This window comes from Dermacentor andersoni, chromosome 3, assembly GCF_023375885.2.
Source record: "Dermacentor andersoni chromosome 3, qqDerAnde1_hic_scaffold, whole genome shotgun sequence".
Lineage (NCBI taxonomy): Eukaryota > Metazoa > Arthropoda > Arachnida > Ixodida > Ixodidae > Dermacentor > Dermacentor andersoni.
Genome location: NC_092816.1, coordinates 178149374 through 178293552, shown reverse-complemented (window position 1 = coordinate 178293552; position 144179 = coordinate 178149374). Strand labels below are relative to the sequence as shown.

Here is a 144179-nt window from a genome sequence, read left to right as displayed (position 1 = left end):
AAAGTGTGGGCTTTGTGCAAGGAGCAGACATTTTAACTCTATAGTCTTATTTAGAATACTTTGCGCGTTCGAACTTGAAAGGCGTAGCTATATCTGTGCTGATGAGCCCGAGGTATTTCCTATGGTATCAGGATCATCAGTGCCGCTTGGCCGACCTGACCTGTGCAGTTTTCTGTTATCATCCCTATGCCCTAAGCTTTTAGACAGTAGGCAGCGTTGATTGCGGTTGTGATCCCAAAAATATGTATCGTTGTTTATGCGAACTTTATCATGAACGAGCAGGACCTTTTCTTTGTTGCCCGTGTCTGCGGCTGCGCTTTCCCATAGTTTTCCGCGTATACCTAATGTTTCTTTGTCATAGTGAGAGCTACTGTGCCAAACAGTACCCTTCGGCTTTCCAGCTTCTTTCAGCACGCTTTCCTTTTCTCTGTTGTCGTAAAACTTAAGAATAACTAGTCTACGTTTTGTTGGTTAAAGTTTACTGAGGCGATGAATTCCCTCAACTGTATGAGCATGTACACCCATAGTTTTGTGAAATATCTTCTCCAGAACAAGTTCTTTTAGTTTTCACGGTTTCTACACCAGAGTTAGGCCCGGTTTCAGGGACGCCAAAGACTAACAAATTATTACGCCTTCTTCTGTTCTCGTAATAGAAGAAGAAAACCTAGCGCTTTAACTCTGTTTAACCTCCCTGCTTTTCTCTGATTTGCATCTCTCTCCCTCTCTGTCTATCGGTTTGTTACAAACATAGATTAATCAAACGTTGTTGCCATTGTTTTAGGAAGAGCTTTCAACAGGGTTTGTTCTCCTTTAACAAAAGAAACTCATACCAAATATTTTTGAAAGAAAAGAGCTGACACTTCCTTCTCCTAGATTCCTCCTAGATTTCACAGAAACCCAGAGGCATTACTTTCTAAACTTGACTTTACGAGTGTTGTGGCATAGTTCCGTAATCTCTCACTTCTTCTCTCTCGTCGTCAATAAGTTGTTAATGAGTCGTGAAAGGAATGTTGCAGATTTTCCCCAAGGAAGTTTTTTGGGGTCATTGCTGTTTCTTCTATACATTCATAAAATTGTCTCCATTGATTGCTCTGTATCTCTTGTAATTTATGCTAATAAACTCGGTAATTTTTTACAAGAACACGAAATTTATGTTGGTACTAAATAAAGTGCTACATACACTTTAAAGTTACTAATCAGTAGTATTCTTCCAAATCATTACTAATACCTTATAAAACGTGTGTTGGCTTTTTCAAACACTAACGTCCGACTAGTTTGTGGTAATGTGCGACTCCTGTCGTAAAAAAAATGTTGATGTGTTTTTAAGTAACTATATCCTGGAATAGGCATATAGAAACAGTTGCTGGCAGGGTGTTAACGTGTGAGATATATTTCAAGATTGTGGTATTTCTGGCCACAACGCATTAGAAAAATATATATTCTTATATTTTACTCAAATATTAGTTAGTTCTTCTTAGTATAACGAGCTATTACTTTTTCTTACATGGGACAACTGTGTTTCAGAAGCTTGATATTCGCGATACTCTCTGTATTTCTTCGATAGTCATGCGGCTCAGACTTTTCGAGCCGTCCGCATAAATGCAATGACAAAGCTCGCTAATAACGCAGCACTAATAAAATGCAAATTAGACATCTCTGAAAGCAACATATTCTTACGTTGAAAAACTTACGACACAAACAGCATTTGCGGCACTACATTCTCACCAGCACCTAATGGTGCTTATCAAAACACAGTACTAACTTTGCTTAGCAAATATTATTTTTTTTTAATTTTCCTCTTGTGCCCAACACTGTAATTGACCTTAAGAAAAAAACGATCGTGAATATGTGTATTTATGTGATCTTGCAAAGTAATTGTTTTCTATATCCAGAATGTGTGTCCAGACAGAATTTTCAAAAAAACGTTTGCTTATCTACCAGACACACAGATGGAGTTTTTACCCAGCTTCCACTACTCCGATTTCTAACATGTGCCTCAGTAATTTCGCGCACATCTTTATCTCTGTGCCTGTGTAAAACCACTCAATCACCGAAGGACCACATCCGCATTCGTGACAGTGAACAGATGATCCTGACGGTAATTCTTCACATTTCAATGATGCACTCTTAAGCGTTCATTCAGACACCATCCTATTCTGTGTATTTATCACCGCAGGACAGCGGCAACTCCTGCACAACTGCCCCTTCACAATCCACAAAAGAATTTTGATGACTTTTGTAAGATCCAACCGCCGATTTTTGGCAAGCACTTCTCAAGTTACGCACACTGCTAAGTTTTCTGTGGGGCTAAAAAAAAAGAATTCGTGTGCTCACACGACTAAAAATTCTTTAAGGTAGGGGCCATTCTGTGTGGGCATAACAGAAAGGTAGGGCACAAAGCTACCTTACCTAGTCGCACATAATTCATCGCACTTCGACGGCATGCGCACCATCCACAAACTAACGAGTTAACTGAGCGCTTCAATGGCACTCTTGGTGAAATGCTCACTACGTACGTCAAGTCCAACCATTCCAACGGGCGCATGGTTCTCCCTTTTGTAACGCTCGGTTATAACACTGCAGGGCAACCGACCAATCACTGCTCACCATTCTTTCTGCTATATGAATGAGAACCATCGTGCACGTGGGACACTGTACTACCGTACCAGCCGGACGCCTCCGAATGCCCGCCCATTTCATAACGTGCTAAGTACGCAGAAGTGTGCAGCGACTTGCTAGCATTTTGACAACGGACGACCAAGCGCACCAACAGAATAGACACGACAATGGCTTAATGACTACAACATTCCGTATCGGCTCCCTCGTTTGTCTGTGAATTCTGCCCCGCGTCCCGGGTCTTTCGTTCAAGCTTATAGCCTACCGTATCTTCAAAAGTACATCGCGAATCAACTACATAAGCGAGTCTCTGCCGCCATCACGGTCGCGACATCGTATACGTCACCCGCCTCAAATCCTACTACGATCCCGTTTCCCGTCATTGCATTCTCGGAATTTCTATATATATATATATATATATCTTGTGAGACGTGGTTTAGGCAGCCAGTCTCTTCTTTATTCTCTCGAGTGAGAGCCCCACCACCAGGCCCCAAAACGGTGATGATGAGTATGTACAGGTGAGAATATGAAGCGTATGAATAATGCTCACACTAATTTCCCGGCACGCGCAAGCGGCCAGCCAGGCCGCGACTTAGCCAGGAGGGGAACGCCGAACGAAGCGTTTTAGGCGCGAAACGTGAACGATCTCCGAACCACGACAACGATGGTCGGAAGAAACGTCTACGGGAGTAACGCGATAGTTCACGGGGGATGTTTGTTCGTTAATAATATAGGGTCCAAGAAAGCGGGATTCAAACTTCTCGCACAAACCGGGTGTACGAATGGGCGTCCAAAGGAGCACTTCCTCTCCAGGACGAAAGGAGACGTCGCGACGAGAGATGTCGTAACGTTGCTTGCGATCTAGCTGACTGACTTCTGTGTTGAAGCGAGCACGTTGACGGCATTCCTCAAGTCTCGAGACGAACTGTTCGGGTATACTGGCCGAGGTGCTGGTTGGGGCATTGAAGAAAGCGGCGTCGATGGTGAATGTCGGTGAACGGCCGTAAACTAGGTAGAAAGGTGAGTATCCCGTAGTTCGTTGGATAGCGGTGTTGTGAGCAAAAGTCACGAAAGGTAAAAGTTTGTCCCAATTGTCGTGGTTTGGCCCGATATACATTGATATCATATCTATTAGTGTGCGATGAAATCGCTCGGTTAAGCCATTTGTTTGTGGGTGATATGCGGATGTTGTCTTATGAACTGTGCCACAAGCTCCGAGTACTTCTGCTAGCATTGTTGACATGAAAGTCTTGCCGCGGTCGCTTAACAGTACACGAGGTGCACCATGGCGCAGCACAATGGCATCTAGAAAGAAGGTGGCAACGTCGGAGGCCGAACTAGAGCGTAGAGGAGCGGTCTCTGCGTAACGTGTGAGCTGGTCAACAGCTGTCACGACCCATCGATGACCCGCTGGCGTTATGGGCAGAGGGCCGACTAGGTCTATCCCAACGATGGCAAACGGTGTCTCGGGACATGGAATGGGCTGTAAAAGCCCAGCAGGAGGCGAAGTCGGTCGTTTCCGCCGTTGACACTGAACGCAAGAAGCGACGTACTTGGCCACAAAGGTAGACATGCCTGGCCAAAAGAAACGGCTCCTAACGCGGTGGTATGTTTTGTGGAATCCCAAATGGCCAGCAGATGGGTCGTCGTGCAAGGCTTCAAGGATTTGTGTGCGCATTGAACGTGGAAGAATAGGTACCCAGCGGTGTCCGTCGGAGTTGTATATGTAGCGGTACAGCACATCGTTGTCAAGCTTAAATAGTCGCAGTTGTCGACGTAATCTGGCATTTGGTGCAGATGTAGTTCCGCACAGGCGTTGGATGATGCTGTTGCAGTAGGGGTCAGAACGTTGACACGAGGCGAGGTGAGTGACGCGATTGGAAGATAACGTGTCAGTAACCGATAGAGGTAATAACGGTAATAACGGGAGTGACGACTTAGGCTCATCATCAAGTGGCGAGCAATGGGGAGGTGTACTCGAAGCTAACAGTGGCAGCGGGCAGCGAGAGAGAGCGTCGGCATCTTGATGCTTTTTCCCAGACTTGTAGACAACGTCAAAATCGTACTCTTGTAAGCGTACCACCCAGCGACCAAGTCGTCCGGACAAATTTTTGATTGACGACAACCAGCGTAAGGCGTGGTGGTCAGTTATGACCGTGAAATGGCGTCCGTAAAGATATGGTCGAAATTTTTGGATCGCCCAAACTACTGCGAGACATTCCTGTTCTGTGATCGAGTAATTCTTTTCGGCAGGTGTTAGTGCGCGACTGGCATAGGCAACAACTCTCTCTCGTGAGGTGGTATCACGCTGTAAAAGTACAGCACCGATCCCATGGCCACTAGCGTCGGTGTGCAAGCAAGTTGGTGCGTTCTCATCGAAGTGACAGAGGACAGGGTCGGTGGTTAATGCCTGCTTGAGGGCTTGAAAAGAAAGTTCGCATTCATCTGTCCAAGGGAAAGCAGTGCCCGACGTGAGCAACTTTCGGAGCGGCGACGCCACGGCCGCAAAATGACTGATGAAGCGGCGGAAGTAGGATGCCAGGCCCAAGAAACTTCTTAACTGCTTTTGATTTTCAGGGCGAGGGAAGCGAAGCACGGCAGCAACCTTTTCGGGATCTGGTCGAACGCCATCTTTGCTGATAAGATGGCCCAACACTTTGATGTTCTTTCTGGCAAAATGGCATTTCTTTGTGTTGAGTTGGAGTCCAGCGTTGGAAATGCATGTGAAAACTTCGTCCAAGCGCTGAAGGTGCTGACGAAAAGTTGTAGAAAAAATAACGATGTCATCTAAATAGCACAGACAGGTCTTCCACTTAAGGCCACGTAAAACTGTGTCGATCATGCGTTCAAATGTTGCAGGGGCATTACATAAACCAAATGGCATGACGTTGAACTCATAAAGTCCGTCTGGTGTGGCAAAGGCTGTCTTGTCCTTGTCCGCTTCGTGCATGGGGATTTGCCAGTATCCGGATCGGAGGTCTAGACTAGAGAAATATTCTGCACCCTGGAGGGAGTCAATGGCATCGTCAATTCTTGGCATCGGATATACGTCTTTGCGCGTGATCTTATTAAGGGCTCGATAATCGACGCAGAATCGTACAGAGCCGTCTTTCTTGCGAACCAGCACGACAGGAGACGACCAAGAACTGGAGGATGGCCGAATGATGTCTCTTTTTAGCATGTCATCAACGTTATCCGCAATGATTTTCCGTTCTGCGGAAGACACGCGATACGGGCGGCGGCGGACAACCGAACTGCCTTCTGTTTCGATGCGATGTACTGCGACGGAAGTGCGCCCCAGAAGCTTGGAGTGGACGTCAAATAAGGCTCTGTGTTTGTGCAGGAGTGCCAGAAGGTCTTCTTTCTGCGCAGCGGTCAAATCGGGATTTATCGCGGCCGTTAAAGCAGCGGCAGCAGTGTGATAATCAGTTGTGGTAGACAAAGGTGGTGATTCGGTGTGAAGCGGTACCAGCGAAAGAGGTTCGGTGTCAGTAAAGCATGTCACAGTAGAGCCCTGGGAGAGCACAACTGGCGAAGAAGTAGGGTTATGAACAGCGACTAACGCTCTACCGCCCTGAAACCGAACTAGGCTAGGAGTAAGGCTAAGCCCACCAGAAATGCAGTAACCGCTCGGTGCAAGGAACACATCACCATTAATAATAGTGTCGGAAGTCAGCGTCAGAATATGCTCATTGCCCGCGGGAATGAAACAGTCGGTAGACGTGACAAAACGCAGGCTATGATCATTGACAGCGGATGAAGATTCAGTGTCTGTCATATGAATAGTTCGCTGACGGCAAGAGATGAAAGCTGAGGCGGAGGACAGGAAGTCCCATCCCAAAATCATCGCGTAAGTGCACGAAGATAGCACGACGAACTGAATGTGGTGGAGGATGCCATCAATGAAAACGCGCGCAGTGCAAACACTGGAGGGCTGAACAAGAACGGCATTAGCACAACGAAGGGGAGGGCCATTATACGGTGTCTTCACTTTTCGCAATCGAGAACACAAGTCAGCACTAATAACGGAAAGCGATGCACCTGTGTCAACCAAGGCTTCGATTCGGACACCTTCAACACACACCAGAAGTACATTTGACGGGCGCTCCGGAGGAGTTTCACGTTGTCCAAAAGATGCAGCTTTCCCTCCTGAAGCTGCACCATTTAGTTTTCCGGGCGGTGATCGGGGGACGAAGTAGCCGGTCGTAGAGGGGAAGAAGAGCGCCGCATCGGTGATGGAGAGCGACGACGAGGGAAACGCAATGAACCGGCAGTGTTGAAGTCCTGTGGAGATGGGGAACGTCGTGGATAATAATCGTAGTCAGAACGCCGACGTCGTGGTACAGGGCCAGAAAACTGATCCCTTTCAAAGCCGTCATAGCCACGTCTTTCATCTTGCTGACGGCGTCGGCAAAACCTGGAAATGTGGCCACGGATGCCGCAGTAGTAACAAACCGGTCGAGGTGGGCTCCATGCGTTATAAGACGGAACAGGCGATGGTCTTGCAGTGATAGGATTCAGGGACATGTGCGGTGCAGGTGCCTGTTGTGGTGGCTGTTGGGAGGGTGGCGCTATAGAGGCAACTTGAGCGTACGTTGGTGTATGGATAGGGTGCGGGCTCGTGATTTGCGGGCAGGTCACGGCAGCTATCTCTTCCCTCACGATATGGCGTAGGCTGCCACCAGGGGGCGTCAGATGGACCTCAGGACGGTTTGACGAAGCTTGGGCGTGCAGTTCCTCACGGACGATGGAGCGAATCAAAGCACGTAGCTCGCTGTCGTTGGACGCCTGGAAATCAGATGTGTCAGGGCGTAAGCGGAGCATATGAAGGTCATCGAGACGCTGACACGTAGTGATGATGTCGGCGACGGTAGTGGGATTCAGCACTACAAGAGCATTGAATGCCGCAGTCCCAATACCCTTGAGCAAGTGGCGTACACGGTCACTCTCTGCCATCGAGGTGTTCACGCGGCGGCAGAGGGCGAGGACGTCCTCTATGTACGAAGTGTAGGACTCGCCTGAGTGCTGTACACGCTCAGCAAGCTTCTTCTTAGCGATATCGGAGCGGACAGACGAGTTCGCGAAAATCTGGCGTAGATGGTGTTTAAAAATGCTCCAGTTGACCAAATCGAGCTCATGATTGGAAAACCACGTTTTCGCAACTCCGGTTAGGTAGAAGGCGACGTGAGCAAGTTTTGCTGATTCGTTCCAGTGGTTAAAGTCACTCACGCGCTCGTATAGCTCCAACCAGTCTTCAACGTCGTCTCCTGGAAGCCCAGCAAATACCGGTGGATCCTTCTGAGGGGTGGTGACTGTCCAAGAAGGAGTTCCCGCAGGAGTAGGCAAGGTGGATGTCGTGGTACTGGTCTGCTGGTCTTGCGACATGGTTGAGTGCAGTTGGTAGAGGCGGCGACCCGAGCGGAGCTCCAGGGATGTAGCGTAGGTGAGTCTGGAGAGAGACCTGGAGCGAGAGGACGAAGGAACCGGACAGCACACTCCACCACTTGTGAGACGTGGTTTAGGCAGCCAGTCTCTTCTTTATTCTCTCGAGTGAGAGCCCCACCACCAGGCCCCAAAACGGTGATGATGAGTATGTACAGGTGAGAATATGAAGCGTATGAATAATGCTCACAATATATATATATATATATATATATATATATATATATTCCGCTATTGCACCGTACCATACTATTGTGCGGTTCATCACACGCTTCCCCCTCCCGCCGAGAGAGTCGTAGGTACAAGGATGGATAATACCGTCATAATGTCCTCACATATGAACGATGTCAGTCTGGCAGTCCGGTGACGTCCAGCAGTGCTCAGGTGGCCGAGGCTTGCTGCTGCACTTCGGACGACATGTGCATGCCCCGATGAAAGGAGGTTTGGACGCATTGGAGCCGTGGGTATTGGGGTGTCGTTGCGACTTGGATAACGCGGTGTCTCCTGCTGGAATCTTCGGTGGACTGCGTCATTAGGGCGACGTCTTCGTTAGTACAGTACGCCTAGAAAATGTCTGGGTCTTCTTGGTCCTTGTGCACAGCGTTGTCGCAGGAATCTATGGCGTGGGCGCAGTCCTGTCAAGTGGTGCTGAAGGTGTGTTCGACAACATTTCTTTCTTTCAAAACGCCGTATTCGTAGCGCTCGCCTCGGATTTAGTTGCCTTGCGCACTGACGTTTTCCTTGTTGCATCTGTGCTTTCGGCGACGTTCTCCGTCGTCGTCCGTGTGGATGTTCTCTTTGTGATGTTGTTGCGACAATTCTTGAGGCAGCGAACCTATCGGAATATGCCTTTTGGTTACCGGCACTAATTGACGTAGATATGAATAAGTTTGTGTACACTGCTCAGTTTTGTGAGGTTTGCCTGGTGGCGAGTACAGTATGGCAGCCTTCTCAGAAAGCTTTTCCGAGGCTGCCGCAAATACATGGTGAATGGCGCTTCGGTAATTCCACAGTGCGTGATGCTGCTTTGCGTGTGAAACGCTTCTGCCCTGGCAGCGTCCTGTTGACATGTAGTACGTGGAAGGCTTGAGATTCGCGAAGCAACTGGATCTCTAGATGTATATGGCCCCAAATTGTCTTCACCTTGAGAGGTATGTGCGTTGGTGCTGGCACTTGTATTAATGATTTCGTCCTGGCAAGTGGCAATCAAGTTGGATTTGTTTAATCGTAATAAGTAACAGCTGCGCTGGAGAGGGACGTTGTTTGTCAGCGGTTGAAGTGTCACGTGACTTTAGTTGAATTTAGACTGTGGGCGACTGCGGCAACCCAGTTGTATTGTTTCCAGCTATTGGATAATGAAGGAGCCTGCAGCGTATACCTTAAATCAACTGATGATCTCTTCCTTGCTTTTCTCCCACGATTCATCGTTATCGAATATGTGTGTTAGGTAGAAGCGAAATGCCTCACCTGTGACGTAGTCATTGAAGTTGCCGACCATATCCTGTTCGAACCATGATGCAGCGTATGCGTGGCGCTCGAGCAGGCGAAACCAATCTTCCACGGGAGAATCGTCCGCTGATCCGGTGTACTTGGGTATGTCCAAGGCTTGCAGTGAGGCGGTCATGACACTAGTCGGTGTCAGTGTAGGAGCTGTGCGCTCTGGGTTCACGCCGTGGTGTCCAGTACTTGCATGGTGATGTGAGGCCGGTGAGGTGGCGACCAGATCTTTTGCCTACCGACTTGTATGACGCGAGCAGGCTGTTGCAGATGGAAGCATACATGGTTGCCCGAACACTGCCTTTATTTTCGTGTACCTCTTTTTCGACTATAGCGCCGTATCGTACAATCGTGCGTTCGTCACACAGATATATATATATATATATATATATATATATATATATATATATATATATATATATATATATAATGTTACAAAGGGTATCTGCATGTAAAAGTACGCGGGAAGCGAGAGTGGAGAAAGAGGACGAGGACGTTGCTACTACGATTGCAAAGGTTATTTGTGCCTTGCTCATTAAAGCGGCCCCTTAACCTGGCCGCCTTTACAGATTGGTGGAGGTGCGGGGTATCTTGCGGCCCCACCCCCACTGGCCGCACCGACTTGTTTTTCGTGGGCGGTGACTGCTTGCGTCGCCGCGGCGATGGGGACCGCGCGAACACGTAGTCGTACCAAAGAAACATTCTATTGGCCTCAAATTAGCAAAACAATTGACACCTACGTGGCCTGTTGTGCACAGTATCAGAGTCACAAGCGATCCAACTCAGCTCCAGTCTGTCACCTGCATCCAGTAAAGCCTCCCAGTTCCCCTCTTGAAAAAGTCGGCATAGATCTGATCGGACCGTTTCCACGTTCTTCAAGAAGCAACCGGTGGACTAGTGTGCGTGCCGACTACCTGACGCGGTATTGTGAGACGGCACCTCTATGCTCCGCCACTGCAGCCGACGTTTGCCAGTTTTTGCTGCACTCAATGATACTCCGACACGGGCTGCATCGCGAGATGCTGAGTTAACGTGGTCTCCAATTTATGGCAGATATTGTGGAAGAATTACTGAGATCCTGTGCCTCCACGTTCCTACACTCAACAGCTTATCATCCACAAGCTAATGCGCTTATCGAGAGCACAACAGTAAATTGATAAACACGTTATCAATGTACCTCGGTTCGTACCGCACAAACTGGGATGAAGTGTTACCGTTTGTAACGTACGCGTCCAACTCTGCGAAACACGACACGACCGGTTTCATCCATTTATTCATTAATTACGCGCGCCCACGTCGTCATACGCTGGACACTATCCTTTCTTTTGTCATCCATGAGGATTTGTCTACGGCGGAGACCTTGTGTCGTACAGAACAGGCTCGTCGACGTGCTAGCTTAAGTACACTGGCCTCACAAGACCACTCTAAAAGACGCCACCACAGTCACCACCAACATGTTACTTATGTTCCTGGCGACCTCGTGTGGCAGTGCACTCCAATACGCGGACGTGGCTTGAGCCAAAAGCTGCTTGCCGACTATGCGCGGCCGTTCCCTATCCTCGATCGTCTAAGCGAGGTGAACTATACGATTGCACGTCTCATTTCCAATGGCCGCTGTTCATGCAAGACTGAGGTGACGCATGTTGCCCTGTTGAAACCGTTCACACGCAGGAAGCAGGAGTGACTCATCCGGAGGGCTTCGTCTGCGAGGGGAGGAATGTTACAAGGGGTCTCTGCAAGTAAAAATACGCGAGAAGCGGGAGTGGAGAAAGAGAAGGATGACGTTGGCCCTACGATTTGGACGGTTATTTGTGCCTTCGTGATCATTAAAGCGGCCCCCTAACCCTCTCCAGAGACCATAACATTATATATATATATATATATATATATATATATATATATATATATAAACGAGAAGAAAGGGGGTTAACCGTGGGGCCCGATTTTTTATTAGTCATATCATATATCGCTATAGGGCCAACTGACCTTACTTCTGTCGCATACACACCCAGTACATGTAACCTAGGAGTGCACTCAGCGCTCTCATAGGTCAAATAGCAATAACATAATCCAGCAGTCACACAGCAGATCATATTCACACTATCAATCAGGTGATAGAGAAATGTGAGGAATATAACCAACCCTTATATATAGCTTTCATTGATTACGAGAAAGCGTTTGATTCTGTCGAAACCTCAGCAGTCATGGAGGCATTACGGAATCAGGGTGTAGACGAGCCGTATTTCAAAATACTGAAAGATATCTATAGCGGCTCCACAGCCACCGTAGTCCTCCATAAAGAAAGCAACAAAATCCCAATAAAGAAAGGCGTCAGGCAGGGAGATACGATCTCTCCAATGCTATTCACAGCGTGTTTACAGGAGGTATTCAGAGACCTGGATTGGGAAGAACTGGGGATAAAAATTAATGGAGAGTACCTTAGTAACTTGCGATTCGCTGATGATATTGCCTTGCTTAGTAACTCAGGGGACCAATTGCAATGCATGCTCACTGACCTGGAGAGGCAAAGCAGAAGAGTGGGTCTAAAAATTAATCTGCAGAAAACTAAAGTAATGTTTAACAGTCTCGGAAGAGAACAGCAATTTACAATAGGCAGCGAGGCACTGGAAGTCGTAAGGGAATACATGTACTTAGGGCAGGTAGTGACGGCGGATCCGGATCATGAGACGGAAATAATCAGAAGAATAAGAATGGGCTGGGGTGCGTTTGGTAGGCATTCTCAGATCATGAACAGCAGGTTGCCATTATCCCTCAAGAGGAAAGTTTATAACAGCTGTGTCTTACCAGTACTCACCTACGGGGCAGAAACCTGGAGGTTTACGAAAAGGGTCCTACTTAAATTGAGGACGACGCAACGAGCTATGGAAAGAAGAATGATAGGTGTAACGTTAAGGGATAAGAAAAGAGCAGATTGGGTGAGGGAACAAACGCGAGTAAATGACATCTTAGTTGAAATCAAGAAAAAGAAATGGGCATGGGCTGGACTTGTAATGAGGAGGGAAGATAACCGATGGTCATTAAGGGTTACGGACTGGATCCCAAGGGAATGGAAGCGTAGCAGGGGGCGGCAGAAAGTTAGGTGGGCGGATGAGATTAAGAAGTTTGCAGGGACGGCATGGCCGCAATTAGTACATGACCGGGGTTGTTGGAGAAGTATGGGAGAGGCCTTTGCCCTGCAGTGGGCGTAACCAGGCTGATGATGATGATGAATCCAGCAGTGAGAGGCACAGCAAGCTCATTCCGACTTGGCAGGACAAAAGCACTTAATTACTCCAGTCAGGTAGGTGGCAGAGACCAGTGAGGCCCTCGGGTGAGGGACTCCGACCACACCTCCTTACAATCGTTTCGTGTGAAATAAAGTATCTCTCCCTCTCTCTGTATATATATATTGTCACGGGTATAAACGAAGTAGCAGTTACGACCAACAGCTGGCGAACATCAATAATTTGAAGGTGGTAGCGTCCTGTTTATGAACGCAGAGGATTAGTTGCAATAAATGTTTGACAGCCTTAATCAATAAAATGCAAAGGTAGTGTTATATGATATGTTGTAGACAAAGCCAATGCTCAATAATAGCCTGGAAAGAGAACAAGAACTACGTACTTATAATCAGCTTCTAGAATATGTGGAAGAATATGTTTATCTAGGCCAATTACTCGCAGGGAACACTGATCACGTGAAGGAAACTTAGAAAGCAAAAAAAGACTTGTAGCATTACCAAACCACAAGCATGAACAAGCCATGAATGAGAGCGTACCACTATCTTTGAAAAGAACCAGTTCTACCAGTTTTACCATATGGAGCACAAACTTGAGGGTTAACGAAGTAGCTAGAGATGAAGTTAAGGACCGCGAAAGGAAGAGCAGAAAAAAATATGTTAGGTGTAACCTTAAGAGACATGAAATCAGCTGTGTGAAATAAAGATCGAGCGAGAGTATTTATTTATTTATTTATTCAGGTACCTACAGCGTCCGTTGAGGGCATTTTTGTAGGGGGGATACAGTTGCAAAACATGCATCGTCATGCAGATGACACTGTAAATAACAAAGAAACAATAAAAGTAAAAATACAACGCATTCCAATACTGAGCAAACTAACAAAACAATCATGAAAGCAAGATAGATGTTCATATTGTAAAATGAACAAGCGTATAAAAAAATTCGAAAACGCGCAGCAATGCAGCACAAAAAAATTATCCTATAAAAGGTAATTCAACGAGAGTCGTGACTGAGCGTTTTGAAAAGATTGCGAGGCTAAGACAGCTTCTGGCAATATTCTCCAGTCATGCACTGTTTTGGAAAAAAATGAGTTTTTAAATTATACGGCATTGGTATTCTTGAACCTTTAAAGAATGATCTAAAAGGCAGGATATATAGCTGGGAGCTTTCATGTATGGCTCTTTACACAAACCTGTTTCGCCTATACAAATATTGTAAAATAGCTTAAGTCTAAGGTATTTGCGCCTGTCTTGCAGCCAACACTTTTGCACATCTGAGAGGAGCTTTTGGTGAAATACCCGCTGTGGTTGCTCAGTGGCTGTGGTGCTGGGCTGCTGAGCACGAGGTCGCGGGATCGAATCCTGGCCACGGTGGCCGCATTTCGATGGGGCGAAATTCGAAAACACCCGTGTACTTAGATTCAGGTGCACGTTAAAGAACCCCAGGTGGTCAAAATTTCCGGAGTCCTCCACTACGGCGTGCCTCATAATAAAAAAGTGGTTTTGGCACGCAAAACTCCATAACTAAATTTTTTTTTTTGAAATCATAGTTTGCGGGCACAAACCTTGCTGCTCGTTTTTGAATTTGTTCAAGTTCGCTCATAAGTGTTTTTCTTTCAGGGTCCCAATCGCACAGCCATATTCTAAGATGGGACGCAGGTTTGCCAAGTAGAAGTTCTCCTTCAAATCAGCAGGTGCCTGCTTGAAATTGCGTTTTAAAAAGTTTAACAAACGGCTAGCTTTGGCAGCAATACGGTTTACGTGGTCGTTCCAAGAAAGGTTGTTTGCGAAGATAACACCCAAGTACTTGTAATTTATAACAAATGATAAGTTTATGTCACCTAAAGAGTACCGGGTAGGTAATGGATGCTTTTTATTTGTAAATTCCGGAACATTACATTTTAAAAAATTTAATATAATGTTCCATGTTTTGCACCATGCCAAGACAGAGTCGAGATCACTTTGCAATTCATAGTAGTCGGTTACACATGTGACGTCACGATAAATGCAACAATCGTCAGCATACAATCTAACCTGACTGGAAACCCGGTCAACTATATCATTGATAAATATTTAAAAAAGAACCGGCCCAAAACTGATCCCTGGGGAACACCCAAAAACACTGAAATATCAGATGAACTTGCGCCTTCAAGAATGACGTGTTGCTTTCTTCCTACCGACGAGGTACGCTTCGAGCCATTTCAGCAGGGTGGGTGGAACTTTGGGGGTAGACAGCTTCAGAAATAATAAATTATGCGTGACAGAATCAAAAGTTTTTTTGGAAATCCAAAAATATGCAGTCAAGCTGGTTACCATTGTCAATGCCATGAGCAAACTCTATCAGATGCGTATCGCAAGAAAATCCATTTCTGAAGCCATGTTACATTGGACAAAAAAGTTGTTATCCTGGAGGTGCTTAAATAGATTAGTGTAAACGATGTGCTCTAGCGGTTTGCATATGGCACTTGTAAGGGAGATGGGCCTATAGTTTACAGTTTTTGTTTTGTCGCCACTTTTATTTAGAGGAACTACGCTTTTCCAGTCATCGGCCAAGGCGCCGACATCCATTTATTTTTGAAACAGTGTGACTAAAAAGGGGGAGACAGAAGCTGCACAGTTCTTCAAGATGCAGTTCGGAATACGGTCAGGACCGGGTGCCGTGTTTACCTTGAGCTTCTCCAAAAGTAACACTATTCCATGTACTGAGAAATCTATGCCACTCATCTCCATAAACTCATTCACAATATGTAAAACGTCGTTAGGGCATGGCGATAGAGGAAAAACTGATTGAAAGTAACGATTAAACTGTTCAGCCTTGCCTTCCAGATGCGAGCTATAGTTAAATTTGATGAGCATACGTCTGCACTAAGGCCAGGTGTTTTGTCGTCAACAGGTGTCATGTGGAATGTATATCAAGTCTGGAACTGTTATGTCTAAATTCTTGGAGAAAGGCATCTAGTTCACGCGATAGCGAAACATAGTCTCCTCTGTCGTAATGACATACCGTACGTGGTGGCGGCTTTCTGAGGTGCTAGGCAGGACGGTAATCTTGCGATTATCACTTCATTGTCGCTTTAACCAGGAATTGTGGTGGTTGAAGAAACGAGGGTACGATCGTTTCAGAAAATGAAATGAAGTACATTTGCATTGCTACAGCCTATTCTAGTTGGGCATTCCACAAACTGAAATACGGAATGAGTGTTAATAATTTCACGAAAAGCAGTATGAAGAAGCGATGTGGTCTTTATATTTGGCTGAAGGGAGACGCATTCTACATTAGGTAACTTAAAATCACCACCTAAAATAACGTAAGATGCATCCAGGGTTAGTAGGATGTTGCTCAATTCAAATAGGGGTTGCAGTGTTTTAGGGGCTGGAGATCTGTAAAATGAACAAATAGCCATTGAGGAATTGAGGAACCATTAGCCAGTATATCTTTACACCAGACCGTTTCGCATGTCTTGCTTTCTGTGTTAAGAGGTATTCTGTTCAGTCCATTATCGACAATTACAAAGACACCACCGCCATGCTTGTGACGGTCCTTCGAGGATACATTGTAATTAGGCGGAAATATCTCGTACGTGTTTATTGTTTCGTCCAACCATGACTCGGTGCCAATGACCACTTGTGGTTTGATCAATTCCTAGAGTGCAGCAAACTCTTCTTTTTTATTCTTGAGGCTGCAGCAGTTGGCAGCAATAATTATCAAGTCGGATTTACGATCTGCTCTTTTCTGCGATGCAGGATTCTTTGATCGCTATTGGTTTACTCTTTCCACGGTATCAGTAGCGCTGTCATACGTGTAAACTTGTTTTGCCAACTTTAATTTGTTGACATTAAGTCTGAAATCACCGCCACATTCCTTGACAAACTGCATCAGCCTTTTCCGCTCACGCCTTACTTTATTCGAGTGGTCTTCACTGATAGCACTACCGGTATCTTTTAGTTTTGAGGCAGCTACAAGTAAGCGTTGCTTGTCTTTGAAAGATAATAATTTCTCTATAATCGGCCGTTTTTTTTTCTGGTGAGTAACGCCCAAGTCTGTACGCTCTTTTCATAGCCATCGAGCTAAGTTCTACACTTAGTTTCTCAGCGCAAAAAGTCAGAATCCGTTCATCACACAGTGCCCATGTTTCAATCTCGGAATCTGGGTTGCCAAAAAAGATAAGGTTGTTCTTTCTTGCTCTGTGATCTAGGTCTTCTTCGCCTTTCTGGACTGTCGCAAACGAGGAAGCGACCGGTTCGACACGAGACGAGATCCTTTCTATCGATTCTTTTAACTGTGGGACACATGATACGCCGTGTTCAGCTCACACAACCTTGGCAGCGACCACCTCTACTTTTTGTTCAATGGCCTGCTGATTACTTTGAAGCGAACGAATTTCGTCAAGAATGTCGGATTCTTTTTCCAAGATTGGTGGTATCTGCATTAGCCTTAAACATTTCCTGTTCCTGTTCTTCGGTAAGAGGACCAGGATACAGCTCGACATCTCCGGCAAGCAGTAAGAGCAGCTTTGAAAACAGACAAAAAATGGCAATAGAGCAGCACAATCTTAAACAGAACAAGCGACATGCAAGCATGTACAGGCATTGAGTGCGATCTGACGCCAGTTTTCTAAAAGGTTTGCCATTTACACGATAGCAATAACCAACCTGTAGAAACACGAAGCCTAAGTGCCTAGCAGCCATGGCGGTGCCAGATGGCCAGATCCCGAAATGGTCGGCTGCGGCGGCTGCTTTAGTAGTCTTCTGTCCGAAGGTGGCCATGGTGGCTAGCAAGCGAGAGAAACAACCGCAGGCAGCGAGGTCATGTCCAGTGATGGTTTGAAATCCAAGGTAGTGCAGATCAAGGGCGGGCAAGTACAGTCCTTCCAATCAGGAACGGGACACGTTGCATTGATGCTGTCATGATAAGCAGTCACCATCTACATAACCTTAGAAACACGAAGCGTAAGTGCCTCGTAGCCATGGCGGCGCCAGATCCCGAAATGGTCGGCTGCGGCGTCTGTTTTAGTAGTCTTTCGTCCGAAGGTGACCATGGCGGTCAGCAAGCGAGAGAAACAACTGCAGGCAGCGCTGTCATTTGCAGTGGTGATTTAAAATCCAAGGTAGTGTAGATGAAGGGCGGGCACGTACAGTCCTTGCAAACGATGTAATCAAGAACGGGACACGTTGCATCGATGCAACGACGACATTTCCATTTATTGCCACAGAAAGTTGACCTCAAAATAGTCAACAGTCACAAAAAAAATCAGGCATAAGGCGATCGAAGTGACGTGCCCTCCCCTTGATTATCCCTACAGTGCAAAAGACAACAAAGGATGGAGCGAAACGACAGAGACAAGCACTCATTCCTGCTGGTAATCGTCATGTATGGCCAACTAGTCCAGTCTCACACGTTACCCTTTGACAAGCAGGAATATAAAGAGTGTAGCAAACTTATCGGGCAGGCTTGTCCTGGAATGTACTTTACTGTCCTCTTGAAAAGAGACCTTTTAGCGAAAACAGACAGCGTAAGAAACGAAATATTCGATGCATATTCACACGTCTATTAGTTTATCGTGCGACCACACTTCACCGCCTAAGAAATGTTATCGCACAGCGCAGGACACGCCTGCACGTATCGGAAGATTCTGGAATGTTATCGATGGTTCCATCCGCCATCTCTCACCTAACCTTGTGTAATCTGAGTGCATGTATGTGCGTAGAACTTTGCGTAGAACATTGCGTATCCCAGCGATTACTCTGGAATATTTGATGACTGATCTATAAAAGCTGGCGCGTTTGACCCGCTGATCAGATCTCCGACGATCGGCAACAGTGTTCACCGCTATCGTTGTGCTTTAACTTGATTTTGAGGGCACAAGTTCACTGAATAAAGATTTAGTTTCGCCATTTACAGTTTTGCTACTGTGTTCGTCACAGTCACTACCACGTGACACCTGGTGAAGGTTGTAGTGCGTTCATGTACCGAACGCCCCCGAAAAGCCACGATCCAAGTTCAAAACCCGACGACAGCACCAATGTCGCCAAGGACCAGCGAGGCAGCAAGGACTGCTACCGGAAAACGGACGTCTTCGCGAGAAGACCAGAAGGATCACTCCAAGTTAGCAGCCCCAACGGCTGCCCCAGCGTCCCCCACCCGCCGTGGTTGCTCAGTGGCTATGGTGTTAGGCTGCTGAGCACGAGGTCGCGGGATCGAATCCCGGCCATGGCGGCCGCATTTCGATGGGGGCGAAATGCGAAAACACCCGTGTACTTAGATTTAGGTGCACGTTAAAGAACCCCAGGTGGTCGAAATTTCCGGAGTCCTCCACTACGGCGTGCCTCATAATCAGAAAGTGGTTTTGGCACGTAAAACCCCATAATTTCAATTTCCAGCGTCCCCCATTCTACTGCAAGAACCTCAGGACCCACCCACCTTCCATGGATCATCATCTGAAGACCCGCAAACCTGCATGCAGACGTATGAATGAATCGCAACTTTCAACAACCGGGACTCCGACGACGAGCTGTGGCATGCATGCTTCACCTTAGAAGACGCCAGCAGAACGTGGTTTGAGAACCGGGAGTCGACCCTGACAACGTGCGACCTGTTTCGTCGCGGCTTCCTGTGGACCTTATAGGGGTATTACTCAAGTTCGCGCGTGCGCACCTGACCCTTCTCTGGATCGCACAGCGCCAGCGGAGCGGCAGTCGCTCCCTAGCACTTTCGCAGCAGCCCTAACAGTCACAGCTGTGACCCCTAACCCGCGGTTCGCAGTGAGCTGCGACCACGGCGGGCTCAGGCCAGGGGGGACAGGGTGAGTCTCGACCTAAGGTGTTTATTCGCCTTAGAGTACAAATATACCAACTGGACAACAACAGCAACAACACATACAGATACAACACAAAAACCACAGCGGCGGAGCATTCCGCACGTCTGGGGTGAAACAAACCGCACAATGTGGGAACCACAAAAGAGGCTGATAAGAGTTCAGCTCACCCAGAGTGGATCCGCGCTCGGGCCCTGGGGCGGTCAGTCGCACCCAAAGGCCGGGCGCAACAGGGAGACGGCGTGCGGCGGTCTCAGCGGCTGAATTGAGATGCGGCCAGTCGCAAGCTCGTCAGCCGAAAGACAACCGTGCATCGGGGGAATGGACGTCAGACTCTGGAGTTTTGCAAGACACGTAGCGCCACCTGCCGGTGCGAAGAGAGAGTAATTTAGTAGTGCGAAGCCCGACTCCCTTGCTAAGTTGCCTATGCCGCTAGCGACTGCGAAACAACGATTTAACTAGATTTTGGTCCATATGGCGAGTGTTTTGCGCATTTCACAACCAGTCAGAGAGCTATGAATTTCTACTCCAGTCGGACGCGCCGCCGAACTGCCATAAAGCGCTTGCTCGCTCACTCATCAGACTGATGACGGAAACCGCGATAGCTCCGCGCGCTACGAAGAAAGGCCGCAATCGACGCTACTGTTGTGTTGTAATTTGCCATGAACGTGAAGGACGGAATAATAACGTTCAGTTTTACCGATTGCCACCGCGATCGCAGGAAGGGGAAAGGCGAGAGCGCTGGATACGGGCCGTTCAACCTGTTGGGTAATCGGATTACTTGCATTCCCCACAACACATCGGCTCGCATGAGAAAGTGCGACAATTTAGTTCTTCTGTAATTGTGTTGCGTAGCCCTGACGGAGGACCGTGGTAACCAAGCGAAAACTCAAGAATCTGCAGCCGCCACTTCGTTGGTAACAGAAAACAACGTTGCGAACCATCCTGCTTATGTGCCATCGATATCTGCGCCTTTTAACAGACGTCCGCCTCCGCTTGACTCAACAAGTGGGACGGAGAGATTTGGCAGGTCAGCTTAACCAAACATTTTGGTTCGTTTATGAATTCAAAATCCGGTTCTGGAGCATCGTTGTATCGCGAGCTCATTTCTACTTTCGGTATTTTGTATGTCCTGTGCCGATACAACAAGCAAGCTTCGCAATGTGCTGAGCCTGCTCGACTGCGTTTTTCAAATGTGAGCAATAATGTTGCTGTAGGAGCACTGGATGAGTAATTGCGAAATAACGCACGTGTGTAAAGAAAAAAATGTAGCGTTTATTTATATTTATGTGTGCGCGCTTGCTGCTCGAAGCGTCTGCAAAAAGTTCAAATTAAGGCACTGAGCGATGCTGTAGCTCCTGCGAGAAAGAAAGATGCAGCGCGTAGGCACTGTAGGAAGCTTACTTTCGTTATGATCGCACGCTATTTGCTGCCTTGGAAAACGTTTTCTGTTTGCTGCCCTGGAAAAGGCTATGAAAGGATTTACTCTCTGTTAATAATTACGAGACAAAACATTACGATAAAATACATAAAAATATAGGAGATACTTAATAAGTCTTGTATTCAGGACATATTCAATTGAACCAATTTGAAATGCTTAGATTTTTATGCTGATATGCCTATAGATAAACCTGATACTCTCTGTACTTGCGAGTTGCAGCACGCCGAAATAACACTTGAGACTTTATTTTATATTGTACACGTACTTCGCCCTGCTGAGCTTCCTTTCCGAAGCGTGGATGGGCGGAAGAAGCTTTCCAGGTCCTTGATTTTTAGGAAACCGTGCCTCAACACAAACGAAAGAGAAGGGTCCATTGTGGTCTATGCACCTTCGCTTGCGGACAGCTCTCCTTGCACTACTCAGTTCGCGCCAAGGCTCCGATGGGGGCGCTGGTGACGGCTTTTTTCGCAGCGCCGCCTGGGCAGAGTCTGAGGTCTATAGCGCTTCTCCCCGAGCGCCGGAGAGGGAGTCTCCCCGGTTCCAAGAAAGGGAAAGGAGGGAACGGGGTGCCTTGGCTGCAGCGTCGCGGCCAGGCGCGAAGAGCAGAGGGAGCGCCGAAGGTGCCCTCTCCCCGCTACCCTCCGCGAGCGAGCACGTGATTATCGCGTGATAACCGCGTGGCCGCTCCGGAGATATCGGGATGCGCGTGCGATCCCCACAACCTTTACGAGCGTCGTGCGCAATGAAATGGCCGAAGCTATGCTAGAAGCCCGAGTACAACTGCCCAACGAAAACCTAGCATTCTTCACCGAGGATATAACGCACCTTTTCCGCCACGCCGACGCCGGAACGTATCAGGAGAAAAAGCTCCACCTACTCGTGCCTAGTGTGACGCAATCACTTTTTGCCGGAATGATAAGAAATTCACCGAAGACCGTCGAAGAGTTTCTTCACGAGACCACAAGCATCGAGAGAACTCTGGAAATGCGGAACCGGGAATGCGACCGCCGCGCAAGCCCATCAAATTATGCCGAAGTTCAATGATTGGGCACTGACGACCTACGCGAGACCATCAGAGCGGTCGTGCGAGAGGAACTTCAGATGATGTTCCCAAGATCCCAGCCTCAGTTTGCCTCGATCGCTGACGTCGTGAGAGAAGAAATCCAGCGTCACTGGTACTTCCCAAAGGCAAGCCGGAATCGACAAAGATCTAGCCGGACGAATAGTGTAGCACTTTGTAGAAGACACGCGGGTCCAAGTGACTACTCTGGAACATTCGGCCACTGATATATGGAAGCCGGTGAGCTTGACCCACTGATCAGACAGATTTCATACAATCGCCGACTGTGTTCGCCACTATCGTTATGCTTTAAGTGTAACTTTCTTTTGCGTGCGCAAGTTCGCCCAATAAACATTTAATGTCGCCATTTACAGTTTTGCTACTGTGTTCGTCAGAGTCACTGCCACGTGACAATATATGTGCTACGTATATCGATGATACGAATAAAGATATCATTCCTTAAACGCGATAGTCTAGGTCGTACGTATTTCCAGTTTTCCCGGTAAATTGCTTATGGTTTGAAAGGTGCAAAAATCTGTAACGGCATAAATATCCTAAATTATCTTATGAGCTGGGAAAGGACGATTCAAGCTGCAGGCTTCCCCTAATTCTCTTAGCCTTTGAAGTATATTTTAATAAATCCGAAAATGCAAAATAGGCTTCCGAATTCGCTGCGTGTTTGCCCTAGCTTTTCAGTTTTAAGCAAAAAAGAAAGAAATCTCCCTCACTGAATCATGCACAGCTGCGCGTCACGCGGCAACAACAGTCGGCTGATCCAAAAGCCTTGTCTGCATGACCGATGGATATATTTCACCTCGGCTGGCGACAGCGACAATCTGTCTAAATTTGCGAACAATGTTTTGTTTCGCTCTGCCCCATACGTTTGATACAGTTCTCCCCAAACTGCTCAGAAGGGGGCCCAACAACGCGGATCTTCTTTTCGAGGCCAGAATTTTACATATTATTTTTGCAAGACAAATATTTGTCTGTCATATCTGCTGGCTAGACAATGAGTCGGGAATATTACAAGACGTGGTTTCGCATCCGAACCATTCGAAAGAAATTTGCCGCTGAGCCACAGCAGTGTAACACAGCCAGAGGCACTCATGGGGCCAAGTTTCGATGCAATGACATCACATTCTTAAAAGTTTTGCTAAGACACTTTATGAATAAAACGAAATTTTGAGCTCTTACGTGCCAAAACCACGATACGATTATAGGGCACCCTCATGGGGGCACCGGAATAATGATTAACTTGAGTTCTGTAACGTGCCCACAATGAATGTTACACGGGCGTTATTGCCTTTCGTCCCCGATTGAAATGCGACCGCCATGGCAGGGATTTGACCGTGCGTCCTCGGCATTGCAGCTCTTTATAATAGGCACGTAGGTTTGTAGTTTCAGGAAAATGCTAGAAAATATCTCCAGCGACCGTCATGCGAAAATATTTCGATTTGGTTTTTCGACGAGAGCAATGAATAGCTCGTCCGACATGTTAGAACATGCGCTTAGTGTATCTGTGTTTCGTTTCTCGCATGTCAAACTGTCTTCTGATCTGTTTCTTTTTTATTATTTTAGCAGGCAGCGTTTACACGTTTCTGGGCCATATGCACACTGTACTTAGCATATATTTCCGACATTTCTGTTTTTATTTGGTTTTACTTTAGGGGCTGCCTAAGTTGGGTACAATGTGAAAGCACCAAAGTCCCTAGCCATGTGTGCCTGAGGATAAAAACAACGTAATTTGCATGCATAGAACTAGTGCCTGAGATCGGCTAGCGCCGCCATTCTTACTGGTTTAATCAGCAAGGAATGCCTCAGACGAGTGGTAGATAAGTTCGCTCAGCTTAGATCAGTTGCAGGTCAAGAAAGACAATTCAGAAGAATACTTCAGTGTGTACACCACCACCGAAATTCGGTCAACTCTCTCTTAGCTTTCGTAGGATTCCAAGCAAGGAGGAGCGTCTATATCGGTCTGTTCACGGGCGCCACTTCCTTACCAATATACTAAGTTTACCTTAACGAACCACCGAGAGCCGCAAACAGTTCTTTCCCATGCGGGTACTGCAGACGCGTTAAATTCCCAGAACTAAACGATTTGCAAGTCGCGTGATAAAAGAAGAAAAATTGATCGTGCCTTCGTCTTTTGGAGATGATTGGGACAGAGATGAATTGGTGATGACATGCTTTGTGTGTAATGATCAATCTTATGATGACTATAGTGATTATAATGATTCCAGTATCGAGCAAAATCTGTCATATAAGCAAGTGCAGATTGCTTACTGTACATTCTACCAAGACACATAGTATAGCCGTGGTCCTCACCCTCGCTTCCCCCCCCCCTTTTTTTTTCATTGCAAAACGATACATACCCAGCGACAAGGGGGTTCATGCCTAGTTCCACATGCCCAATGGTGAAAATTGACTATTCGTAATTTCTCTATTCGGGCAGATACCTGGTTTCACACACGCTAAATATTTGGCACAAGATGGCGCCAAATATTTAGAAAGGTGCATCCTACCCAAAAATGCGTGAAGTTCCAGAATAATGCTGATGACAATAATAATTGATCTACGCTCCACAAATGGTGGTGCAGCAGGAGACACTACGCATAGGGCTGTACTGTTAAAATTACCTGTAGCTATGAGCACACGGTGACTATAACTAAGTGACCGTAATATATTGTTCTAGAATGGCACGTCGCCTTGCATCACCATGCCAACTTAGAAAATGATCAGCAGCCTTGTCATTACATTTCGCACATGGTCTTTATGCTACAACGATGAGGAGACCGGTTACGCACATTAACAGGGTATATTCTAAATAAATTGTCACCTGGCAACATTGCTTGCTCCTGTCCACATTTTTCAGGACGTTCTGTAACGGTTTAGTTGTGAGGATCGACCACTGTCGCCATGTAACTATTATGCACCCTACAATTAAACAATCTTCTGTATTGTCCAGCGAATAATGAAGGGCGGCCTTAAAGATGCTGCCACGAATCTATGTAGCTACGCCAGCGAGATTTGTCCCCCTTGGCTATCTACCTGTCAGGATAGAATTCACAAATGGCATAATACTTTGAAACCGAAACCTATGCAGAGCGTCTTTTTGCGATGACATCTGCTTTCAAACTGAACTAGGTGCTCTGAAAAATTACTTACTCGCTCTCTAATTTTCCCGTCTAGCCTCTAAAACAAACATGCTTTCTAACACAATGTTCAACATTTGTTGCGTCCGCAAGAAAATGCGGCACAAGTGACAAATTGAAAGCAGGGCACAATTGTAGTTCGTCGAAGCATAAAAAGCTCTATGCACCAAACTAATGAGAAAAAAAACTGATTGTTCTGATGAGTTTCGATTATAGCTTCCAGTGTACCAATTAATATTGTGCAGGTCAGGTTACACATACTTGACTTCTGAAAACGGACCCGCCATGGTTGCTCAGTGGCTATGGTGTTAGGCTGCTGAGCACAAGGTCGCGCGATCGAATCCCGGCCACGACGGCCGCATTTCGATGGTGGCGAAATGCAAAAAAAGAAACCCCGTGTACTTAGATTTAGGTGAACGTTAAAGAACCCCAGGTGGTCGACATTTCCGGTGTCCTCCACTACGGCGTGCTTCATAATCAGAAAGTGGTTTTGGCACGCAAAACCCCATAATTAATTTAACTTCTAAAAACGGAGGACAACCTGTGTAAGCCAGTTGAATGTCGCGACTTTATTCTGTGCCCCGCTTTCTTGCGTTCACCGCCGTACGTATCAACTGTAGCAATTTTTCCCACAATAGAGCGTTGCACAGTTTCTCGCTTGATTGGGTGTGGTCGATCGCTTAGTTATCGAGCTGCTTTTGTTTGTTTGTGTTGAGGAGACTGGTGCTCACAGACACAAGTGCGTACGTCGCGTGATCCATGGGTCAACGCAACGGGTTAATGAGCTGAGAAAAAAAGGATTCGAAACCAACAATAGGACAAACTAGGGTCTCTGAGTATGCGGCAATGTGTACGTACACCGGTGAGCTAAAGTGTACGGACCAGTGGTCGCGCGATAAAGCCGTTTTTTTCCTCTGCCTGTCAACGTAAGTTGAAATTGAAGACTGCAGTCCAAACTTGGGATTGCGAACTTCTCAGTGTGCTTGTTAATTCCAGTTTATGTTTGTTAATTACAAAGAAATTCAGTTTCTTCGGCAACCCTGTGGTCCGTATACATTTGCTCGCGCGTGTACACTCTCGTAATACCGCTCTTCAGAGAACTTTTTCACGCCGAATGGAGAATGTGGAAGCAGGATTGGGCAGGTACCGCTCTTCAATATTTTGACGCCGACTTAGAGCATTGTGCATGTGCATGTCGATATGTGCCTCAGTGAAGCTTTTTGATGCCAACTTGGGTCACTGGATATGTGCAGTAGTTATGAACCGTGCTACATTGACAAAAACGACCCTTCAAGTTTATCCGTTTCTGGGCCAGCTCAAAACGTCGTCACACGGGTTCCTCCAGGAAAGCAACCCGATGCTTTAGCACACCGGCCCACAGATGCACTGGGTATGTGCCACTCTTCAATGAACCTGTCGCCAACTTGGGTTACTGTGTATGAGATACTGGGTGCGCGGCCTGCAAGAGAACAATTCTCAGCGTTCTCAGGCACCACCGCGCCACGCTTTTCGTCTCAGAGGTCCCACGGAGACTTCTTGGCAGAGCCACTAGATGGCGTAGTTTGTCCGGAAAACAGCGCGAGAGGCGCCTGGTTACCGCATGACCCGTTTCTTAGCGTTGACATGCACTGGCGCGCTTTGGGGGCGAGCTCCGCTACTAGAAAAGCTGGCGCCATCGTCGGCGTGACACGTGTGAGGGATCACGTGGACACAGTGGCCGCGTCGGCTGCTTCGGAAGCACCGAAGGGAGCTGAAAACGAAAGCTTAAAGCCCAACCTGCACTGCGGTTCTGATTAATTGGTGAGGCATTCCCGCCTTGGGTATCTGCTTAACAACATTTGAAAGCACTATAATAGGTAGTCGTTTCCTTTGGAGGCGTGCAGCATGGTAGGCTGCTGCTCGGTGCCACAGTGCCGGATGTACGCGACGGAGCCCGGTGTCAGCCTTAATCCCACGTAGCCGACGGAGAAGAAGCTGCGAGAAGCTTGTCTCGCGAATCTTAGAACCGGCAAACAGCCATCAGCTACCACTCGGGTATGCCGCAAGCACAGACGAGAGGAAGATTTCTGCTACAGCGTCGGGGCTGCGATGTTCGGTGAGTAGCAGAAAACGCGCACTGAGACGCTCGCCCGCGCATGCTGCTGGGCTAATTTCATGACGCTTTGGTCTATGAACTACTTGATGCTAGATACTGGCAAGTTCACTGGAACGGAAAGGGAGCGGTAAGCACCACATTTAAAGAAGGCATGATATATGGTCATGTTTGCGTTATAGAATTCATCTACTGGATTACGAAAAATAAGCAGCGGGAAATCGCACGCTGAGAAGACCGATAAACGTACCCTGCGACGCAACTTGAGAAATAATATTGAAATGTCCAAGAATTAGAAGAAAAAAGAAAGATTGAATCGTCGCGACGGAACATCACATTCGCCGTAGTCGTCGAAGTCTCTGTAACGAAATTGGTTTTATACAGCTATGATAGCATCCACACAACAACGGTCCCTTGTGTACTGTCAAATGCTCATATTCTGCGGCCTAAAGATCACGGCAGGGCGCAACAACGAGCTCGCAGCGAGAATGAAGCCTTGTGCACGGACATGCACGCACACGCGCAGTCGGTCACTACGAACTCGTGCGATCTCTGCATTGAGGCTTCATTCTGTTGTACTTAATTCGGTTATACAGACAGCCCACTATAAGAATATACTTCACATCGCTTGCTCTCAGCCTACCTTTCACGCAAGAAGGCCGTTCGGGGGACTCCATCGCGGCGACCGAGCGCAGTCTCGTTCACTGTACGTATTCGGTAAAGAGAAAGCGTCTGTAAACAATTCTGTGCTTCTAGTTTTCGCAAGATTATTATTTTGACAGTAAAAAACTTCACTCATTTTGAGAGTACTTACACAAATGTATAGCATGGCTGCCACGTGGTGTTCTTATTGAGCGCCGTAAGCCAAACCTATGAGCAGCGCGCCGCGTTATCCCTCATACTACGCAAGGGCGGCGCTTCCGAGAGAGGGCGACTCTGTAATTCCTCGCCCCCAATACATTTTGGAGAACACGAGAAGGTTTCGCGAAGGCGGCACTAGACGGCCCAGAGTATTGTTAGAGAAGCACACTGGAGGAGTCCCGCTCTAGTAGACGTCACATACATAACCCGCTTTGGCGGAGGGAATACGTTGTTTTATAATATTGATTCAATGTTAATCACATTACTGTCGATAGTTATTGGAAAGTGCCTTTGGCGGATTTTTTCCCCAGCTTGGCAAAACCCGCCTCGTCGAACTTCGTTGAACCGTCTCCGCCTTTTAGTGAATAATCGCCAATATTAAAAGCTCCATCTACAGGCTAACAGTGACGCGTAAAAACGCTAACATCCTGTGAAGCTGGTATTGAAAGGTAAATTTTGTGACAATGCTGCCTTCTATGTAGTTTTTTATTTTTTCTCTGTCCGGAAAGAATTTAGATGGAAATGTGTGCAGCTACCACCAACAGATTCTTCTTAATTGCATTTACGCACACATTTTCGCAGTCAGAATTATTATAGCGCATGAAAATTTCAAAGAACGCCGGCAAAATGCAGCAGGACTTCAACATAAAAAATGCTTGTAGTACGCTAAGAAGACATGTGACAACCAAATGTTTGTGTGGCTAGTGCTGTATTAGCGCTGAAGGCAGAGTTCCCGTTGAGCGCAAATCCAGAGGGGCCTGACGTAGCTATAAGTAATACAAAAATAAAATCTAGCCGCACTGCGCGACCAAGGCAGGCAAAGAGGAAGTAGTGCGTGCGCGCGTTGGCTCGGCTTTGCTCTGCGCCGGCTGGGCCTTCCCTGTGGCGTCCCTCTGGATCTCCTTTCACTCTGTAAATAAAGATCTTTTGTAAGGCTTCGGAATCGCGTCCGCAGCGGGTGCCCAGACCCACTAAAAAGACGCCGGACTCGAATCTCAGTAACCTTAAAATAAAGTTTACGTTCTTCTTCTTGTAACAGTATTGAGTCCAAGCGGCCCACTACGAGTCCCGATCGCCAGAAGTCAACTGCCCACTACAGGCACCGGTCGCCAGAGAGAAGACGACGAAGGACGCAGTTGTGCGCCGGGACTTTCGGTGTCGGCCATCATTACAGAAGGCCGTTCTCCCTCAGCGAGCTTGGGCTAGATATCTTCGTGGCAATAATTTTTTTATTTTATTGCAGGGGAGGGGATATGTGGGGAAGGGTTAGAAAGCTGTTGCATCAGCATCCGTAAGTACACGAGAGAATGACAAGCAAGTTAAATGGCGCGACGCAGTTGATCGTTAACAACAATATCTGGTTTGTATACTCGTCAGCGTCAGCTGCCGTTTAGTATGCGAGTTCGAATTTCTTCCTTCTTTCGTGCGCCTATTTAGGAAGCGAAAAAGCCCTGGGTTATTGCGAGCGTTGCTACAGGACTATTTCGCGAAGACCACGGGTCTAGTGCTTCCCTAATATAACGGACAACAGTGGAAGAACAGAACAAGCGCGAAAACCCCAGCTATGCGCGTTGCAATGCTGTCGAGCGAGCAGTGTCGTTTTGCCGGGCGGTCACCAAGATGGCTTATGAAGCTTTGAGGTAGACCTATAGAGAGCGCTTCACATATTGAATATCGCCTCTTTCTTTGGTATTTTCTTCAGGCACCATTCTTATGCAATGCAAAAATTACTCCTACGTATCCAGAAGAAGTGGGTACATTACTAACTACAACGTGACAGAAAGGCGAAGCAGAATAAAAAAGTCAACGCACCGAGGGCTGCTTCTCAACTGAATTATTTGAAGAAGAAAACGAGTGGGCAAAAGTAATACGCATGCACACACGGTCCGTTTCAAAATACCACTTTCCGGACTCAAGCTACATGCGGTATGCAAACATTCCTGCAGTCTTCTCACTTCCCTCTATTTACACACATGCTTGCTTCAATGTTAACAATACAAGTGAGAAAAAAAAGAAACATGAGAAAATTAATGCGAGAGCTGCGGCACGATTTGAATGGCCCCACCTTTTTGCTCACAAAGAATCCTACCTGCTTGTCACTGAAAATGATAGACGCCTTGCTGAATCACATTTTGTTCTCACCAAGATAGAAAGCCTGCATAACTGTTCTTTTACTCTTGTCATTATGTATGTCAATCAGAGTCGTTTCCAGAAATCGACAAAAGCACGCGCTTGAACTGCAGTGCTTGGCTGAATGTGGGTGTCGGTCTTGCTCTTCTAAATCTGTGCGAGCTTAGGCGCATATGGGCAGGTTGCCGCCGTGGAATATATGCACAAGCTTGCAGAAGCGGCAGACTATCAGTGGGAGTTATCCATGTAGTTATCCTAGTTGGCGTCACAGATGTTAATTGAAGAGAGGCAGGCACCTACTGGCGGATCGGCCCGTGCCCACTGCTCGAATTCAGCGTTAAACGGTTTCTTCAAACAGCGGTACCTACCCAGTCCTGCATCTACAGCGAACCATGTCGGCGTATAAAAGGTTCGTTGAAGAGCGACACATATGCGAACATTGCGACGTACTCAGTGGAGTAAGCCGGCACAATGGTTGTTTTCAAACCCGATTTCTGCAGCACCGCAGCGCGATGCGCTCTCCATTCAACCACGGACTACGCAGTTACCCTGGTAGGTGGGAAATTGTTAGATGGAAAATCAGATAAGAGATAGATAGCCCCCGGAAAGTGCGTGAAGTGCCCTAAGGACTTTTTCACCTTTCCCCTCTACCACACTTCTGCCATGTCTATGCATGTTCTGAACAACCTGACAATGCGGCGTGCAAGACAACAAGAGCAGGAGCAGCAGCAGCAGAAGCAGTGGGAAAGTCAAAGGAAGTTTAAAATAAAGCTTCGCTAAAAAGCTTTTCAGTTATGAGCACTGCACGACGTCATCTGACTGAGGGCGTAAATAGATATGTCAACAGAGTTACTGGTATTCTTTTGCGTATATATTTTCCACTCCCCGGTTGCGGCCCAGTTCACCGCACGTCGGCGCGTGCTTTTAAAAGCAACCATGCAGCTCGCAGACGCCGCCCCTAAAGCACATGCACATAAAATTGGCGATGACTGCGCAACAGAATCGCTAGAGTTTCGCGCTTTCTTCGATGTACAACGTCCAAACAACCGTTTCAAAAATTCGTCTATGTGCTTTCTTTCTTTAGTGATATAGTCGCATCACAAACACTATTTCTTCCCATTATTTGAACTCATTTCGGGCTGCTGCTAAGCTAAGTGTTTCGAAGCATGGTGCCACGAGCACTTTGTCAACTCCCCCCATTGCAATGTCTCAGCTTTCGTCGCTTTCTTCATAATTGCTAGCTTCAAACATATCGCTTTTCTTGATTCAATAAGACGGCACGGGTTGAAACTGCTGGTGAACCCAACCTCATCGTCACATAATTTTATCCCACTGATGGGTAAAGCCGGTTCCACTAGTAATAAAATATCGCGGCTCCACACGTGCACATGCAGGCAACGTTTATTTCTGGCGCTGAAAGTGACGCCAGCTACTTAGCAATGACATATGGGCGCTATTTGTGCTTGTAAATTACCATGGCGCACAAACTTTGAGCGCTGTGCTATAGCAAATGCAGGCACAATGGCACGTTCTGATTGGTATTTAAGGAGAACCTCCTCCATGCTGAAAAAAATTGCCCTACCAGGTCGCAGTCCTGCCAGTAGTGTCACTGGCCGGACTGCAACCTGCACAAGCACATCACGGTGTTTTCTTAAAGGTGTTTTATGCTCAACACTGAATAGTGATATACTTAAAAAAAAGTTCCGCATAGAGATACAAACGCCCTCATACTCTAGGGAGCAAACATACCTAAGCTTAGTAAGACAGCGATCCTAGCGACGTATCGAATGCGCTGTAAATACATAGCTACCTAAGCTGATTTGCAAATTTTTATCTGCATCATGGGACCAGCTTTCGCTGTCTCACATGTTCCAAGCGCGGCCGTGGTAGGAATTCGAACGCTGAACCTCTTGCTCACAAAGGGATCTTTAAGTATGCTTAATTTAAGGGATGCTATGCCACGAAGGTATGAATTGCGTAAGGCCCGGCTTAGACATATATTCACGGCCTATTATAGACAAAAACAAAAAATAAAGCTACAGCAATTTTTCTACCTATGAGCTTATTTCGTGAGGCACTAGCATTCTCTACAGTCAAAAGTTGCCGCTGTATCTTTTTAGGGAGGGGGGCGGGCTGAGTATTACATTTGAAAACGATTTCCCCATAACCTCCCAACAGAATATTCTTCTTTAAATATATGGTGATGACTCATTATGCAGATAGGTATGTTGCCCTAATTTATATTTTTCTGCTACGTAGGGAAGGTATTAGTCTATGTGTTGGTAAAAATCAATGGCTCATATTAAGGGCAATAGAGAACCATCAAATATATTAAAACACACAGCAAACCTGAAAGAAATCGACGAACAACCTTTGCGCATTAAGTTACACAATGACTGTTGAATACAAAATTGCACTGTGCGCAAAAATAAAAGTACAGCATGTTCAGCGCCGTTAACTGTGCATCCTGCCACGCGCGTAAATAAACTTATGCACAGGACATCGGCTACATTGGTCCTTTTGCTGGCGACCAGCAACCATTCGCCGAATGACAAGAGAATAGATCTAGCCTCATCAAGGTAAACTTAGATGTCTACCTAACATTCAAGGACCATTATGCGGAAGGCGGAGTAGCAGAGGCCGGAAATAAATAGAAAATAGGGGACTGCTTGTCTCCTGTTATATAATAGGACAGCTTAGTGACCGCGAGACAAAGGCATTTTATGACAAGAAATTTATTTGAGATGCACACAATGTCGTCTTCGTTCGCCAATAAAGCGCGGACTCCGACCTCAAGAATACATGCGCAGACACCGGTAGGGAAGTTCTGCGTACCTCACCAAGACCTTGTGCAAACTGACAAGCTTTAAAACTGCGTAACAGCGCGGGACTGCGCGCACACAGCTTCTGACTGTACGCTGCAATAGAGTCTTGAGTTGGATACCTTTTTGACGTCGTTGCACAAAGGATAGGTTTTTTTTGTTCGCCATATGACGACAGGCAAGCTGAGCATATGCAGACGCCCTTGCGAAGACGGCACGATAACAAGGACGACGTAAAAGAAACAACAGGCCACTTAGTAAGATATACAGGCGCGTGGACTCGCCTATCTTGCAAACCATTTGGCGCGGCCAACTAATGTATTTGCAAAAACAGGCGCACAATATTCCATGGTTGCTCTTAGCCTCGGCTCACCTTCTTTCTTCTGGCTTTACTCTCCTCCCTTTCTTCCTTTCCTAATTGCTGGCGACAACCATTCTTGCCGTGTGGCGATTAAGCCGAGAGACGAATGTGTCGAGGCGCCTTTGAGCTATCAAAATATTAGGTGGCCGAAAGGTGCGCTTTCGATTTTCTCGCAGCTTGAAGCGGTATATCATTGTGGGACTTTTTCGGTTGCGAATGCTGTGAGTAAATAACCAATTAGTTGATTTCCAAGAGTGAAAAACCATTGTGTCACCGAGCCTATCCACCGCTGTTATAAAGCGGAGATAAATGCGATAATAGCACGCTGTTTGACCATACAGCCGTAGCGTAATTTTCTGTTCAAGGCTGCATTCTTTTGCAGTGAGAGGAATATTGCTTACCTAAAAGCTGGCCTTTGCAGCTTCACTAGGTCCAATATACAACACAATATTTTGAGGCAAAATAAAAAGCACAAAGCGCCAAGAACCCAAAAGAGAAGCATATCAAAAAGATATAAATTAAACAATAGAATATAAACACATACATATATAATACACAAAGAGCCTCATATGATACATTAGTATGTACACGATACATGATAATCATAGAACAAACAAGCACATATTTATTAAATGGTAATGTATAAAGGGGAACCGCATCATTGTAAGTGCAAGCAATGTAGGAACGGCGGACATGTCAGGTCACGTTCTCCAATTTACAATATACTGAAGTGGCTCGGTCTCTGTGAAGTGTATAATGTCATTGTACTCGTTCATAATAAAATGAATGTCATGCTGTAGTGAATGAAATTTTTCATTTGTTCGAAAGCGGGGAATGAACCATGTTTCTTTTTTACACGTGCACAATTAAGTGCCATATTGTGATTGGTTCGAAATCAAAGCTAAGGAAGGCACAAATTCGCCTGTCTGAAATTAAAGAAGTTCGCACAATACGAAAATGGAGTGAGTGTTTTATTCTTATAATGCTGTGCTTGCAGAAAGTGCCTCGTTCGATTGTGATGGTGTCTGCGAACACCCAGCTAATATATGTAGAAAACCATATGACATGCGTTACGCAGGTGTGCCAGCCTGCTACCTCATTCACGCCCGCCAGGTGTACAAAATTACGTTATTTTAAGCAGAGTTCCGGCATGAAACAAAAGCTTGTGTTTTGTCATTGAGGGCCTGTGGTTCGTTCTTACTAACTTTACAGCAGTGCTACCACCAGTCGACAAATTAAGTGATGTGCGTGATAAAACCTCCGAAAAGCTTTAATTGCAGCTAGACGTGTGAGCCAGGTGGGGCCCGACAGAAGCATTCCACGACTCATGCACAAGCATGCCGCAGCGAGAAGTTCATGACCAGAGACATGATTTTGTACAGAGCACGTTCAAATGAGCCAGGCTATTTCTCAGATATTCTCGGAGATTTACTCAGTCCAAATATGCCTAAGGCGATTTACAGCTTCTTAATTCTGTTTTTTATCAACAAGCGCAAATTTGATAAAACCATTCGAACGAACGAAATCTGAGAGTTTAGAGGGACACTAAATAATAAATCGGTGTGGGCTTCCTAAATACCATACCAAGAACCTCGCAGCGCTTGTTCAGTGCTAAGCAAAAGACTTAGATTGCAAGAAAATTGCATCGGAAGGGTACAAATATTTTTGTCGCCATCATCATCATAATCATCATCATCTCCAGCAGGAGCAGCATCCTATTTTATGTTCACTGCAGGATGAAGGCCCCTCCCTGCGATCTACAATTACCGCTGTCCTGCGCCAACCAAATCCAAATAGCCCCCGCGAATTTTCCAGTTTCATTGCTCCATCTAGTCTTCTGTCATCCTCGACTGCGTGTGCCTTGTCTTGGTACTCATTCTGTGACCCTAATGGTCCAAGGGCTATTATTCGCCGCTGCAGCTGTTTTGCATCAGGTGCCTTGGACCGTTCTGGCATCCGGTGGCATCACATGACCGTGGAATTCTCTGCTGCTTCCAGTTTACGCCGAGCTTCGGGAGCCAGCAAAACCATCCGAGCAAAACGCGACTGCTGCAATTCAGAAAGCACGCGAAGCGCAGATAAAAACGAACGCAAAACCTTTCGACAACACGCGTCTATGTCAGAAGTAATGTCAATAAGTCGCTTTTCTTTGAAGATTAGATTCAACGGGACAAGCAGTATTTTCTTTCGTCTTACCACGCAACACAATGATGTTCTTTTTTAGAACGACTGGTTGACTGCTAGTCACACAATTTCAATGAGTAGTGCTTTCGTCATCGGGCAACCACTTGAACGTCCAGGGGGAGTCTCTAATGGTGCTCTGAATTTACCTCAATTTCTCTTATTACTGAGGCTCTGTTCGCGATAATAGTGACAATTTAGCGATTCTCGAGCACTAATCTATCACTTTATCTCTTCTTAATTTTTGCTTTTCGTGTATCTTTAACAGGCGATAGCATAGGGAAAGGGTGGCAGTGGCGCTTTCACTTGTAAATCCGCTTTCACTTGCGCATTTGATAGCAAACATTATCCAGGGAGCTGCGTCAAGCTACAGCGATACTCGCTAGCGTGCACACACACACAGTGCCACGTGGGCAACAGCGGCAATGCGTGCATATCCCTACAACAAACGAACTAGTCCCCCAACAGAAAGCCGCAATATGACTAGCTACGCACCAGGCCGCGCTTGTTGTGCTGCAGGTGACGTAGCTCTCTGTGCTAGTAACAAGTTTCCCCGGCATCTACGATTCGCGCCGAGACGCAGCTGGCTTGCCGAGACACAAGTTTTAACGCCTCATCAGTTTATTCAGCGCTTCTGTTTATCTTACTCCCGCCAATGCGCACAGCGAAATGAGTTTCGAACTTCTAAGTTATGTCGCAACAACAGGGTAGTTAACGACACTTGAGAGGAAAAGTGATGCTTGTTATTATTAATCGTAATTTTTGTAGTCAGCGAGCCGTGTATGCTAAAGAGTGTTCATAGGTGCGCCCTTCAGGCTATTAAAATTCTGTGAGCACAAAACAGACACCTGTCAGTGGGATAGCGTTTCGAAGATTCAGTGACGCATACTGCACAAAATACCTCGCCACTACCTACAAAACTGTTCTCTTTAGCTTTAAATGCTTCATGAAAGAATACCCGTCAGACATGTCACTGCCGGACATATTATTTGACAGCTCTATCGCTATTTGTGTGACGAAATAGTCATTATGAATAAATGTGGACACGACAATGGTGGCTATTATTTGCTTTGTTCTATTGTTTTCGGGTTGGGACGTCGTGCTAAAACAATACGATGATTCCTTGCGAAAGCAGTGCGGATGTGCTGAAAACAAAAGCAAACAAACCAAATACAAAGCCTTCACATGCAATTTAAGGCAGCAAATAACATTAACGTATTTTCCGGACTCTAATCCGCACACGCTGTTTAGTGCCTAGGGATGAACACGTATACAGAACCACAGGTTTTATTCTCAACCAGCAAGAACCCGAGACCTTCATTAGATGTATTATTGTAGTTCATCCATACAACGTTTAATTCACGTACGTTTTTGCCATCACAACAAAACAAGTTAAACATTGCAGATTTGAAAAACTTCTCAACATCGCCTTCAGAATCTGACATCTCTGTCAGAGAAGGTCTCCGTCCACCTTCCCTAATATCCTTGATAATAACTTGACATAGGATGTTGTTGGTGCGCAGGCACGATCATTGCGGTGTGGTATAGTGTTGTGTTAAGCGCAGCAAACATTTGCAGGCGCAGTGTACATTTGTTTTCTTCAAGCGTGCCTCCGACTTTCATAAATAAAATCATCTATAGGCCACAACCAGAGATAGTCAGCTCCCCACAATATTGCAACTGTCAAACTTGCATAGTCCATGGACTGTAGTCCAGGATATACGGTACTTACAATGCCTTATATACATATACCTAGCGTTACGTACACTAACTAAATGTCACATTCAAAGCTCTAGTGTGTTTTCTTCATTTCTCTCTGGACATGGTTGCTTGCCTTCCAGTTCGTGTTCTAGAAATAGTTTGCACCACTCATATTTCGCATTTCGACTGTCACTAAGCATTGATGCGCAAAAAATAACGAAAGAGCGGGTGATGGATGTACCTTGTCAGGTTTGTTTTCTCCTGTTACACAAAGGGCCATTGCTCAAGACAGCAAGATGTCGTAATTTGTTTTATTTTGAAAACAAGCAGCTGTAGTCTCCTATATATTCCTGGAAAAGGTAAGTTTGCCATTCGTGAGGCCCTTGAGCCGTATTGAAGCTCAAGGATGAACTATATTGCACTCTCCATTCTCTGCCTTATCGCTTATGCATCAGCGCGAAAGACGAATAGAAAGGTAGGCTTTCAAAACCATTATTTGTGTTTAAAAGTTTACTTGGCATATCGCAGCGATTTTGCTACTACCTAAATGCTAAGGCATTTACGTTTATACAAATGTATTTGATTTTAATTTTTATTCCTCATTTTTTCCGTTCATACCTCTCATCAGTAAGAATATGTAAGTGCTGCTCTGGTGTTTCTTAAACACAACTGTTCATCGTGTGGACGTTAGGGCGCAGCCCCTGCTTTCGGAAGACGAAGTAACAAAATGACCAGCTTGCTTTTATGTAGCTTCCAATGGGTGCAGAAAAGTGCCAGTATAGCGGAACAATTTGAAACGTGAGAGAACACAGTAAAAGAAAGTTTTCTACCGGCACTCGCTGAAGAGGTGGTGCAGGCAGGCCGGGAAAAAACATGTCATATTGCAGACACAACACGTAGCAAAGGCGCAGTGCTCAAGGGTACGCGCGACTGAGACCTGAATTCGTATTGCCCACAGTGGTTGACCACACCAAGAAGTTTTCGTCGCTGTGTACAAAGGCACGTCATCATTTATTTGAACGAGCACGCTATTTTAGGTTTCCACGCCCACATGTTAGCCAAAAAAGGCAGATGCGTCTGTTACTGTCCCGAGGATTCATGGCGAATAAGTGGTCAACTGGGAATGTAGAAGTACTACTTATAATCACAGAACCTTTCAAGCTAAAAGGACGACGACGAATTATCTTTTTGGCAGAACGCTTTGATATTTCTTCTCTGTTGTTTAATGACATCTTCTGAATTTCCTGGTGTCTCGGTTCCCTGTCTTGTGGCCATGAACCTGGAGCCTTCCAGAAGTCCTCCTGGCCAGAAGCCATTCCGGCCGTCCCTCGCGAGGAACAAACGAAGCTTGCTTAGCGATACCGAGGCCACTGAGCTGTGCTCCTCACAAGGTGAAAACTCATCAGACGACGGCTTCATCTCTCTCCGCTGAAACATGGTCAAAAGGAGGAAAGTCAACGCGAATACATCAATACCAGAGAGCATGGCAACTCTGAAGTGAAATCCTGAACGCTGGTCTCACGCCATCGTCTTGGGGTTCAAGGAATCCTCAAGCAACCTCCGATTGTTGAACAGGCAAGAACAATCTTATTTCTTGGAAGGGGTCGTACCGAATGAAATTAGGGACATGCTGATAAATATGCGAGAAAGCGCGCTGGCAATCGATGTTTCCGTCACGATTGCGCTCGGAAAACTGCTACAAATCACGGAGCTAGCAGACATTACAGTACCTTCCTATATCCCTATGGACGATGAATTCACGGCGAGTGCAATCTATGACATGATGTTCCCATTGCTAACGAGCACTTGCCCATCCTCGTCAAACCAGCAAGTGGGGTTTTCGTCATCACGCATGTGAACCACTTCGGAACAACGCGCAGCCTCAAACTGATTTCAAAGGAGATTGCATCCCATATTCCGTCAATGTCGGCCAATTCTGACGCTGTTGGGCCATTTGTACTAAAGCCTCTTGAATGCCATCAATGCTGTAGATTTCTACAAGTCAATGGAGTGAATCCAAACTTGTTGCAACATCCCCGGTGCACTGAACTTAACTCGGGGGACACTTGCTGGGCTACTGTCCTGAAATGAGATATTGGTAAAAATAAAACAAGACTGCAGGCTTTTGCCAACTTGCAGTTCAGTATGTCATCTCCTTCCACCCCCCATCATGAATATTAGCATGATCCACGATTGCGTATGAACTACGGCCTTCAGATGTTAGACAACAGTCAAGGACACTAAACAAATATGAGCTGAGCTAAGAGCCGCTGCGCGTTCTAACAAAAAGAAACTGTTTGAATTTATTCACTAACACATACTATTTGGTTTGTTTGTATTTGAAGGGAAATATTGCTCTATGTTTGCTACTCGTATCACAATGCATATTCTTTACAATATGAAGTTGTTGCTATTTGTTATCCCTGTCATCTTATATATGTACCGAGCTTCTTTTCTTGTGTTTGCTGATACATTCTGTGGGAAGACGGGGTCAGACAAGCTGCCTTTGATGCAGCTTTTCTCCCGTCTTCCTCATTATACCTTATACATGCTCTGTAGATGATGTGGGAAATAAAATCAGTCAAGTGCGGCCAATGTAATAGTTGTCATGCTGCCTCTTCTAAGGACTGCCCATGTATCAAGAAAAAGCTCACAGTTCCCGAGCAAGTTATTCGGGGCATTTCGTCACATCGGGAGGCTGCTGAAACCATCCGGTGTCGGCATCACCGAACGTCCTTAAAAAGGCAGCGACACGAAATGAGGGAGACCCTTCAATTGTAGCACATATTCTCCGGTAAGACTTCAAAAGGGCAGAACAGCGCGAGAAAGTCAGCTTTAAGGAATATTTCTCCCGAAAAATGGCCTGCGCTTCCGAGCCAACAGCTTACCGAGGAAAAACAGATTGTCAAGCCCGCTCGGGAGAATACTCCTGCCGCTGATGAGTCGCCCAAAGCAGATGGTCAAGTAATTTCGTTGCTTCGTCTCCTCAATAATGCATTCGAGTAATTTTGTTGAACCTTGGAAGCACGCCTGCTCGAAGTGCACCGAAAGTACCGTTCTCCTTAAGTGCAGTGTTTGAATCTCTCGAGTAGAGACATGACCTACCATCATCCGTCTATTCAAGAAGTCAAAGGAGCGTCAATCATCAAGAGCAACGCGAGAGGGCGAAAGTCACGGCTTTCAGACTTGCGTCAGTTTATATACACTAATATGTTCCCATTCATTGGGACATATGAGCTTAACGTATCAAAACCAGTCAGGTGACCGGGTTATGAAGCTGTTATCTCCACAATTGGCGCATACAGCACCATAGTCGTTTTTGATCGTCGTGAACTCACGTATGTTAACCAACCGATTCCACCTCACGATGACAATGAATATGTTTGCTTAACGGTTAAAAAGGTGCAAACTCATGCTTACACTTGTAGGCGTTTATATATCGCCTTCATGTAATTCGGATTCCAAAAAATAACCAGCATCTTAATGGTGCGCTCTGCTATATGTGTCATATTCAGATAATTTACTGCTCTTCATATGACATGGGGAAGCACAAGGACAACTTCAAGACGACAAAGACTGCCAAACTTCACCTGCCACGACGACCTTTCCCTCTTGGATAACGGCAGCCCAATTCCTATGAACCCTGAATTATGGAAGCTGTTTACCCGCTGTGGTTGCTCAGTGGCTATGGTGTTAGGCTGCTGAGCACGAGGTCGTGGGATCGAATCCCGGCCACGGCGGCCGCATTTCTATGGGAGCGAAAACACCCGTGTACATAGATTTAGGTGCACGTTAAAGAACCCCAGGTGGTCGAAATTTCCGGAGTCCCCCACTACGGCGAGCCTCAGAATCAGAAAGTGGTTTTGGCACGTAAAACCCCATAATTTAGTTTTTTATGGAAGCTGTCTTGACCTAGCTTTCGGCTTCAGTTCTTTCAAAGGACTTGTTAAATGGTTTTTAGATATCAATGAACACGGGAGTGATCACATTCACAGGTAAATTATCACCACAAGGATGTCCAGGTACCTCTCACACAACTCCGCTCGATTAATTGACTAGAGTACTTTTACCTCTGCCATGTAAGATGCGCTTGCCGAGATGGTTTGTCCCCTGGATTAAAGGAAACAATCACGTGTGCAATGCGAGACGCTACGCTCACGTTTTCGTTTAAGCATACTTGTTTGGATATAGAGTTAAGCGCCTTAGTTGACCCGCAGCCGTGCAGAGTGGCAATACCAGTGTAAGAAATCCATCCATGAACTTATGATAAACAGGCAAATTCGCAAGACTGGACTCTCCCTCTAAAGTTATGACAGAAAACTCCATACCTAATCTTCAATCACGCCGAAAGCTGCTAAGTCTTGAATTACTTTCCCTTCTTCTCAACATCAGGCTTGAAATTAAACCATCGACTTATATAACGCCTGCAATAACACGGCAAACAAGACAGCATCATCCGGATTCACTAACACCCTATTATGCTCGAACTGACATGTTTAAATTTTCTTTTTTTCCCAGAACAGTATCAGACTGGAACGACAATTTACAGACACAGTGTGACTAAAATTTGTATAAATTTGTATTTGTTTGCTCTTAAATTGTTCTCTTTTGTTTGTATACCTTCTATTGCCCCTCTGCTTGGGCCGAAAGGTCTGCAGTATGTGCTCAATAAATAAATATAAAAGAATTCGTGGTCGCATTGATAGATTAGCATCTCGATATTGCAATATGTTTTACAAGTCACTAGACCTCTGGAAGCTGTTACATATGCTGTCATCTAGTGGAAGCGCAGAGACATAGTTCCCCGTGACTGCGCGTGGTTGGCTATGTGGCAGCGCGTGCTCTTCTTCTTGAGATAGAACACGTCTGAGAGACCTTTAAACGTGTTCGTATGTGACTCCTCGTCTGGACGTCTCGCTCTTCATTCCTGGCTACAACATGCTGTCAGAAGAACCAGCGCACATCGGCTCCTAGTCCTCCTTCATGCGAAGGACGATGCCAGCAACGAAACGCCGGTGAGCTGCTCCCTATACGCACATCTCGGTACTCAAGCAACGCGACCGCTTAACGTTCGATGCCATGGTGTCATTCGTAACTTCTCGTCACCGAACGAGTGGCCGAAGTGGAAACATAGATTTGAACGTTTCCGAACCTTTTCAAAGCATCAAATAGACGCGCTACTCTACATCATGGGCGAGTGAGCCGAGGAGATCTACGCCACTTTTGCTCTCTCTGAAGAGAACTCCAAGAAATTCGACGCAGCGTAAAGCAGTTCGAGCAATACTTTATGCCGCGACGCAACGTAATCTTTGAGCGAGCCAGACTCAACACCAGAGTGAAACAAGACGATGAGTCGGCCGAAGATTTCGTTACAGCGCTGCACACATTTCCGAAAGACTGCGAGTTGGTGCGCAACTGCCTCGTATTTGGGTTAAAAGATAAGCAGCTGTCCGTCAGGCTACAGCTCGACGCAGACCTCACTCTACAAAATGCTCTTGAGTACGTCCGCAGACCCAGAGAGTCCGTCAGCAACAAGTCCAGCTCCGCCAGGAAGTGCCATGTGTGAACAAAGTTGTGTCCGGTCCCCAATCCAGTTGGGTTACTTCAACGCAGAACAAAATCGGCAGCTATTCACGGGGAGCAAAAAAGCCAGCTTCATCCTCTGGTAAATACAACATGCAGAAACCACGCCGTAGTTGCGGTCAAGAGCGTCACCCTCGTACTCTGTGCCCAGCACGCTCGGAAGTCTGGAGAATTGCAGGAAAAAGGGTCCTTATGCCTCCGTATGCATGCCGCGGTGCATCGATAGTGTCGAAACGCAACAAGTCAATTTAGAAGCAGGATTCTTCGGAGTAATCAAGACGTCGGATGCTGGAACGTCGGAGGCAACAGCCTTGGTTGAAGGTCAGCCAGCAGATTTCAACATTGACACTGGCGCCGACGAAACAGTTCTCCCGAAGCAAGTATTCCAGGCCCTCAAGGACAGGCCTTTCTCTCAGCTTGTCTTCGCCAGCTACATGAACCAGACGGAAAGGTTCTTCCAGCCGCACGAGTGGCACAACTCAACCTCATCTACCGCGACTGTACGACTACTGAGGATGTCTAGGTCTTAGATGAGTCCGCACTCTTTTGTTAGGCAAGCCAGTCATCAGAGAACTCCGGATCTTGACATTTCTAAACGTCATTGCTGAGAAAGTGAATCTTAAAGAATTTCCAGCGTTGTTTCAGGGACTCTGCAAGCTACCCAAGGAACACCGAATTCAGCTGCAAGCAGAAGCGAAACCTTTCGCGGCCAGCTCTCCGTGCCGCATCCCAATTCCTTTATACGAAAGGACAAAGCTGGAACTACAAAGAATGCAGAACCTCGGCTTCATATCGCCTGTTGACGAACAGACTCAGTGGTGTGCACCAATGATAGTCGTCCGAAAGCCCACCAGAGACGTGAGAGCCTGCGCGGACTTCACAGAACTGAACCGCCATGCTCTGAAAGAATGGTATCATATCCCTTGCGTTGAGCATACTCTCGAACATCTTCATGGAGCTAAAGTGTTCTCCAAAATGGATGCTAACTCTGCATTTTGGCAAATTTCACTTTGCGAAGGTCCCAAAAAGCTCACCACGTTCAGGGCAGGTTACGGACGCTTTTATTTCTACCGGTTATCGTTTGGAATTGCATCTGCTCCTGAACACTTCCAGAAACAGATGTCATGCATTTTACATGGCGTCAGCAGTGTGGTCTGTCACATGGACGACATCCTTATCTGGGGTTCGAATGAGCATGAGCACAATGAGACACTCAGAAATGTGCTGCAGCTACTTGTGAAGGCTGGAGTGACTGAATGAAACCAAATGCGTGTTTAATGTCCCGCGTCTTACGTTCCTTGGACGCTGGCTAGACCGAGAGGGAATACGACCCGACGGAAAGTTGAAGCCATTCTGAAAATGGAGAGCACAAGAAACATGACAGAGCTGCAGAGAATTCGCAGAATGGCAACATACCTCGCCGGATTCGTTTCCATTCTCTGAATTCCTGCAACCACTTAATATTTTCTGTCAAAGAAGCAAGAGTTTGCTTGGGATGCTCCAATAAAACAGGCTTTCAACAGATGGAAGTCTGTGCTCCCGTCTCGCTCTGTCCTTGGAGTTTGCGATCCATCAAGACAAACGATAGTCACTGGAGATGCATCGCTCTTTGGACTTGGTGCATTAATCCGGCAGAAGCAAACGATTGGCAAGTTTTCTGTCATCGCTTATGCTTCACGATTGCTCTCAGAGACCGAGAAGCGTTACGCTCAAATTCAGAAAGAGGCTCTTGCTTTAGTCTGGGCATGTGACAAGTTCGGCGATTATCTTGTCGGCAAGCTGTTCAAGCTGGAGACGGACAATGAGCCGTTGGTTCCTATCTTCATTTCGAAGAGCCTTGACGACCTGACACCCAGATTACAGAGGCTAAAGATGAGAATGATGCAATACCAGTGCGAGATTGCATGCGTGGTCTGCGTTCCCTCCATGAACAACGTTTCCCATTGAACCGCTAGCGCTCTTCCAGAAGCGACTGGATCTTGAGGTTGCAAAGGAATTGTGCAAAGATTTCTGGCTAAGCAACCAGTCCAGGCTCTTTTGACTCCAGTGACATCACTGTTTTGCGTGACTGCCGCATGGATCTTCCTTTTATAGTGGAGCAAATTAGGCTGGCTCTCACTCTAGCAGGTGTTCTTCATCCCCGAAGCCAGACGGAATATTACACCTGGCCTTCTGCAACCCGAGTGAATGTGCCCGTATAGAACAGCTCGATGTCTAAAAGGCATCCTGGCAAGATGGTGTGATTCCCTAAGAATGAAAGACAAGGCACTTGGTCCCTCTGCTTAAGCACGGCAAGTCTCCGCTTGAAGTAACCTCACACCACCTAATAGCGGTGGCCAACTGCGTGGGAAAGATAATAGAAAACCTGGAGCACTGCATGTTTCTAAATTGCATGACAGGCTTTCGTTTAGGTCGCTCATCATTATAGAGTATTGTTCATCTGGCTACGTATGCCTAACATCAAAAGTCAAGTAAAAGGTACCCTGCACCTTTGTTCTTAGATGTCAAGAGGCTATACGATAACCTATCGCACGTAGCTATTCCCAATGCTCTTGAGATTGCCGGCCTTGCGTGTCGAGCTTTTCATTGGATTCCTAGTTGCCTATTTATGAGATCATTCTTTGTGTGTATCGTCGATGGCCAAGCCACACGACAATACATCTGCCGAGGCGTTATTGAACGCCTACTAAGCCCGCCCCCCCTATTAAACTTCACATTTATTAGTCTCGTTTAGGATCTGTCAACAGCTATCAAGATATCCATGGACGCAGGCGACATATGCGCATGGAGTTTAGGTTTGACACATCCACAGCCACGTGCAAGAATTCAAATGTTGCTACTCTGACAGCTTTATAGCTCGGCAACCAATGTCCTGAAATCTTATCAGGCAAATGTGCGCTGGTGGCATTCACTCGCCAACCAATGACACCCTATGTCATCTCTATAAATGGTCAGATCATATCGCAGAACGAAGCCATCGATTCCTTCATGACATTTAGCTCCACCTGCAGCGCACCTCACCATGCCAGGAATAGGAAAAACATCTGAGCTGTCATAGCCTTCTCTCGAACAACTAACTCTGCTCCTTTTGCACGAGAGTTACCCCGACCGCGTGCATATTATACAGATGGCTTAGCAACTCTCCAGTGCTCCTCCATTGTTCCGTGGTTTTCGCAGTGATAGCCACCACCACCAGTTTCGCACGTGCTACACAACGACATCGACGGCTGCGCAGCTTGCGGTTCTGCGCGCAGCGCTTCGTCTCGTCAGGCAAGAACAACCTCGAAGATAGTCCATATTCAGTGACTCGAAGGCACCACTGCCGTATTTATTATCAGCCTTGGGGGGCGGACTACACGAGCACATGGTATTTGATATTAGAAAACTAATCCGTGCTTTGGCTGAGAAAGTACACCACCAGAAATTTCAGCGGTTTCCAAGTCGTTGCGGCGTCACTAATAACGAGCACACTGATAACGCAGCTCGGTCGGCTCTTCAAGGCGACAAAGGGGAGTCGATATCATTGCCAAGGACAGATGCCACTAGAAAACTTCGAATGCTCAACCGTAATGTCAGGTTATCTATGTGGAACACATGAAGTTTTCAAAGCAACCGGCTGCACCACCAAGATTTTTCTCTCTGCCTTCGCGTCCCAACTGGACTCCGCTGACGCGAAGCTGCCCGTCTTCCTCGAATATGGTTAGGAGTGGCCTTTATGAAGCCTTTTGCTTTCAGAATCGGATGGACTGACAACCCCTCGTGTGATGAGTTTTGGTAGCGAGGTAACTCTTCAGCTATTTCTCTGTGACTGTCCTCGCCACAATTTATGAGATGATCGCTCGCAATCGCGATAGTACGCTTTGGCCAAAGACCTTGAAAAGATTAAATCATCTTAGAATACCAGCATCACAAGCCACCAAAATGGAGGGCCACGAGGGCTCTTTTCCAAGTTTTTAAGAACAACAGACTTGGACAAGCGGCTCTACCCTGAACAGATGTTATAATGCTGAAAGTGCTACTGCGCAGTACGGTCACTGGATACGTTGACAGTAACCGACTGTGATTGCGTTTCTGTGCTCCCTTTCTGTGTCTATCACTGTTTTTCTGTCAGTTTACCACCTCTCCTTTCTCTCCCAAGAGTGGGTAGCAAACTGGATATTCCCTCTGGTTAACCCACCTGCTTTTCAGCTTTCTTCTGTCTCTCTCTCTTTCAGGCCAAAACCAGGCGAAAGCTGTATGAATCGTCATCGTTATTCCGAATTTCCCGCTGCAAATGTGCTCTTGTGTCAGTTCTACAAAGCTAGGTGAAATGTAATGATCTCGCGATCTCTCACTAATATCAGGTACCTAATTCTCGCCCAAATTTCAGGGACCAGAACTGAGCACAACAAAGAATTGACAATTTTGACAGCACAACAAACAATTGTGTTGTTGCTCTCGTGGTCAAAGCTGCAACAGTGTGGCATCTAAATTTGAAAGCCAGAAAATCTGCGCAAGGATGCCGCAAACACTGATCATCCGGCAGCCGCCGACATCGTATCGCATTCGCCACGTGCTGGATGAACGCCAGTCACTTGTGCACTAAAAATATAAGCTAAGTTTATTGCATTGCAGGCAATATTTTCAATACAAAGCATTCAGCTTGAATGTTTGATTCCAGTTGAGTTACGAATCCAACTTATTTGACTTTATTCCGAGGACGGTAGAATCCGTCTCGGATTGCACGACTAATTTCGACACAAAGCCTTTGCGTTACGTTCCCGATATAGGGCGATAAACGAGAAGCATCGGGAATTTGGTACCCTATAACGCTTAAAGCTATGGCGCCAAATCTGCATGTAGGGCTTACTTAAGCTTGTAACATAACGTTCACAAATGTTTTCCTATACTACATAAATATTTCCAAAAGAAGTTTTGAAACAAAAGTGCCCAGATATCATCTTTAGTAAGTGAACGTAACTGTATGCTTAACTTTCACAAGCTTAATGGCGTATTTTGTTTCACAGACGCTCTGTAATCTGGCTCAGCCGAATAATTTCAATGTCATTTCCTGCAGTATTACACACCCCACAGATTGCAAACTAGGAAATGTTCATTGTTATGATGGTGTGAGGTGAAGCCACAGATCTACACACGTGGAGGACTTTTAGCCACAGCTTCCAGGAAACATAACACATTTACAAGCCCTGTCTGTAGTCTTGATCAAAACTGTATTGTTTTTACATGTGAGGTAGCGTAAAGGATCCGTTATTGTCTGCCAGTGTCATATCGCGGTGATTTTACAGTTAAATCGGTACAAGGCTTCGCGGTGCTGCCTGCTGTGTCATATATCTGAAAGAAAAAAAAACATAATTTTGTCTTGTTTTGTTTTTTTAGAGAGACTTCTTAGAGTGCATGGAGCTTTCGCCGTTCAATGCCTGGAGTTGTGTTTTTAATATTGTTGTGTTCACTGATCCATCGCTGCTTTAATTGCAAGTGCTAAAAACAAATATTGAACATAAATGAGCGCGTGATGTGTGAGGTTACAAGCTTGAAATGAGCATCGAATATTTCGGTTCAAATATGTGCTTCACAGTAATGCGAAACTTTGAATTCAGCAATGCCTTAAAAACTGATCCACAGGCATAGCTCGTTTCGAAATAACCGGAAGTTGGACTAACTGGTAATTTTTCATTATAATTAACTGGGATACGTATGTATCATGTTTTACAAAAGTCAACGGGAGTCAGCGCTTGTTGTGCACCCCACATTTTCTTGTGGGGTGCACATAATATGCACATAATATGCGCTCGCCGTAGGCATAAAATAAATGGTCCGTTTTTTGTGTCCTAGAAATTTTTGTTAGGTCCCACGAAAGGGCGGAGAGCACTTTGCAATACTACCACGAACGATCTTGTAGAACTTTTAATACACGACCGTACAGATACGTTTTAGCTCCCTTGTAGGGCACACACACGGCTCGCTTGAAGTTGCTGACGGATGGCGCCGCAGACACTATCGCCGTAATACTGCTATACATACTATAGAAGCTTAAGATAGTAGTGGTAAGGGTGCATTGGGGGAATTCTACTTGTCAATTAATTACCACGTGTATTCGAATTGTTCAGATCCAATCTGGTGGAGGAAATGAGCCAACGGTCTTCCATGGCGAATTTACGGATTATATGCTCAAAGTGCAGCACCACTGTCGCATGCGGCACAATTCTTACAGGAGGCTCCATGGCGTTCCGGATCTCAAACATAGCGATGAGGTAAGTTAGCCACTTGGAAGAGATATTCAAATTATTAAGACTACAGGAAGGACTTGCAAATCCTCATGGTAAGAATCTTAACCGGTACTGCATAGAGCCGCAGACAAAACATGAACAAGGCTTTAGCATTTGAGTAAAAAAGCATGAATTGTCTAGAAGAGCAAAGATAACAATACTAGTGATTATTCGGCTTATAGTGTTCGTACTTTGCCGCTCAGGCATATTGTTAGAGCGAAATGTGCCTTGAAATACAAAGAAAACGACAGCCGCCGACAATTACCATAATCCTTCCACAGCACGCGCTGCACCTCCGGTTGGCTTCGTTACTACATAACACGTCATGTCCTTGCGCGTGCCTGCTTACGAGTAAGCTGTATTCAACAGCGGCATCATTTATAGCGTTTTCTTACGAAGCATGGTTTGTCTGAGCCAATTACGGTTAGGCAGGTTTCCCACCTCCAAATTCTTCCGCATGAGAGCGCGCTTGTATGAACGGCAGTGTAGAGCGCAGTCAACTAACACAAACATATGTCTGTTGGCACATAAAGATCGACACGACTTAACTTCCTAATTACATGCATATATATCGGGTTCCATAATGTCTTATCACCAATGATGGGTTTTGCGTTTGGTGGTAGCCGCCACTGCCGCATTTTAAAGGAATGCACGTATCATCCACAATTTGGCTACGAACAGCGTTGAGTTTGTACGGGTGCTCTCTTGTTGTCAGCTGGAAAAAATTGTCAGTGTGGAAAAAAATTAGCAGAACACATCCCTGGTATCTGTCCATGTAAGCGAACCTTTGTTTTGGAGAATTAAGCGCTGAAACACAACGCCTGGTATGTACAATGTGCAGATCTCTTAATTTACTGATTAGGACGTGTCTGTAGTTTGGATTCGTTTCTTTCCTTCTTGTTCTGCAGCTTTCTCTACTTCCAGAGGGGGGCCCTTAACAAGTGAGATACAAGGAGAGACGATCCGCATTTTCTTTCCTATATGCTTGATTTTCCGATTTGCGATATTTCCGATTAATTTAAAGTTCAGAGCACCTTCTTCCTATATACGAAACGTGCCTCCTTTTGCTACTGCCGAACCACCTCGTGCTCAGGATTTCCGAGTGTTTAAATCTTTTGCTACTGTAGGCATTGGTCATAAATTACTTGTGTGAATTAAGAACATATGTAGCGCACCACGTTTAGTCGAACGCCACAGTCGACCGGTGTTCATGAGATATTCATGAAAGTTAAGGTTGAAAGTTAGGGTTCGACGGAAACCCGTCTGGGATATTCACGGCAGGAGATATCGAGCGCCGAGGAACTAAAAAGACGTTTCGGTCCCACTGCGGGATCCTTGTTCACAGTATGAATGTGAAGTGAACTCTGTTTACATACGCTTCATGATATGACGTAAGCATAGGATGAATATAGAGGCAGGTTGCCTGACTTGCAATTGAGCCTTGGTGACGTTGTCGAGATAGGAAAGGATTTCTGGTAAAGCCTTGCTGTCTTGTTCTTTTCTTTTGCAATTATCTTCACGCTATCCCAGTCGATGTTATGTCCCGTGGACACCGCGTGTTGAGCAAATGCGTTTGTTGCCACGTCCTTGTGGTTGGAATTATAGTTGTGCTGCTTTAATAATTTTTCCGAAATGGGCTCGTTTCACTGACGTACACGTTTTCAGAACCAGCGCAGGGAATCCTGTACACGACACCCAGTGACTTCTCCTTCGCGAGCGTGTCTTTCACCGTCACCATTGCTTGTCTGACCTTGTGCGTAGGGACACCTGCGACATGCACTTAGACGACCGAAAGAGTCGGGAGGCGCTTTCGCTTACGACAGGGACGCATAGTATTGGATTTTTTTTTTCTTTTTCCTTGTCGCTGGTGCTGTTGTGATGCCGGATGAGCTAAACGATTTCAGACAGTCTGGATAAAGGAAGTGGGGTGGCCCGAAGACGACAGGTCATGGTGTGTGGTAGCTAGATCAGCTGCTAATCCACCGGTGTTGAGCAGAGTTTTTCTGCATGGCGTACAAGTGAGGCGACCACCAACTTCTTGTGGCAGGTCGGGTGTACGGAACTGAAGCTGAGGTGCATGTCGCTGTGCATGTCCTTTCTGTATACGCTGAACGACATTCTATTACCGTCGCGTTTTACTAGGGCGTCTAGAAAGTGGAAACGACGGTCGGCTTCTTCCTGCGTCGTGAACTGTATGCCCGGTGCTATGCTATTGAGATGCAAAAGAAAAGCGGTCAAAGCCGTTTGCTTAATAACGCAGAACCAATAAACTACGTAACCAGCGAAGTTCCTTGGACGTGGTGTGAAGCTGAAGAGGGCGCGGGGCCCTAAAGACTCCATTGTGAAGTTCGCGGCCGTGACTGAAATCGAAGCACCCATTAACGTTCCATGGACGTGCTCAACGGTGTTATTGGTATTGTCCAGACAGAACTGCAGAAGTCTGCTGAGTTTTGGAACGTCGATTGGGGTTCTTTCCGGTTGAGTTTAGTCTGATTCGAGCGCATACGTGCATGCCTTGACGGTGAGGTATGTTGGCACGCTCGTGAAAAGCAATTTCAAATCGAATTACGCCACGATTTCATCGTCATCGATAACTTGGTCGCGAACTTTTTCAAAGAAATTGTATGAGTTTTCTGTAAGTGCGTTCCACTTTCGCCGACCAAAGGGGAGATGATGCGTTGAAGGCAACTCGAAAGCTTGTGCAGAGGCTAGTGGTGAAGTCGACGATTGGAAGCTTCGGGAAGCCTGCTTTGTGGCTCTGGGGTAATCCAGAGAGAGCGGGTCTTCATATCTAGACAACGCCACCTACGCTCAATCATAACTCAGGCAATATGCTCCCCATACACACCCAATCCTTAAGTCACATCATGAATCATCATAACAAACCCTTACTTCATGCTCTTCATTATGAACAAGGCAATCGTAGTGGGTCCGAAACGTCCTTTTTCCTTTTTGTTTGCAACAAGTGGTCTGCGCTAGATATTTTCCGCCACAAAATTAAAGTTGGACTAATGGTGCAGGTTGTGTGGTCCGACTGGAGTGTGTCCGTAGCAAGTCAGTGGCTGTTAAATATGGCTAGAGACCTACAGTCAAGGGAGAAGAGGCTAACAATGCATCACTTTGGCACTGCCTGTGCAAGTCGTCGGTCTAGAGCGTAAAACTCGAGGGGCCCTGTGAGCGACCATAAGCGATGCAGCTGAAAGAATGCGGAGTGAAAACCTTTACTCTTGCGAGAGACGGAGGGAAAGACGGATTGCTGACTAGGTCACGAACACTAACGTGCCGAGGCAGGTCTAGGAGACACGATGCTGCAACCACGGGTGGAGTGTATCCACAAGAAAAACAAAAAAAAAGAAAACTAAACGTCTAAGATATAGCAGAAAATATGCAAAAACAGGCTTTGCATTGGCACACTTCTCGGAATAAATGTGAATATAGGCTGAAAGGAAAAGCTCTGGGTGTGAGGGCACGGCGCAGAAAAATAGTCTCGAATGTATCGCCACCTCCCGCAACGACATATTCACTCTTTTCTTTTGTGTGTAAGGAACGAAAAGCAAGTAATATGGTCAAGCGCTGTCGAGTGGTCTTCGATGTTGTCTCACGTGGCCCAATCAATTCCTCGCAAAATGGCCGGCAGAGAGTGGTGTCCTCAATTCCTGGCCGGTGCCTATAGCCTATTCACGCACCTGGACAATCGCTGCTTCACAGAAGAAAGATGTTCTGGACATATTCAGATGCGTTTCGGTGCATAACGCCTTAAGGGCTTTGCTGAAGTTTTTAAGGACTTGTGAATTGTGCGACCGTCCTTGAATGTTGCAGCGCGTAGCATCGCGTTACTGTGTGAATTTCTCTCAGTCATTTTTTCTTCTTTCTTCTTTTATTCCCTTCAGGCCTTTCCCCAGCACAGTGTAGCGAGCCGGTAAGGGTAGCCAGTCAGTGCTTGTACAGAGGGGGTCTCAGTGGCTAACCTCTCTGTCTTTCCTGGCCTTTTCTCTCTCTTTTGTCTTGATGCAACTGAGATGGATACCTAAGTCAAAGTATTCTTGACGGTACTCACACAACTTCACGTAAACATATAAGTTTGATTGACCATTTAACGTAACGGTTATCGTCGTTTCAGATATAGCGAGGCTACAAGAAATGAGATGGTTGGAAAAACTGTATGGGATAATTGTGCATAGGCTCCAATGAGTCTTTATTTAACAGCTTTTGATAAGCTCATCAGAAAGTTATGTCATTCGTAGGCTACAAATGCTTGGTGGGCATTCTGGGGTAGCACGTGAGGCGAACAGCCAGGCGAACTTCACAAGCATATCATTAAAGCTTGTACCATTTGGGCTGGTTGGTCCATATTGGATAACATTATTGTCTTTGTGCAATAACACATCCCGAAAAGACCATATTCACAGGTGCAGCACGAAATATTGAGCTCACTACTGTTCTTAAGCAGAATATTCGAACATTTCTTGCGTTACTAATGATGCCTTTACAAAAACACTGCGCTGGCGGATTTTGAGCAAACAGGCTAATTATTACCTGATTCTTGGCGTAAGGCACCTGGCGCACCTATAATTACTAGCTCTATGCAACCTACTCGATCCCTAACTTACACTGCTTCCAAACAACCAGAGTGGTTTATTGTGGGCATCAATTAACGGGGCACCAAGTCAAAAAATATATTCGTCAGTTTTACCACAATCCACAGTAGAGATTAGAATTGTCAATGGCTCTTTCTTAAAAGATAACCGGAAGTTTATTTTATGTTAGTTTTAGTGAAATAGTAAGCGAAGATAAAGCGTAAGTGAAAGGATAATAAGCATGCACCGTGTGCTCTTCTCATCTGGATAATAAGTACGACGTAAAACAATGACATGTGCCATGGTTTGACATGATGTTCAGAAACTCGTCGCTGTCCACAGCCTGAATGAATCTCACGATGCGACGAACTCAAATTCATCCTTGTAAGAGCCATAGCTGAGGGCTGCTAAAAGGACTCGGCCTACCACAGCAGCTGTAGGCGATGGGTGTAACTATCGCTCGAGTTGGAGCCACACTTGCGCTTGTTGTCCATTTCTAAAGACATCCTTCATATTTTGATGCGATTATGATTTCTAACATTGTCAGACCAAATATTCTTTCCGGCTGTCCCAACTAGAGTATGAGCCGAAGTCGAAGGTAGTGCAATCTAAAAAAAATTGAGGTTAAACCATTCTACGATCACTAGCCGATAGTTCAAATAGCATTTCTGGCATTATGAGACCAGAAAGCTTTAGTTTCAGAATTTCAGCACACAAGTTACGGCAGTAGGCTCGACAAAGCTAAAATGGTACTTTTAGCATTTCTATCGAATTTCACAAAGCAAGGACTATCCATTATCTCTGATAGTTTCTCGCTGCGATTCGCGCAATTTATTTAGGTGTGCGCGGTGTACAAAGTGGATAAAGTTTGCATGGAACAACGAACACCCATTACGTGGAGAGTACATTTATTTTCATCCTGAAAAGAATGTTATTCACACACTTGGACAATAATCACAAATGCGTTCTGCTCATTTTTTTTTCTTTACTATGTGCGAGCGCGTCGAGCTTCCACAATGTGTGCGACGTAACACATCTGCAACTTCCTAGTTTTCTCATAAGCCAACAAACACTTAAACCAAGGACAACATAGGGGAAATTACTTTTGCCTTATTAATGAAAAAAAGAAATGATAAATGAATAGAAATGAAAGTGGATAAAAAACAACTCGACGAGGATGGGGCACGATCCGACAACCTTCTCATTTCGCGTGCGATGCTCTACCAATTGAGCTACGACGGCGCCGTTTTCCTATCCACTTTCTTGAGTATTTATGTTTCCTAGTAGAACCCTGGGAGTGTTAGCCCGCACCACCGCTCACAGACCTTGGCGGCGGATGTGGAACATCCTTTCTGCCGCAGGCCTCACAAGAACGTGATCTTTTTGGGTTGATTGACCGGTTGCCTTCACCCAAAAAGATCACGTTCTCGTGACGCCTGCGGCAGGAAGGATGTTCCAGGAAGGTCTGTGAGTGGTGGCGCTGGCTAAGACTCCCGGGCTTCTACTAGGAAACATAAACACCCAAGAAAGTGGATGAGGAAAAGGCGCCGCGGTAGCTCATTTGGCTGAGCATCGCACGGGAAATGCCCAGGTTGTGAGATCGTTCCCCATCTGCGGCAAGTTGTTTTTTCATCCGCTTTCATTTCAATTAATTTATCGTTTCTTTACTTCATTTATTAAGCACAAGTAATTTCCCGTATGTTGTCCTTGGTGGCAGTGTTTGTTGGTTTCTCATGATATGACTAATAGAATTCGGGCCCATCGGTTAACTTCTTTTCTTCTCCCTAGTCTTCTCGAACATATACCCGTGATTCATATTGGTCCTTTGACAGCACTGTTACATCGCTGTGGCAAGAACGGTGACAGAAGCGGCCCCAGGCCGCGGCCGAGAGAATCGCATAGGTAAACGAGGGTTGCAATGTGGGTTTGTTGGTAATGCACCTTCAAGGTACCATACTCCCCTTGAAGATGCATAGGTAAAGGCAGGATAAAAATCATTTTGAATTTTATTTTACAGATCTGCAGAAACTCTGAATATTCAAAGAGATGAATTTTGTGGACCGTATATAGGTTTTCAAAGTGCCACGAGCACAATTGAATGAGACCCTTTCTCTCCATTCTTTTTTTCAGTTGAGTAATTACGCCCAAGCGTGGGCTGAACGGCTAGCCAAAACGAGACAGTTCAGGCATAGGAGCAAATCGCCATACGGAGAGAATATATCTATGTCCTACAACAGCGACCCCAACTTCGAAGTTGACGGTGAGCCACAGACATCCATGTATCGTGCTATTGTACTCAATACGATGAAGGCCGAACTGCAAGCAATAGTTAGAACTGCTTGTAATGCATGCATATTATATTATTCTGTCCAATATAATAAATTGTTTCAGGGAGTGTTTCAGCACTGTTCCTAGTGTTTTAAAATTTTTTTGAGCCAGCACCCACATATTCCACTACCATCCGGATCAATTATTGCTTGCAATTATGGCATCGTGCCTAGATATCATCCCATTGATAATGTGCGCTTATTGTATACGGAAGTACGGGACCTTATGCATTTATTATTAGTTAACAGCTGCTCTATAAGAAAGCGTTTAATTCCTTCACTCATTCCCATGGTTTAAGGTGAAAGAGCGAGGAGTCCTCACTCAATGCCTCGATTTTTTAAAGTGCAGTGTTTGGTATCGTCATTGTGAAAATTTGTGGAAGGCATGTAAACCAGTCAGTTTTCTGTCATGTAGTGTGTCTGCATGAGAATTATTTGTAATATTAAAGGTTAGTATTCGTTAGTCATTCAGTGAAAATAGGCTGGAACGAAATAATATTTTCCGCTGATATCTAAATCCCTTGAGATATGATGTATTTTACAGAGGTCAAGCTGTATAGCATTGCAAGCTCATTTGGCCGCATTACGTTTAGGTCTATGCACGCATTACGCAGTTCCCGGGCCTGGCCGCTTTTATCGCGAAATGCCATGCCCGCGCCTATCCACACTGTCTGTATGAGAATCGTAATTTAGAAACACGACATGAACGCTAGAGACAAAAGACAGATGTGTATACAGTGTTATCAAGTGCCAGTATACAAACATTTTGGAAAGCAAAGGTGTAAGAAGACAGCACCGCCACATCAGGTTAACGTTATAAGCCAATAATTGCAATAGATACGTAGAGAGAAAATTTATTTGAAGAAAGGCAGAGAGGTCGGCCTGAGCTAGGGTGCTCTAGCCTACTACTCGGCTCGGGGAGAGGTGAGAATGAGCACGTAAAGGCTGCGTGAGGGGTGATGATGACACAGAAAAACCATGAGGAACATTCAAGGCAAGTTCAGCGTTCTCCTGGTTATCACTAAAATCCAAAACAAAACTTGGAGGACGCTTAAGCTTCTCCTTTAAGAGTGGAACGCGACAGCGTTCAAAGATCCCTGACGGCTTCTCACGCTTCCCGGCAACTGCAGCGTATGTAACCGTATTGTTTACCGGGAAACGCTCGCGGCGAACTCTATGCAGGAAGGCGGGCTTTCTGGTCGAAACGTGGCCTCTTGCATGGGTGGCGATGCGGCGGAGGCGAGCGCCATCTGGAATTGTTTCAAGGAACCGGGCGCGACGCTCCGTGGACTCTTGAGATATTTACGCGCCACCGTGCGCAAATGGCGGACGCCGTCGCACGTGTGTGCAGTGTAGAAACGCTGGAAAAGGGGTTTGAGTTCTCGCGTAACAGACTCATGTTTTCTCGTATATTGAAATTACAATCCGAGAGCTATCATGTCTGTAGGTTGTGTGTACGTCGTAGTTTACGATTTTTCCATGTACTTTAGCTTCAGAAATGTAATTACTTCAGTGAATTTCTTGCTTCAGATGAACGGCCTAGGTATGTGTGGTTTGACAATCTGCGCCGCAGCAACGTTGGACGCGTAACGCCTCGCGTAACGGCGGAAGACAAGGTCGCATTTTCTGCGACATAGGAATGTTAACGCTATCGCGTGAAAACTAATTTAGATGTTACACAAATATTTACACTTTCACTAAGGCGATCCGGTTTGGGACAAAGTGAATGAGCGAGACGTTCAGATAAAAAAAACGACAAGAACTGCAATAATATGAGCGCAAACAAAAGTTGCCCGAAGTTGTCCCACACAAAGGAAAAGCCATTCGCGAGCGACAATTCTGGAGTATTTCATAAAATCACAAGAGCGTGAAGTTTAGATACGTCGAACGATTAGGTACGTGAAACTTCACACATGAAAATTGGGCTCCAGCACGAGCTTTATTGATTTTCCTTCGAGAAACAGTCATCCGTCGCGTTTACTTTTGCGATCCCGCAACCTGTAGCATCACGTGTGAGTGCTACTGTATCTGCCCAACACGGAGTTATCCTAAACAATTTAGGTTTGCGTTGCTTTTTGGGAATCGCTGTGCGTGCTGGTTGTTACGAAACGTAGTTAATTAACTTCCTTTGTAGGTTCGTTTTTGTTCGTTGCTTATAATAGGCTTGTTAAGACCTTGCATTAACCTCGCTTCAAGGGGTCATCCAGGCGGTCTATAGTGAAATAGGAATATTTTTGTAACTAATAATAAAGTGAGGCCTTCGCTTCCACTGATTTTTTTTTTTTTTTGTTGCTTTGTCTACATTTGAACTTTTCTGAGCGCAGGAGGTGCTCCCGTAGATTCATGGTACAGCGAGATCAAGTATCATAATTACGACAGCGACAATTTCAACCCAAGAACAGGCCACTTCACTCAAGTCATCTGGAAGAACAGCCGCTGGCTGGGAACTGGCGTCGCTAAGTCACCAGACGGGAAAGTTTTCGTTGTGTCCAACTACAAGCCCCGAGGAAACATTATGGGTCAGTTCCGATCAAACTGCCCAAGGCCAAAATACGGTGGCGGAATGGAACAAAACAAAGGTAGTGGAGTCGAAGTGTAAAACCTTCGGAAGTGCCGAGGGGGGCAGGGGGAGTTATAGGATGCTGGTTGTACAGAATGCTGATCCTGTGGGCACTGGTGCCTGGACGCTGTATCTTTTTTACAGCAGACATTAAATATGTATATTCTTCAGACGAACGAATATCTTTCTTTTCAATGTGTTTGGCAACACTGAACCCTCACTTTTGAACACCGCTCCTATATTCTCGAGTAGGGTTGTGTTCAAAATTAAATCATGAATGACAGTATAGGTACCGCGACTAGATTCAAGAGTGACCTAGTTTCCCGAGAAGAAAGGCTAGGTCCAAAAACCTGCATTGAAACAGCTTAGTGTGGCCAGAGTCTGTTTACAAAATGGCAGCAGGGAGCCAAAAAGTTCGTACAATTTCTATACAGTAGAGCAAGAAGAGAGACACAGGGGCTCTCTTCTTACTAGGCGATCCCAGAAACTTGGGCAAACTGCCTTCAGAAGCGGGCATCCAACGTCACCCTGGAGGCGATAAACACAACAGCGGCATCTCCTTGCCGAAGAAATGGCGACTTTATTTTTACCACGACAAAACACTATAACAAAAGAATATAGGTCCAGGCAAGGATTCTTATATAATCAAACTTCTTCGTGACACAAAGCACAGGTTTCTAGTTGATGGCGACGCAAATGATGTACTCGAATTCTAGAGGACTTGGATAGAACTTTGACAATAAATCCGAACTGCTATCTGAATATGTGCCCACCATGCTGTATTTTCAGGCGCCGCATCTAAATTTCAGGCAATCTAAGTACTCCAGCGGTATGCAATTTACCAGCCATGGTGGCTTATCGGCTAGGTCCTCGCTTTGCTAGGCACAAGGTCGCGGGATCGAATCCCGGCAATGGCGGCCGCATTTCGATGCCAGCGAAATACAAGAACACCAGTGTGCTCCGCATTGGCTGCACGTTAATGAAACCCAGGTGGTCAAAATTATTCGGGAGTCCCCCACTACACCATGCTTCATAAACACACCATGGTTTAGAGTTATAACGATGTTTTTAGGATAACGGAGCTAAAAGATTATTTACCGTATATCAGAGCTCTGCACTGGGTGCTGACAAAATCATGTATGGCACGATTGGGAACGTCCGTGCCAACACACACATTATACTGCTCGCACTTTACTAAACTGCTTGGGCTGTCGGGTACCTCCTAGCTAGATGAAAGAAGCTGTTGTTTCAGTTTGAACGATAGTAAAGATACATCCTCAGTGGCCAGTTACCAGCCTATAGCTTTTACACATTTATTTTGTATGGTATTCGAAAAATGATTAATTGGCGGCTTCTATACTTCCTAGAATAAAAAAGAACTGCTTGGTATTTACCAGTACACTTTTGCAAAAGAACGATTTACAACCGACACTCTCGTGCGCATTCAGGCAAATATTCGCGACACATTTATTCACGAACAATTATTTCTTTCCTCCTTCCTTCAAATGAAATACGAAGGAAGGAAATAAAAAAAAACTTTATATAAGCTAAGCCCAGCATTAAGAAGAGCGCTTGCTCCGCTAAGGCCCCGTTGTTGATCTGCCGAGCCCGAGGGAAGCGAAGCGCCTGAGGGTGGAGGGGGAGGGCAAAGGAAATAAGGAGAGTTAAAGGCAGTGCTACATGAGTGAAATTCGTTCTGTATGTGCCCTTATCTCCGAACACTTGGGGCAGTGACCTGTGCTACGCCACACGAAGTTGTAGAACATTGGTGGGGTTAGCAGGGTTAGGACGGAACTTTGCCAATGACACGTGCTTGTGTACCGCATTGAGTGAGTGCACTTTTCTCTGGTGTTCTTGTAGCGTTCAGCTATTTGTTCTTTGTGCATGGCTACGTGGTCCACTGTCGTTGGATATAGCCAGGGTATCGAGGGCTCCTGGGGGTTGATGTCGCGGGCACGTTGATGAACAAACTCATTTCGCTCGCTCCCAGCATGACCAGGTAAACAACGCAGGGTGTTGCATTTGCAATATTGGCGTTGCGGTTGCAGGATTCTATAAGAAAAACATGTAAGTGGGTTTGCCGTAGTTGGCGTTTTATGTTGTGAGTGGCTTTGCTGGAGTCGGTATAGATGTTTATGTTTTCGTACTGGCATTTAGTGAGCAGAGATGCTTCTCGTATGGTATGTATTATTGCGTGAGTTTTAGAGTGGATATGGTGGGAATATAGGAAAATGGCCCAGCCGTATGGGTGATCGGTGCTGCCTGTCCGGGCGTATATATTTCATAAGCTTATGATCTCATATTAGAACGTGTGATGCACGCCCTTGGCGCTCTTTGGCGACACTTGGCCCTTGCGCCATTAAACACTACATATCATCATCATCAACATCATATCATGATACATTTCCTGTCTCTGGTGATGTTTTACTTGCTCTTCACGTCGACTGTTATTTAGGTGCGGCGTCATATCTCGGTACGTTTCGAAATGCAATCTTTCGCGGTAACTGAGGGCTTTGATTAAATGGTGCCAGCTGGACAGGCTTCCTGCTCGTTTGAGCACGTCGCATCCTTGCTCTACACAAGAGAAGCGCGCTACTTGTCTGTCACGATGTTGTGTTCGGCGAGAGTGTTGAAGGTCTTGATTTGAGGTGTGTGTGTAGGTAGACCCCGGGCGGCCTCGCGAAGGGTGTCGAGTGCAGATTGCAGTTCTGGGGGTTTAGTTTGGTTTAGCGTTAGGAACGGTGTAGAGAAGCCTGCTATACGGAGCGCAATCACGAGCTGTGTTGCTTGTTTTTTTTTTTTTTATAAGTCAGTGTTTCTTTTTTTTTCCTTCCCGTTAGGCGCTTGATATTTCGGCAATCCTTTTAATACGGTATAACGAAGAGATTGCGCTCTCGCTGTGATTAATGATGAATCCAAGTATTCGGCAAGGTGTGACCTAATAGGCTGTGTTGTATCAGGGCGTTTCTTTTCTTTTGGCATTGTGTTCAATTCACAAGGAGTGTCTCAACTTTTCTGTTTATGGTTGGAGTCGGGCTTTGTGTAAGTGGTCAACTATGGTGTCGGCGCCTTCCTGGAGGGTACTTTCGACGTCCCTTGGACATCTGGTTTCACACCATAGGCTATTTTAGTCGGCGTAGAAAGTGTAGTGAAGGGTTGGGAATTGTGGATAGCTGCCTTGGTAGTACTGTCATGCAGAGACTAAAGAGGGTGGGAGATTTAGTTGATCCTTGAGGTGCTGCACGGGTAATATTGATGAGGAAGGAAAGAGACTGCGTGACCTCAAAGGGTGCTGTCCAACCATTGAAGACACTGCGTATGTAATTGTACAAGTTAGCGCCGCATCCAGTGTCGAGAACTGATTTGAATATGTGATCTTGTGTAACATTACTAAACATCTTTTCATATCTATTCAGGGAAGTACTTGGCTTTAGGCTCTCTATGGCTGCTGAAGCGTGTTCTGTGTTTGAGAAATTAGTCCTGCGTAGAAGTATTCTTGCGGTGCGCTATGAGCTGGTGCAGAAAATGCTTCGTGCTTGTTTGTGTGCGAGAAAAGCGTTTCTTTGTGTCCACCGGGAACATTGCGCAGAAAAGTATATATTATGCCGTCAGGACCGGCGCGGTCGTCCTATTGTTTTGTAATAATGCTATGTTTTGTTTTGCCATAGTGAAGTCGCCGACGATGTCGTCGTTTGGGGGCTCGTGTATTCTCTGTACAGTGACTGATGCGCTGCAGGTGTGTTAAGGTTGCGACGTTCCTCGAACGTTTTGTTTATACCTTGCCTGCTCACGTGTTTCTGTATGGGAGGGATCAGGTTTCCTTGTGACGAGCAAGGCACGCGATAGAAGGCAAGCGTATCTTTGTGTAACGTATTCTGTATGCTGTGAAAAATATGGTTCCATTTTGTCGGGCCGGGCACGCGGACATGACTAATCGTTTGAATTGTTATATCATCTACTCTTTTATGAAGCTGGTTTTTAAGCACCTACTTCGATAAAAATATCAAAAGCTTTTTGAGTTTTCTGTGTGTGCGTGCGAAGTGCACGTTGGGCCGGTCTACCGGCGCTGAAGTTATATGCATGTCTGTAACTACTGTCTTAGTTTGTATGAGGCCCTCGGCCCACGTGGCTAAGTCGGGTCCAGTCTGAGTGATACTCTCTCTCAGTTGCGTAAATTTGTCCCAATTTGTGACTGCAGCGCAGCGCTTGCGAGGTGTCATGTGCATAGTGATGTTTATTAGGTCGTCGTCGATAGTTAGGCTTTCGTGGCTGTTCTACCAACTCGTAACAAATAATCCTTTGCGCAATGCGAGGGGCGGTGTAGAAATAGCATGCCTTTGCGTTCCTGTTCGAGTTGTCACCGCCTTAGTGTTGAGGACTGTGTTCTGAAATATTTTATATTGTATTTCAGAAACTGTCATTTCCTAATGCAACCTGAATCCACATGATGCTTGGCCGCATTAATGTATTCCATGATGTATATGTCATGTGTCCTTTCATCTTTTCTTAGCGAGCTTAGGTTTCACGTGCATTTTGGCGCATTGTATACGTTGTATTGCTCGACTAGAATTGAGGTTGAACAGCGGGAATAGCTTTTCTCGCATAAAAATTAGGATGTAACTGATTTTGCAGATTTATATGCGACTGGTGCATGCGTGCCTATGCTGAGAAAGGTATAAAATGGCCGGAGAATTTCAACTAAACATCCAGTTGACACTCAGCGCTTGTCTTTGGTATTTGTTTCTTCGTGTCCTTGTTTTAATTTCACTGTGCAACCTCAGTTCCAAATTTGAACCAACTAGCCCTCATCAAGATCTTAGTATTGCTTCGCAAGTCATGGGGTGTTGTCCGGGTATATTCTATTTATTAAGGCATACTTTGCTAAATAGTCTGGAGCTATTCCAGTGTATTCTTTAGTATTATGTTTTATATACGTCAAAATTAGTGGTTGGTAGTGTTCTTTGTGCGCTGAATTTGCAGGTTTGTATCTCAGGATCTTCTGTTCTTTGTATCTTTCTTGCAGAGTAAGAATTTTGGGGGACTTCTTTTTTATTTTAGGAATTATTGTGGCATTCTTGCTTTTTCTTACGTAAGCCGCCCTGGTTTCACTGCCACCTGGAAAAGTTTTCGTCCATATATGAACTATTGAGTGAGATGTGAGGTACGAATTATTTACGAAGCGTTGACATAATAAAGCGTATGCAAGTGCACTCGTGCCTCAAGAGGTCTACAACTCAAAGGCTGGGAGGGACGTGCTGTAAAAAACGTTTTCCCCTGCAGCTGCAGCATGCAAGACGAGTCTGAGCTGCAGATAACCAGGCAGAGTAATTTGTACGGTGTTTACTTCTGCTAACAACTATAAAACTGTTTTAAAATCAGAAAGCGGCTGATGGTTCAAAAGCAATGCTGGGTTACGAGGTATGTGCTCGCCATATGCGGGATAAAAGTACTTTCTACGCTGGAATTCTATTTCAGGACACTGGGCAAGAATATGAAGGACTGTAAGACAATCCAAACACCTACGCTATGACGGAGGATCACTGTCAGTAAGGACGTAAGATTGTGCTTGACATGTATCATCATCATCATCATCATCATCATCCTACTTTTGTCCACTGCAGGACGAAAGCCTCTCCCTGCGATCCCCAATTACCCCTGTCCTGCGCCAACCAGTTCCAGCTAGCGCCTGCGAATTTGTTAATTTTACTATCCCAGCTGGCCTTCTGCCTTCCTCGACTTCTCTTCCCTTCTCTTGGCACACATTCTGTAACCCTAATGGCCCACCGGCTATCTAACCTACGCATTACATTACCTGCCGAGCTCCATTTCTTTCGCCTAATGTCAATTAGAATATCGGCTGTCCCTGTTTGCTCTCTCATGCACACCGCTCTCTTCCTGTCTCTTAACATTTCGCCTATCCTGTCCTTAGCCTGCAAAAAAGCACTTTCTTGCGTCCTGTTGTTTCTCCGATATCTATTTGCTTATTTTTGGTTTGATGCTATCTAGTTTATTTCGCACTACAGTATCCCACAGCATTTGCCAATATTTCCGCAACTCGTGGCGCAAGAAAGGCTTCAGGCCTGTGGTAGGGATAGCTGTGTTTGTTTGTGTATCTTCAAAAATTACTGATGGGGTACTTTCTTCTACAGCTACATTGCCTTTTATGCCTGTGCGTTCTGGTACCCAGCATACTATGATCTCTTGTGTGCCGATATAAGCTGAGCATAATAAGCCGTGCAGCTGGTGAAAAACTGAATGCTTGTGTTTTCGTAGGCTCCTTAGAGCTCTAACGACGCAATGAGTCGATGAACACAACTGCTTTCATTAGGCTCATTAGCTCTATGTGCTTACCTGCAGAGAATATTGCGCATGCGTCTGCTGTGACAATACTTGTATGCGGATTTAGTGCACCGGACACCGAGAAAGACGGTCCTTAATTTGCATAAGCAGCACGACTAAGAACTTGGGAAGCATCCGTGTAAAATTCTGCACATCAGTACTTCGCCTGAATTTAGACAGAGTGCGAACGTATATGAGTCTCAGGTGCGCGCTTGGAAATCTCTATAAAAGAAACATCGCACTCAGCAGTGTGCCAATCCCAAGCGGACGGAATGCGACTGGGAGCCATTACGCCAGTCTCTTGAAGTAGTCTGCTTGTTTCTTCAGCCAACGCTTCTTAATGCAGGGACAAATGAGTCCTGACAGACGCACTGTTTCGATAAAATCTGGTAGCAGACATGTCGCTAATAGTGGAATGGCATGGGTGTTCTACAACTTCCTTTACCCTCGGGGTGTAAGATAAACTTAAATACGTTTTTTTTTTTTTTGAGTTGCAGGGACCATTCATCTGAATCAATAAGCAGGCTTTCCCGAGGGCTAGTCAATGTACCTGTAGCGAATCGGATAGCCAGATGGTCAACGACTGCTAACATCTTCAAAGCACTAGGTGTTGTAGAGTTATGAACTAGGGCTCCGTAGTCAAGGCGTGATCGTATAAGACTTTTGTATGGGTTAAGGAGGCATTTCCTGGTGTTTTGTCATAGTGTGCTTGACAAGGGCTTCAGCAAATTCATAGCCTTCGGGCACTTCGTTTTGAGATATTTCAGGCGCGGGAGAAAAGTTGACTTGCAGTCTAAATTGATATCTAAGAATTTATGTTCATGGCTTGCCGAAACGCAGCAGGTTTGACCTCAGGTGGCTGCAGCCGCATTCTCATGAAGTTCAATGCAGAAATTTTCACTTACTCAAAAAGTGCACGGTAATTTGCCCCAGATGCTCCGAACTACATTTGCAGGCCCGTGTGTTGCCTTACGCCCAACAGATTCTGCAATTTGATTTGATTTTTGTACTCCAAACGAGCATTCTTCAAATATGGCGCAAATGTGGCGTTTTTCGTTTGTTAAATAAATTCTCCTTCAATCACCATCAGTAGCCTAAGCGACATGGAAATATTAATTCACACAAATAATTAAGAATTTATTGAAACTTCATTACTGAGTAAAAAAATTGGCTCACCATCCCGGCCCACTGAAAATGGATGTACAGGAATGTTGCTGAAAGAGACTGCTAGAACTGATTAGTGGGGTATGCAATGCTTTATCGCTTTAGAGTAACTATAGTAATGGCTATTTAGAATAATGGCAGTAAGGCGAGTGATGGTAATTGTGGCAGCGCGCCACTGCTGGTCGTATCGCCGTTTTTTCCCCTTAGCCACCCCCGGTACTCACGCGCCTCCTGGAGAGTGCTAAGTATGCGTCGCCGACCCATATCGGTGCTTCAATAACAATAAAAGCGGTTTTTAAGTTTTTTTTTTTTTTTTTTTTTATGAGAGGCTAGTGAAGTCACTCCCTACGTCGCAAGCTGCCATTGCCGCGGCAGCTTGCGCAACTTTACCGGCAAACGTACGCAGGGAACGGTATCTGCTTCGCACTATTTTCATTATCAATCATGTGCTTTGAAGGCTTGCTTGGTGCTTGATCTTTATTGAAACAAATGCTGTGCTGTATATTGTATACGTGATATCAAAGAATTAATGCCTTTCTCCGTTGAATCGCTCAAGGTTTATATTTTCTCTAATCGCTAAAGGTATTGCTTTCTTTGAGGACGCGCCGTGAGAGATACCAGCCAACTACAGTCTAGCAGCTTTGCTGTAAAACAGAAATGGTTATACGGACGTTGGCGTTTTTCAACTCCGTCCCCTATACTCCCTGTATTATATATTTCCTGTATTGCGCCATTAGTAGAACCTTTTCTCGCACCTGTCTCTAGAGGTCTCCCAGAAGCAAAGGTAGGAAAGTTAACCAGACGAGCGTTGGGTTGGATGGCCTATGTCGAAGTAGTATGCTGCTTGATTTATAACTTGAGTGCTCAAATTTACCGCAAAATTAACAGTTACAGCCCACAAAAGGGACATGGATCGAACTGTGGGCCCAATAGAACTGGATATTTCGGCCAAAATGCAGACCACACGTGAACGGCACCCACTTGGTATAATCACAACGCGTCACAATTCATTGCCCGTGCTTACGCAAAGAACCATGAAGACATCTTAAAAGCAGACATGGTCTCCACAAGCATGGCTGGTACTGCTCGCTCTGGTCAACGTTTCTAATTGTCTCAGGAAATAAACACACTGTAAACAAGAAAACACCCAGATGGGCGTTTTTTGCTTGTCCTCTAGCGCATTCCCTTTTGTACATCTTTTTGCTCCCATTGAAAGGGCGTACGATAAAACTCCCATTGACGTGGGCATTAATTGGGCACACAACGGGGGTACCGTAATACGCCCACTTCACCCCCCCCCCCCCTATTTGACTGGGAGGTACAATGGGAGTATTGTGAAGGAATTAAAGGCATTTTAGTTTAGGTGCGGCAAGCTCGTAGCGAAATGCATGGTGGCGCGGGTCACGCGCTTACGCAGTACCAGACGGAACACCGCAGGCCGAAATGTCGAACGCCGGCGATCAAGGCTCAAGGGAACTCGGCCGTCCGTGAGCTGCCACCCGAGCAGGCGTCGCACCTGCTCGGAGCGAACGCCGGCGTCCGACACCTTGGCCTGCGGTGTTCCGTCTGCTGCTGCATAGGCGCGGCGTACCGCCACGAAGCATTTCGCCGCGGGCTCGCCACACGTGGTCCAATGGCGAATGAACCCGTCACCGCACGTCTTCATTTTTTTTTCCCTTTCGCTGATCACAGAGCCCCTCTTTGCAAAGCTTTTATACAGTCGTCCTAGCTTATCGGCAGTGCCTCCGAGGCCAGCAAACGCCTTCGAGAGCAGTTGCTACTTGCTGAAAGGAAAAATGCACGAGACACACTGACAGTGAAGAAAATTTATTTTACACCAAATGTAAGAAATATAATATGTTCACTTCCGGGCCCAAAAGAAAGCACATTTCTGCCCCTGTAAAACAATTGTCTGGATTTTAAAAAAGAGCACTGTACATTGTAAGCATGCCAGTTGCTAGTATTCTACATGTCCTAACACAATGAAATTAGTAAATGAAAGAAATGCTAAGAAATCTTATCTCCTTTCATACTGAACTGTAACTACAGAGCCATGAGTTTGAACTGTTACTTTGTACTGACACTCCACACTTTTGCACAGACTATATATTGAGCTCGCTTGACTAAGAGTAAAACTTCATTTGGCCTAGTTGGTACATAATTCTGAACTTAAAACTTGCAGCGCAAGCACCTAAGACGAACCGCAAAAGGCAGATACGACACACCTGGCGCTAACTGACAACTTCTTTATTTCTTCGTCGTCGATGCATATATATGCCCTAGGCCACACAACTGCACAGGCGCACACATTACATTACAGAGATCTCCCAAATTATCACATATGCAAACGTAGGAACTCAAATTCAGATGGGTGCAGGGACAAAGCTATGTCACTGATGCAATTATCATTTTGCCTTTTTATGTGGTAGGCCTCTAAGGCAAGCCGCGCAAGCTCATTCATGCTTTTGCCAAGAATCGACGTCCCATCAAGTCGTGCCTCACAATTTTTGCAAGAGTTTATATGCGCAACAATGTGCACTCTTCTATCTACATTTTTGTTTACTTTTTGTGCATGTTCCCTGCGCGGTCCCTTAAACACATAAGGTCATCTATCAACTCAAGAAAATTGCTTGCAGGCATAGTGTTCCTTTGGCATTTTCTGCACCGAACAAGCTTTTAAAGCTATGCTCCCGCACCTGCGGAGAGGGCAGAGGAGGATGCCAAATTCGGCATGATGCTTCATACGTGTTGTGCGCGGTCGGCGTGGTTTATACCATTCACTCTCATGTGGTAAGACGTAGCTTGGCTAGATAGGGCATTGCGTCAATGAGCGACTCAGGGAACATGCGCAACAAGTAAACAAAAATGTAGATAGAGGAGCGCACCTTGGTGCGCATATAAACTCTTGCAACAATTGTGAGGCACAACTTGATGGGACGTCGATTCTTGGCAAAAGCAAGAATGAGCATGTGCGGCTTGCCTTAGAGGCCTACCACAAGAAAGGCAGGGCGATAATTGCATTAGTAAGATATCTTTGTCCCTGCATCCATCTGAATTTGACTTCCTACGCTTGCGTATGTGATAATTTGGCAGATCTCTGTAATGTAATCTGAGTGCCTGCGCGGTAGTGTGGCCTAGGGTTTATATTGCATCGACGACGAAGAAATAAAGAAGTTGTTAGCACCAGTGTGTGTCGTATCTTCCTTTTGTGGTTCGTCTTAGGTGTTTGTGCTGTAAGTTTAAGTTGCTTGACAAAGCCATTCCTAATTAACAGTAATGAGGCCGATCAGTGGTATTTTGCATGGACTAGCACACAAATATGATAAATGTCAAAGTATTAAATTAAGAAATTGGGACTCATCACAAACGAGCTACATAATTTAGTGCTGGATTTCTGAGCAAGCTATTAAAAATTATTGTATTTTACGAACCAGAACCCACCTTCTGATTATGACACATGCCATAGCGAGTAACCCCGAATTAATTAGGACAACCTAGGGTTCTTTAACATGCACCTAAGTACACGGGTGCTTTTGCATTTCGCTCCCACTGAAATGCGGTTTTGTTTAAGACTACATTTACAAAAGTTCCAAACACGATCCCCCCTATATTTTTACAGTGGGTGCTCTTTAAATGGAGCCTCAAGGTGCCAGGGAAATTGGTTCCATTTACCAGGCATTATATTTACTGAGAGACATTGCAGAGAGCCAACCAATTATCAGGATGGTGTCCTATTTAAGCGGCAGTTTCGAAGCGATTTTCGTTTATCGAGATTCTACTGTAGTCCATAATAGTGGATGAGTTGTGTTCTGCATGGACACATTAGCATGGCTACCATGTTTAGTTGAATATTGTGCAAGCAGCAACATTTCACTGTACCCAGTGCAATATATAAAGCCAGCAATGTAACATGTTGCAAATGCAGCCACGAACAAGTACCTTCCCTGATCATATCCAATAGCAGCATCTTTAGACGAAATTAGTCATGCCTTCTCCCGTTTAAGTGCCTTGTTTTCAGAAATCAAATCCTCCTTATCACATTGACCTCCAATTGTGTCATTTCCCGAGCTGAGGTCATTTGAGATTGCATTTAATTGCCCTTCAAATAGCATATTGGTCTTATTTAAAAAGCACATGGCATCACAGTGACCACCTAGACATAGAATTCGAGCTGCAACACAGTAGCAAACATTCTGAGGTAGAAGCCTAACTATTCTTTTGAATTTGGATGCATGCTCAAAACACTGCTATGCAATTGCAGACAGGGCTGATAGTGTAGCAACCAGGACAGATTTAACGGACATAAAGGAGCAAAATTGTGTGAGCTTCGAATTATTATTCTCTCTGAGGAACCATGCTGTCCAATTATAAAACGGGGATCAAAATAAAGTAATTGGATAGCGAATCTGCATTTCATTAAGTAAATAAAATACTGTTCATGCTACCTTCCAGGGTGCACACTACATTCCCTTTCCTTGAATGTGAATTTGCTACCTTTCCATGGGTTACCAAATGTATAGGTGTATTGTTGGTCAAGGGTGGTGGAATGGATATAGGTCTCAGGCTAGAGTAAATATTTCGAGAAGGAGACTTGCCAGGTTGAACAACGAATGTCTCAGGCTGGAGCCATTTGGTTCTTTTGCAAAGATGTTGCCTCCAGCTTGCGACTTCCTTTGTTGGACAACTGTTGATGACTAATTTCGCCATCTTTTCATTTACCCTCGTCTTATTCAACTTATTGCTCCACGCAGGAGCTGCACTTTCTTTAAAAAATAAAGATATTAATGAGCTCAAAGGCTTTGTGCATGGCTGCATCCCCAAGTGCAAAAATTTGTTTTCAATGAATGACAGAGTTGGTACCTTTCTTGAGAATTCAATAGGAAGAACCAAAAATTAAGCTAACAGACTGGTTATGACGACAAGTAAACATGAATTGATGTGGAGTGCCATTTCTTCATTTTACACCAGGCTTGGGGCCAGCCAGACTTCTTCCTAAAATTGAGAAAATTTTTCTAATGAAATACATATTAAGAGTATTTTCTTCATAATCTGAAAATTTAAAAACATGGTTATTTGGTTATTCATATTTAGTTGGGAACAGTGCGAAGGACACTGACGAAGTAAGGGCTTATGCAGTAATGCCACATAGTGCTGGCTGAGAACAGATTCAATTTTAGAACAGACAAACAGTTAAGTACTTTGGAATGCTTCCTAAAAGCCATAAAAAACCAAAGCAGGAAGCAGTTGTACAAAATAATGTATGTGCATGAAAAATGCATCTGATCATCGGTTCGCAGACATGTATGACATTTGCTTGTCAGTTAACAAAACATGTGTTACACTGAAACATTTCTCCTACAATTTGGCAATTCTGTGGGCTTTCATTATTGCTCGGGTCAGTTGGTTGCTGTTGTTACTGCTACTAGTGTACGATGAAGTGTAATGTAGATGGGCAAGTGCTACTGACAACTATGAACATTGGCAAATTTTGCTGCACCAGGATAACGCATGCATTGTCCCGCTGCAGCGAAACTTTCCAGTAAACATTCACAGTTGTCTGTACCACTTTCCCATCTGTCTCGCCTCACACTGTTCCATCTATAGCGCTTCACCATACTGTAATATGCACCACCGACACAAAATTCTACCCTTCTGAAGTTCTTACTGCTACTTCGCACTCGTCACATTCAGGCCGCCAGGCGTACTGAGCCCAATGCATAGACTGGCAGCTCCTGTCATGGACTTACTCTGGTGTAATGGCACCACAGAAGCAAACGAAGACAAAGACATGCAGGACACAAGTGCCTAACCTCAAGTCTCGCTTTAACAAGAAAACAGACATCATATACAACACATAGTGACAGGAAGTGATGTCATTAATTCAAAAACAAATTCTTTGTGCAATGTAACTGAGAATGACTGATGCATTTGTCCTTTTCGTGCTAATCTGCCAAAGTTTATATACATCTGCTCATAATTTCTGGCTACGAGTTTTGATGAACACAGGAACGAACCAATCTATTTTGCAGTGCATCACTATGTGCGAATGAGAGTTATTCCACACAAACTTCATTAGCCGCAATCTCAAATTAATACAATGTGTGTATGCAATGCAAGCATGACTGGATGGGAATGGCTGACTGTACATAACCTCCGTTGCACAGTGCCCCGCCTGCAAATTGTGCTGCACGCAACAAATTCATTTGTTTTTTTGGCTTGTCTTTTTTTCTCATCAGAGCAAATCTCTCATCACATGTTTCATACAGAAAAAAAATTTTTGCCCGTAGAGACCAGCTACACAATTACCCATGAAAATTACAAATGCATACGAAACAACTGCAACCACTTTTTTACTTCATCTCATTCATTATATTCCATATTCATGCCTAATTTAGTAGCGCAAATCATTGCTTTCTCAGGCCCTTGTTAGGAGAGTTTAGTTTTGTGCTGTAATAAAAGGCAGAAGCCAAAAAAAGGAAAAGGTTGGTTGTGGTTGAAGCACAATATGCATCTAGTGAGCTAGGCCGCAAGCGTTGTGTAGTCTGCTGCCATCATAAGGCCGTGCCTACATTGGACAGATGGGATGCTCTATTAATGCGAAATCAGGGAAATTGAGGGAGTATGAGTCATCCGTGTGAAACAATCCTCCATCACACAATGTTGAATACTGCAAAGAATGTGACTGCGGTCCTGTGTTCCACAAAACTTGCGTTGTAGCCAGGTATTACGACCCGACAACATGCAAGGTAATTGTGGCTTGCAACATTTAAAAAGAATGACGAATGTATCAGTGATCCATTAGTTGCACTGCATAAAGAATTTCTTTTAACAGATATCATCACATCATGTCTCCACCTGTTATTAAATATTGCCTGTTTCCTTATTTTAAAGCTTGAAGTGAGATCCGGTGCTTGTGTCATGTGCGTACATATCTTTGTTTACTTTTTGTGGTGTCATTACACCAGAATTTATATAGCCAAATGGCCACACACTGCTTTTGTCACGTTATAGTGGTGCTTGCAAAGCCTCCCAAACAGCAGCCTATTTGGTCAAAACATGCTTTTGTAAATATGCTCTTCCAAATAGAAAAGCTATCAAGAAGGTAACAAAAATCAAGAGCATTAAGTTAAATCCACTGCAATGCTTTACTTTTTTGCCTTTATTCCTTACACCTAAGTGGATAAGAAAGAGTGTGAATGTTACAGAAATGCACTAAATAAGTTGTTGAAATTATGCAAAAATGTTAACGCAACTAAGCATAGATTTATGTGCAATAATAGACACCAGTCTCAGTTTCTTTCCTTCTGACACAAACATAGTATATCTTATTCCTTTGGCATGAAGGAAAGCATATGTAGACCAGACAAGCTTATATTTGAATGAGAGCCTTCACGATTAAGCACCACTATAATGTGACCATAAGAGTACATACACTGTAAACAGTGCAGATGACAGCCCAAATTTCATAAGTGCAACATGTTAGCGAAAGCAGCAACCATTAACCCAGAAACTAATCAAATCCCACAAAATAACAACAAGAAAAAAAAAGAATAATGTGTCAGCGCAGCACCTGTTCTCAGAAGTTACAGAAAAGTTGTATACTTGTTAACAAACCTGAAACCACGGCACATTTGTATCTGACCACCCCCTGCCTCTTTATGTGCTTTCGTGCCTTTGCATGGCATTACTGGATATTTATTTGCTTGTCTGTTGCAAAAACACATCAATTATTAGTCAGTGCACAGTGCACCATGCCATTTATCTATGTGGACTCACTTTGTGTCCTTAGCACTGCTCTCACCTATTCAGAACTAAGGATTGCAAAAAGACTTGTTCTACTTAAATCTACATGCCTTAATGTGGGTTCTGCAGTTGAAATAGGGTAATTATAAGTAAAATGCATGACATGTTCTGATGAACTTTGTTTTCATAATCTAATTGTTTATTTGGGCACATAACCAGTCAGATCATTTGTACTAAAACAAGAAAACAAATTCAACACACTGGTTTATACTGGTTGGTGCTCTATTGACTTTAGTACACACATTGAACAAACGACAGGCAGTGAGGAATACCAACAACCACTAACTTCCACACGGCATTATTGGTCACATGTGCACAATATAGCTACAAAAACCCAAATGAAAGTAGACAAAGAAAAAAGTACATTTTAACAGAAAAAGAACAAGACAAAAAAACTTCTTTTGGTAGCTAAGTCACAATCAAGGTGTAAATGACAGCTATAGTTTGGCAAGCACACATGTAGTTACTTTGCTCAGTTCCTCGATATCCCAATTTCTTGTTTGACAGCAACACCAACGGGACATCTACGCATATCTATTGCACATGCCATTTTTGCTCGCTCCAAAATCCTTTCGTGGTTATTCATTTAGTGCCTGCTTCGCCTGTACTGGCATTGCAGGGGGGGTATACATTCTGTGTAATGTAACTTACATTCAAATCAAGCACACAAAGCAGGGAGGGAATTATCTTTGAAGACTATGCAAACAATTGCAGGCTGAAAAACCTTGCAGTCCCTTTGGTCCAAGGAAAAAACAATGTGAGGCATCACCTATAAGTAAAAGGAAATTAATAAACCTTTTTAGTGTAATCTCTTTCTTGTGAGGTATGATGATAGCCTGATATGAATTTCTCTATCTCTGCATGTTTGGAACAGTATATGCTTGAAATAATTTTAACTGAAGAGATTTCCCAGTCTTTTAAATCTTGCCATTACAGCTTACCCTTACTCTCAGTAATACAAAGCCTTTTAGTATGACTTCCTATTACAAATCTAACTGCCATATTTTGAACATTTTCAAGCAGACCAGCAGACTCAATATTATGGGGATTCTAGCAAACATGTACTTATTTGATTAGTGAATGCACATAAGCAAAATACAGCTGTTCTTTGAGGTTTTCGGGAAGCCAACAAAATGTGTATGGGTGGACACACGACAGCTACTACACCGATAAGCATCGTGGCCAACCAAAATTAAGTTTATTCCTATATGGGCGGGCACGGCGGAGTGTGAGCAGACAATGGTCGGCTTTTTCTGGAGTCATATACAAAGGAACCCCAACGTAACGAATGCACTAAAATCAGCAATTTGGTTTGGTGTACTCAGATTCGACCGTTTAGTCAAATAAGTACATTTGCAAATCGATTGTTTTCCCACGGAAAGGGCCGCAGTCAGAAAACACAAATCTGAATGAGAAAAAAATTTTGAATTTGAGAGTCAGCGACCAAAGATACGGTTTCACGGTGTGTTAACGATACCTTCACATAGGTAGCATGAAGCAAACCCAGCCTTGCTTTCACATCCACCCTGTCCTCTTTGATACTGCCACACACGGTGGAACGACACTATCATGAAAAGTGCTGGCAGTGGAGGCGAATGCTTTGTCTGTCTCAAACTTCAATGCATCTCTGAAACTACAGATTATGCAACCCCGTGTACTAAACACGCGGGAAGACTGTGCACATAATACCACGCCATATCAGCACGTCTAGTCTTTCCACACGCAGCAGATCACCTCTAGAACAGGATGTGCAGGCTGCAGGTGTGCTCAGCTGCGCTCACAGCCATGGCGCTAGAAAAGAAGACGCACGGACTGGGCCCTTCTGAGGGCCCCCTTAAAAGCTCAGTTTGTCATCTTTTGTTTCTGTAATAGGCTAGTGATAAAAGTGAATTTGCTTCATGCCTATTAAGAAATGTTGTACACATGGTAGAAAAATTATGAAAGTAGAACATTTTATTACTTTTCACCCCTCTCAGTTGGAATATCGTACAAATGCATAAGCAGCCATTTTTGCCTTGGTTGGTTGGTTGGTTGGTTGGTTGGTTGCAACATGTAAAGGAATTGTGTAATGTCACAAGGGTTCCTGAAATCAAAATATATTTGTGATTTCTTTGCGACTGGAACACTCAAAAGAAAAACGACCTTTTAAACAGACTAAAACAAAGCCACAGCACATGCACCCATACTAAGCCAGGGACTGTATGAAGCTGATATGAGAAGACTTTCAAGAAAGAATCTTTCCCGGTTTGGTAAAATTATTAAAACAATGGTTAATACCTGGCCCCACGCCTTAAATCTAGAAGGAATAAAGTTTTTAAGCTACTCTGTGTTCTTTCTTGAACCCAACAAATGTGCCTAGAAAAATGGGTCAAGTCTACATCTTGTCGCATCTGTGGCAAGGTGTGAACAAAAAACTCGCTTTAGCTGGCTGCAGTGCTCCCTGCGATGAATATTCAGGCAGAAAATTGTTACCCCAGTGTGACTGTGCACCCAAGAAAACAAAATGTGGTAGACTACATCAATGCAAACGGAAAAATCTTTAGTCCATGCTTGCTGGCAACCTGTGTCTGTATTGGCCTCTAGGAGAATTGTGGCCCCCACGTGCTGGAATATTTCCGTGGAATAGAAAACATTGTGTGATACCAGCTATCAAGTGCAACCATCAAGTAGCTACCAGCTACCAGCTATCAAGCTATCAAAAGAGCTATAGGCAATTTTGCTGCAATAACAGTACTGTTTTTATAGCATTCGCTGTGGGGAGTGCGGCTTGCCCCTTTTGCCGGAGTTCTTGCTGAACGGCGATTTATTATCAGTTTGTTATATGTGGAACTTGAACAGCTTATATTTTTGTCTCCTCAATCCACACTTCTGCTGCACTTTTGTCAGCATCTCTACACAGGGTGTCTTGACTGAGGTCATACCAAGTAAGCACGCTACAAGCCTTGTGTGCATCGTTTTCATGACTCTTTCGATGACCAAATTTCATTTTGAGTGACTTCATCAACTAAGTATCTAGCGGCAGCTTGAACATGGGTACTCATGAGAACTCGCACCAGGCTTTGTCAAATACGTCCAGCACTGCAGCACTGAGTAGTGAACCATGCTGTAAGAGTTGGCAACTAAATTGCCACCTTGTGATTGAAACTTTTCATCCTTACAATCAAGGCTTCAATTGCCCAGCCAGCGAGCTGCAGCAAAGGAGTGAACTATAGTCATAGTCATCTGATGTCACATTCTATGTCATAGCGATAGCAGGTGATCCCTCCAGTGGTGGCCCTCAAGGCCAACAGGCATCCCTTTCTATGCACGTGCTTGTGTAGGACTGGGGAGGTGGTGCCAGTTTGTTCTTCAGCATTAAGACTGTTCACGCTGTATCAGGAACACATTTTCTTACTAATTGCAATAGCCCTTGAACCTACATAATTGCCAATGAGTCCTTTGTCGACCAACCTTTCCTTTGCCATGTCATTTGCTTCTGCCTTGATGTCACAGCAACTTCAGCTATATGAAGCAATGATGGTGTTTGAGTACCCACACAGCCTTGCAGCTTTCCAACCTGAACATTGCTTCATTAAAAGCTGACATGATTTGGTCTCAGCAGACAGATCAGAGTTAAAAAGAAGCCTTAAACTTCTTTCAAAGTCATTCTAACCTTGTCAATAATCCCGTGCCTTTTGATGTGTTATTCAGCATTGTCCAAAGCAAGTCGGCTCTTAAAAATCAAAATAACAACTTTGTGAGGCCACCTACTAGGCTACCATTGTCTCTTCAGCCAGCCTGAAGTGTCTTGCAGCCATAAAAGCTGGAGTGCACAAAAAACGACAAAGAAAAGTGTGGCAGACAAAATGCTCATGGAAATCCATATGTTTATGGACTGTTACACTGACTGAAAAAAATGGTGGCTTCCCAATACAGTCTTGATGTACGTAGCTGTTTCAGTCACGAAGAAACAGCCAGTTGCGCAGTCCTGCACAAGCACAGTGTACAGATGCCCATGGATTAAAATTTGTTGTGTGTGCATGTGGTACAGTGTACCACATTTCATGTTCCTGAGGCTGCAGTACACTGGGAAGACAGGTTGCAACTTCAACAGTAGGCCCTTAGAGTATTGCAGCCCTTTGTTGATATTTTGCTGCAGATTGTATCAAATGCGAATGCAAACTGTTTTGCAGGACACGTCAGTTCAGTTCAAGCAATTAGACAGAGTAACCCAAGAAATAGTTTAAGCCTCGAAAAGGTCTTAATACAGTTTCTAGTTTAGTACAGGTTTTCGCCTGATGTTTTGGCTTCTTCTACGGTATAATGCTGTTGCTTGCTAGGTACTGGTGGTGTGATGTGCACGCTCTCTTGTGTTGCTATAACGACAACTTGTAAAAAAGATTTTCCTTCCTAACAAACATTTGGATACAGTGCCTGTGAGCTCATCTTTTAACCTGTTTTTCATTTGATCTGTGCATTTACATTGAACGTAAACTAGAAAATATCAGTACTGAGAATCACAAAAGAACACACCTGTGTAACGATTCCGCCGAGATCGTTGGAGTGGTCCAGCCACAGGATGCAACGCAGGTAGAAAGGCCTCCTGAGTAAAACAAAATAACAATCGTTGTAAGATGCGAATAAAAAATTTTATTCTGTGAGGCTTTCGGCATGTATACTAATTACCACATTTGTATGTAAAATAGTTTTGCATAATAGCTGAGCAAGGTTAACGTCTCGCCCTGTGACTGTCAGCCAATGCTACTCATGGCAATGGTGGCAAATATGGCACATCCTTTCAAATGGAACTTTTGTGGGTTACATGAATTTAAAAGAAGTTAGGTTTACATAATACATAACACCTGTGGTTAGAAGGATGTCTTGCATGCAGCACCAATGCCACAAGTGACACTGCTTAACACTTCCAGGGCCAGACTTAGTACATAAACAATACAAATGTGCAACAAAGTGAACAGGTGGTTAGCTGCTGCTATAACTCCAAGATTGCATGCATCATGTAGATGTGAATGCAGCTCCCATCAGGAGCGAGTTGCCCTTTAGTGCACTTCACTTCTCTTCCTCTTTTGTCTTCATTGCATGTTGGTGCCATATGGTAATAATGAACAAAAATTAAGCACTTCAGTTCCCATTCTTGTTTTACTACATGCTGTAAAGTCATCTAAGTGCGCTTAATACTCTTAAGAATGTACTTTAGCCATTTTGTCAATATTTTTCGCTTGGCTTCACTACACCTTAATGTAGTGCAAATTCTAGACAATGCTTACAAAAAAACCTACTCCACACAATAACACCTCCAATTAAGAGTACACAGTCTATGGCTTCGAGATGTGTACATACATACTTTATACATGGTTACAATGAAAATATAAGTGGCTGTTCTAATATGCACACTTAGCATACTGCATAACAGTCACCTGGTTCCAAAATGGCTTTTTGTTATCACACATAGGACGGCCACAACTATAAATTTAGTTCTGGCAGTAACTTAAGCCACGGCCAAAACCTTCATAGTGCAATCAATGAAAATTTTCGAATTTAGAGCAGTTAGACATAAACAGGGCAAGTAGTTTTAAAGCGTTAAATAATGAACTGTTATGGAATATGGCGGTAGAAGGCCATGCGCCTGAAACATAGGTACTGTTTATCATATAAGCACATTCTTATATTTTTGCTTACTTCCCTAGGGATTGCATCAAACAGTTTGCTTGTGTAAATTTTGCTACGTGGCTGTATCGTATTAGCCCTTATCTTTTCACATTTGGCTTACTGCAGCTTTATGCACATGCATAAAGCTACTACTGCTACCACTCTACTGCTACACTACTACCTACTACCTACACTACTACCTTCAGCTGAAGGCCAAGCACTATGCTGTCCAACATACATGCATTTAACAACACCGAACAGTAGACAGAGAATGAGCAACACTTTTAAAAAGTGCAGTTCTTTGGAGACACATTGATATATATCTGGAAAACAGATTTTTGCTAAAATTATAACTTAATATAATTGGTACTGAGCATAATGCATCTTGCAATAACCTTGCATTTACCGGACACCACTATGCACACTGCGACCTCTGCAGCTTCTCCACAATCTGGCACAATGTGCTCAAGCTGCCTGTAAACCCTGGAAGGGGTCTATGATAGTTTAAGAAGCTTAGCAAACATGAGAAGGACCTAAAATGAAGGTCAGAGAAGCAAAGCAAATTTTTAACCATTCCTCTCTATGTTGCTATGAATGTCAAGGTTCCAGCAAATGATGTATTTGAACTGTATTTTTAATCGTGCAATACTAGAGAGCACATTTTTGCAATAATAATGTGACAGAGAAGAATGACAGAAACTAACTTAATGAATATTTTTCTAAACTTGCATGAGGTTTTCGTCATTATGCTGATGCACACACCTGCATACCTCTACTGTGAAGTCTTGTTTCAGTTTATTTTATTGTCACATAGTAATTTACACCATACACTTGTCCTGAAATACATCACGTTGGGCTCCTTCAGTATTTTTTTCTTACTGGAAACACACATGCCTATACAGGGCAAGCACTCAATACATGCAAGACTGCCACGGGAATGGCCACTCGAGGTCGACTGTTAGTACAGCGCAAAAGACGAGGACTGAAGGAAGAACACAACACAGGCGCTGTCACACAGAAACATATTCAAGGCACTTTGAGAGATCCTCAGGCTTCTTTCATGCTCTAAAAACACATTATGTAGCACATATTGAGCCACAGATAGCTGTACTGGGAAATTTTCACGTTGCTCTGCAATCTTATAATTGAGACTTTTTATCTAATTACATTTGAGAAGTTAATTAATTGATTAAGACTAATTAGGTAATTAGGCAAAATGCAGCAAATCCAAGTATTTCCAAGAGACAGTAAACAACATTACATAGGTTCTGTGCAGCTAGGTGGCATATTCATATTTTTAAAAGTTTGCTAAAGTTACGTGGGATAACCTGCATACCTCCTATGGAACAGGTGTCACACCAATCACTCTAAGTAATGCCGCTAAACTAGCCATTGCGCTCAAAACATACAGGGTAAAAAAGCAAACTCTAGGTAAGAGCATACCAAGGCCTCTATTGCTGAAAAGGGAAACTGATGGGAGGCACCCGATCTCCGGCCATGAAGCTGCTTCATCCTCACAGTTGGCAATGAAACGACCGCAGCCGCAGTCCTGAAATAAAAATGAAAAATTTGACACTACAATGATCACACAGAACACAAAAAAGCTGGTCACAAGCTTATCTTGGAGAACATCTGCTGCTACATTAGGTTTTGTATATTCGTCAGCTTATTGTTAAACTAAGCTTGCCAATATTTTATATCTTAATGGCTTTGCTCTTTACAAACCAATACCTTTGCCCAACTCATGCACATATGCACTACTTAAGCTATGAGATGTTTACTGATCCCTTAAAATGAATGGCTTCTAAGACAAATTATTTCACACAAAAGGATGCATAACTTATGAGTGTCACTGACATTGAATACCAAGGTAGTACCTTTTTTTATAGACAATGGCGGACTTGAAGCACATTTTTCTCACAGATACAGGTTACAGGTTGATCGGTCTGCCTTTTTTTTTTCACCTGCAACAGAAATTTTGTTATTAATACTCGTGCAATATAGGATGACGCTGTGATGTGTGATATGATCCTGAGTTGAAAAGCGCAACTTCTTTGTGTGAATTTGGCACCTAGAATTCAATACTAAATATCTGTACCCAATACGCAGTGGCACAGCAGCAAAGTAATTAAACATTAAACAAGTTCAGGTATCCAGAGCACAGCGCCAGCTGTTGAATAACAACATTGCACAAGCATCGACTATATAGATATAGCGTAGTAAGTGCACCGCAGGCGTAGTGGCGGCCTCAGCAAAGAACACAGGCATGGAGCGACGCGCCCGTATGACCTATCACCGGCAATGCTATCGCGTAAATTGATATATCTCGTCACGGCACGGGCACCGTCTTCTGCCCGCCGAGCTGCCGCCGCCACTGGTACTCACCTGCTCCGGCCGCCGAGGTTCAAGTGACGGCGTATCCAGTAATCTGAACCCAAGCAGGACACCTGTTACCGCCAAGCAGTACGCTAACAATAAAGAGGTTCTTATACTCTGACCGGCAGCTCATGCGGCGTTCACCCGTAGTGCCGTTGGAAGCTCACCACACGCTTTTAATACCACAAACGCGCCGCCGACATTTCACGCCCGTAGATCAAAGTCGACGGGCGCAGGCTCTACATGCTACGTGCCGCAGTCGCGCACTGCCTGCACAATCAACGACGTGGGTGCGAAGAGACACAGACGATAGAAAGGAGCGTACTGGCAAATCTGCACAATGCGCGCTAAGTGGGCAACCTACTGCACACAATCGCACGAGCTAGGGGATTGGCGCCACGTACGCGCCAGCTAGCAGATACCGCGCACAAAGAAGCGCCGCCGGTTCTCGCTCAAATGATCGCTGTACAAACACTCACACACGCGCACCGCAGTAAACCCTTAACGAGCCGCCACATTCTCAGGCCGCGGTTAGGCGGCGAAGCTTAGCTCACCTCGCACTGCACGTAACTATTATGGTAGTGGCTTGCGCTTCGGGGATGATGTCGAATGCTCACATCCGCCCAATTAAAGACGCGGTAAAGTCCCTCATTATATAAAATCCTAATTTTTAAGTACACTCGCTTGACTCTGAGCACTCAAGTCGATTAGATTACGACAAAGCTCGAAGAAACACAGTGATCGTGCAAAATGGTTCTGGACGGCCAACTGTGGCGCCATGCTGTACCGAGACCTTCAATAAGTCATATCAGCGCGTCTCCTCACTTAGAACACATGCACACTCATAGAACATGTAATAATCGTTCAAAGTCACTTACCGTGGAGTCTTGGGGGTTCAAAGCAGTGAGAAACATCAACCACGGTAGAAGAATGTGCCGTCGCTGGCAAATGGCTGCTCGATCGCAGCTTTCAACGCACGCGCGCGCGCTCCGAAGGCTGGTGTTCCTCCGCGCGTAGTTCCGACTTCGGCGTCCTCTGCAGCACCAAGGCGCGGCTACTCCGAACAGAAAAACAGCGCCGACACACATTGCGCGGGATATTTCGAATCTGACTGCAGAAATAATCCTACTGAAATTGTCGCTGCAGCTGACTGCCTTGTTGGTCATGGCTGAGTTATTCTTTTCTCTGTTTGGCTCGTCTCAATTTCCCCTACGCCACCGTTATTCCTTGAAAACCCCCATTTTACAACCGCAATGCCCCATCAAATGGGGTCGGGGGTACAATAATGGTTCTAGCTTATTTTACTTCTTCTCGTGGTAGTACTCATTTTAAGCTAGGGGGGGAAAATGGCATATCAACTGTTAAAACGCCCATATGGGCTCATTTGTGTTTACAGTGCACATTTCAGTGCCCTTCCACTCTGAGGAGGAGGATCACCAGTGAAGCTGTGTATGTGGGCCCCTAATGACGAACTGCACCTTCACCGGAAGTCGGCCCGGCATTGCACTATCTTCGGGATCGGCCCACGTATGGGGAGTGCTTAACGCCTGCTTCACCTCCACCGCGGGTTAGCCCGGCTTTGCACGATCTCCGGGATTGGCCCACCTATGGGTAGTGTTTTGCTTACAACGACACGAAAATTTTCTTGGACGGTAGAGGTACACAGTTTCGCTGGAAAAACAGCAGTCTTATCTTACCACTACCGTCATGAACGTACACCATAAAACGACGCTGTGCTAACCTACCAGGCATGAGCGTACTACCCAAGGACGCTCTGAAACATCACATTAAAGACATTCCGGGCCAAGCGGCGGTTTATTTATGTTTCAAATACCCAACGGCAATTCACAAATACTTGAAATGCACGCAATCTAATTCTTTCAGACATCACACCCTCTCTTGGCAACATCTACACTGATGCACAACTTTCTGTGGCTATGAAGGAAACGCTACAGAGGCAAGCGCGCACAAGTGAAAGAACTTATGAAAAGAGTTCCGCATTTTAATCAACCTTAGATAAGGGTGGGGAAGAAAAAACATAAACACCTTATTAGCAACAAACAATTAAGACGGAACACACCACTCAGTGTACATAATTACTTATTTTGCGGCTTTCCCCTTCCGCATCTGGGCAAACGCGAAACCGTCGCACGTGGAAGCTGCGTCGATTCAGCGTCTGTTCCGAGCAACCGACGGCACTCTCAAACGCTGCCGCACTACTTGGTGCGTTAACACATGTGCAGCAGCCATGCGCCGGTACCTTTCCCTTCATAGCCACAGAATGCGGTCCGCGAGTATACAGCGTTTATCCGCGACACCAGCTCCCAAGTCTATGGCAACTCCTGACAGCCCGCATCAAAAACATGAATGTGCTATGGCAAACGGACTCTGTAGCATCACCTGGACCCAGCTGGATTGAAACAGTGAAGACTCAGGCAAGTATCCCTTAAGAAACAAAATTCTCTCTCTCCCCTCAGAAACACATTTTATATCAAAGTACTCCTTGACTGCAGGCAGGAGCGAGATGAAAATGGGCGAGACATCATGACAAGCCTTAAACATAGCACGCATACCTTCGTCGTCGTCGCCGACGTAGTCAGGCCATCATCTTCCTTCCGTCATCTTCTGGTTATTGTGACACATACGCTCGCGTAACACAATACTATACCTGACTGAGACCGACACCTTGCGCCATTGGGTGGTTACTTGAACATTTTAGTAACCATCGCATAATGGAAAAGAATAAGTAAAGTTGCGCACAAATTCGAGATGCACTCAACCGCTACCGTCTATAGTACCTTATTGTAGTATGTGATGATGATTCATGCCCCGGATGCAATTGTGCGAATGCTCTTGTGCCGAAATCGCCACGATGTCATTCGAGAAAGGCCTGCGCATTGCTTTTGGAAGGGTAAATGTCTGTTTGTCTTTAAACGTGTACAGGCGCCATTGTAAGTTATAAAAAAAAAGCTTTCAGATGGAAAATCATATGCCAAGGACGCCTGAAGTGAATTATGTTTTACTATTAGTTTTCAAGTTTTATTATTTCCGCGCACGCCTGCGCGGATTGCTTTGAAACATTTTGCATATGACCGTATACGGAAGGATATTTCGCCTAGAATGCTGGACTCTAAAATCTGGTAATTGCTCTTGGTTACGACAACGCTCCATCGATAGCAAATAAAAACTTAGCAGGAAGAGCCCAAAGCAACTTGCCTGATTTCGCTAGTTTACTTTATAGATAAAGATAAAGGCAATACCACACATTTATTCACTATCGAAACCTAAAACTTAGCCATTTGTATTTTAGTATACTGCAGATCAGAAAATGTGGTTTCTTACAATTCGCGGAGGTTTCTCGCAATAAGATGGCGATTTAATTAATTTAATTAGGGGGTTTTACGTGCCAAAACCACTTTCTGATTATGAGGTACGCCGTAGTGGAGGACTCCGGAAATTGCGACCACCTGGGGTTCTTTACCGCGTCGCTAAATCTAAGTACGCGGGTGTTTTCGCATCTGGCCGCATCGAAATGCGGTCGCCATGGCCGGGATTCGATCCCGCGACCTCGTACTCAGCAGCCCAAAATCATAGCCACTGAGCACCACGGTGGGTGATATGGCGATTTAATTTTGGATTTCGTGGACTTATTGGATGTAACATTAGCAAGCTACTACAGAGGTAGATACATATGAGTATTAAAATATGACTGATGACGGTGTTGAGAAACGTCGCTATTCCTTAAATTACACGGTTCGAAATTTCAGATCAAGACTTTTTCATTAACTGCCAAGAGTGTCATCTGCAGAACGTTCTCGAGAACCCTTTTTTAAGGTTGCCATTTAAAAGTGAACTTTACTATCCTGCTAACTGTTGAATTACGTAAATGCTGTTCCATTAGCTTGCGGAAACAATAATGAACATCCACTTTCTAAATGGTGCTTCGTCGCTGCATTGTATGGAGCCCAGCACGATGTCAAGCGTGGAAAAATACCTTCCAGTACCACCCTGCTTGCACTTGTGGGAGGAGGTGAGAAGAGGTAGCCGCCGTAGCCACGGTTTATTTAGGGCGGCCATTCATGGAGTAGCGGGATATCTGTAGCGACCTGCTGCGCCGCTGCTCCGATCAAGCGGGCTAGAGTGTTCTCTTCTCGCGCTACCTGTGCGTGAGCCTCTTTTCTTCGCCTGCTTTGGAGGCGATAGTCATATCGCTACAGGGCCCCATTCTAGTGCGAAGTGCAATTGAAATAAAGTCCAATGGTAAAGTCCACGTAATGTGTACAGACAGTGTCGCGTTTGCAGTGCCTCGCTCACGCAATCCGAGAGACATGTACCAGGCATCCCCGGCAGCCTAGGTTGTGAGCGAGGCGCAGCCACAGCGATACCATAGTGCGAAATTGCGACCTGCCGCAGGCTCTTGTACATGCCCTGGCCTGTATAAGTCGGAGCTCCAAAAGTAGGCAGCCTGGCAGTTAGGGACTTGCGTGGAGGTAACGCAAGTGTTGGTCACTGACGTTGTTGACGTGGAAGTGATTCTGGAATCGATGGAAGAGATCGGATGGCATTGCTGCTCCTGCAAAACCTCGGTAGGCCATGCATCCGCGCAAGGTGTGAATACCGAACATCGGAATGCTCGCCTGCTGCTGCTTGTGTTGAAATTCCGAATGCCATAGCATGACGGCTGCGGTAGCCTCTGATTGTTTCGCCAATGCTGTGCTTGTGGCCTCGCCGTGCCTGAGATAACTAAATTTGCGCCTAGTGGAGCCGGTGGGAAAGCCTCCGCATCGGGGATGAGTGAGGTGCCCCACAACAGATAGCGGACAGTTTTCGGGAAAATTCAACGAAGGAGAGCAGCAGGCCGTAGAATAGCCGAAAGCGTTTACGTTGGCTCAGTGAAATCCTTGGCAAGCATCGTCGTGCAGCTGCCTTTGAGCTGGGGAAGTGACTCACGAACAGAGTCGAGGTCTGATGCTGGCGCGTGCTGACGATCGGCACGGGCGGACGCAGGCGATGGGGGACGACAGGATGCGGAAGGACACTATCACTCAAATTGTAAGAGCTATTGTGACGGAGTACTATGTGGAGGAGGCTTAGCGTTCGAGGCGACGTTGTGAGCAAGGACGGCTGCCCGCAAGTCCTCGTAGAAGTCGGGCCCGTGGGGCGGCAATCGGAGCCTCGAACACAGCCGGTGCCTGGTACATCGTTGAGAAGGAAGTGGCTGTCCAGCTTGACGAACGAGATGTCCGCCGTGTCTATGTAGAATTCCCGGACATCCTCCATTGCGGGACGTCTGCCGGACCGCGTGAGGCCACGTCACTCACGCCATAGAAGAGTCGGAGCCCTGACGCTGGCTTGGCTGGGCTCGGCCGTCGGGATCACCAATTTGTGGCTTGACGGTGGCATGGCTGGACTCGGTCGTCGGAGGCACGAACTTGTGGGAGGCGCCGCGAAGACGTAGCCGCCGTAGTCACGGTTTATTTAGGCCGGTCAGCCATGGAGGAGCAGACACCGCAGCCGCTCAGGTTGAGGCCGCTAGCGGGGTGTATTCTCGCGCTACCTGCACGTGAGCCCATCTTCTTCGCCTGCTTTAGAGGCGATAGTCGCGCCGCTACACATTCATTTGCTTGGAAGGCTACATCAGCAATGTCAGCAACTCGGACACCCGTGTCGGAGGCGGCGCTCGGAAAACAGGGTGTGGGGAAATAGGTATTGTGGCTGACTTTTTTTTTTTTTTGCACGAGAAATTTGTGTTTGTCCAAATTATTTAGGTGCGTAAAGCTACCTTGCACATTGGTTTATGCCTTTTATAAGAAGGGCAACTGGTAGTGCAGCATTTTCCGTCGAGATTTAGTCCGTCCATTCAGTAAAGCCCAATGGGTTTTCACACGATTTGGATACGGGGATTGGAATAAGCTTAACGACGCAGGGCTAGAAAACCTGTCCTGGCGCTTTTTTAACTTCGCTTTGAACTTACGCGGTAGCCTGTAGTAGTATAAGGTATTAGATCATATTATTAAACATTACAATATATTATATGATATTAACAATAGTGTCACGCTTGAAAGCGGTCGCATCAGGAAACAGTTTAGAGATGGTAAGGAGGTGTTCATCTAAGCCATCGTCCGGATCTCGCATGCTTGCTGACGGAAGGCGAGATAAACAGTTAACGACGCCTTCTGCGGGTATCCTGCAGCCAGTTAAGCCGCCGACCTTGCCATTTGAAAAAAGTTGGTGTCGATTTGCTGGGTCTTAACCCCAAGTCTACTACTGGACGTCGCTGGATTACTGTATGTAAGGGCTATTTGACCCGGTATACTGAAACGGCGGCACTTGCTTCGGCGATTTCCTGCTGAACTCCGTGATTCTCCGTCAAGGTGTTCACGCGTTGTGATTAATGATCGTGGACGGTAGTGTACTGTGGACGTTGCTGAAGAACTACTTCGTCTCTGTATATGTGATTACTGGCACTTGATCCCTTACCACCCGCAAACAAACGGCCTCACTGAGCGCACAAATAGTGCCCTGACGAACATGCTTGCCATGTATGTCTCCAAAATTAACAAAACATGGGATTCTATCTCACAATTTGTTACGTACGCTTACAATACTGCCCAGTATGAAGTCACGGGTTATGCGCATTTTATTCTTCTGCATGCTCGCAGCCCGCAAAGCTTCATCGACACTATCATTCCCCGGTCTCCACATCATGACTCTTCCATGGACTAGACTTTATGCCGTGCCAAAGAAGCCCGTCGACAGGCCCGCCTCCGGACTCTCTCCTCTCAGGATCTTATAGCGCTCGACATATGCTCGTCAAATTTGGTCCTGGGGACTTTGGCTTTGGACACCGGTACGGAAAAGGGGCTGTACGCAAAATTTCCATTACGGTACACCGGCCTATAGGTCATACCGAAACGCTTGACTGATGCGACATACGTAATCGCAAGAGTGACTTCGCACAACCGCCGGTCACGTAAAACGCAAGTCGTGCACGTCGCCCGACTCAAACTGTACCACCATCGGACTGTGTAAGTCGCTTGAAGAGTTTCGCCTGCCTCCAGTGAAGCTGCCACGCTGCACGACACAGCCGCAGGAAGAGAAAGTAGAGGTGTGCGTGAGGAGCTAGCTGCTGCCTGTTGGCCTTGCAGGATCGTCCTGTCTCTTGCTCTGCGCTAACCATCTATCATCTTCTAAATAAACCCATCTCATCCATAACAATTTCAAACGGAACCATAGGACCGATTTTGTGTGCCTATAGGGTAGTCCATAGATTATCCTATAGAATCGTTGTTGTATATAGATATTTTTGTAGGTTTGATTCTGTGGTCGTTGCCCACAGAAGTGTACAGTAGTTTAAATAAAAAGAACAAAGAGCTTTATAAAATATATTTTACTTTTGGGGACCAAATGCTTCAGTGCTTCATCCGAAGGCCCACTACTTGGGATGTTTTTGACGTGGTCGCCTCACTGCATGTTTTCTGAAAATTATACCCCGAGCGATTTAAATGGTGGCACTATCTCAATAGCATTTGAGAGATGTAGAAGATTTACAAGCAACATAACAGGTCTATTTTTAGCATGAGAAACAGTAGCTTCACACTTCAATACATTGACGAAATCAATCTTCAACGAGACCATATTATATAGTTTCTGCCATAAATAATTCGTTTGAGCTAAAACATTAGTATAATTCGCACTAGAAATAATTATATTTGTGTCGTCTGCACATAGTATAAACCGGGCGACTGTATCAATGATTACGATGTCATTAGGTTAGATAGTAATAGTAGCGGTCTTGGGATACTGCCTTGAAGCACATCGCAGACAAGACAGCGAAAAGACGAATTAAACTGATTAATTTCAACGTCCTTTGTCCGTGATGACAGGTAAGACATAATAAGTAGCAACGCATCTCCGCTTATCCTGTGCAGTTTCAGCTTACGATGTCATTAGGTTAGATAGTAATAGTAGCGGTCTTGGGATACTGCCTTGAAGCACATCGCAGACAAGACAGCGAAAAGACGAATTAAACTGATTAATTTCAACGTCCTTTGTCCGTGATGACAGGTAAGACATAATAAGTAGCAACGCATCTCCGCTTATCCTGTGCAGTTTCAGCTTTTCAAATAGGATATCGTGATTTATTCGATCAAGCGATTTCCTGTAATCTACAGAGATCTGTACGACAACTTTCATCGGCTCAAAAGCACTCTAACATATATTCTTTTCTATAAAACAGGGCAAGTTCAGTCGAATGAATTTTTTTCTGGAATCATATTGGGAGTCTGTGATTATATCGTGTGCTTTCAAAAAATTTCTCTACATGCCGAAGAATTACTTCTCGAGAACCTTCGAAAAAACCAGAACAGTTCTAATAGGCTGACAATTTGAGAAGTCATTTATGTTGCCTTTCTCGTGCAGAAGGGTAACCATGAAAATTTCATGGCTGAAGACAATTGCGCAGTTGTAAACGTACATTATATAGATATGCTAGTTGATCAGATGATCTACTACATGTTTCGCAAGATGTATTTGAATGTCATTATCATCACATGATGCACTGTTGTTCATTTTCAGAAAACACTAATATTATTTCGTTTCTATTGATTTATTCTAAAGCCATGATAGGTGAGTGCCTCTTAGTAAATAGTATAGGCATATCTACATGGCTGTCGAACTGCTTAGTGAAATACCCATTGACTAGATCAGCGAAAGGTTTGCCCACGTATTCGCGGCCATTCTGGGCAATCGTCTCAACTTTCCTACGGCCAACGTTTGCATGCACTTCTGAGCTAACCTCTTTCCAAAGGCTATCCTGAACGATTTAGTGCGAATTCAGATTATTTCAACTCGATAACGTTAACGGCCCCGTGTAGAAGAAAATCCGGTATCGCCGGAGCTGTTCCTTAGTGAAAAAGCCGTATATCTTTAAGTATATGCATGTGCCACGCCTTGTTAAATGACGTATCGTATATGCGGGTTATACTGCCACTCCATTCTATCTCTAAAGTAGCGCATACTTTGTCTTGCCATCATGACAAATTTATTCCTCGGAATTTTGAGAACGACAGGCCGGAAACAACTATCATTAAACAAAAGACGTACCATGCATGTTCTTTACGTTAAATTTTCTCAGACTTAACTATCAAACGTGCGAAACAATAACAGAAATCTGCAAATGATTATCTTGTTCTTTTTTTTTTTCGCGTGGCTGTACACCGTGCCCGGTATTGGCCCACGTAAGAGGCCGCATTTCTACCAGAAATGTCGGCTTCGTGCATAGCGTTCGCCGCCAGCGTTTCTGGGTGAACACTACGTTTACAAAAGCTGCATTTGCCGAGAAGCATTAGAAGCAGTCAGGAATCTTTGAATGCTACGGTGTTCCACTTTTTAATGGGATGCTCTAATGTGCTCCAATTTTTTTTAAAGCGCATCTCTTATGCGCTGGTTCCTGCATTGAGCGTCGGCGTCGTACCTAGGCGGCGTAACCGAGCGCACGAACACAGCGGGAAAGAAGAGCACGCGAGGAGGATAGTGGGTGAGGACGCTATAGTGAAAGCATGAGACGGGGATGGAGCGGAGGGGATACAGCCTACGATTGCGCTATGTTACCGGCATAAAGCCGAAGTGGGGCTTGGGGGGAGCACAATAGTGTGAGGTGGGTTGTGCTACGATCGACCGCCGCGTAGTGACTGCGCGGTAGGAGCGTGTCTGACGACGATCGCTACTCCTGCAAGGGGCGGTGGCGAGCTGCTACGAATAAGGCTCGATGTGACGCTCCCTTTGTTGTCGCCGCTGACACTGCTGGCGCAATTCCCCTACGACGAAGGGCCGCTGCTGTGGCTAGGGCTAAAGCGTGCGAAGAAAAGCGTAGTGCTGCGCAAGACGGGCGACAACATGTCGGCAGGGTAGTGCGCGTCGTCTCTATGGAACCAAAGCACGCTAATCACAGCGTTCGCTTCATAATACAAGCTGTGTACCCATATAAGCATAATACAAAGTATTGACACGCGTAACGAAAACACGTATTAAGCTGCGCTCAAATTTTGCGTCATGAAGTATCATAATCGACTGTTATATGTTTTCGTGCTAAGTTCGTCTGGCAATTCGAATATCGTTATTTAATTTATTCCTGTACTTCATGAAGGTAGTTAAGGCTGTTATGATTTCTCTGATGATGATGATGTTGATGATGATGATTTGGATGATCACATTTTATTGGCGCAAGCGCATCTAAAGCCAAAGAGCGCCAGGACATCTGTGGACATGTGGCGATAAAATTTATGATTATTTTTTTTTAATACGCGTAAGTATTTTACGGATTACCCAGGGTTTTCGTATTCTGTTGTTAATTCCCTTTTCTTTAAACGGGAACTGTTCTTTGGTGGGTGCGCCACCACAGAACATGGGTGCGCCACCGGCTTGCCGTGCAATGTTTCTGCCATTGTGAGTCCAGACCTACTTACAGTCTACTTCGCGCTTGCGCGCTGCAGCTCGGCCAAGTAGGCGCTTCATTTCAGGGAACACGCCGTACAGGTGCTCGTTCACGAACACCTCTGCTCGAGAATCGATGCCTATAGCAGAACACTTCAGGCTTGCCGCGGGCGCGTTATTCAGAAAACTATCTCGCTTTTGCCAGTGTGCAAATTGCTCTACCACGTTCTCTTTAGTTGCATTCTTAGCAGCCGGAACCACGCCCACACGCTCAATATCGGCTGAGAGAAGCGCAACATTTAAGTACTCGCCAATCATGGTGGTCACTTCAGCTATGTCCCCAAAAGTACTCTAGAGTGTACTTTTAAATTCAATGTTTGCCTTCCGACAATACTGTTCCGTTTGAAGTGTTTTGCATTCGTGGCCTTTTACCTACCGTGTGACACCGGAGCACAGTACGTGTAACTTAGCATATCACTCTATGTTCTTTGTTTTATGCCGCAATCCGCTCGTATTCTTTGTTAGCTTCAGACAACGAAGCCTTCATGCCTCTTAATTCCTTGCGGGAAACTCTCCCAATACATTCCTTAAAGTCGTTGAACACTGCCCGCACTTCACTCTTTAATTGATAAAAAAAATTTCTGATCGCTTTTCACACTTTAAAGGATACAACCAGCCAGTGAAAGAAGAAATAAATTGCACTATGAGAGTGGCAACGGTACCGCAACCGTAACCCGACAGCAGCCCAGCACAGTCAAGGCACAGCGAAGACACATACACTTTGACCTACACTTATGGCAGCAGCAGCAGTGGCAGGATACGAGAATACATGAGCAAAAAGTATGCAAATGTGCACCACCCTGCGAATATCAGCAGGGCGTCGTTATCTGGTTCTTCCGTGACCGCTTGCCACCACTGACTCTACCAACACGAGCGAAGCATGACCTTTTTGACGCCCTCAAGATACAGGCTATTGAGGGCGAGCTCCACCACTGGAAAAGCTGGTGCCACCGTCGGCGTGACGTGGCATGAGGGATAACGTGGACACAGCGGCCGCGTCGGCTGCTTCAGAAGCGCCGAAGCGAGCTGAAAACGAAAATTTAAAGTCTCAGCTGCGCTGCGGCTCTGATTAAGTGGTGAGGCTTCACTGCCTTCCGTGTCTGCTTGACAACATTTAAAATCACTATAATAGGTAGTGGCTGCCTTTGGAGGTGTGCAGCATGGTAGACTACTGTTCGATGCCGCAGTGCCGGACGTACGCAACGGAGCCCGCTGTCAGCCTTATTTACAGGTAGCCGCAGGACAATGAGCTGCGTGAAGCTTGGCTGCATGGCTGCCAATCTCTGCATGGCTGCCATTGGCTTTTTTCGAGCAGACGCTCTTTCGACGCTAGCGCCAAGGTCCCCTTCAGTCCTAAACGCTGGGCGACGCAGAAGCAAAATGGCGGCGCACACGATTGTTTACGTTGTCAATGCAAAAGGAACAGCAGCCGCGCGGCGCTTCCTCTCACAATCGTTTTTATTTTTGTTTTTATTATGCCGACCCGCTCCGCTCACTTACCCCCTTTCCCCCAAGCCACGCGCACCGCTTACTTTGTTTTGTTTTTAACCCGCCGTGGTTGCTCAGTGGCTATGGTGGTGGGCTGCTGAGCACGAGGTCGCGGGATCGAATCCCGGCTACGGCGGCCGCATTTCGATGGGGGCGAAAACACCCGTGTACTTATATTTAGGTGCACGTTAAAGAACCCCAGGTGGTCAAAATTACCGGAGTCCTCCACTACAGCGTGCCTCATAATCAGAAAGCGGTTTTGGCACGTAAAACCCCATAATTCTATTCAATAGTTTTTACTGTACGCGGCGCTCTTTTATTTTTTTTAATCGCGCGCGTGCTACGACGGACCACGCGTCAGCTCGCAAGTAATGCGCGCGCTACGCAGCGCATTGGCATTACTTGCGAGCTGGCGCGTGGTGCGCCGTGGGCTATGCGTTGGCGCGCACGCAGTCTTGCCCATACTTATATTATACCAGCATGTGCCGGGACATAAAAAAAAAAAAATCCACTTCCAACACAAGAGATCTTTGGTCTCGCTTTATTGACTTCGTTTCCGAAAACAGGTTTCCCTTATAACGCGGTGTGATACACGCTCAAAAAATGAGCAATAGTGAAAGGTGCATGACATATACAAGAATACTAAACACAAAAGTTCACAGACGATGAAATAACAAAAGAAAGCTCTAGAAAACGCGAAGGCCGTTTCATGTACAACCATAAATAAAAACAAGATTTTTATATAACGGCCTCAAGACCGAAATGTAGGCGAGCTTCTGATATATGCACTAAGATATTGCAGAAAACTGGACGACATGTATGATATTGTCATGACAACTATAAAAACGAAAAACTCACTGGTAATGGCAAAAACAATGACACGCAAAACACCTCAAAAATAGAATAAAATGCTAACATTGTTTGATTGAGAGCCATACCAAAAAAAAAAGAGCTTACTTATAAATCTGCACGAAAGTATATGAAATGCCTGACATGTTCATTACTCCTGAACAACTTGAAAAAGACATGGCAGAACAAAAATAACATTGTACTAAAACTGAAATACACATTATCTTTGTTTTGCATTTGGCCACAACTTGAGTAACGGTGGCAAGGGGAACAGAAGGTAGTCGGCTCTTGCAGCAGTACATAGAAAACATTCGCAGGAAGGCTTCTTCCTCAATCAAAGACCAGGTAAAATGAGCCAACAACACGACTTTTCTTTCCACCCGAACGCAATGCTTAGCAATAAAATTACGTCACTTCAGGCACAAAGTCCTACCTACTGAGCACTCCTGTGTATAATAAACACGAACTGCAAAAATCTGAATGCAGGACATTTGCAATGCTCATGTTTTCCAGAAGAAAAAAAAAGGCGTATCATGCCTATACATGTAGGTTGTTCGCGCGGTTTTCCCATCGGCGTTTACTGAGATAGCACAGAAACACAAACAGTAATTTTTCAGCTGTAAGTACGTTTGTAAAACGTGATACACAGAAAAAGCACTGAGAGCGGTATGGAAACCTGGGCAAGTTACTGAAGTTGCAAAATCAGACTTGGCACAGAAAAACACAAGTCATAGACCAGGTGACAATGAGGAGGAACATCTATTTGTCAGCTTTCTGTACCGGGAAGAGCCTCATGGAGCACACACATGGACAGGGCAGTGTTCGTGTACATGCGCCTTCTGATGTCCTTGGGTCTGAGCGCTCACCTGTTGTCTTTAGGCAACCGGAACAACCTTGCAGGGCTTGTTTTTGAGGTATTTGTGCACCACAGCACGATGCACGAGCGGTACGAGTCGTGAAACGGGTGAATCATCGCGGAGCACAAGCACACAGCTACCGAGGACCAGGAAACTGACGAAGCTACCAACGACGGTCAACGCACAGCAGCACACGCTTCGCGATAACAGCACAAAACGAAACATGAAACATCAATCAGCGGGCTGAGCGGGCGCCGGGCAGACGGGGCCGCACGGCGTGCGCGCGGAGACAGTCGAAGGTGAGGGAGTAACGAGGGAGGGCGATTGGAGAGGAGTTAGGGGGGGGGGGGACGCTCGACCACCGGAATTGTCGCGCGTGCGCGCGACCATCTACGAGGCCATGCAAGGGAAACGGTTTTTCTGGTTCGCCCAATACAGAGATGGCGCCAGTTACCTCTGCCACTGAAACCGGGCAGTTTTCCCCCACTGCCACTACCGCTATCAAAGGGAGCGAAGTATGGCGCTTTTGAAGCTCACAAGATGCAGCCGATAACATACAGATGTTCGCCTCCAGTGATCATAGATGGCGGTGGCGGACAACCGTAGGTAGGCAGGCCGCAGGGAGCAACATAGCGTGGCGTCAACTGAGGAGTATTTCTTAAAGAAGACGTTCCAACATCGTCGACAGATCGCCTATTGCGATGCTCGATAATGATTGCCCGGATTCCTGGCGTACAGCGCAGGCAACGCTGCGAGCTATACATCCTGCAAATATCATCAAAAAAAATGTTGTTCTATGACAAATTACCACCGCGGCCACTACGCGTTTTCGGTATAATGTACCTTTCTCACCCATTTCACGCCAACTTGGGGCATCCGGTATCTGCAACGGCACACGTGAGACTAGGTGTGGATCAGCGTTGCCATCTGGTGAAATGGGCCACCAGATTTCGGAAATCTGGTGAAAATGTAGAGCTCCTGGTGGCCAGGCCAACAAACTACTACACCAGACAAAATCTGAGGATATCTGGGGAAAACCACTCTACCGAAATTACCGTCCACCCGCGCTGCTCATCCAAACATTTAACACTAGGTAGCGCCTGCGGCCGCCACGATGCTAAGGTCTATATTTGTATTGGTTTATTCCTCATGAAATCCCTGTGTTGCTGTGCTACTGCTAGGGTACAGTGAACTATATAAAGCTTACTGTAGCTAAGGTTTGTGCTACCGTGTGATGCTAGCGCTAGGTTTCAACGCACGTATAGTTATAAGTCGTTTCAATAGACGGAACCGGCTGTTCTAGTGGAGGAATGAATTTGCCGTGGGAAGCACGGGAAGAGCAACGCCGGGTCACCGACAATGCGTCAAGTGGGTAGCCAACACACGTGCTGACGCTCCGCTCGTTTCGCTGTCACAAAAACCTGTTGCGCAGGCCGTCTTCGACGGGAAACTTCCTGAGAATTCTGCAGCATTCTGGGCTAGAATTTTCAAGTTTAAAAATGCTATGGGGGAAAAGCCCTACCAGGAACTTGCATTGTATGCACTGGCATGTCTTTCTTGGCCAGTGTCGAATGCAGTGGTGGAGCGTGTCTTCAGTCAGGTCACGTGTGTTAAGACGAAGTACAGGAACCAAATGTCGCTGAAAACTTTGGATTCCATTGTACGAATTCGCACAACGTTGACCTCTAGAGAGGGGTGTTGCGTGAAGTTCACTATCACAGACGATATGCTACGCAGGTTTCGTTCAGGCATCTACGATGCTCCAAGGGATGATTAAAGGCTTCTCATCGTGATCTTATATAAAGAATAAGATGAGTGCTTGACGAATGTTAATTCTTGGTCATTTTTGTGCATTTTAAGGCAATTTTATTTTCTGGTGAAATCTGGGGAAATTTTAGCGAGTTTCTGGTGTCGTGCCGACTTTCCAATCTGGCAACGCTGGTGTGGATCCCGAATCAGTACGTGCCACAGGATAGGTACCCGCATAGTCAAATAAAACGATAGGTAAGTTATGAAAATGCCAGCTATTTATGGCTTTTTATCTGTGTGCCTGCCATCTGTGCGGTGTATAGATTCGAAAATAAAGTGCAAGTTGAGATAGTTGAAGTCAGCCACAGTGAAGCGAAAAAGACGGCGTCAAAAGCAGCCGAACGTGGAGAAATGAAGTGAACGGTATGCAATAAGAGAGTGCATAAAGCGGCGATAATTGCCCTGCAATGAAGCGAAAATGATGTCGGTAAAAAAAAAAAAGAGGACGTCGACAATACAGAAGTAAATAACGTGGTAAGATGGTTGCGTCGCTTCGCTGCTTCGAGGTTAATCGCATTAACATCTGCAATCATTGTGAGATAAGTTGTGCACGTATATTACTGCGATTAACATTTTCAGAAAACTTCGCCTGCTCATTTCAGAAAACTTCGCCTACCCTTCCTCTTTTTCTTCATTACCGTACAATTGTTTCAGTTTTTCATTTCCTTGGGTACAGTGGCCAACCACACGATTACAGCACCTGTTCTGGGACTGAGTCATTTCGGAACAAAGAAGAAGATCATTGGAGAATGTCCCAGGCGGGATCGAGTGCGTCGGGTCCGCAGAGTCCAACGCCGTCGCATTCGGGTGTCGAGCTCGACCGCGCCTCGATGGGTTCGGCGGCTTTTCCGGTCAAGGCAGGTCAACGCGGCAGGGGTTCGTGGACGACATCGCCTTCCACTAGTCCATCAGCCGTGCCCTTACAGAGGAAGGTAAGGAGCTGCGGCTGAAATCTACATACGAATGAGAATTCTGCCGGGCCCAATTGGCAATTTAGGCATTGATTACGCTACAGCTGCTGCCCTTACCTTTATGTATAGCCATAATGTACTGTACGACCTTCTGTGATGCCCGTGGGTTTAGCCAATAAAACACTTGTCTAACCTCAGATCTCATGAACAGATGCTCCGAAATCATCGCATACTTAAAGTGGCCAAGGAGTCTCCTTCATAGCCACCTACACCTGTCACAACTCTTTCCCTACCCATATTGTACTGCCTTCTTAACAAACTGGCGCTAAGGTTTCCCACGACTTCATTTGCTCTGCGTACTCCTACAGGTACGATGTCGCGGGTCAGACTTTTTAACGCGTGTCCACATTTTCGTAGATGGGAAAAAAAATTACGTGTGCCGATTTATGACCGAAACACCACGCAAAAAAAGTGGCCCAAAGCAATACTGACTGCCGAGTGAACCAGCTTACCTTGCGTGACGCAGAAATAAGAAGCATCCTATCACTCACTTATGAACAAAGTTCGCCGCTCAATGTAACTACGGGTAAGCTGACACGTGAACATCATTTGCACTATAGCGAAAGCCTCGTACATGTCTCGAGCACACAGGTAAATATACGTATGCAAAATGTGAATGTGTCGTTCAGACAGAGGGACGAAGCGTCGTGCGCAGATAGTCATTAGCGCGGTCCGGTCACCTGACAGACCGCTGTAAGCGACGGCAGTGCAGCACTTTAATCAGCTGAACGCGTTTTCCCATGAATGTGCAATATATATATATATATATATATGAGGAGCTTTTTTTCGAAATGAGCCAAATCCACAAACCGAAACTGGGTCAGATAAAACGGTAATGACAAGAAAAACTAGGCAACTTTCTCATAGAAAAACCGTTGCAACGAAATGGGTCAAATAACGCCAGGCGAACGTGTTCGCAGATCGTATTTCGTATCGAAATTGAGCCAGATCCAGCTGTTGCACGGATCAAAATGAGCCAAATCCATTTGCCCAATAGGAGAGCGCTTTTGGCATGACGTCATTTAGCCATCGCTGCCTCCTTGTCAGTTCCCGCCAAGGAGTTGGTTCCCGCCTGACAGCTCAGAGTGTTTTCGCGGGTTCTTCGTTTTTCTGATATCGTTGTTCATGGATTCGGATGGCAATGAAGAGATCGGCGAAAGATCTATCCCGAGACGTCGACGGCGAAGTGAAAAAAAAGCCGCATCACCACCGTAAAAGCAAGAATGCGCCGTTGCCAAAATGTAAACACGCGAAAAAGACTCTCAGGTGTGCGCTTGTGACAGAAGCATCCACTAAACGTTTCAAGGAGAAGTTTTACGAACTGTGTAGCGTGGAACAAAAGGCGTTCGTTTTGATGTACTGCACGCCAACAGCCGTAAAACGTAGGAGAGGAAAAGAAGCGGAACCTCGTCGGAGCCTTGCTGTTGTTTACAAGGTACGGATAGAAAATGGCCAAGAGATTCGTGTTTGTCGCGATATGTTTTGCGCAGTGCTTGATATTAGTCACAGCACAGTTACTCGCTATATAAAGCACAAGCATGAAAAAGGTGAAGTGAAAGCCGACAGTCGTGGAGGTGACCAGAAGATCAAGCGCTACGGTCGAAAGCGATCAGCTGTTGTGGGTTTCATTAAGCGACTTCGGGCAAGAGAGTCGCACTACAACCGGAAAAAGACAAAAAAGTTATACCTTCCAAGTGAGCTGAAGAGCATCCGAAACCTGTGGCAGATTTATAACCAACAAGCACCCGAAGATGTGAGGGTGAAGTATGGCTTCTTTCACCACATTTTTCGAGCGACGTTCTATCTTTCGTTCAGAACACCGAGGACAGACGTTTGCTCTGTGTGCCTGAAAAATGCGTATGAGATGAAAACTTGTGGAGATGTTTCACAGAAGCAGCGTGTCATAACAGAGCAACGTGTACACAAGTTGAAGTATAAGGCTTTTTATTCCCTGCTGCGTGAGAAGAGGGAAGACTTGAAAACATTCTCATTTGATTGCCAACAAAATCAAGTGCTCCCCAAAGTTCCGGACCAGGAAGCCTACTACAGCCGCCAGCTCTATCAGTACCACCTCTGCGTGGTGGAAAACCAGGCAGATGGATCAATGCCCAAAGAGGCCATCCATTCCTACACATGGAGCGAAGATGAAAGCTCCAAAGGAAGCAACCAAGTAGCCAGTGCGGTACATAATACACTTCGAAGCGCTAACTTCGAAGGAATTAGAGAGGTGCGGTTAGTAGCCGATGGCTGTGCTGGACAAAACAAGAACAGTACTGTGCTTTGCATGCTTCTTTGGTGGCTCCAGAATGAGGCTCCAGCAGGTGTCTCAGTAGTTTCCCTTGTGTTTCCTGTGACAGGACACAGTTTTTTACCCCCAGACAGGGTATTTGGCAGAATTGAAAAAGATGTTAGACGACACGAAGAAATCCTGAATCCACAAAGCTACCAAAGGATTTTTTCAAATCACGGCACTGTGTTAGAGCTTGGAAAACATTGGCATGCGTACGACTGGAAAGCCTACTGCACGGCGGTGATGAAGTCGACATCCAGCTTGCCGTTCAAGATAACCGAAACGAAGGTCTTCTACATTCAAAGAAATGCAGCTGGTAGGAGTCCTCAAATTAGAGCAGAGCCTCACTATAAAGTTTCTGTGTCAAATTTCGTGTCAGTGCTAAAAAGGGGAAGGTCCCTTGCACAAGCACCCATAAGATGTGCACTGTACGCACACCACGTCAACGAAATGAAAGTCAGAGATGTGACCAGCCTTCTTGTGAAGCATTTCGGAAATTCCTGGCAAGACAATGAAGAGCTTGCGTACTTCGTTAGTGTCTTCAGGCGCGCCCAAGGAAATGATCCTGCGGAAGAATTAGAAGAGAGCTGCTTATGCTGCCAAGAAGACGCACCTGCTCTTCAAGTATAGTTCTATTGTTCTTGAAGCACAGCAAAGCCCTGCTGCCAATGTTATTATAGCTTGTCTGTCATTATTACATGATGCCATTCTGGAAAGCCAATTTTAATAAAGTTTTCATAACAATACCGCCTAAAATCCAGTGTTTCAATTCAATACGAGCCAAATCCAGAGTTCTCACCCTAATATTGGGCATATCTGCCGCATAATTTTTCATTACTTGTGGTCGTAAACTTGCCCTAGCCGACATGTAAAGCATATCATATAATAGCTTTGCTAGCGTTGCATATAGGTCCGGTAACAAATTTTTGCTTTTTTCTCAACTTTTGTTTACGTGGATTTGACCCATTTCGAAAAAAAACTCCTCATATATATATATATGTGTGTGTGTGTGTGTGTGTGTGTGTGTGTGCAAACTGCCGTATGAGGCTTATTGTAGACACAATAAGTTTAGCAACTGTGTAAGCACACGAGTCACTTCGTGCAATATATAGGTAGGTTCAACGTAGGAAGCGGCAGCGAGGTTTTGCATTGCACTGAACCTGTTCGGAGGGTGTTCATCAATACGCGGGGGCAACATGTCCTGGTCACGTAATAAGTGAAGCAACTGCGGCTGCGCAGCAGAAGCATTGCTGGCAGCTAGTACGCGCTTCGCAACGCTCGCGTGGTTGGGTGCACTGCCACTGGCATTGCAGCCACTGCACCTCGAAAGCAAGGTGCAGTGGATGCAATAGAAGCATACGAATGGATAGCGTGCCAAGGCCTAATGCCAGAGGCACAGTTTATCGCAGCACGATTGTAGCGCGACTCGGTGAAAAGGGGGTGGAGCACTGCAACGAGAAAACCAATGTGAAAGAAAAAAAACGATGTTCCAAAATCTGTAATAAAGATATTGCGAAATAAGGTAACAACTTCCTTCAGTTCTCAGTTTCAGTTTATTTATTTAGTAACATACTTACATAAGTGTAAAGAAGGAGGTCCCAGAGCATGAGGCTGAAAGGGGACCTCCTTAGAGATAACATTCGCGCAGTAAAATAAGCAGGCTTCGCATTTCTTGTTTTTACATCAGAATATATGACTTCGTTTTTCTTGATCCCCATCAACTATTGCTTGTGGCACAACAGATAGCCGGCATATGCAAGCCTCCATAGAGATACACCTACTACGGCACTGGTTCCACTGGCTACACGAGTGCGGATAGTGTAGCTCCGCCAACTTACCCGGCTCATATATATATATATATATATATATATATATATATATATATATATATATATATATATATATATATATATATATATATATATATATATATATATATATATATATATATATATATATATATATATATGTATATACACATATATATATGTGATGTGTAATTTCAAAACTACACTTTCAACTCCACAGATTTTCGGGGGGCAGGCCGCGGTTGATAACGTAACATGCTGGCGTTGCAATCGCATTGAGCCAATTTGCCTGCCATCATCGGCACTCTCTGTGAACACATGTGGCGACAACATCGACCGTTCGCTGCGAGGATGGTAGCCATGTGCTGGAGTGGTCGTGTCACAGAAGTTGAGTTTTCGAGACGATAAAACAATTTTACGCACTCACACAGGCTGTTTCAGACTGCGTGCTGTATTGTATGCAGAGAGAAGGTGTCTTTCTGAGCTGCACATATGCGAGGTATTTATTCCTGCTGAAAGGAAACTCACACACTGGATTTCGCCATTAGGCAAAGGAATATATACACATCTAATACGCGCGCACTCAGGCTTTTTAGTCTGCTAATGATGAAGGCGACGCACCGTCTACGTCTACTCTGACTGGCAAAAGTACAGTCATCCATATGTATTACACGACATCACAGCCTCTGTCTCATTCTGATGTCAATATCGCTCTCATATCTAACAACTGGATACAACACCATGAACATGACCACAATTTTATTTATATACGCACAGGGTGGTTCAGCTAACTTTAGCCAGAGTTTAAAAATATGCCTACACACTCTGAGGCGACGCGACCCAATGCGTGTTACTCACTTTTGTTTGTAGTGTGTCACGCTGTTTCTTGTATTTTGCTTATTCAGATAATTAGTCAAGATGAATTAACCAACTTCGGAAGCAACAAAGTTAGGCGAAAAATCCCCATTACAAAGTTGTACAGCGCTTTCCAAACGTGCGATTTGGCAGTTTCTAACGTTCTATCTATTAGGTACTATTGTTTTTCAGCTTACTGCGACTGCCCATGAAATACAAAAAAAAGATACCTCGCGGCATACCTGTCGTACGAATACCACCTGGCATACCAACGAACATAGCATCTAGCAGGGTGTGCTGCCACTTAAAGGGCGACAGGGCAGTGACGAAGGCATTGGCTGTGCGATTTACTCCAGCGATGTGCTTCACTCGCGGCGGTTCACGATATCGATAAGCAGACGCAGCGGCAGCTGACCCAGATAGATGGTACGTTCGCTTATGCGTGGAACACTCGGGAGCAGTGCAATCACGACGCGCAAGCGTGCATGGTAGGTGGTGCCATTTTCTTTCTTTTTTTTATTTTTGTAATTCGGGGGCATCCGCAGTAAGCTGCGAAACAATAATACTTAATAGATAGAGAAAACGAAACTGATTATTCGGACGTTTTACAATGATTCTGCAACTTTCGAATTGGATTTTTTTTTCCTAGCTTCGTTGTTTCAGAAGGTGGTTAATTAACTTGACTAATTACTTAATTTATCAAAATACAAATATAGCGTGACGCACTACATACAAAAGTGAGGAACATACTTTTGGTCACGTCGTGTCAGAGGGCTTCGGCATATTTTTAAACTCTGGCTAAAGTCAGTTGAAACACCCTGTATGTACGTGTATATATATATATATATATATATATATATATATATATATATATATATATATATATATATATATACATACATACATACGTACAAGATGTCCCAGCTAACTCGGACCAAGATTTTGAAAAAGCCTACGAGTTCTTGAGAACAGAAATGGCGTGGATATTGTTAGTGTTTATCTAAACTTATCGTACCATTTTTTATGCCGGTCGTTTTTAGAGTAATTAGCCGAGATAAATTATTTATTTATTTATTTTTATTTTATTTATTCAATACTGCCGGCCGCCTTTTGGTAGCCAGGGCAGGAGTGGGTACATGACGCTTTTCATATTAACGGTCCATCAAGAAAACAACAGTAACAGTTAAGACAGAGAACCACATAGGCACACAGAAGATTACTGCGAAGCAAAGCAAACAAAACCAGATGCAAACGCGTTACATTCAAATCCAAAAAAAAAAAAACCGAGCTCACAAAGGTTATTGGCTAGAACTGACTGCTGAAAAAAGTGCATCGGGTGATGATAAGGTGGCCACATCGTAGGGCAACTTGTTCCAGTCTGCTATCGTTCTTGGAAAGAACGACAGCTTGTATGTGTTGGTTCTGCACTGAGGCATTATAATTGTTTTGTCGTGTTTGTGTCGAGTCTGTCGGGTTCTGTTGTACTGCATGTAAGTGTGGAAGTCTAATTTGGTATGATTATTAATTATTGCAAATAGCATCTTCAGACGGTGCATTTTTCGACGAGATTCCAAGGTAGGAAGACCGGAGCGGCTAAGAAGATCAGATATCGATACCTGTCTTCCGTAGGCGTGGTGTATAAATCGCAGTGCCTTTCTCTGAACCCCCTCGATACTTTTTACATTTGTTTTAGTGTGCGGATCCCAGATCACGTCAGCATATTCCAGTAGGGGACGCACGAGCGAAGTATAAGCTACAAGTTTCGTTTTAGTGGTTGCATGTTTTAACCGGTGTCTTATTAGCCATAGTCTTTTGGATGCTACTGAAACCATGTTTTTAATGTGGGGGCTCCAACTGAGGTTAGAGCTGATCGTTACGCCAAGATACTTAAATTGTTCTACTGGTTCTAGAGGAGCGCTATTAATTTTGTACGAATACTTCAGTGGATCTTTCTTTCGGGTTAAGGTCATTTGTTTGCATTTCGTTACATTTAATGTCATCGACCAGTTTTGGCACCAATTACTAACAGCACACAAGTAGTTATTTAGAACGAGCTGGTCACCTTCGGTGAGAATTGTGTGATAAATTACGCAGTCATCTGCGAAAAAACGGGCCCGCACAGGAGAGTCAAGTTTTAGGTCATTTAAATATATAAGAAAAAGAAGCGGCCCAAGGACTGAGCCCTGTGGCACTCCTGAAAATAGTGGAGCGATGGGTGAGCTTGAACTGGATATCTGGACGTACTGTTGCCGGTGAGATAGGTATGAATCAAGCCACTGTAAAATTTGTTGATTCTGTAAAATGTGTCTAAGTTTTAGCAGAAGTTTACTATGCAGTACGCGGTCGAAGGCTTTTTCAAAGTCCAGAAAAATGGCATCTATTTGTCCTGCTTTGTCAAGGGCTTTACAGAAATCATTGGTAGTGTGAATTAGCTGTGTCACAGTAGATAACCCGCGACGAAATCCATGTTGAGCTTCAGAAAAAAAATTATTGTCTTCCTAGAATGAGGCGATGTGTTTGAAAACAAAGTGTTCCATCACTTTACCTGCGGTGCACAACAAGCTAATTGGCCTGTAATTAGCGACATGGAGCTTGGTACCAGATTTGTGCACAGGAATAACCTTAGCCAGCTTCCAATCCCTGGGAACGTCACACTCTCGTAGACTAGTACGGAATATAATAAAGAGGAATTTTGAACACCATTCCGCGTATCTGGAAAGAAACGTGTTCGGAATATCATCTGGTCCAGATGATTTCTTTGTATTCAGGTGTAGAAGGGCGGAAAAAATGCCTTCTTCGCCTATGGTAAGATCGGGTACCTGGAAGCTGGTTGATCTGAAATTGGTAGACGGACCACCACCCCGCAGGAACACAGAAGAAAAATAGTCGTTGAACGTTGCCGCTATTTGTTGTCCGTCACTAACGTCCACGTCATTTATTGTCAATTTGTGTATGGGGTCCTTTTTTTGAGCTAGATAAGTCCAGAATTTTCGCGGGTCATTAATGAGGAAGTTGTGCAGTTTTACGTTAATGAATTGGAATTTTGATTGTCGTATTTGATTTCTTAGCTCTCTACGAAGTGACGCCACAGTACTGTGTGCAGCCCTCGAAATGTTACGGGAAAGTCTGCTTACGCGACGTTTTAGGTGAATTATTTCTCGTGTAATCCATGGGCTGTGGCTATGAATTTTCTTTTTCTTCAGCGGGACGTACCGATGAATACACATATGTACCGTACGTTTAAAGTTCAACCACAATTCATTCGGACTTGTGTGGCCTTCACTGTACCTTGAAAAAAAATTGTCGTATTCTTGTTCAAGAAGGTCTAAAATACTCTCGTCTTCAGCGTTATTGAAATCGTAAAATTGTTTTGTTGATTGGCGTGTGATTGGTCGTGCCATATTGGTTTTGAAAAGCACTAAATCGTGGTCGGATATACCAGGCATAATATTAACCGTGAAACCCAGCCTTTCAATAGCATCAGACACAAACACAAGGTCTAGAAGTGAGCCCGTGGTAGCAGTAACTCGCGATGGTTCAGCCACAACTTGCTTCAAATTAAAAGAAAAGGCAATATCGAGTAGCAAATCAGAATGCCGGCATGAAGATGAGACGCTCAAAGATTCCCAGTTGATTTTTGGCAAGTTAAAATCACCACTTTTTAAATATAGCTTGAAATGTTCAGGCGTCAATAGGAAAGTTGTGGAGCTCGACAAATATTGCCCAACCCAGGCACTTCCAACGAGATAGGCTTAGCGTGGCCGTTTTCATTCGGGAAAAACAAAAGCCGGCGGAGTTTAAAAACTACCACGTGACAGCGCGCTCTGTGCGCCCGAATGCGCCTCGATTACAGCGCTCTCAACGATGATTTGTCAAAAACGACGGTCGCTTCACGCGTTTCGTGTTGCCCACGACAGAGCTTCGCGTTGTGCTTAGTACTGAGATAAACGTCAGTGGGTTCAGGCGGCAGTTGAAATACAGCGCGGATGCCGTTTCTGCGGCAATAATTGCACTCTTACGCTATGCAGAATGCATGCGGAGGAAAAGTGACAAGCTCATGAGTTCGAATTAGGAGGCAAGACCCCAACAAGCAAAACACGCATTATAATAAGCTTGATAACGTCGCGTGAATTACGCTGGTTGTCACAAAAGGAAGAATCGTAAAGTGCCACGGAAGTTGCTTTTCAGCTTCCTGTCCATTCCTTGTCGGCAGTGAATTCGTAATTTTATATTACTTAAGTGCCTTTTCGACGTCCCGCAGAAGTTTCACACAGATGGCTCTTTTCATGGATAACGGTTGTAGATATTTATTCGCTGTGATTTCTGTCTAAAGAAGGTGTTCCAACAAGTCGTCCTCCGCCATAATGCAGTATTGGCACCTTTTCAGAACGTCCGATGTAGCTTTTTTGATGACGCAAGACGGTAGCTCGCTGCAGGCCTCAGCAATCTCTGCCTTTAGCGCGTCTGGTGTAGTTGCAGGATTGCGGTACACTCGTTCTTTCACATGTCCCCGCAAGAAGAGGTCAAGCGGTGTCAAGTCCGCTGACCTTGCAGGCCATGCCACGGGTCCATGCCACCCTACCCACTAAAAATACGGGGCCAATTATTCTTCCGTCAAAGATACCGCCCCACACACTGAATGACCATTAATACTGGTGTCTGGTCTGTGCCACCAATTGCGGGTTCGTATCGCTCCAGTAATGTGCATTATGGAGGTTGACTTGAGAATTTGTCAAAAAGGTTGAATCATCTTTCCAGAGCACTTTGTCAACAAAATCCGGTCTTTCATCACTGTTCACACGGATCCAATTTGAGAAATCAAGCCGCCATTGCAAGTCTCTTTCTTGCAGCTTTTGATGCAGTTGGAGGTGATGCGGATGCATGTCAGCCTTCCTAAGAACTCTTGACACTTTAGATTTTGAAATGCCTACCTCACCACTCACATCACGCACGCTGGAATGAGGGTTTGCAGTCATGCAAGCCAAAATGTCTCCTACAGCCTCTTAACTGGGCGTACACTATCTGTGCCGCGTCTACTTGAAGCTACCTATTTCTTTAAACGTCAAGTAACTCCTCATAATTGTGTTCGCGCTAGGTCTTCCCCCGCAATGCCACTTTCGGCATACCTTGGCAGATTTCTTCTTGTCGCCCAGGCCGCTGCTAAGGCTAAGACCATGTTCGCCTTCTGCTCGCTTGAGTACGGCATGCTTTAGGCAAACAAATTCTGCGAAACGGTTGCGCGGTACGACACTAATCGACAGCCGAGCTCACATGCATCTAGCCGCTGGCACAGCATAGAAGAAAAGCGGCGTTGTAACAAATGATGCTCCCTCTCGCACAGGTTCTAGATGTATTATGCATGTTTCGTGCGTATTCTTTTCTATTCCGCATCGATTTGAACGCTGGGAAAAAATTGCTCTTCTCGTCATATCTGAATAAACGGCTGATGACGGCGCGTTTCTCGGCGACAGCCGCGAGCGGCTGCTGACGAAGCGCTTTTTCGGAGCGCCGTCGCCAGCCGCAATTGGTAATTTCATGGCCGAGCAAAGGTTGAAGCCCTTTCTCGTAAGTGAAGGGAAGGCGCGTCGCTGGCAATGTTTTTACAAATCACTCACGAGCGCTGTAATCGCGGCGCATTCGGGTGCACAGAGCGCGCTGTCACATTGTATTTTTTAAACTCCGCGGGCTTTCGTTTTTCCCGAATAAGAACGGCCACGCTAAGTCTATCTCGTTGGAAGTACCAGGGTTGGGCAATATTTCTGAAGCTCCACAACTTTCCTATTGAAGCCTGAACGTTTCAATCGATATTTAAAAAGTTAATTAATTTATCTCGGCTAATTACTCAAACACCATCAAAAAATTGGCACTGTAAATTAAATAAACGCTAACAACATCTACGCGATTTCTGTTCTGAAGTACGCATAGTTTTTTTTTAAATCTTGGTCGAAGTTAGCTGGGACAGCACATGTATATATATATATATATATATATATATATATATATATATATATATAATGGCAAGGAAGTCCGACAGGGCTTTGGACGACACGAAGGACGCCGAAAGGAAGAAACAACAGCGTAGGCTTGGCCAGTCATATCAGGAACAGCGTCTAGCCCGAGTCCCACTGCAGTAGCCCTAGCGGTGAGGCTGCGGAGCTCTGCACGGCGCACTTCCTTACAACTTCCCCCCTCGCTGAAGACGGAGCCGCACAGGAGGCCTAAGGCGTCGTGAGCACAAAGGGCACGTGATAGGGCTTGCGGCGATCTACGTGCAAAGTTTGGCGACCTCGGCGATGCAGGTCCGTAGGGGTACGTAAGGGGTTCGATGACGTAGTTGAACGGAGAAGTTTGTTGTAGAACCCGGTAGGGTCCATAGTATCGGCATACAAACATGGTGGAGACACCTAGTATAGAAGTAGGACGCACTTACAACCAAACGAGAGCGTCAGGAGAAAATTGGTGATGGGGGCGCCCATCGTCATGGCGGAAACTCTGCAGCGCTTGTTCTTGCGTTATAAGGGAGCGAGCTAGTTGCCGACATTCTTCTGCATACCGGGCGGCTTCGGAAACCGGTGTACCCTCTGATAAGTCGGGACGGTAAGGAAGAATAGTGTCAATGGGTGATGATGTTCCGCGGCCATATAGAAGAAAGAAGGGAGAAAGTCCCCTAGTTGACTAGAGTGCCGTATTGTACGCGTACGTGACACAGGGAAGGATGAGGTCCCAGTTGGTGTGGTTGGAGGCGACATACATTGAAAGCATGTCGCCAAGAGTTAGGTTAAAGCGCTCTGTCAATCCGTTTGTTTGCGGGTGATATGCGGTGGTACAGCGATGAATAATGCGGCATTCAGCGAGAAGTTCTTGAATGACATGGGCGAGAAAGACGCGGCCTCGGTCGCTCAGGAGTTCGCGGGGATCGCCGTGGCGTAGAACGAAGCGTTGAAGCAGGGAGGAGGCAACGTCACGAGCCGTCGCGGCTGGTAGAGTGGCCGTTTCTGCATACCTCGTGAGGTGGTCTATAGCTACAATGACCCAGCGATTGCCAGCAGCTGTGTATGGCAGAGGCCGTATAGGTCTATCGCAACCCGGTCAAAGGGTCGCGAAGGGCACGGCAAAGGTTGCATTGGTCCTGAAGGGCGGCAAGGATCAGGTTTGCGGCGTTGACATTCCGTGCAAGAGCAAATGTACTTTTGCACAAATGTGTACATACCGAGCCAATAAAAGCTATGACGTAGTCTGGTGTAGGTCTTAAAGAGACCAGCGTGTGTGCACTGAGGGTCGGCTTGGAAAGCGGATTATACATCAGTGCTGAGATGCCGGGGTATTACAAGCAGCCATTTGCCGCCGTCGGAACTGTAGTTACGACGGTAGACCATTCCGTCGCGGATGGCGAAGTGCGAAGCTTGCCTGTGTAACGCCCTGGATGGTGGGCGTGCAGGTGAATCATAGATGTACTCTATCAAAGCTTAAATCCATGAATCCTTGCGCCGCACCAAAGCCATGTCGACAGAAGCGAATGGGAGAAGTGGGTCGTCTAGGATGGAGGCACTGACAATGTCGGCGTGGACAGGTGAGCGCGAAAGAGCATCAGCATCGGCGTGCTTCTTGCCTGAGCGGTAGACAACCCGGATATCGTACTCTTGGAGCCTCAGTGCCCACCGGGCTAAGCGGCCGCAGGGATCCTTGAGAGACGACAACCAGCGAAGTGCGTGGTGATCGGTAACGACATTGAAGAACCGGCCGTACAGGTATGGCCGAAATTTTGTGATGGCCCAGACGGTCGCTAGACTTTCTTTTTCCGTGACTGAATAGTTCGCTTCAGCTTTCGTGAGAGCGCGGCTCGCGTAAGCAACAACATATTCTTGGCAGCCGGGCTTTCGCTGGGCGAGCACAGCGCCAAGACCAGCACCGCTAGCATCCGTATGGATTTCCGTGGGAGCAGTTGGATCGAAATGGCGCAGTATCGGTGGTGTTGCGAGCAGGCGACTTAGCTTCGCGAAGCCATCATCCCAAGCCGGGGACCAGGCGGAAAGATCGGGTTCTCCCCAAAGAATCTCTGTCAGAGGTACCATAATCGAAGCAAAATTTAAAATAAAGCGACGGAAGTACGAGCAGAGGCCAATGAAAATGCGCAAGTCTTTGAGAAACGTTGGCCTCGGGAATTCTTTACCAGCACGGAGCTTAGCGGCATCAGGGAGAATGCCGTTCTTCAGCACGACATGTCCGAGAATTGTTAGCTTGCGTGCCCCAAAGTGACATATTTTCATGTTTAGTTGGAGGCCAGCGTCACTGAGACAGCGTAAAACCTGCTCTAAGCGATGAATGTGAGTAGGAAAATCTGGTTCAAACACTACTACATCATCCAAATAAAACAAGCACGTGTTTCATTTGAGGCCTCGAAGAATACTGTCCATTATCCGCTCAAAAGTTCCGGGCGCGTTGCACAGTCCGAATGGCATCACACAACATTTATATAAGCCATCTGGTATGATGTAAGCAGTTTTAGGCTTATCGTCTGCATCCATAGGCACTTGCCACTAACAAGAGCGTAGATCGAGGGAGGAAAAGATCTCTGCACCTTGTAAGCAGTCAAGGGCGTCGTCGATCCGCGGCAATGGATAAACATCCTTACGGGTTAGTTTGTTTAGGCGACGGTAATCCACGCAAAAGCGGATCGAGTCATCCTTCTTTTTAACTAAAACAATTGGCGACGCCGATGGGCTGTCGAACGGTTCAATGACGCCACGCTTTAGCATGTCGCTTACTTGCTCATCAATGACGCGTCGTTCTGTCGATGATACGCGGTATGGTCGCTGCCGTAGCCGTGAGTGAGAACCGGTGTCAATACGGTGACATTCAGTCCTCTTTCAGCGCAGAGAAGTGTTATGGGTGAGAAAAGCAGGGCGAAATTTATTGAGGAGACGGAGTAGGTCATGGCATTGCTTGGGGTTTAAGGCGTTGTCGATGACGTCGCGGAAATGTTCTTCAGGCGATGTGGCGGTTACGGGACTACAGTAGAGGGTGTTGACCTCTGACGATTCATTAGGAAGTTGCAACGTGTTTATCGTGTCGTAAGGCTGCACATTGCCGAGAGATTCACTGCGAAGCAACGTTATCGGGAATGGGAAGTGGTTGTATACAGGTAGGTGAGTCGCACCAGCTTGAAGGCCTAGCAGTCCTGTTGGGAGTGGTCAGAGGTGGCGACGACGAAATCAGTGGAAGGTGTGAAGAGTACGGTGGAGTCGGAAGCAACGGATCAGGATATAGGTGCCAGAACGGATGCGTGTGGAGGTATTTGGATGTCGTCACTGAGGGACAACTTGGTGCAGCGAAACATCATCAGATATGGCATTGCCAAGCGAAGAGAAGGCGACTTCTGCACGGGAGCAATCAATGACAGCTTAGGGACGGGAGAGAAAATCCCAACCCAAAATAATATCGTGGGAACAGTGGGGAAGGACGACGAACTCGACTGTGTATAGCACTCCTTGAATTTCAAGTGTTGCGGTGCACACAGCCACCGGCTGGACGTTCTGCGCTGTGGCCGTGCGGAGTAAAGGGCCGAAGATAGGCTTCGTGACTTCTCGTATTGAGCGGCATAGTTTTTCGGTAATTACAGATATGGCGGCATTTGTAGCAATGAGGGTAAGCACAGAGACACCTTTAACGTCGACATCAATAACGTCGGGCGGAGAAAGACGAGAATCCTTGCGGCGATGACGCACTTCTTGCCTCGGGAACTGCGCCACTTAGTTTTCCGTGTCAGCGATAGAGGGACGTCGACGCATCGGGGAGAGCGAGCGACGACGTGGAGAAGGACAACGGCGGTCAGAAACTGGGCGAAGGCTTGGGCGGGGAAGCGGTAAATTGCGGTCTGGAGCGTGAGACAACGGATGGCCGTCTGTGTGGGTCGTCACGTGGATGAAGTGGACGGCGGCGCCACAGGCGTGCGACGTGTCCGGGAATACCGCAGGAATAGCAGATGGGCTGATTGTCCGGTGTGCATCAGGGATTAATTACTCGATGGACTGGATGTCGTGGTGGCGTGGAGGTAAAAACACGTCTAGGCATCGGAAGCGAAGTCCGGAAGGTTGGTGGTAGTGGTCGTGCGACGGCGTCGGCGTAGGTCAATGTGGCGGTGGGTTGAGGCGCCCGTTCCAGAGGAAGGTCCTCGGATACTTCTATAGCGTGTCGTAGGGTCGGACTAAGGGACGAACTCGACTCCGGCGGGTTGGAGATGAGGGAGAGCTGGCGAGGCAATTCTTACCGGACGAAAGCTTTGATGTGCGTGAGGAGGGTGGAATCTTGAAAAGGAGAGGTCAAGCCGGACAACGATTCCTGATCGGGAACAGGACGGCGGGTGAGGAGGCGTTGACGGTGGAGGTCGTCATAGCTGTGGCACAGTTCAATAACTTGGGCAACAGTAGAGGGGCTCTTTGAAATGAGCATCTGAAAAGCGTCCTCGTCGCTACCCTTCATTACATGCTTGATTTTATTGCCCTCAGTCATGGATGCATCGACGCGTTTACAGAGATCGATGACATCTTCGATGTAGCTTGTAACGGTCTCACTAGGCTGCTGAGAGCGCGACTGCAGACGCTGTTCGGCACGAAGCTTTTGATAAGCAGGGCCGCCGAAGACCTTGCCGAACTTTGTCTTGAACGCCGTCCAGCTTGGGACTTCACTTTCGTGGTTCCGAAACCACAAGTGCGCAATGCCGGTGAGGTAAAAAGGGACGGTGGTCAATTTCGTGATGTCATCCCATTTGTTGTTCAGACTGACGCGTTCGTATGATGCGAGCCAGTCATCAACGCCGTGGTCGTCAGTGCCGCTGAAGATGGGAGGGTCCCGCTGACGGAGTGTGCCGGGGGTATAAGGAGGACTGGGGAACAGGTGGTGGTAAGCTCGAGGCGCTTTCGGTGGTTATGATGGCAGGGAGAGTCCGGTTGCGCAATTCCAGGATTACAGGAGACCCAGCAAACCTCCACCGATTATGACAAAGAAGTCCGACACGGCTGTGGACGACACGAAGGACGGCGACAGGAAGACGCAACAGCGTAGGCTTAGCCAGTCACACCAGGAATGGCGTCAAGCCCGAGCCCCACTTCAGTAGCGCTGGCGATCCGGCTGCGGAGTTCTGTACGGCACACTTTTCGTACCTTGCACTATATATATATATATATATATATATATGACGCTGAGAAATATATCGGAAGTTTCTGTAATGATATCGGTACAGCCATCCGTTCTAAGTTGTCACCGAACCTTCTGTGTAATTTGACTGAGCGACGCGAATTGCGTACTAATGTTTTCTGGAAGACAGGCGGTGACGAGCGATTTTTCGGAACTTTTCTATGACTCACGTATAAAGGCCGACGCGCTTGCCCCGCAAATGAGATTTCCGAAGATGCCGTCTTGGTTCGCCGCTATCGCTGTGCTTTTTGTATAGCCTGCTTTTCCGGGCACATGTTCACCCAATAAGGAGTTATTTTCGCCATTAATAGTTTTGCAGTGTTCTTGACAGTCACTACCATGTGGCAATATCTTCATTGTAACTGGTATACGCCATCTAGCGAAATTTGCTATAATCAAGCGAATATCTTTCGAGAAACGTTCGGCTCTCAGCTCACAGTGGCAATCATCGCCTATGGTTTCCGCACAATTTATTTTTAAAGGCAAGGGTTCTTTGCGAACCTCTCTCGGCCGTTCCTGACCATTGCTTCAGGATGCTACCGCTGTTTCCCCCGAAAAGCTCAAACTTACAAAGATTACTACGGTGGGATCGAGGTTCAGTGCCCCAGCACATCAGCCCCTATGATGCAACCATTGCGCCGCAGTCATACGCACAGCTGCATCGGTGTAACACCAACGACATGTTTGACATGATTGCCTCGCGTGTCGCATTGCTTCACACGGCTGCGTGAGAGCACGCAAGCCCGTGCCGCCTCACGCCTAAACGCAGGAATGCATTGTGAAATTTATTTAGACGCTTCACGAAATTTTCAAATATACTCAATGATGTGCTTTAAACCTGTATAATAATATTTCTGATCTGGCCTCACTGCGTAGCTCGAATGAGTTCAAGTATGAGTGCAAGGGGGAGCCATTTTGTCTGGCTGCACCCAATGGTGGAAAACGCCACGATAAATGTTCTCCCGAATTCGAAAGGACCGAGGCTGTAATATCTTGCTTATTTTTTATTTATTTATTTATTTCATCATTCATCTTTACAATAGGAACAGGTCCCGGAGTTGCAACAACTATGAGGGGGACGTCCTATTAGTAATTTATTATTATTAATATTATTATTATTATTATTATTATTATTATTATTATTATTATTATTATTATTATTATGTATAGAAACGTACAAAACACAAACGAAACAGGGAGGGAGCAAGCTGACAACTGCCACCGAGAGGGGCACAACGCCTGCCTACTCTTTCGGGAGGAGGGAATGAAAAGAGAAGAGGAGAAGATAGGGAATAAAATAATACGAAAGAAAATAAGAAATAAAAATTTCCAGAGACACGGACAAAAGAAAATACGGAACGAAACACGGAAAAAATGGCTATAAACGGGAGGCCAAATCAGTTTTCTGCATGAAACTTAGCGAGGCTCTATGGGCCTGGTCGCGTTGAGCAACACTCCCTCTCAGAAACATGCAAACGACAAGAGTCGTGTACTTGAGTGCAATGAGTCCATATTCTTTAATTAGCTGTGCACGGCATGTGACGAATGCGGGATACTCCAATATACGGTGTTCAAGCGTTTCACAGGAGCCACAGGACGTACACAACAGACTGTCCATACGTCCTTGACGATTCCAACGTTCGCACACCAACACAGAGCCAACTTTTAATTTCACTAATAGTGCTTTGGCACTACGGGGCAAGCCATGACTACGAACACTGGGAGGGAACGAGCCGTTTAGAACCCGCTGGTCTGGGTGCCACTTTAGGAGGTACCGGCGGATAAAGACATGGGCGTTGTCAATCATACAAAATATTTCTGGGCAGTCACTCTGTTGTGAGCACAGGTTGAAGCGAGCCGATCAGCCTCCTCATTTGCAGCAATACCCACATGCGAAGGTGAGGGCAGTGAGGGACACTTCACGACAAGTAATTTTGTCGGCGCACTCTATTATACAGCGGAGGATTGCGCTATCGCAATCAGCCTCCCAAATGCAGCACCGGGAGTCTGTAAGGATGACGACTTTTGATGTACTCATTTCTTCCTGTACGTACGCAGCGCAACATCAATCGCCGCCAGCTCCGCAGTTGTTGATGAGGATGTATTAGGTATTCGGAACACCCTCCTTATGTCAGTCGAAGGGCACAAGAAAGCTGCTGCAGCACCTTGAGCGTCGCTGCTTACCGATGCATCCTTAAATACTTTTAGATGGAATCCATATTTCTCAAATAAGTGCAGTTCGGCCAACTGGAATAGTGCCGGAACAGGCTGGTCATCTCAGGAATCAAAATATGAATGGGGAAGGGGCGTTTGTTGCATTCATTCGGAGTCGTCAGTGAGGTAGTATCGTCTGAACTGCCAGCAATGGCAACGAACAATGCTGCCAGTTTACTCCTGAGAGCGAACGGTCACTGAATCAGCCGGTTAAGAAGTGCTTGTCCAGCTGATGCTTGGTGCAGGTGCTCGATGTCATGCAACGCTCTCAGGTATGCTTGCAGCCTCAGCGGCAGCTGGTGTCCTTCGGTGAGTAATGTAACAGACTGCGCCTCACAAAGTAAGCCATGAATGACTCGAAGGTCAACACGATCGCCCCGTTCCAATTTAGACATCAAACAAGGCCGCACGATCAAGACTGGCAAGGCATGCATCATGCCAGAAAGTGCAGATGATTGATATACCTGTAGTGCTGTCATCTGGTCAGAGCCGTCACCCCTAGCATTCAAGGCAGCCACATATCTGAGTAGGGACTGTGATAAGTGCAGCCGAGATGTGACGGCAAGGTGCCATGATAGGCGATCATCGATAACTACGCCCAGGTAGCGATGTTGCTGTGCCCAATTTATCGGTGCATCTCCGAGGTATAGCCGGCTGATGGTTCAACGACCGCGTTGTCTAGGATGAAAGGCAATTGCGGCTGACTTAGCGGATGAAATCTGCAGACCCACTTCATTCATGTACTCTGATGTGACATTCAGAACTCTGTGCAATATTCCACGAACACGTAGACCGCGGTGCGAAGGACTGTTGATCCACAATGCGATGTCCTCAGCATAGATTGCTATGCCTCTTGGAAAGTCACATTCTTGTGGCAATCAGCTTGGAATTCCAGCAAGTACGCTGTTGAAGAGAAGCGGCGATAAGGCCCTGCCTTGCGGGACAACACACTTACCAGTGCAAGATTCACTTGTTTGTCTTCCAACATGCACTTTCGTTTCGCGCTCCGGTAGCAAATGGCCCCCAAAACGAAGCAAACGACCAGAACTTCCTGCAGTCACAAGTACGAAAACCATCTCCTTATGTGGTACCAAATCAAATGCTTGCTGTTTGTCTAGGAATAGTATATATGCAGAGTTCTTGTTTTCTAGAGCAGATTCAAACGATGATACGAGGTTTGCAATGCTGTGAAGGGCTGAACGATAGCGACGAAAGCCATTCATGACATCAGGAAAGAAATTCAATTCCTGTAATCTGCAATCTTGACGAAACAGTACCATTCGCTCCATCAGCTTGATAATATTAGATGTTAGTGTTATTGGCCGGTATAACTTGAGATGTTTTGCTGGACGCCCGGACTTTAATACAGGTATCACCACAGATGATTTCCATTCGTTGGAGATCAGACTCGTTCGCCATATTCCATTAAATTCGTCCAAGATAAGCTGATGAAAGGCCTCTTCGACGTTTCGTAAGGCTTGGTATATAACACTGTCTTCGCCTGGGGCAGTGCGGCGTTTAGAAAGGCTAAGCGCATAGCTTAGCGCCTCGAGACTAAAGTCTGCTTCATCCATTTCGCAAGCAGGACCATAGCAAGAGCTTATGGTACCGTAACTTCTCAGAGAATCAGGGTTGCCGTTTGTGATGTCTCTTGACATAGTAGATATGAAAAGGTCGGCAAATGCTTCCGCGAGAAGTTTTTGCGACCGGGCCGGTCATTATGCACAAAGCAGTAGTTGGATTCATGCAGATCTCAGCAGTTTCGGAGAGCCTTCTGTAAGCGCTGCACACTTCCGAAACCGCTTGCCGTATGCAACAAACTACAAAGTGCCGCACAGATCTTTCGACGAAGCTGTTTTATGTCCCGCCGTATAGCTGCATCTAGGCGGTAATATACCGTCCAATCAGAGCTTCATTTAGAGTGCTGTGCCCTCCTGTAAGCCCGGCGTCGACAGGCGCGTAGCCTCAAGAGCTTAAGATCAGGGCTTGGTTTGTCTATGCGCCACCGTCTTCACTCACTAACCAGATTGAACAGTTTGTCGTGTGATGGCGCCTTTGAAATCAGCTGACGGAACTTGTCCCAATTTGTTACAGCGTAGGCGGCCGTCTGGTGGCTAGGAGCATTTTCTGTACTCAACAAAACTCGTAGGTGATCTGAGCCCCATCGGTCAGCTTCACATGACCAGGCCAGGCGCACATCTCTCGTTCATATTGCCACGTCGATGGTGGATTGTTCCTTTCCTCTGCCGACAAATGTAGGTGAGCTGTCATTGAGGGTTTATAGATCATGTCTAAAAGTAAGTTCATTGATCTACACGCCACGACTGTCTTGTGGACGAGAACACAAGTGAGCATGGTGATCATTGAAGTCTCCGCACAACACAAATGATGGGCCGCAACGAGAGACTATGTACTCCAGTAATGTGGTGTCTGAAGACCACGTTGGTCGATAATGTATGCTTGCCACAGTCGTCGTTGTATCTCTGAGACTTACAACTACAGCGCAACATTCAATATCGGCGTCGCAGATGTCACCTGTGTCAAAACCGCGAAATATTGTTCTGATCGTACGTATAACGATGCTTTCGAAGCATTTCGTAGATGTGCGTCGTCCGTGCACTGGAAAGTACCGCATGCCGGTAATTTGCATCGAGTGTTTCTGTGGGCGCCTACGAAGCCAGGAAGTCTTCATTCTTGTTTTCTTACATTAGTTTCTTGAAGAACATTAACATCTGCCGAAGTGTTCATTGTCAGGAGCAGAAGGAGTAGGTCAGCATGCCGCGGTCGTTGGCACCTCACATTCCACTGCAGCACAATTGGACGAGCCTTTCGACAAGTGTTCATATTGTTTGTAATGAAGGCCGTCGAGAACTGGAATGAGAGCTTCGAGAAGTTGCTCTGCGGCTAATGTTGCTGGTGTCTGACGATCGGCAATCAGATACCGAATGATGTTAACAAACACCTTAAAAAGGTTGATAAGCTCGGCATCGTCGTTGAAACGGGTGCCGACCCGAAACATGAAAAGAAAAGAAACCAATAAGTTTCGGCTCCCATACGGGGACTTCGTTCATAATAAAAGCAAACGAAAGTGGGATATGATTCTGTACGTTTCTGAGCACACGTACATAATCATCTCTCCCTTTCATTAGCTTTCATTGTGAATACGGCCCCCGTATATATGGCAGCCGAAATGTATTGGTTCCTTTAATGTTTTTGGTCAATGTCTCTTCTACCTTTGACTACAAGACGTCAGTTTTGTTAGGCAGGATTCTATAAGCAAAGTAAATTAATGGAATCTTAAAGAAAAGATGGTATATTTCGGTCTGGGTAGGAATCGAACCGGGCCGCCGGGGTGTGAAACAAGCACGCTCCCTGACGCCACGGTGGCTGGTTATAGTTATTGTTCATTAAAATCGTGCCTATTGCCTGCGTCATTGCACACGTCACGTCAGTTCCTCTTTCACTGTCTCCCACGTACCATATGTTCTTAAGATTTTATCGGGGCTGTATCTACGGCGATGCACTCGCGAGGCCAAATCATGAGTGTATCAAATGAGTAGTGCCTAGTGTGTGCGTCACTGCATATCACTCGCTGCCTCCCGCGCGTCACTTGCTCTTCGGATTTCATCGGTGTTGTGTCTAGTGGCATGCATTCTGAACCTTGTACGTCAGCGGCAGCTGTGAAACGTGGTACGGCCTCGGAAACTCCGCCGCTTCCGTGGCAGACATAATTGGCGCCATCCATCGGGGGGGCGGGAAAGCAACTCCGCTTCCCTTGCACGGCCGCTTAAATCGGCGCGCGCGGATCTAGGAGGCTGTGCCCTTTCGCCCATCCTTTCAACTCCTCTCCCCTTGCCCTCCACACAACCCCCTCACCTTCGACTGCCTCCACGCGCGTCCGCTGGCCCGGTGCCAGCTTAGCCAGCTGCGTGACGTTTCATGTTTCGTTATCTGCTGTTATCGGGAAGCGTGCGCTGCTGTGCGTTGACCGGCGTGGGCAGTTTCGTGAGTTTCGTGGTCCTAGGCAGCTGTTAACTTGTGCTCTGCCATGTTTCACCCGTTTCACGACTCGCACCGCTCGCGCATCAGGCAGTGGTCCACGAATACGTCAAAAACAAGCCCTATAAGGTTCTTTCGGGTAACTAAACACAGCAGGTGAGCGCGCAGACTCAGACATAAGAAGACGCATGTACACGAACAGGGCCATGTGCATGTGTGTGCTCCATGAGTCCCCTGACGTCGTTCCGCATTTATTGTGCTACACGGCCATCTTACCGGTAGAGAAAGCTGACGAATAGATGTTCCTTCTCATAGCCACGTGGTTTAAGACTTCTTTTTCTGTGCCAAGTCTCATTCTGCAACTTCAGTAATTCGCCCAGTTTTCCATTCCGCCCTCAGTGCGTTTTCTGCGTGTCACCGTTCTACAAACGTAATAACAGCTGAAAGATTAGCGTTCGTGTTTATGTATTATCTCAGTTATTGCCGCTGAGAAAACCGCACGAACAACCTTCATGTGTAGGCATGATACCCTTTCTTTCTTTTGAGGGGGGCCTTTCCAGCGCTCGTTCCGCTCGGACGTATTTTTCCGTAGCTCCGGATTTTCGCCCCGTTTGCTGGTTTTTTCGAACTCTGTTGTGCATGGACCGCTTTGGCGGTTCGTAATTACTACTGGCGCCTATCTACAAGGTCCGTCGTCATCTACACCCTCCTGCTGCGTCGTCCAGCTTGAGTTCTTGCGCGGCTTCGCGAGTGCGAGTGCCCCTGCGGCACTCGCCGCGTCGGCGCGGAGCATCCAAGCTGCTGTCCGCTGCGTCGAGGGAGCGGAACATTACCGATGCAACTGCCATCCAAGCCAGGAACGTCTCCTTCGTGGGGACAAGTGCAACGTGTGAAGGCGGTACCCTGAGCATGGATACCACCAACATGGAGCAGAACAGCACTGCTGTCGTGGCGCACACCTCAGCCAAGAGAACGAAGGAAGCTACTGGCCTCCCATCGGATGAAAATGTAGCTCCAGCAGCCCCGAAAAGACCTCGCTCATAACAAGGCCTGTCCGCACGACCTACACGCACGTCTCCTGAGTCGCCAACGACATCGTGGTACAAAGTGGTTATCAAGCCTCGTGCTAGATATGACATGTCTCCTCTGCACAACCGTATCATTCAAGCGGCCCTGGACGCCTGCCTCGAGACTTCCCGATTTCAAGGTTTTGCTTTACACAAACCCACTAATACGGTCTCAGTATGGGTGTCTGCTATGGCACTAGTTTATAAACTCGAAGAACTGCAACAAATACAAGTATCGGAAGAGTGTGTCCTTCCAGTCCAGGCGTACCTCGCCAGTGGTACAGATTTAAGACGCTACGTGGTTAATGGCGTTGACCTTGACGAAGAACCCGAGAGGCTCCTGCAGGAACTATCGTGTCCCACACACAAGGTCGTGGCTGCTCGCTACCTAGGCAGCGGTCGTACGTGCCTAATCACGCTTCAAGGTCCTAATTCCCCACCTGAACGCATCCTGTATTACGGCTGCGTACTGCGCCCGCGTCCGTTCAAGCCTTCCGTTGTGTACTGCTACTCTTGCTTTAGACAGGGACACATGAAATCATCCTGCCCCTACCCACCTAAGGACGACACCATGGAGCCTGAACCGTCGGCATCGTTTAGATGCGGCCTATGCCAAACAAACGATCATGACGTCACTTCCACGACGTGTCCTACGAAGTTGAAGGCCACCAAGAAGGCTCAACAACTCTATTCTTGACAGCCAGCAAGGACCCCTCAAGATTCATCAATGAAACAAGTCCCTATGTACAACCGTTACGCCGTTCTGGCCTCGCTGGAAGAGGACGCTAGCCAGGTGACAAAAGCAAGTACAGCGACAAGTGATGCTGCCACTCGTACCTATAGCGCAGCTGTTAGGTCGTCCACTTCACGACCGCAACGGGCATCACAATCGATAGAAGACACGCCGCTTTTTTTGGCAGACGAAGAGTTCGAGATCGACGCTCGCCTGGCCAACCTTGAAAAGGAAATCCAACGTCTCAAGGAACGCCGTACAGTGTTCCGGCGTCGTCATGACGGAGCGCGGCCGTCGCATTCGCCGTCGACGTCTAGTCCTGCTCATATGGCTAACCCGGCATCTGTGTCGAAGCCTCTTTCACCCCAAGAACTCCTGCGCTTCGTTGCGCAACAGCTCCAGCATCTCACCTCGGTTCTACTGGCCAATCTTAATCTATGATGGCTGCTACGTCTTCAAGTGTGCCAGAAGGCATCTTACAGTGGAACTGTCGCGGCATCGCGGGGAAGGTCGGAGAGCTGCGTCAGCGTCTTAGATATGGGAAGCTGCGTGTTTGGGCTCTACTGCTTCAAGAATCCAACGGCCTGCCATCCATTCCAGGATTTGTGGCATAGTCATCGCCTTCAATGTTAGATCGCAGGAGTGCTACGCCCGATGTCCCTCCAGGAAAGGCTGCAGCGTATGTAAGATGCACTCTTCATCAGACTCGCGTTTGTCTTTCACGGTGGTGTACTCTATGGCAAGAAGTCGTGGCCGTATTGGTTCGTCTCCAACGCATGGACGTTATCATCGTTTCATACTATGCCCGCCCCTACAGCGGTCGTGCGGCTCGGTTGTGTCTCGGCTGGCTGGCGCACCTACGACAGAAACATCCTGGTTGCCCCATTATGGTCGCAGGAGATTTTAACGCGCCCCACACCACATGGGGATACGCTATTTCCAGTGCGCGTGGTACATGTGTGCTGGACACATTTATCGACGCCCAATTCACTCTGCTTAATAATGTGTCAGTGCCTACTCGTCGGCGAGACCACCCTCACGCGCCGCCACACTCACCGGACTTATCTTGGTTGCTAGGAAGGACGACCGTCTCGTGGTCATGTGAACCCGACTGCTGGGGTAGCGACCATCATCCGATTCACCTTGGCTTATCTTCGGGAGGAACAGGCCGCCTCCGCCGACTATGTCGAGTGGTGGACTGGGATCGATACAGGGCGGTATCAGAAAGCAATGTATCCAACTTCATGGTGGACCCGTCCCATTGTCTTAAGGCGGCATTAGCTGAGGCGACACGTACGTCGTGGGTTGATGAATCGCGAACCGCTCCTGATTTGCAACTTCTGCGTCTCTGGGCGTCGCGCCGCCAAGCAGAACTTGCATCAGAACGTGACCCTGCATCAAATACCCTTCGCTTAGAGGCCCAACGCCTTACTGCAGTAGCTCGGCGCCATGAACACCGCTTAGAACGTGGCCGCTGGATGGACTGGTGCTCTTCTCTCGGACCTTCGTCGTCCAATGCCTCCATTTCGCGCACCTTCCGAGTAATGGAACGTGGTCGGCGCCCTCCAGAGCCCGCTGCCTGCGCCCTGTTAGCATCGGGCCAGACACCAGCAGTATTCGCAGAAACTGTCGCCCACACCTTTTTTCCGGCTTTGGACACAGCACCGCCTCCCTTCGTTGTTCAAAACTGCCTTTCCGCGGACGCAGGCACGCCGCCTACGCTCTCTGACATCGAGGGTATACAAGCTGCTTTCACTATGGCGGAATTTTTAGCGTGTCTATTGATACCAGAGGCAGGCCAAACGTGCTCGTATGTTGCCGATCCTGCACCACCGGCCTACCTTGCCGATCTTGCTGCCATACGAGACGGCTTCGCCGCGTTGCTACCTACTGTTCAAGATGCTCGATACTCTCAACTCATCATTCGCACAGACTCGACTCAAGCCATCCACGACATACGTAGGGTATCTCGGTCCACTCTATTGTCAGATAGCATTCACCGTCTTGCTGCCACTACGAATATCCTCATACGCGTCCAGTGGGTGCCTCGAGCAGCCCTGCCGGGTCTCCTTGAAGCAGACATGGCAACCCACCCACAGATTACAACATACCCACTTCCACATTTCCCTGAAGACGCCTGTGGACGACTGATCCGGGAAAAGGAAAACCTCCGACGTACCACACGAGCTCTCATACCTCCGTGTGGGTCAGACCTCCCTGGTGGGTTAACCCGCCGAGAGGAGGTTACGTTAAGGAGGCTACGTGTCGGGGTCGCGCTCACCCCGTCTGTGACCACTCTCTGGCCACAACAATACCATGGTCCTTACGGCTCATCGTGCCCATTTTGCAACACAGGAATCCAAAATGTGACAGTGACACACCTATTATGGACGTGCCCAGGACTTCATCTAAGCCGTCTCCGCCATCTCCGGGCAAGAGGCCTCCGGCCTGGCCGCCCACCCGACCTTGAACGTTGGATTCATGGACCCCATCATCGTTCACTCCTAGATTTTTTGCACGAGTCGAACCTATTCGTGTATTTCTAACATCTTTTGTATTATGCCTAAGGGCATGCTTTCGAATTAAAAAAAAAATACCCTTTCTTTTTCTGGAAAGCATGAGCATTGCAAGTGGCCTATATACAGATTTTTGCAGTTCGTGTTTATTACACGAAGGAGTGCCCAGCAGGTGTGACTTGGTGCCTTAAGTGACGTAATTTGCTGCTAAGCATTTCATTCGCGGTGAAAGAAAAGTCGTGTTGTTGGCTAATTTCACCTGGTCTTTGAAAAAAGAATAGGCCTTTCAGCGAATGTTTTGTATGTGCTGCTGCAGAAGCTACCTTCTGCTCCCCCTTGCTACCGGTACTAAATCTGTGGCCAAGTGCAAAATAATGCGATAATGTATATTTCCGTTTTTAGTACAATGTTATTTTGTTCTCCCCTGTGTTTTTCATCTTGTTCAGTAATAAGGATCATGTCACGCATTTCATATACTTTTGTGGAGGTTTATAAGTTCTTGTGTTTTGTCTTGCTATGGCTGTCAATAAAACAATCTTAGCATTTTATTAAATATTTTAGGTATCTTACAAATCATTGTTGTTGCCATTGCCAGTTAATCTTTTCTTTCTTTAGTTGTCACGACTATGTCATTCACGTCGTCCAGTTTTGTACGATATCTCCGTGAATATATCAGGAGCTCTCAGTGCGCATATCAGACGCTTTTCTACACTTTCGTCTGTAGGGCATTATATAAAAATCTGTTGTATGTGTGTACATAAAAAGGCCTTCGCGTTTTCTGGAGTATTCTTTATTTATTTTTTGTTATTTCACTGTCTGTGAACTTTTGTGTTGTTTAGTAGTCATGTACATGTCATGCTTTTTTCACTTTTGTTTATTTTCGGACCATGTATCATACGACGTTATGCGAAAATATTTCTTTTAGGAAGCGGAGGTACACAAAACAAGGCCAAAGATATGTTGCGTTGGAAGTGGAATTTATATACGTTCTGGCATATGTTGGCATACTCAAAGTGTGGACAAGACTGCGTGTGTGCTAACGCATAATGTACCCACGGCGCACCACTCGCCAGTTCACAAACCATGCGTGGAGTAGCGAATACGCGCGATAAAAACAAAACAAAAAATATGCGCCGTGGTCAAGCAAAAAGAAAGCAAAAGTAAAGGCGCCCAGAGTATGGGAAAGGGTGGAGAGGCTGCGGAGCTTATCGGCACGATAAAAACCAAAAGAAAAAAAAAAAACAGGCTCGGGAGAGAAGGCACCACGCTGCTGCTGTTCCTGTTCCCATCACAAAGTAACAATCGTGTGAACCGCCATTTTGCTTAGCATCGCCGCCCTGTTAGGGCCGTAACTGAAGGGGACGTTGGCGCATGCGTCGAAAGAGCATCTTGTTCAAAACAGCCAATGGTAGCCATGCGGACATTCACTCCTGGAACGTGGTCGCCCACGGAAGCAGGTCTCGGAAGACGAAGCAAATGAACACAAAGAACAACAACCGAAAACGTTTCGCCTAGACGATTAAATGCTTTCGCATTCCCACACTTAAGCACTGTTAGAGCCCAAACAATGAAACGTTCCTTTCCTTCGAGCGCTTCCGAACTTTACGTGGGGCCTCTTTACAGCGAAGGACCGATGGAGGAAGCAAGCGTACTTTGAAAGCTTCCTTCACCCGTCCTGGCGTAAGGAGCGGTTGGCGCATGACTGGGTTCGAGATTATCTCTTAAAATGTTTACGCGACCACCATTATTCTATAAAAGAATGTTGTATCGTTGCACAATCTTTAAATTGAAGAGCTAATATAGAGAAGCGTGGACGCTTTCTTCTAGTTTTGTTTACTAAAGTTAAAAGAAGTAGCGCATTAGGGTGCAAAACTTGATGTGCTCCATCAACGCTGGCACGCCGGCGTCGTGCAACGCCTAGCAACGCTTTCATGCCGCACGCATGACTGAAACGAACATGCCTGGCAAGACGTACCGTGCTCGCGCTCCTCCGCAGGTGGGCGACAGTGCGCATGCGCAAGCAAACGTCACGTGGTTAAGCAGTGAGGTGAAGCGCTCGTTCAGGGCCAGGAGCGGCGTAAGGACGCATGAAGGTAGCTTTGGAGCTACCTTATGCTGAGGAAGCACCAAGGAAGCCTTCACCAAGGGCCCCTTAGTAAGGAAGCTTTCAGAGTTGCATAAGGTAGCCTCACCGCAATGAAGGCTTCCTTACTGAGGTAAGGAAGATGTCATTGTTTGGTCCTAAGTGTATCTGCCGAATTTTATTTACATTTGAAATATTACTCTAAGGCCCGTATTCACAAACGGAACTTACCCTTAACTTATGACTTAAGTAGCCGATCAATGCTTAACGCCTTTCATAGACAAATCTTGTGCTTAAAGTAAACTTTAATCGACACTTGAGTGCCCGCAAGTAAAGTACGGTCATTGGCAACCTTAAGTGCGACTTTCGCTACTCTCGCCTAGCAAGCAAGAAGGCCGCCTGCTACGGCAGCCTCGACGACTTTTCCGATTTCGCCGGACGTGTGCGCAATATTACGAAGGATGAGGCCTACCGATACGTGTCGCCATTACGGCCACGGCTTAAGGATCGAAAGAATCCCATGGAAGTATACAACGACGCGGAATTCTCGTGGTGGTACCACTTTTCCAAGCAAACGGTGCTACGGCTGTTATAAATGCTGCCACTGGTCCCCAAAGACAATGAACGCGGTCACCCCGTGCCGCCGCTGCTCTAGCTTCTAATCGTGCTGCGATTTTACGGCGCCGGAACATTTCAGGTTGTCACCGGGAACCTCGTTAATGTTTCGCAAGCAATTGTGTCTCGAATCATTGCACGAATGTCAAGAATGATTGCCGAGGCTTTGTTCCCGCAGCTCGTCAAATTGCCAAATTCTAATGATTTGGTATCAGTAATGAAGAAGTTCTACGCCATCGCACGGTTTCCTGGTGTGAGCGGGTGCATTGACTGCACTCATGTACCCATCAGAAGTCCCGGAGGAGATGACGCGGAGGTTTTTCACTCTCGAAAGGCTGCGATGGCGCGAAACGAACTCACGGAGCATGGCGCGTTTTTCCTCGGAAAAGTTTGTTTTCCTTTTTTCCATCGTCCGCGCGGGTTGAAAGCACGCAACGCACATACTCACTGCGCAAGAACACAGCAAGTTTTCAGCAGCAAAAAAAAAAAAAGAAATAAAGTCGGGACGGCGACACGCAGAACCGCAGTGGCTGCGAGAGCCAACGTGAACTTGTGGCCAGACGAGTTTGAGTAAAGCGCTAAAACCAAACCGCTCTTTGTATTTTACTCAGAAGAATGTGCGAGCAAGCACTGCAACAGTTATATCCAGATTACTCTGCTGCAAAAATTATTATTTTTTTGCGATTGAACCTATCGTACACGTAAAATATTTACGTATCCTCGACACCAGACGAAATACTTCACTCGAAAAGTGTTACTTTAGAAAGTGATACTTAAGTGTCGTTTTTGAAGTACTCGCCTAAATCATTCCTACCACTTGTACTTTTCCCGCACTTATTGACGCCCTACTTAAGTTCTGTTTCTGAATACGGGCCTAAGTATTTCCTTTATATCAAGCTTTGTGTGTTAAGCTTCTTTTATTTTGACGACCTCACCCTTCTCCTTTTGCGAACCTCCCTATAACCACTGGGTTCTTGTCCAATTCTAGGTAGTGGGTGAACGCCTTTATTTGAGCAATAGGCCGGCAGCCAAAACAAAAAAAAACAAGCACGATGCTGGTCTTGACTGGGGTGTAAGACCGTCCTCGCAATAAATGCATTTATAGCCGTAGAAATCGCTTAAGTCTTTTGTCTTCTTCTGCAATTTGTTACATCTCGAACGACGAAGGATATGATGCCTACCAGCTGTTTTGTGTGTCCTTTGCAGGCGTTGCTGGAACAGCATAATCTGCAACAAGCCGCGTTACGCGGTGGACAGCGGCTCCCGACACTGGCACCTGCAGGCAGGCCGGAACAAGTTGGCGCGGGCGCTTCGCCGTTGCACAGCCGTGGCATCTCGAGCAGCGACCTCCAACCCTTGCCGTCTCCGTTCAATTCGCTGCTGCTGCTGCCCTCGGAAGACAGGGTGAGCGCCGCCAGTCCAAGCAACCCGTATTGAGAACATCATGGATGTTTAAACGAGTATTCGTTTGAAGTTATTCGCTTCTGTCTATCGTTTGCCACACCATTGTTCAGGCCTTATCGTCGATTCTTTGCAAAGGAGAATTTTTCTTGAATATACAAAATTTATGCCGTGAGGAGGTGTCGGATTTTTCAGCTAAGGCGCATTAGGGCAGTTAAGGCAACTTGCACGTTTCAGCATTAAGCGGATCCACGACCCCCACTCAGTTGGCTATCAGTTTGTTTCTCATCGATGACGTAATACACTCGCAAGAATAAATTGCACAGTACCTGAACAAAAAACCACTCACGTGAATTAATTTCTGCAGCTATTACACTGACAGATAGCTTAAACATGCTTCTTCTCGCTTATCCACATGTAGGTGCGGCTTGCGACAGGACGAGCGAGTCGCTTAAGTTTATTTATTTATTTATTTATTTATTTATTTATTTATTTATTTATTTATTTATTTATTTGAACATACTGCTAGCCTCACATATGAGGCTGTTGCAGGAAAGGGGTAAGATACATCTTCAAGAGAACACAGTTCAAGTAGGCGCGAACATAGATAAGTTTATGTGAACAAGGCAGTACGTATGCACTCTATAATCATTACACAATTTCTATAACAGGAGCGGGGAAAAATGGTAGTAAACGCTATGCAGGAAGGTTTAGCACACAGAAGAACATGGAAAGAAACTAAATTTTTTGATCTGCAATGCTCAAAAGACAAGATTCAGCAGGTGTTTATGTCACGGCAGAATACAAGACACTGCTAAGCGAATTGGAATGCCATTGTACGACGCAGCTCACTTATGTGCAGATCGTAGCTACAGAGCATAGTTTGATAACTTGGCGATAAAAGTGTCGAGTGATGTACAGGTGACAACGTCATCAGGCAACATGTTCCATTCACGGATTGCACGCGGGAAAAAGGAGTACCTGAATATGTCATTGTGAAATCTGTATTCTGTTAAGTGCTTGGTGTGTTTTGTTCGAGAGCTACGTGTATCTGTCTGTAGCAAGTAGTCACTCACATTGATTTTCGTACTACCATTAAGGAGAAGGAAAAGAAACTTAAGACGAAGTAGTCGAGCTCGATTTTGTATAGTGGGAAGTTCAGCTCGCCTTAATAGTTCTGTGGGGGAGTCAAGACGGCGATACTTATTAAAAATAAACCTAACCGCTTTCCTTTGTACGCTCTCCAATTTTGCTATGTACTGCTTACGGAAGGGAAACCAACATACTATTCCATATTCCAGTATAGAGCGAACTAGTGACAGGTATGCTAAGCGTTTAGTATCTATTTATGCGGATCTAAGCGAGCGTTTTAACGAGTGTAGAACTGCCAGTGATTTACTAACAATATATGTTACCTGCTTGTCCCATTTAAGATCTGATGAAATTATGACGCCTAAATATTTATACTCTTCTACTTTCTTTAACATCTGTCCTTGTAAATAATACGGGTAGTTCATGGGCGCTCTTTTATTCGTTACAGTCATACAAACTGTTTTCTCTGTTTAATCACCATCTGCCACGTTTGGCACCATTGTGTTATATTTTCAAGTGCACTGTTTAAGGTTATCTGATCATCGCGACAGGTTATTTCCTTGTAGATAACACAGTCATCTGCAAACATTCTTACTGTGGCGTTAGTATTAATGTGTAAATCATTGATAAACAGAAGAAAGGGGATAGGAGCTAAAACGGCTCCTTGTGGGACGCCAGATAGCACATCGCCGAAATCCGAAGAGTAGTCTTTGAAACATACGTATTGACGTCGACCTATAAGATAACTTTTTATCCACTTGGTGATGCTGTTGTCACCGAGGTAGTGGATAAGTTTTTGAAGCAACTTTGGATGGGAAACTCGATCGAATGCTTTAGATAGATCTAGGAATATCATGTCGGTTTGACTGCATTTGTCCAATGTAATCGCTAAGTCGTGGATTGTCTCAATCATTTGAGTAGTCGTAGACAATCCTTTTCTAAAACCATGCTGATTAGGGACAATTAAATTATTTTTTTCTACGCATGACACTATGTGTTTTAGGATTATATGTTCAAGGATTTTGCCGGCCGTACAAGTAAGCGAGATTGGTCGGTAATTTGCTGTGCTGGTTGGGTCACCCGATTTATATATAGGAATAACCTTAGCAGTGTTCCATTTCACTGGAACCTCGCCCATTTGCAAGTTAAGCCACAGGTTCCATTACCACCTCATTAGTCGCTTAAAGTGGCATTGCATGAAAATCTACTAGCTTTTAAATGGTGCACATGAGTTTTTCATTGATATGAAAACGGCAAATGTCACTTCATATGCACGAACTACACAAAGACTGCGTTGGAGTAACTCAAGTAGGTACTAATGAAAGGAAACTCGAAAGCCAGAGACTCGGTATTAGCAACCGCACGATGCCAACCAACCGGTGAGCAAACGAGCATACAGAGCGTTTGTGCCATAGCCGCCGTCGTGCTGTCACGGTGTAGACTGCGCTTGCACGTCCCCTGCGTAGAGGGCTAGAATGTCTCGAAATACGCTGAGTGCATTGGTGGCCCATGTTGGCCCATAGAGTGGCCCATGTTGGCTATATAGAGTGGCCCATGTTGGCTCATCGCCAGATATTCAGCGATCCAAGTTGGTTTAGATTTTTTTTCCCTCTGCACAGCAGCTCGATTCGCACCCATACGAAGATGGACTACCCAGAGACCCATGTACGTGGAAAAAATGTCAGGTACAAACATACATGAATGGATAGCCCCCGAAAGTGCGTGAAATACCCTAAAAGTGGATGCTCATTAAATAACTAGGATGGAGCATAGCGTCAACTTAGCCTCTTCCAGCTACCCCTCTCCAACGTCTCCTTTCTCTATGTGGCGAACTTGTGCGCGCTGCCTCTTGAAAACGAATAGAACCACAGGGCTACCGGAACATTCAAAAGACTGTTTGGTTCGTATTGCCTTTTACACCGACGTTTAGTAGGTGATGGCCGCCTGCTTCGCATAAATCAAGCCGTCTTCCTGCCCTGTTTCTCGCTATTGTTCCACACAGATGCATGTATTTTACTCAGATTTCCGTCAAGTTGCTTCGACAGCAAGGTATTAGTTACAAGCGGGCACTATTTTCGAACTCGATGTTCTCCGATTCTTGGTCCATCAGGCTTAACGAGAGCAGATGTACTAGCTGGACCTACGAGAATTTACGACGTGCGGGGTTAGCCAGGGGAAGTCAGATGTGCTGCACTGAATGACTGACGCGTTTGCTTCACTCGTCGGACGAACCGCGCTTTCACCGCAAGCGGCGGCGACTCTTCCTGATTTCTATGGTTTTCAAGAGGAACCCGTAACCTGAGTACATATCATCAAGTCTGTCGCTATTCGATACGCGAGGACAGAGGCTGAGAAGAGCTCCATAGCAGAAGGGCGTCCCTCAGGTGCAGTTCAGGCTTGGAACTTTTTCGAAGGGCATGCCTCTCCAACCTTCTCCAGAGGGACGGCGGCGCTGCTCTCTACATTCGAAAACCTATGAAGCGCCGATAAGGCTCGCTTTATGCAGATGCGGTCAAGCCGACAAGCTCGAGATGAAGACAAAGCCTTATATTTTTGTGACAGGCTGCAGCTCCTTGGCACCTGCAGCCTCAACTGGGCTTCCCCAATGGCCAAGCAGTATGTCACATATGGCATCCATGACTCCACGTATACTGCCGTCCTGTCCGTATATGCATTAGAGACAGCGCATGGCGCTTTGGCCCGCAAGGCTTCAGTGTTAGACGACACAGCTAGATGGCTTTGGGCTGCCACCACCCAGCCGTGTGCTACCTCGCAAGCTTCCCTCCACGTATCAAGCTTTTCTGGACATGAGGGTTTAGTTGACGTGAGTGCCACCGCGTGGCGTATTGATCTTAAATTTTAAAAATTGTCCGCGGTAATGTTTTGATGACGTCTACGAATAAAAATAAAAGGATTAAAAGCTATCCGTGCACACTGAGTTTCACGACAAAGCTTGTCCCACCAGCGTTATCAGTTTTCTTGATAAAGCGTAGCCGCTGATCGGCTGGAAATGACTAATCATCCTAAGAGCGTTTCACTTCGACGAGGCAAACCCAGTGATGATTGAGTCTAGGTTTTTCAGACGCTACCCGAAAGGCAGCCACGGTTTATTTTTTATAGTTTTTATGCTACGGAGTAAACATGCTACGGTAATCGTCGGAAGCACTCCGCTGCCACTTTTCTTTAGTTGGCACACATTCTTAGCGTCGTAACATCGCACAGCGTTGACGACAGGCGCCGTCATGGACTGCTTTTGATTTTCACCTATCGGTTTCGTTAAGGTGGCCCCAATTATTTCCTTAGTGACTTTGGTATCCGCATTCATGGGCTACCGTAGCAACTGCAAATGTAGATGTGCTTAAGTATTAAGATGCAAACATGGATGTGGATACCTTGAAGCAAAAGGCACGACACAAGAATTGTGCTGTCTATGTGTCGTCGTCCGTTAGCATGTTATGGCCGCAGATGCTCACAATATTACGTCATATTTACTGACCACTGGGCGAGGTACACCTTTGCGTATGAAATATATAGTACTTGTAGTTAGTTCTCAATATTGTGTCTTGTCACGGATATTCATGCACGTGGAAGAAGACCGCTATTTAAGATTATTCTATAGTACTACATGCGGGGTTTGTCTGTTCTCTACATTGTCACGTGGAAGTGATGGTGAAGAAGGCAGCAAAACTGCGAATTACGAAATTAGCGCTTTGTTGAGCGAACGTGTGCCCCCAAAAGCAAGTTACACTGAAAGAACAACGATAGCGGCGAACACAGTCGGCCGATCTTCGAAAAAAAAAAAAAACTGATCAGCGCGTCAAGCGCGTCGGCGTTTATACATGAGCCATCGATGGTTCCAGAGTAATCGCTGGTGCCCGCGTGCATTCCATAAAGTTTCGAATAATTCGCGTCGCACATTGAATCAGATTACACAAGCTCAGTGACAACGGACAGCAGATAGAACCGTCGATATCATTCGAGACACTTCCTATACATGCGGGCGCGTGCCGTGCTAGGCGATAACATTTGCTCGGCGGTGAATAGCGGTCACCCGAATAAGAGAAACAAGTACACTTGAATATGCCCCCTTCTGAAAGAGCTTCGCTCCGATGCTGCAAACATAACAGGAGAACGCAAAACAAAAAGCACACATAATAAAGAAAAGTAGCAAAACAACAAAGAAACAACGCCCAAGGTAACACAATCCAAACAAGAGTGTCCAAAGTTCAGCTATGCACAGTCCCAAAGTTCGTTAGCGCTGGCAGAACGGCTTAAGTCGCACAACGTGTACTATTTCAGGTCGTGAGCGGCGCCGATGTGATAGCGAAGTGCCGTCTGGCACGACCTCAAAGTCCAGTGCGCCAATGCATCGGATGATCTTCTAGGGTCCAAAATAGCACCGTAAAAGCTTCTTGCTTTGTATTCGTTGACGTGTTGGGGTCCAAATCCAAACACGGTTGCCGGGCTGGTACTCCACGTAGCGTCGTCGAAGGATGTGTTGTCGGCTGTCGGTCCTCTGCTGGTTCTTGATCCCCAGGCGGGCGAGCTGTCGGGCTTCATCGGCAGGCTGGAGATAGGCGGTGACGTCAAGATTCTCTTTGTGGTTGACGTGCGGCAGCATGGCGTCGAGAGCCGTCGTCGGGTTCCTGTCGTCAACCAGCTTGAACGGCGTGATCTCTTATTTCTTGCACCATCATGTTGTAAGCGAAGGATACCTACGGCAGGACAGCATCCCACGTCTTGTGTTCGGCGTCGACGTACATTGCTAGCATGTCGGCGACGGTCTTATTCAGGCGCTCCGTAGGACCATCCCTGTGCAGGTGGTAGGCAGTTGTCCTCTTGTGGCTTGTCTCGCTGTATTGCAGAATGGCTTGGGTGAGCTCCGCAGTAAAAGCCGTTCCTCTGTCGGTGATGACTTTTCCGGCGCCAAGTCGCTGCAGGATGTTCGCGACGAAGAATTTCGCCACTTCAGCTGCGCGGCCTTTCAATAGAGCTTTCGTTTTAGCGAAGCAGGTTAGTAGACCGTCTCCACAGCGGTCCTCTTATTTCCGGATGTTGGCGTCGGAAGGGTGCAAACAAATCCACCCCCATCTGCTGAAATGTTCGGTAAGGGGGCTGGATCTGCTGTAGTAATCCCGCTGGCTATGGTGGTGTATAGCGTCGCTGACAGTTTTGGCATCTCTCCACGTAACGGGCGAAGTCGGTAGTCAGGCGCGGCCAGTAATACCTTTCCTGCATCCTCGATAGCATGCGGGAGAACCTGAGGTGGCCAGCGGTTGGATCGTCACGTAGGGCAAGCAGTATTTCTGCACGCAGCGCCGATAGAACAACGAGAAAGCAGTTGGCGCGGACTGGTGAGAAGTTCTTCTTTACGAGTGGGTTGTTCTGAAGCGAGAACAAATACAATCCTCCCTTAAATGCCCTGGGTAGAAGGTCGGTGTTTTCTTGCAAATACTCGACCAGGCATTTTAGCTCCGGATCTGCTCGATGCTATTCAGCAAAGTCTTGAGCGCTTATTATTCCAAGGAAGGCGTCGTCATCCTCGTCATCTTGCGGAGGCGGGTGAATGGGGCACGTCATAAATCGGAACCAGAGTGTTTTCGTCCGGACTTGTAGACAGCAGAGATCTGATATTCTTGCTGTCTGAGGTTCCATCGCGTCATCCGTCCAGAAGAGTCCTTTAAATTCACTAGCCACCATAACGCGTGATGGTCGCTGACGACTTTGAACGGCGTGCCTATAGGTAAGGGTGGAATTTTGCTGCAGCCCAAATGATGGCGTGGCATTCCTTTTCGGTCCTAGAATAATTGTCTTCTGCTTTTGACAGTGACCGGCTAGCGTAAGCTATCACCCGGTCAAGTCCGTCTTTCCTCTGAAATAGGACGGAACCGAGGCCTAGGCTACTGGCGTCAATGTGGATTTCTGTATCGGTGTTCTCTTCGATCTGCGCGATTGCCGGTGGCCACTGCTTGCGTCGTTTGAGTTCGCGTAATGCGTCGGTCTGCGGCGTTTCCCAGTTGAACTCGACATCACATTTAGTTATATCTGCCAGTGGCTCAGATATGCGTGAAAATTCCTTGACAAAGCGCATGTAGTAGGCACACATGCCCAGGAACCTAGGCACTGCATACTTGTCGGTGAGCTGCTGGAACTTTGCGATGGCAGCTGTCTTCTGTGAGTGGGGGCGGACTCCAGATTTGCTGATGACGTGCCCCAGGAACACAAGCTCATCGAACGCGAAACGGCACTTTTCCGGCTTCGGAGTGAGCCCTGATGACTTCATGGCTACTAGTACTGTCGCAAGCTGGCTAAGGTGATCGCCGAAATTTCCCGTGAAGACGACGACGTCATCCAAGTAAGCAAGACAGGTCTCTGACTTCAATCCTGTAAATACCGTATCTATCACATGCTGGAACGTTGCAGGTGCCGAGCACAGTCGGATTGGCATGACCTTGAACTCGTAGAGGCCGCGTGGCAAGATGAAGGTGGTTTTTTCGCGATCCCTTTCGTCGACTTCTATTTGCCAGTAGCCAGCGGTGAGATCCATTAATGAGAAGTATTTAGCGTTGCAGAGCCGATCCAATGGGTCGTCTATCCGTGGGAGTGCGTGTAAGTACTTCTTCTGATGCTGTTCAGTCGACGATAATCGACGCAGAAGCATAGGGCTCCGTAATTTTTCTTCACCATGACTACGGGGTTTTCGACAGCTGAATGTCGTCGCGCAGCATTTCGTCGACATTTTGCCTGGTAGCTTCACGTCCTCCCGTCGAAACTCGGTAAGGGCTCTGGCGGGGCCATTGAGCGCACACTTCGGTTATTATGCGATGCTTTACAACTGGTGTTTGTCGAATCCTCCGTGACCTCGAAAAGCAGTCTTAGTATCGTCGGAGAAGCCTTCAGACTTCGTGCTGCTTACTGAAGAAGAGACATGGATTTATGTCAAAATCTGAATTCAGTAATATGGTCGTGAAGGTAGATGCGGCAGAATCCGAGGGGAGAAACGCATTCCTGGCCTGCACAATTTCCGCGATTTATGTGATTGTCGTGCCCTTGTTTATGTGCTTGAACTGCTGGCAGAAGTTTGCGAGAATCCCTTTCGGTTTTCCTTGGTGGACTCGAGTGATCCTTCTTGCGCCGCAAATTTCAGGGTCTAGCAGTACACGTTGGTCGCCCGCCATAACGCCTTCTGCGTCTACGGCTATTTCGGTGCCGACGAAAACGATCCTGCTGGACCGAGGCGCGATGCTGACATAGTCATCAAGTACACTCAAGCCATGATGACTACGGGCGACCTCCGGCGATATAGCTTGATCCTGTTTTAGGGCATCCTCTGCTGGGTCTCCACAGTGTATGGACGTGCAATGCAAGAAACAAGGCAAGACGTACTGCGCATAACATTGCGCCGGCCACGATGCTACACCAGAAAGAGCATTCACCTGAAGACTGAAAAAGTATGATTGACTGACGCGCTGTGATTTACTGACGATTCGTAGCTGATCTATAAAACAACACCGAGCTGAAACAGCTTATATGAAACATATGGTGAAAAGCAAAACGCAATGTGCGAATCAAACAGAAAAAACTTACACCTTTCCACTTCACCGCTGGGAATGTCAACTACTTGAAGCAACAGGTTGACATCCATAGCCTGTGCAACCATATGACGAGCTCGAAAAATGACATCGCTGAAACCGCTGGCGAATATGCACGTTATGGCTTTCTGCTTTCTTAAAATGTTGAAATGTCAAAACCACGTAACATCTCGAAGGTACCTGTTTCGCACAATACACCCTCTTACACCCTCAAATTATCGAAAGGGTGCTCTCTAAAAAGAGTTGCGCCCTTTCGGGTGTAAATTTGCCACACAACAATAATCGTCATCTGTCTTTACGCCATTCTTTTCTTTAAAGCTGTGAGCCCAGTACTTCCGAGTCGCGAACGGCATGCGCGTTATCAGCATGAGAGAGCATTCTCGACAGGAAAGTTACGAGCGCAGCGTGTTCAAGAAAGGAAATGCAAACAATACAGATGACGATTACTGTTGTGCAGCAAATATACACCCGAAAGGGTGCAACTGTTTTGAGAATGTGCGCTGAAGGTGTTCTGCTAACGAATTCTATTTTCGCACTATTTTGGAAATTATTAAATATAGTAAGAGTGCAAGAAGAGAATTTCGACATTCAGCCCTTCTTGGAGGGTTTTATCTTCCTGTCCTATTGTAATTAATTTGAATTTGCTGAACTTACGGCATTTGGGAAACTTCTCCGATCGTGTGAAAAATGATACTATAAACCGTCTTTTTTTTAATTTTCCATCCCCATAAAATTAAAGTCGAACATATTGTAACGTAATAGGCGGTTCTCTTTAATGGCGGGCCAGAAGAAGAGCGTGTAGCTTACGCGCTTCATCGTCTTTCATGGCGCCGACCTTCGCGCGTGCTGTCCCGCGGTGCGAGAGCGCCACATCATTGTATCAATATCAAGAACAATGCGTTGGGCTGTGTAGGGTGAAATTTTGGAAAGGCATTGATTTATTTGAATATTCTTTGGAGTAGTACAAGGCAACATGCATCAACTGGGTGGGCTCCACTATGTGATCAACAAGACAAATATGCTCCGTTGAACCTCATATCTGAGTTTTCAATAACCAGGAAGAATGCTAACACAGCGTTCACTTTTCGCGTCCTAAATCTAGAAAATATTTGACTGCAATGGCACAATAGGGCAGGCAAGCACAACTTAGCCAGCCTAATTAATAATGAACCCTTTGTATTGACATAACGCACAACAGATAATGCATAATACCTAATAAAAGCATACACATTACATTTCACTGCCGGCAGGGCGACACAAGAAGCAGATAGACCATGGCGCTACTATCAACATATTTACTGCATCATATCCTTCCTTAAGAAGGCGTAGAATATGACGGTGTACAAAAAGATAGAATGGCACTAGAATGTTCAAGAAAGGAAGATAAGAAGTAATTCTGGAAAACGTAGTTCGGAGTTGTGCAGACAAGGGAACCAAAACTTATAGAATCCGATAAACTTTATATTAAGAAATTAAGTTATAATTCCCGGGCAGTAGACTGGGGGCTCCTTTTCAATATTAAGCTGTCATTCCGCATAGCTTGACATGCTCAATTATCTCGGTGGAGGGGTAGATGCGAGCTGGTTGCGGTCGACTAAGACGACCATACTTTTTTAAGTGCTCATTAATGCAGCGACCAGTCTGCCTGATGTATACATTGCCACATTCCTAAAAATATATGTAACTACACCAATAGGCCATTGCACGCACATGACATGTTTCTTTTCCGCAATGTTGCTTCCTGATTCTTTGCGATACAGTGTTGCACAAACGCAGACAGCCTGAAGAAGGCAGGGAAAACTGGAAATTGGTGCGTGCTGGCCACGTTCTTCAATTTATGAGCAGCCGTAATGCGGTGCTACTAAAGGTCACTGAAGATGTAAGCAGAAAACTAAGATGCGAAAAATGAGAGCAGTGTTGACCAATGAATGATTTCCTTTTGCCAAAATAAGGACTTGTGGCAACGTAAACAGGAGTCTGCACAATAGCTTAGCATTTAGCAAGTATGCATTCGGTTCAGTTCGATTCCTACGCAACTTTCAATGTTAAAATATTCGCTCAAATTACGTGGGAGACCCTGTATATGCTGCACGTGGCATGTACTTAGCGCGCATCACAGTCTAGCGAATTCGTGCATTGGATGCGATGCAAATGTCGCATTAACGGAACACCTACTTTGCCCCCTGGCGCTATACGGTGATAAGAGTACTACTAATTGTGCTAATTGTGCTACTTTTAAAGTCATGACAAGAGAACGCGTACCTACAAATGAGGTAGCATAGTCCAAACCACAAATGCAGACAATGCATGGTTGAAAAGGATTTCAAGAGGTCGTAACTTGACTGTAAAACCGTCATTTCTTCCCTTAAGTATCGCCCCAGAGTGAAAAAAGTCGTAATGCTGCGGTGGAATACCAATTCGAGCAAAAATAATCGTTCTTACCTGTTTTAACTTTTTGCTTCGATTTCGGTTTGGAGCACTGCTGGAAACGTGAGAATTTCGCGCAAGTTCACCAGATTTCTGCTCAGCGGATGCATGAAACCTCTGAGAATGAATGTCCAGTTAAGTCAGGCTAACTTTGCGGCACAGGTTTCCCCATGCTCTAGGATGTGCTTTCTCCACCGTGTTTACAAAGCATTGTTGTGCGCTTTGAATGTTCGCTCGGTCCATAAAAGTTTAAATGATCCCGTTGGCTGAGTGGTTTCGTTCCCGTGGTGAGTACAAAGTACCAAATGTGAATTCAGACTGGGGCGCACGCAATTAGATTGTGGGTGCATTGACAATATGCTCGAGTACCGAGCCCTGGGTCAAACAACCTCAAGGTACTTGAACTTAATGCGTAGGCCTTCACCGCGGTGTTTTTCCTTGTACACGCGTTGCACTGATACCTTAAACCATGGTGTTCAGTCTGTCACTCAACCTGCAAACTTAGCGAAACTAACGGTTCATTCGTCCGCGGCTCGACCCAGGTGCACGCTGTTCCCGGCGACATCCGGCCCGATGCCAGCTGGTCTCTGCCGCAGCTCTGCATTGGCCTTTGCGCCATGGTGGCCTTTCTGTTGGCCATCTTGTTTGCCAGCACTCTGGCTGTTCGTACCCTGAAGCACTACGACTTTCTGAATCCTGCGGCTTACAGTAAGACCAAGAGCCCGCCCTCCGGACCACCTGCGTCTCCAGCCACGCCGACTACTGACCGAGAGGCAATACTTGACAAGGACAATAGAGACGTCCTGAACACTAGTTATGTGGCCTTATACGCGCCAGCCCTCCGCTGAGCATCGGGTGTGCTCCCATCAGAAGGGTAGGACCACGCAGTAAAGAACCGTATGTTCTCTCTTCCAATATGGTACTTTGATATTTCGTCGCACTGCTCAACACGAAAGAAATAAACTAACACATTTACTACGGTGATATTCCTTACGAAATGAAAGTTGCCTGTCTTTTTTGTACATTGGTTCTTTACTGAAGCATTATACCTCACTATTACGAAACTCTAAACTTTGCATCTACCTAATAAATGACATAACAGATGCCACCACTTTATGGTTAAACGGAATGCCAGGAAGCTGCAGACAATACCACTATATCCACCTGTCCTTAAAGCAGTAGTTGAATGCCCGAGAAAGCTACCTATTCTGTGCTAGCGTGAAAAGTATGTGCTTGTAAAGACCTTATATTTTTCTCGCAGAAAAGAAAAAACATCACAGCAATGTAAGGCCGAAATTCTGCACAGTGACAACCTTATTTGGAGTATTACAAAACATTTCTCTCGTTAAGAAATGCTTCGCATTTCTTGGCGAACATTTGACACTTTGACAGTATCTATCTATCTATCTATCTATCTATCTATCTATCTATCTATCTATCTATCTATCTATCTATCTATCTATCTATCTATCTATCTATCTATCTATCTGTTTGGACGCCAACCTCTTGGTGCTCGCGTGGTCGTTTGACTAACTTGGTATGCATGAAAATTGGCATAGCCCGACAAGGGTGTATAGCCAACATAAATAATTGTTCATGGCATGAATATCATGACATATGTGCCATCTACGTCATGAAAAGGCCGCCTACGTCTTGGTGCTCTCATGGTCGTTTCGCTAACTTGGTAGGCTTCCCGCACACTGCTTCGCATAACATCGATTACCACACGGCGTGGGACCTGCCAGCAGATCCCACGTTTCCTGCATTATCTCATGGAGACGCTATTCCAGGCCGTTTAAAATAGCCTCCACATTACCATCTCTTTGCGGGAAGGGGGTGACGCATCTCTCGAGCACCGCATTTCATTTCATATCGTGCTATTTCCTTTAAGACATCGTGGGGTGGCATTACACAAGGGGTAGATCACATAAAATATGTTTTAAAAAGTCATCAAAGGGCTTTAAAGTGAAACATGAATATTTCAATTTGTTGTAAAGGTCGAAGGTGAGGTAATAAGAACGGTGTTACAGCAAAGCCCGTTCTACTATTTGGCTGCTCTTAGAAAATGGAAGCAGTTAAAGTAAAGGATGAATATTTACATTTCCTGTAAAAGGGCGAAGGTCACATGACAGGAGCGGTGTTGCAGTAAATTCCATTCCTGTATTTGGCTGCACTCAGAAAAAAAAGGAAGCACTTTAAGTGAAAGACGAATATTTACATTTGTTGTCAAGGGGCGCTATTACTTAAAGCTATTCCAAACTTTTCTCCTCCGATTCGGCAGTCAGCTCTCCACAAATGGTCAGAACATTTTCGGGCCACCCCCACATGGCCTGCTCGTCATAAGACGTCACGAAAACCGCGATAGCTCGCCATCTGATATGACGTGTACACACTGATTATGCATGATCAGACCGAAAAAAAGAAAAATAGTTATTTCTGAGTCGACGCTTTTTTGCCAATAACCCTCTGCTATTGGTAAAATGTTTTCGGGCTGCATCCACTACACCTCCCTTTCACGCAACTTCACAAACTCGCAAAAACTCACCATGTCAAAGTGACGTGAACACGTTAAAACTGCAATAAAATATCGAAAAAAACTGTATTTTTTTTCTGAATAGCCGCAGGGTTCCCCAGTCCGAAAGGAATAAAAGATGGCTACCGCCGATTGCTCATGCACTCGCTACTCGCCCCTGCCGGAAACATGGGTTTATTTCCGTATGAGAAAACTTCTTGCGTGGTCGTGTAACGTTTTCGATCACTTTCGACACGTTTACGACGTCGCTCTGCCGACTTTGCCAAGGATTCGTTTTAGCGGCAGTCTTAACATTCCCAGGGTGTCTACCAACCGGGAAAACCGGGGAAACCGGGAATCCTCAGCGAATTTGAATAGTCTGGAAGTACTCAGGGAAAAATCAGGGAATTAGTGCTTCTACCAGGGAAAGTTAGCTGGAATTTTATTGAAAGGGAACGAAAGTCGTGTTAATGCTGGCTCCAGTAACAGAGCAATCGCAACGAATCGTCATTGACGCCGTGTCATCGGCACGAGGTGTTGCCAGAGTAGTTAACGACCGATTTTCCTGACGCCCGATTTTTCGGACATGCCCAATAATTCGCACGGCTTCGCAGCACCACCATGTACTCCATAGACTCAATGTATGTTTTCCTGACTGCAGTTCTGAAATGGCATTAATAAGCCACCACCGCCGCCATTTTGATTATCTCACCGTCTCGGACCGGTGCTGTCGCATGCAGATCCGCTGGCAGCCGTAGCCACCACCGCGCAACGTTCATCCTAGCCGCTTCTACGTTCGCTAGCTTCTTGCCATGCGGTGCCGTGTTTTTCATCGAAAGAATTCGCCGCTGTCAGCAATGGCACCGACTCCGCCTTTGTAATACTTGCGATTGGCTTCGAAGCTCGCAAAGCACAGCGCGTTCCGCAATGCCAATCTTTGAAGGTTACCTTCGCCTCAGTACAGAAATGTTACGCGGTGAAGCATAACAAGTCTGGGAAGGGTAAATTGTCACGGGACACAGTATGTATTCCTTAATTATACACGAGTGCGCCCTCGTCTCCTGTCCCAGTACGAGCACCGATAGGCCTAATAAGTGTACTGGCAGGCCTTAAGAGCTTTTTGGACGTGCCTGTGGTAATTTGAGCCCTTAACTCTTTCGTTACTGCGAGAAAATGGTAGTTTTTTATAGGTCACGGAAAAAAAAAATTACCACTACAAATAATATTCCAGCACACATTGCAGCATAGCATGTTGTGAATAATG

The 144179-nt window shown here is 46.0% G+C and overlaps 2 protein-coding genes and 2 long non-coding RNA genes across 6 annotated transcripts; 2 read left to right on the top strand and 2 right to left on the bottom strand.

Moving 5' to 3' along the window:
- Positions 1 to 49078: 49078 nt before the first annotated feature.
- Positions 49079 to 58902, top strand: LOC126524447 (Golgi-associated plant pathogenesis-related protein 1-like). Its single transcript, XM_050172757.3, has 3 exons — positions 49079 to 49243; positions 55966 to 56095; positions 58487 to 58902. The coding sequence occupies exons 1-3, from the start codon at positions 49157 to 49159 to the stop codon at positions 58759 to 58761; spliced, it is 492 nt and encodes a 163-aa protein (XP_050028714.1). The 5' UTR covers positions 49079 to 49156; the 3' UTR covers positions 58762 to 58902.
- A 3491-nt stretch (positions 58903 to 62393) lies between these two features.
- LOC126524133 (uncharacterized) lies at positions 62394 to 141387 on the top strand. Of its 3 annotated transcripts, XM_050172487.3 has the most exons (5): positions 62394 to 62571; positions 64198 to 64268; positions 98224 to 98479; positions 129098 to 129295; positions 140946 to 141387. In XM_050172487.3, the coding sequence occupies exons 2-5, from the start codon at positions 64249 to 64251 to the stop codon at positions 141249 to 141251; spliced, it is 780 nt and encodes a 259-aa protein (XP_050028444.2). In that variant the 5' UTR covers positions 62394 to 62571; positions 64198 to 64248; the 3' UTR covers positions 141252 to 141387. The 3 variants fall into 3 exon arrangements, 1 of the variants encoding a protein (XP_050028444.2); XR_008611006.2 differs by lacking the exons at positions 98224 to 98479; positions 129098 to 129295; positions 140946 to 141387 and adding an exon at positions 67114 to 67348 and having other exon boundaries at positions 62466 to 62571; XR_008611007.2 differs by lacking the exons at positions 98224 to 98479; positions 129098 to 129295; positions 140946 to 141387 and adding an exon at positions 67114 to 67348 and having other exon boundaries at positions 62466 to 62571; positions 64198 to 64276.
- Positions 68037 to 69472, bottom strand: LOC140216481 (uncharacterized). The gene is made up of 2 exons (XR_011893167.1): positions 69215 to 69472; positions 68037 to 68199 (listed from the first exon to the last, which is right to left on the bottom strand). It is a non-coding gene; the product is annotated as an uncharacterized lncRNA (long non-coding RNA).
- LOC126524058 (uncharacterized) lies at positions 71083 to 83347 on the bottom strand. The gene is made up of 4 exons (XR_011893498.1): positions 82929 to 83347; positions 81118 to 81223; positions 78541 to 78610; positions 71083 to 71217 (listed from the first exon to the last, which is right to left on the bottom strand). It is a non-coding gene; the product is annotated as an uncharacterized lncRNA (long non-coding RNA).
- Positions 141388 to 144179: the final 2792 nt, after the last annotated feature.

What these genes read in the sequence shown, in the direction of transcription:
- LOC126524447 (XM_050172757.3), top strand. Translation starts at nt 49,157, where the DNA reads ATGCTCAAAGTGCAGCACCACTGTCGCATGCGGCACAATTCTTACAGG. An exon ending in ATCTCAAACATAGCGATGAG is followed by an intron (nt 49,244 to 55,965) that starts GTAAGTTAGCCA and finishes TCTTTTTTTCAG; the next exon opens with TTGAGTAATTACGCCCAAGC. An exon ending in CCCCAACTTCGAAGTTGACG is followed by an intron (nt 56,096 to 58,486) that starts GTGAGCCACAGA and finishes TTCTGAGCGCAG; the next exon opens with GAGGTGCTCCCGTAGATTCA.
- LOC126524133 (XM_050172487.3), top strand. Translation starts at nt 64,249, where the DNA reads ATGACGGAGGATCACTGTCA. An exon ending in ATGACGGAGGATCACTGTCA is followed by an intron (nt 64,269 to 98,223) that starts GTAAGGACGTAA and finishes CCTTGGGTACAG; the next exon opens with TGGCCAACCACACGATTACA. An exon ending in TGCTGCCCTCGGAAGACAGG is followed by an intron (nt 129,296 to 140,945) that starts GTGAGCGCCGCC and finishes GGCTCGACCCAG; the next exon opens with GTGCACGCTGTTCCCGGCGA.